At 39.5% G+C, this 106811-nt stretch overlaps 1 protein-coding gene across 4 annotated transcripts; it reads left to right on the forward strand.

Moving 5' to 3' along the window:
* Positions 1 to 31688: 31688 nt before the first annotated feature.
* Positions 31689 to 96302, forward strand: ZC3H12C (zinc finger CCCH-type containing 12C). 4 transcript variants are annotated; one of them, XM_023644761.2, is made up of 6 exons: positions 31689 to 33122; positions 66347 to 67095; positions 85453 to 85592; positions 90372 to 90606; positions 92462 to 92568; positions 93208 to 96302. In XM_023644761.2, exons 1-6 carry the CDS (start codon positions 32580 to 32582, stop codon positions 94599 to 94601), a joined length of 3168 nt encoding a protein of 1055 aa, XP_023500529.2. In that variant the 5' UTR covers positions 31689 to 32579; the 3' UTR covers positions 94602 to 96302. The 4 variants fall into 4 exon arrangements, with proteins under 4 accessions (XP_023500529.2, XP_070128854.1, XP_023500530.2 ...); XM_070272753.1 differs by having other exon boundaries at positions 32620 to 32875; XM_023644762.2 differs by lacking the exon at positions 31689 to 33122 and adding an exon at positions 33227 to 33332.
* Positions 96303 to 106811: the final 10509 nt, after the last annotated feature.

A 106811-nucleotide genomic window follows, 5' to 3' on the forward strand; every position in this document is an offset into this window, starting at 1 on the left:
TGCCAGGGGCTGGGTAGGGAGTAGAATGAGGAGTTAGTGTTTAATGGGTCCAGAGATTCTGTTTGGTATGACGAAAAAGTTCTGGAGATGAATGGTGGTGATGGTTGCACAACATATGTAACATAGACATATGTGCTCAACTGATTTTTTACCAAGGCACCAGGTCAATTTGATAAGTTAAAGAAGCTTTTTAAACAAATGCTTCTGGAATAGTAGTATATTGTTATGGTGAAAAAGTGAATCTTGATCTCATCTCACTCCATACACAAAGATTAATTGGAGATGAATCATACACCTACCTATAAAAACCAAAACTATAAAGCTTCTTGAAGAAAACATAGGAAAATATCTTTGTGACCTTAGGAATAAGCCAACATTACGTGAAGGGGACAGAAAAAGTGTTAAGAAAATATTAATAAATTGGATTTCATCTTTCTACTTTTCAAAAGACACCACTAAAAAAATAAGTAAGCCACAGATGAGGGAAAAAATATATTCACAACATCAATATATTACATAATATATTTGTAGCCAAAATATAAAAATATCCCCTAAAAATCAACAATAAAAAGACAACCAATTAAAAAAGGGGCAAAAGGTTTAAAGTCACTTAATGAAAGAAGATACGTGAATGGCCAATAAGCCCATGCAAAAGTGTCTAGTGTCATCAGAGAAATGCTACTTAAAACCACAATGAGACAGCATTTCATCCACACAAGAATGGCTTAATCAAAGACTGGCTACATCAAATATTGATGAGGATGAGGAACAACCAGAACTCCCCTACATTGTTGGTGGATGTGTAAAATGGTACTTTGGAGAACTCTTTGGCAGTTACTTACAAAGGTAAACAGATATTTACCTATGAACCAGTAATTCCACTCCTAGGTACTTACCAAAGAGAAGTGAAACATATGTTCAACAACAACAAAAGAACTTTTAGAGGAATACTTATGGAAACCTTTTTTATAATAGCCAAATACTGGAAACAATCCCAAATGTCTATCAATAAGAGAATGGGCAAACAAATTGTAGTTTCTTTATACAATGGAATATTACTCAGAAATAAATTGTAGCAACTACTGACACAAGCAACAACAGGTATGAATCTCACAGATATTACGTTGAACAAAAGAAGCGAGACACAGCAGAATACATACTGTGTTTCCGTTTAAGTAAAGCCCGAGAACAGGCAAAGCTACTCAATGGGAATCAAAATCAGAAAGCAGTTGCCTCTGGGAAGGAGAGGAATGGACTGGAAGGGGATGTGAGGGGATTTTCTGAGGTCATGGTAATATTCTATATCTCATTTTGGGCAGTAGTTAAATGGGCCAATGCAATTGTCAAAACTTGTGGAAATGAACACTTAAGTTAAAAAGTCCAGAAACAGACATATATATCAATAGGATTCAGTATATTCTATAAAGGCGGCATTATAATCAGTTAGGAAAGGATATGCTCATTGAACAAACAGTATTAGAACAAATATCTATCTGGAAAAAGTAAAATAAAACCAGACCTTCACTTCAAATTATACGCAAAAAATAATAGCAAATGTAATAGAGTGCTAAAGTTGAAAAATGAGTTTAAATATTAGAATAAAACCCAAAAAATCAGTTTTGTGATCTTAAAATTGAAAAGGCCTTCTTAAATTATAAAACTCCGGAATTCAAAATGAGAAAGATCAATTGATTTAATTAAATAAAAGTAAAAACTTTTTAATGATGAAATTTACCATAAATAAACTTAAAAGACAATACTGGTAGAAAACAATAGAATATAAAATAAATAGAGAATTCATATTCAAGCTACACACAAATCAAAAGTTATAAAAATAAAGTTGGCAGAAAAAATATAAACGGCCAATAAAAATCTTATGAAAAGTTGTCTGACTTCACCAGTAATCAAAGAAATACATATTAACATGATATATTTCTATCATCAGATTAATTAGAATTTGAAAGATTTATAATATCTAGTATAAGCAAGGATGCAGGAAAATAGACGCTGTTAGTAGATAAACTGGTAAACTCTTTCTGGAAGGGCATTTGGCAGTACTTAATACAATTTTAAATGCATGTATTTCCAGTTCAGCTATTCTATGTCTGGGAATTTATTTTACAGAAATTTTGTCTATGCGTACAAATAAATATGCATTAGGATCTTCATTTAGTACTGTCCAAAACATTTAAAAATAGAGTTATGTATTAATAAAGGAATTAATAAGCAAATGGTTAAATAAATCATGAAACAATTACATGGAGTACTTATGCAACTACCCAGAACGAGGCACACCAAATTTTCTGACATGCCAAAATCTCACATGTATGGTGCAATTTGCAAAGCAATGCATATGGAATGGGCCCACTTACCCATTTTAAATATATATGTATATGTTGTGTAAATGTTGTAAAAAAGTCTGGCAGGATACAATTGAAAAATTTAATAGAGGTTACTTCTGGGAAGGGTAGTGGGAGTAGGTGAGGACAGACAGCGTCGAACATTTTGTTCTGTATATTTTCTATTGTTTGAAGCTTTTATTAGGTTACATCTCTTTAATTAGATCGAACTATTTGAAATTGCTGCTACTTGATCACTTTGAGCTACAAAAATGGAAACTTCGTAAGATTCAGTTTAATAGAGTAAGACTTTTTTGTGTATTGCCTTTGTGATTTAAATAAATGGATAAGAAAAGAAGAGAAAAACAGAAAATATATACATTCTCTTGGGACTGAGGTAAGCGACCCGCATCCGCCAGGACTCTCTGAGGATTCCTGTGCAGAGGAGCAGCACTCAGTCATTTCACTTAAAATGGCTGCCCATGCCCCGTGTGCTCTTTTCTGCTCTTTGTCCAGGAGTTTTATGACCTTCTCAGCTTTGGAGAAAGAGGTTCTCCTGTCTTCTCCCTGACCCTGAGACCCTGGCTGTTGAGTGTGACAGTGGCCTCAGAGCAATGCATTCCTCTTTGGACCCATCTGGACGTTTTTGCATGTTAGAAAGAAAGATTCCACAGTTTACAAGAAGCGCTGAGAAATGTGATAGTCACTATTTCAACACCTCCATTAGTAATTTTCTAAAATAATCCTGAGTTTCACGGCAAATTACTGTAAAAACAATGACCTAGGCACCTTTTTTTTGCCATTACTGAAAACCCCATTAGCAATCTTATTTGAATAGACTAAGCCTTTTCCTGTAACCACTGCAAACAATTGTAAATCAATTCTCTTTTTTCTTAACTGAATATACAGTTGTTAAAAACTTTTATTTTTTTATTAAATCATGCTTTTCTTATGATTTTTGCACTCATGTACCAAGAATATTTAATCTTAGTTAAAAAAAAGAATCTCTTCTAGTCTACTCAAAGATGACAGGTATAATAACTCACTTTTTAAAATTTTACTGAAGTAAATTTGAATAAGGTCTGTAGGTTAGATAGCAGTGTTAGATTGATGTTAATTTCCTGATTTTAAGAATCGCTCTGTAGTGAAATAAGAGCATGTTCCTGTTTTTAGGAAATACACACTGAAGTATTTAGAGGGAATGGGTCATTGTATCTCAACTTACTCTAAAACATTATCAGAAAAAATATATATGCACACACAGAGAGAGAAAACCATAAAATAAATAATAAAGTAAGTGTGGTCTGATGTTAACATCCGGTAAATAGGGGTGAAGGGTAAACAGGAATTTTTGCACTGTTTTGCAACTTTTTTAAGTCTGAAATTATTTTAGAATAGAATTTTTTTAATCCATATTTCCCCCCAAAGTGATCCGTTGATTCAATAATCATAACAGTACTGCGGCCCCTAAGTGCCTCCCTGTGCTGGGCACGGAGGAAGGCCTCTACAAAGACAGTGTCCAATTCCAGGCCCTGGAACGTGATAGTGTTATCCACGCTCCCGAGCATGTGAGGGCCTCCACCAGTAGTTCAGCAATGCTTTCCTGTGCCAACACCCTCCACCCCCTCAGCACACTAATTCATTCCTTTGTGCATTATGTAATTATTTCCTTTCTCTTCTATGCATTCTGAATCTCAATGTCTCAACTGACTCCCCTCAGGCCATGTATACATAGTGAATTTATTCCCATCCTATCTAATACTCCCTTAACTCAATGTCCTTCTCTGTCTTCCACCCTCTTGTCTTCCTTTCACAATCAGGCTTTTGAAAAGAATAACCTCTATCGCCAACCCTCACTTCCTATTCACACCAGTAAAGACAGAGAATCTATATCCTACTATGTGGTCAACTTTTGCCAACTTTTTTGTATAAGCTTCCAGTAAACAGAGGAAAATTGAATTAAGAAAAAGATAGAGAGGGGCCAGCCCTGTGGCCGAGTGGTTAAGTTCGCTCGCTCCGCTTCAGCAGCCCAGGGTTTTGCTAGTTCAGATCCTGGGCGCAGACATGGTCACTGATCATCAAGCCAGGCTGAGGTGGCGTCTCACATGCCACAACTAAAAGGACCCACAACTAAAAATATACAACTATGTACCAGGGGACTTTGGGGAGAAAAAGGAAAAATAAAATCTTTTAAAAAAAAAGAGAAAGAAAAAGATAGAGAGGGGCCGGCCCAGTGTCATAGCAGTTAAGTTCGCATGCTCCACTTTGGCGGCCTGGGGTTCACAGGTTCAGATCCCAGGCACAGACCTAGCACTGTTCATCAAGCCATGCTGTGGCTGGCATCCCATATACAAAATAGAGGAATATGGGCACAGATGCTGGCTCAGGGCCAATGTTCCTCACCCCCTCATCACCCCCGCAAACGAAAAGAGATAGTGCCTACAAGAAGGAAAGGACAGACTTTCTTCCTGGTAGGCAAAAACATTCAATGAGCAAAATAAATAGCTACTGGATATCTATGTACAAAGCACTCTGTTGGATATTAGCTACTGGACGTGTAAGAGGAGATTCTTTTCACCATCTATTTCTGGCTGTAAACATAAATCTCATCATCAGAAACAAAATAAATGCTAAAGACAAAGATTCCTAAAGCAGGAGAATGATATCAAACAATCCTCCAGTTTTTTAGGTCAGAGAAGATACTGGCAACCAAGGATTAGGAATAAAAACTCCTGCCAGATGAATCTGAGCTCTAATTCTTTTATCATCTAAGGAGAGTCAAGTAACATCCCCCATTTAAAGAAAGCTTAAAACACAGGACAGACAATTTGGGGCTTTGCTTGCTCCTTTGGACTCAAAGTTTCCTGTGGGACTCCCAGTGGACCCCAATCTTGGGTTGAATGAGCCCCTCCCAGTTGCACCCTACCTCCAGAAGGGGTCGTAATTAGTTTCCTCACTATTTTCTGATGCCAAGGCTCCACTCCCTGCATCCAGACACTCATCACTTTGCAAAGACAACTTGGAGCTGCAGGAACAGGAGGCAACACTCAGCATTGTGGAGTGAAAGGATGAATGAATGAACTGTATCTCTAGTGTCCAGTATATAGCTGAAATGTTATGAATATTTCTTGAATGAGTAAATAAACTCAACCCAATAGATAAAAATCAGGACAGAATTGCTGGCCTTGCGGTTGTAATCCTAACCTTTCCCCACTGCCCTCCCTAGCCAACGACCTCCCCCCTCCCCAGGCTCCCTCCATTCTTTGGAAACATTTGAGGGATATCAGCTGAGGCTGAAGACCATAAATTATGTTTCCATCTAGGATCAGTTCAAAGCCAAATACAGGTAAAACCAAAGAACTTGGATAGCCAACTCAGAGGTGTTGTTGGGTGGCTGAGTGGCTGTGCCATGAGATGGTACAGCACAGTTTTTCTTAGTTTTTAGTTTCTAATTCATTTATCCATTCATTCAACACATAGTCATTGAAAAATTATCAGTGTCCTAGTCATTGGGAGTAGAGTGATGGACAAGCCAACAAGGTCCCTGCTCTTACAGAGTTTAGCCCTTCATTCATTCAAATAACATGAATGAGGGGCTGCGGTGTGCAGGCCCTTCACTGAACACTGGATGTACATTCCTGCCTCCATAAAACTTACATTCTAGTGGAGGAAAAACAGGACATAATGAAATAAAGAAATAACTTATGTGTAGCATATTGAAAGGTGATAAATCCTGGGAAGAAGGGGAGGACACTGAAACAGGGAAAGTGGATAAGGAGTATGGATAGGGAATGCAATTTTAAGTAAGGTCATCAAGGTAGACCTCACTGAGAAAGCGATATTGAAGCCAAGTCCTGTAGGAAGGAAGGGAGCAGGATGTCTGAAGGAAGAGTATTCCATGCAGAAGAAAACAAATGCAAAGACGCCGAGTTGGGAACCCTCTCGGCACGTCAAAGAAACAGCAAGGAGCCCAGTATGGCTGAAGCAGAACCAATGAGGAGAAAAAGAGAGATGAGGAGGTAGGAGAGGGAATTATGTTGGGCCTCCTTGGTCATTTTTAAAATTTCACCCTTTCCTCTGATTGAGATAGGAACCCATCAGATGATTTCTTTTTTTTTTTAAAGATCTTATTTTTCCTTTTTCTCCCCAAAGCCCCCCAGTACATAGCTATATATTCTTAGTTGTGGGTCCTTCTAGTTGTGGCATGTGGGATGCTGCCTCAGCGTGGCTTGATGAAAGGTGCCATGTCCGCGCCCAGGATTCGCACCGGCAAAATGGGCCGCTGAAGCGGAGCATGCAAACTTAACTACTTGGCCACGGGGCCAGCCCCCATCAGATGGTTTCTAACAAAGGAATAACATATGTGACTCAGGTTTTAACAGGATTGCTTTGGCTGCTAAGCTAAGGACGGCAGGAAAATTGTGTGGTAGCTGTGGGGCTTTTGTATGCTGATGGGTATGCTCTAATGGAAAGAAGAAAAAATTATGCTACAACGAAAAGAAGTCATAATGGTTGGAGAAATGTCCTTGAGTAGGCAAGAGGGGAATGACTCTGGTACTCAAGTGTAGAAGCTAAAAACACAGACGGTTCACCAATAGTTACAGGGGGAAGGCAGTTTATGGGCATAGGTTAACCTAAGAGCATAAATGTGGTGGTGGAGGCTTTGTTATTTCTCTCACGTTTGCCTCAATTTTTCAATGAAATAGAAAGTAAGACCATCAACCGAGAGTAAAGATGGAGCAGCAGATACTGCAAATTTAAAGAGAAAAGAATTATCCCTGCATGAATGTATCCTTAAATAATCCCTTGAAAGACTCATAAAACAATACACATAATACTAAAATTTGGGCTATAGATGTGGTTCCAGAAAAAAAAAAAAGACCAGAAAATATTTTTACACATACAGCATATGTAAAGCCGTCTGAGTACAACAACATGTACAAATGAAGTGACATGATTTGGCACATTTCCACGAAGCAGTAAGAACTATAAGTCAATTCTCAAAATTCTAGTGAGATTTGAATCAGGCATATACCTCTTTATTACCGGAAGTCATTTAAATTTAGGTCATTGCATTAGGAGTTAAATACTGAAGTGTAAAACACGTGTCCAGAACTAAGCAAGTGAGAAACGCTGGTTTTATAATAGCTATCTTTATTTGTTTTGTCTTTTTTGTTTTCTTTAACTAGTTGCAGGATGGCTTCTGATCTCTTAGCATTGCCTAGTGGCTGTCCGATTTTTTCCAGTTTTAACAGCCACTCCCCACCTCCCTTTGACATTCCCAAACTCCCAGCTAAACCCTTTAACCCAGACAATTAAGGAGATCCAACTTCCACAATCCCTTCCATGGACAATAAATTTCCTATTCTAGCTGCACATGCTTGCACATTTGGAATGGTATGTTTTTGTCACACTGTGCTCTGTAATGTCCTTCTGTAATGTCCTTCTAGAATCCACGGTCTCTACAAATCAGTAGGTGGGAACCCCAGCCCCTCACCCTGTGGAGCATCACTACCCAACAGGAGAGAGAGGAAGGTACCAGGTTTCTTTCAGAGAAGAGTCACAACCTTCTCACAACTCTCCTAAGAACGAGCCACAGGAAAGACCAACAAAACCTTCAAAATATAAACTCCTTCTGCTTGCAATAACTAACATAATTAATCTGTTTTCAAACTTGTTATAAAAACATTCTATTCTTGAGTAGGTGTCCCACCTCCTGTATTTGAAGTTTCAAGGAGAAATGAGCTCTGTCAGGAATTATCCTGAACGGGGTGTGGGTTTTGTTTTGTTTTAGTTTGGTTTTTTTCGTAAGTAGATGAAAATACATATATACTAGATTCAGCTGCTCTTTTGCTTTGAATCTGGATCATTTGAAGACTAGAATCTTATTAAGCAGCCTGGGAGTGCTGGGAGACCCAAAGCCCCAGAAGAATGTGTAACCTGCCTCACTCCTTGACTAAATATGGGTCATTCTTCCACGAAAGGAGGGACTAAGGCAAGATGCCTACACTCTTCTGCTCAGCTCCCTAAAAGAAAGCAGGATGCCATTTTGGTTAGACTTGAGTTTCTAAAAACAACTGAATAAATTATCAGGGCCTCGGCCAACCTAAGGGAAATTTCACCAATTTTTCTACTTACTTTGCCTGAAGAATGTGTTTAAGCGAGAATCTCTCTCTCCCTCTCTGAACTATCTATCCATCCATTAGTGTTCTATCAATGTATTTCCTATTTTTGCAAAACTTCTTTTTGGGCTTAGAGCCTGAGCCTTCTTTTACCAATATGTAACTCCCATCTTCTCTACTGCCATGGTTCCCACGAATTCTTCTCAGCCGGCCAGCTCGGGACATAGGGACTCTTGCGTGCCTGCTGAGCTTCCACTGGTCCCTGCAGCCTTCCCCTCAATGAAGTGCTCAGTCACGCTCTGCCTTGTGTACCTGAGCACTGATGAGCCAAGTCTAGCCAGCTCTGATCCCCATTCTCAGCCAGCAATGAAAGATTCATCCAGCCTTGAGCTTCATGAGGCTCATGGGCGTCTCCTTCCAAGCTCAGGAGGTCCCCAGGATCATTCCTACAAGTGACAAAGAGAAATCTAGGAGCGAAATCCTAGAGTGTGATAAGATGCCTTTGTGTATTTTAATATAGTATGCCATTGCTTAATCCAGATTCTAGAAAACAAATTCTCTCATTTCCAAGAACTGAAGCCTTTTTAATTTTCTAAGAGAAGAACATGACAGAGAAAAGAGAGAGTCTACATAATTTAAAGCCTTGTTAAAGGGACTGTCACTCACCTTCCAGGATCATACCTTAACCACCCGTTTATCCCCAGCTGACTCTGGTTCAATAAGATGAACATGATGGGTGTGAGTGTTTGTTCTCCTGCCAGGACGCACACGGATTTTTCCAGTGCCCGGCCTCCAGTAGATGTGATAATCATCTCTGAAGACAGCAAAGTCAGGATTGGCATCAGGCTTGCCAACGTCTTTCCTGAAGACGGTTTGTACTGAAAGGATTCTTTCCATGTGGCTGGGCCAATTCTCTACTGAGTTATTTTAACCTAAATGAAAAATCCCCTGTCGAATCTATAAATTTCACCAAATATTGCTGAATGACAATCTCCGATAACGAGTCTAGTATAAATTTTACTTATTTCTCAATTCTCTTTCATTTGGGAAGATAGAAGGGAAAATTACTGAAATATACGGCAGGTGAAATTTGAAGTGCTACTTTTTGGAATGCAGTCTGGCAATATCTATAAAAATTAAAATTATATGTACTCTTCAACTCATCAATCCCATTTCTAGGAACTACCCTTTGGAAATACAAGTGCCAATATAGAAAGACGCATGTAAGAGCCACAAAGTAAAAACAAAGTGGAAGTCCATCAGTGAGGACTGAATAAATCATAATAATAAATCAAATATAAATAAATCAAACTAATAAAAGTGAGGATGCCTGAATAAATTGTGATATGCCCATAGGCTGCCACACAGCCACTAAAGGAATAACTAGAGCAGTCCCAGATGGTCTGGAAGGACCTCCATAAGGTACTGTTGAAGGAGAGAAGCCAGAAACACACACACACAAATTTGTATAATGTAATTTGTTCCTATTTAAAAAAATACAAAGAAAATCTGTAGTGGTGGAGACATAAAGAGGTAGATATAATAGATCTACATAGAATTATATAAATGTTGATAAAAATCCAAAAAGACATTCACCAAGTATTAACTTGGGTCACTTAGAATGGTCAAGGATCAGAAGCGGGATGCTAAGGCCTAGACTGGGTAGGATGATAAGTGTCCATGATAAAAACAGAATACATGATATGATGCTGTTCATGTAAACACACATATATAGAGATTTACTTGTATTTTTATTTTTATATACCTCCTAAAAAGAAGACATGAAGACAATGAACAAAGATTAATGATAGTTATCTCAGGGTAATAGAATTTTGGATGAACTTGAATTTTCTTTTTGTACTTATTTGTTGCTTGAATTCTTTAAGAGCATGTGCTACTTATATTCTATATAAATTTATTTATATGTTATATCTGTGGGAATAAACAAAGACCAACCAAATGAGAAAAGCAAAGCCTATTGATTCAGAGCTTGCTATAACAAGGGAGTCAGCCACCATCACTGCGTTTTGACAGAGACTCAACAGCAGGCAGAGGAGTGGGAAATGTTAGAGTGGAAGAAGCAGAAGGCTTCAGGTCTACCCTGATTGGAGACTGTTGGCATGGGGAAGCCATGGGCCGGTTAACAGGAAGTGGGGCATCTTATGTGATTGGTTAGAGGTACACATTTGACTTTCTCAGGTTGGTCCTAAGTTGGAAGCAGGAACAAAAGTCAGGGAAGTTGTTAGTTATGAATCAAGTTCTGGCCATTTTGGAGTGATTATTACAGAAGTTATTGTTTAGCTTCCTGGCTTGTTACTAGACATAGCAATCTGGTCTCCTGCACGTTTGACTTATAGCAAGCTCACTTCCGAGGCTCGTTATTGTAGATAAGGGAGTTGGTTTCCTGGGCAGGTTGCTGTGGGTTATGAGTCAGAGTTCTATTTTTATATATGATCTGGCCATTGTCTGTTTGTATATTGTCTTTCATATTTTATTAACTTATGGATAAACATGTTTATATGTATTGACAAATATATTTTATATTATATAATTTATATTGTCTATAAAATGGCCAATTTACATTTACATAAAAATGAAGCTATATAACTGTGAAAAGCAACAAAAAAATAAATAATAAAGTAGGCCAATGAATGCTGTAAAGGATAAAAGGCTCCCTCTTCTTAGCCCTTACCTTAATGCAAAGGTGGTTCCCAAACCTATCGTCATTGTACGATTAAAAATAGGAGTTTATTAAACTGAAATGGGAAGGATGCTCCTATTTGTATAGGAATCGTTTTGTAACTAGGAGAGCTTCTAAATCCCTGTTCCATCTGCACTGCCTCCCTCCTGTGATGGTTTGTTAACCGCTTCACCCTTGCTACTGGTGTTTGGTGAAGACCGTTAGGTAGCGAGAATGAGCCTGGCTTGGTTAGCAAGGTAAAAGGGAACAGACAAGGATGTGAGCTGGCCTGGAAGCACCATGGTCAACCATCCCACTCATTTGCCCCAAGTGCTCTCATTGGGGCGGTCAAAGGTGAAAAATACCGAAGACTGGGGAGGCTGGGGCAAGGAGTGGACAAACAAGTGAGCCAAGCCCTCCCGCAGAGCTGCTGCTGCTGGCTCCTTCAATAAACTTGGTCACTGGAATCTGTCTTTTCTTTGCAACCTGAAAGAGTCAAACTAACACATGTGACCATTCAAGGCATAAACTGTATTTAAATTTTTCAAAAAATATTTCATAAAATAAATGTAATAAATCAAGATAGGCGGCCCTATGCATTGTTTGTATAACTAATAACAAAGATGCATTTATTGGGAGTTTTCCACTGTACAGCTTTCAAAAAAAGGTATTTGGAAGCACAGTTCAAAGTTAATGTCTAATTAATTTCTTCCAGCTTTATACATCTAAAGTGACTTTGTATATTTCAAGTCCTTCAAGTTTCATATACACTAAGCCGCCCTCAGACTGAAACTGGTCACTGGTCTTAAAATTTTTCCGAAACACCTCTTAAATTGAAGTTTAGGGTAACTATCCTTTGTCATTTAGTTTCTGATCTACCACTGACTATGTTACACTCTCATCTCATACAGAACTCAGAAAAGAAAAATTGAAGACTGTGGACTAAATGCATGCTTGAGAATAAATTTGCATCGTTTCCTTTCTTGTTCTCCTTGAAGACACCTCTTAGGAAGAGGTACGTAGAGATTTAGTGCAGCCACCCTTGACCAGGGCAGGACTGCAGGGATTAATGTTAAGCAGCCTTGAAAGGAGGATCTCGGGATTCAGGGTAGTTGTCCTTCCAAGGGGAACATAGGTCCTTAGGGTGGCCACCTTTAGAAGAGAAGGGAGAGCCCCATTGTCTGAAAAAGAGGGTGAGAAGGCCAAGACGTAAGGTCAGTGGGGACTAGGAGAAGGGCACAAGACAAAACAATTGTGTCTGGGGATAGGATGCCTGAGCCTTATTCTCAAGAGGGTCCTGGTTCGATCTGAGCCAAACACAAGGAGAACTACTGTGCTAGGCACCATGCTTTGCCCTCTGAAGCTGCAGCAGGCTGCTCCCTGCAGTGAGGAGTGTTAGATCTCAGCCAGCATCTGCCAAGACTCTGCAGCAGATGGTTCACCGCCCCACTGGTGCTGTGAGTCCACACACACCAAGACATTCGGTCACAGACAGCCCCACGCCTCACTCCAGGACCCGTGTACGCCACTGGATATCTAGCTGGGGAAGGGAAGGGAAGGAGAAGCCCTCACACCTGGATTTTGGAACCGGATAATGGTTTACTGGAGCAACTCCAGCAGGGAGAGAGTAGAGCAGGCACCTCCATTACTACCACTTACAACTTTCACTGCCTTGTCATTGCCTTTTCCTTCTGGAGGCAGGAAGTGGCTCCGGGCCATCCTGTGTGAGCTCAATATATGCTTTGGTTATTTATATTCACATAAAACGAGGGTAGGCACAAGTGTTCTCCTGACAAGTCAGATGAGAACCTCCAGTAGCATGTGTTCTGGACCCCCTTCTTTTTAACATATACATTCATAATTTGAAATTTCTTTAGATGACCTAGAGGGTGTGCCTTCCCATATATAATAAGAAGACAAGTATCTTCCTACATGCTATTAATAAAGTTTTACTATAAATCAGGGGATGGATTTATAAGCAATTGACCCTTTAGTCTACTGCCAGAAAGAGGGGCTCAGTATTAATTATGTGAAAACAAAAAGCATTGTCTTTGATAGTCTCCAAAATTAAACTCCAAAGTCTAACATAAAATAATCAATTACCATAAATTAATTTGATTTTTTTATCTCCAGCTACATTTTGCTGTTAATTTATCCTGGAAAATATCCCAGGAAAGTAACTGATAAGCTCTAAAATCCATCTCTTCCTCTTTACCAACTCTGCCACCCACTTGGTCTCTAATGTTTCTTGATTGGACAACTACAACCGAGTTCTAACAAGTCTCCAGGCTTCTGGTCTGTTGTGTCTTGCCTACGAGCCATTCAATAAACCCGTTCTGCCCACACGAATGCATGGAAATATAAAAGTTCCACCACATAACAGTCCCACTACAGGTGCTGGCTTCCGTCCTTGGAATTTACTCATGCCACCTCCCGTTCCATGGATTCCAATCTGATACTCTTTGCTCTTGTCTTTTCTGGGTCTCTGACCTCCGCTTTGATGGTTCCTTCAGACATTCTACTCCAACTCAACCCCAGCCTCTCTCTCAGACATAATCCTGACATTCACCTTCTAGCATTCTCCGCCTAGCACTTGAGTAAGAGATATTTCTAGTCCTCCCACATCAGTCCTTTAGCGCCTCTGCCAAGGGAAATTGGAAAGTTTCCAGGATTATCTCTTAATCTATTCTCTAAACTGAAGCCAGATTCCTCTCTCTAAAATGAAATTCTTATGTCTTGCTCCTGCTTGAAATTCTTCAATGGCTCCCTATGGCCTTCAAAATAAAATCCAAATGCCCCATGGCAAGCGTGGCAGGCAAAGCCCTTCATGATGTTACTCCAACCACCCTTTCCAGCCTCCTCACTCACAACTTCTCCACAACCACCTTTCATCTCAACCATTATGATATACTTTCATTTGCCCCAATGAACCATGATTTCACACCTCTGATAGTCCCCCTTTCCAGAATGCTCTTTCCTGCATTGTTTACCAAGTGAACTCTAACTTAGTCTTTAAATACAAATACTTTCTTCTCCAGAAAACTTGCCTTGACTTCCCTGAGCAGCGCTCACCGTGTCATTCTCAACAACCCTACAGTGCTATTTACTAACTTTATCTTATATCACTGTGATCATTTATTTTTAATGTTTGTCTTCCCACTAAACCACAAACTCCTAAGGGAGAGGACTGTCTTTTCTCATTCTTTGAATCTCTAGTTCCTTGTATAGCATCTGACCCATAATAATTGATACATGAAGGAACAGGCAAAGAAATGAATTAATGAATGTTGAGTAGTTTCAGAATACACTGAGGGGAAATTTTTTATGTTACCTTTGGTTGCATAACTCTACCAGAGTTGGGTAATGTCGCTAATTTTTGTATGGTGAAAGAGAAGGAGAAGCATGTATTCTATAGTCTGGACCCAGGGTTGTGAGAGTTTCTCTGGGCCCCTGGTGATTCCTGCCCGTTCTCCAGGAATTCTGAAATAGAAGAAGTGGTGATGGGAAAGAAAGGAAGGAAAAGAAAGAAATTTTAAAAAAATAGCAGCTGATAGTTTTGCCGGATTAGAAAACAGAAACTTTTGCTTTGATACTATTTTTGAATATATGAGGTACCAGGGAAGAAATTATAACCAACCAATATTGTACAAGTTAGGAGAGAAGGAGTATTTGCATTCAGTTATATAAGGTTGTGTGAGTAATGCTTTGAGGGAACATCATGCTGACAGGCAGGCAGGACATCAGCTAGGAAGAGATGACACTATAGAATTATCATTATTAGTAGAGTTATACCAAGGTGTTCATAATTTTGTTGTTGTTGTTTTCTATCTTAATAAAGGGGAAAATAATTTATTTTATTTTATTTTATTTTTTTGCTGAGGAAGATTTGCCCTGAGCTAACATCTGTGCCAATCTTCCTCTATTTTGTATGTGAGTCACTGCCACAGCATGGCTGATGAGTCATCCACACTCAGGATCCAAATCTGTGCCCAGGATCCAAACCATGAACCCGGGCTGCCCAAGTAGAGTGCACTGAACTTAACCATTAGGTCACAGGGCTGGCCCTAAAAATAAAATTTTTTGTGGCATCAGAATAAATACAACCCTAAGATCTGTTTTACAACTTACATTCCTGATTATGTATGCTTTTGATGGTTCTATTGAATTTTTTATTTTTCTTAATTCTGAAAAGTTGGATGGGGAGGAAGAACAAGTTCCTCTCCCACTCTTGTGTCTTGTAGATGCTGTACTTATGATTCTCTGATCCATTTCCACTTAGAGATAGAAATGATTATCCAAGTGTACTGAAAGAGCTTATATATTAATAATAGAATGACAACCTGACCTCTATCATTTTTATTTTCACAGCATATATCGATTTCAACCAGCCACAGAGACCACTGACTCATCAGGCCCTGAAAAGAGAAGATAACCTCAGCATTTTCTACCTCTGACCCAGCTCCTATCAAGAACCTCACTGACAGCAGTTTTATTTAGAAACTACCTTTCGTGATGTTCAATCCTTCTGCTCTTCTAGGTACTATGCTATAGCGTTGAACCAAATCAAACTGCCAAATGAGAAGTTTATCAATGAAACCTGCAAGAAATAGTCATATTAAATTTGCTATTCAATTTCCTATTAAAAAATCATTGGGATCATTAAGAACCATCTCTAACAGAAAGTTTCATGTGTAACGTTTCTTTAAAAAAGAAAATATAACAGTACTTGGAAACTCTTGGCTACTCTGAGAGAAATTGTGTGTGCTTCTTCCTTTCTAATAAGGTAAGTCAAAATTACAGCCCAATAGCACACTTCTTTAGGTCCTCTGAGCCCTGCTTACAGTCAGCGTTCTGTCTTGCCATTATCAGGTAATATGGCAGCCACTCCAGCTGTTACTTGCCATCTCTTGAGTTTACTTCCATCTCTTCCTGCTTTTCCTCCATTTTCTTTAGGCTAAGTCTTTTCTAGTGGTAAATTCTCAGTCTTATTCTTTTATTCACTCATTCAACAAAATGTTTTAAGATGTATAGACAGCTCACTATGTACCAAATATTGGAGACTGTGAATAAGACAGAAACAATCATGGAGCTTACAATCTAAGCTAGGAATCAACTCACACTAGGTTATCTTTAGCTCTTTTACAAACCCACAATTTCTCTCTCAAAATTCCAGGCTCTTTGCAACTCTATCAGCCCCCTATATTGGCCTTTCTGGTCAGAGGTCTCTGCAGATATTGCCAGACACATGCCCATCAAGGATTTGGGCAGCAGAGTAATGAAAATTTCCATTTACAACATATCCTGCCCCACCCTCCCAAGTTTATAATGGCTTTGGAGGAAGACACAATTTAACAACGGGGCAGATTCTACCAGAGGCTACCAACTTTTGAGGACGTTCTAATTCCCATGATATGATTCTTATCTACCTCTTCCACTCCCTCTCTTCCTTGCATATTATGCTTAATCAGCATCAAACTACCCCAGTTCCCTGAAGAGAATATCTTTCAGTTCTTTGAAATGTTCTTTGAAATGTTCCCTCTTACCCTTCCTTTGACAACTTGTCCATCTGACATATACCTATTTATCATTCAGGTGACTGCATAAGGAACACCTCTTCCCTGTTGCCTGCTGGCTTCCCTCCTCCCTTCCTCCTCTTCTCTTTTCCCAAGGTAATCCTTCCCTCTTCCATGCTGGAGTAGTATAGTGCATTGGCTTCTAGCTTAGTCTCTGAATGCCAATTAATCTGAGTTCATCTCTTGGCTCTATCATTTACCAACTATGTGATCTTGGACAATTTATTTAACCTTTCTAGGTCTCAGTTTCCCGATTTGCAAAAGGGGACAATAACACTGTCTATCTCATAGGGTTGTTAGAATTAAACAATATAAAGAATTTTGAAAGTACTTAGAACAGGTTCAGACACACAGTAAGCATTTTTACCATTGTACATATCACACTGGGTTGTAGTTAATTGTTCCAGTTTCACTCGACTCCACTACACCAGCAGCTCCACCAGAGCCAGAATCATGTGTTATTCATCACAGGGCCCGGCATTCAGCAAATGCACAATAAGTGGGTTTTTAACTGAACCTAAAAGTGGTATAAAATATGTATGTCATAATTCACTGCAATTCAAGGCAATTCAAATGCAAGGAATTTTAAATAACATACTGTACTAACTTCAATTAGAGATCATCTTCCTCTCAGTTCCTCTCTAAAATTTCCTATTCTTTTATGGCTTAACTGCAGTCATTCAACAATTATCTGTCAAGTGCCTACTGTGAGCCAAGCAATGTGCTACGCAGCAGAGATTTCTCACTGAGCGTGTGCAGTCTCAAGCTTCTAGAAAAGAGTCAGACAAGTAAACCAGCTTACACAATAAAGTCCTGTGGGAGTCACAGTGGGAGAGTACACAAAATGCCATGGGAAAACATAAGGAGAGGCAAGTATTCGATTTTTGGAGTCAGAGAAATGAAATCTGGCTGAACTTGGGAGAACAGGGTCTTTGAGAGATGTACTCTTCACCCACTAAGTTAATAATTGACCAACCAGCTGCCCAGAGGCCCCCTTGGTCCAGAGGCACCCAGCTCTTACTATTAATGTCAGACTCTAGGGTACTCTGGAGACAGTACCTTAGGGTCTTGCACAACACTCTTTCTTGCCGCATTACTACTCCTTGAAGGATATTCAGCTACCTCAGAAGTTGATACAGTTGAATGCAAATACATTGTAAAAAACATACGATGCCTGGGGCCATATTATCTGGAGCCTCCTAGGCCTCCTGGAATTCACTGCAATAAATCTTCCTGCTTTGTGCAACCGCATGTCTCTTCTTGAAAAGATCCAGGTTTTTTCAAAACATCTGTTAAAATTATACATGCATAAATCATTTTTATTATGGTCAGAAAGACCTTAATTCTTTTTGCATGTAACCTGTGCTCTACATGCAAAATATTCTGAGACAATCTCTAAGTTCTTTCATTAATAAAACATTTAGTGGACATCTATTGGAGCATCATGATTACTATCACTACTCCAAGGGCTAGCATATCTTGACTTTTTAAATTATTTTTTTCTTCCTTCAATTATCACACACTCAGTTTTCCCCCACCTGTGGGTTTATTTATATAGTGAAGTAATCTGGGGGAAGTGAAATACACTGAAGAACATAAAAGTCAATAGAGTCCCCCTCATCAGAGTGTTAAATGGCTTCTGGTTGTAGCTCAAGGGACTCCATTCTGGAACTTCCAGTCTGTTTAGCAGGGCTCTGTTCCTTTATCTGAGCACCACAGTAGGGCAATTCTCTTTAATTCACGCTTTTTCCTCTCTATGTGAACTATAGCACTTTCCCCCTCTTATTACCAACAGAACATAATTCCAGATGTCGAATTTGAGTTCACTGGTAAAGACTAAGAGTTCTGGACGTGGGGCAGAACTGGTTGCGAATTATGGCTCCAAACCATTAACTAGTTGTGTGACTTTGGGTAAGTTCGCTGACATCTCTGGACCTAGTTTTCTCATCTGAATAGAGTTGCTATAAAGATTAAATGAGATAACATATGTAAAATGTTTAACTAAGCACTGTTATAAGTGCTTTATATGTGTTAACTCATTTACCCCTTATAAGGTGCCCATGTCATTGGGAACTTAGGGACAAATATCATGTCACCATTTTACAGTGTTCTACCAGCCCACACCTCCCATATATGCCACCTGCTGTACCTCCCAATCACAGAATACAGGCAGCTTTCTTGCCATAGTTGGCCTTGACATGTCTCTAGCCCCAGGCAGCCAGCTCTCAAGCGCTTCTGAACAGCCTTCACTGTGCTCAGTGTGGCTGCTTGGCTCAGAGAGGCAGCCTGCAGCACTTTGCACTAGCTGCAAATACATCTCTGCATTTTAATCCAACAGAGCTGGCTTTGCTGACATTAAGGACATGGTGCAAAGCACAGCTCTTTAGTTTCCAAATGAATGAAAATGACACATTGAAAGCGAGGCTGGCCGCAGCATCTAGCTAGAAAACAATAATGACTCACAGGAAAGACAAAGACTGAGTAAGCACCCAACGAAAGGCCACTCATCCCTTCATTAACATCACTTGGGAAAATATGGTCTCACTATGGAACAACCAAAAACATATGGACAAAAATCTCCCAGGCTTTTGAGGATAGTCTGAGTCCCATCTGGCTTACAAATTTCCTAACTTCGAAATTAGCTACATAGGAGTTGGGGGAGGATGTACAGGGACCATGGATCTTAGACATTGTCACATGTGGCGTACATCTGGGCCACAACTGGCACTGCTAATCAATTGTGAAATGACTATTAGATAGCTCTGATAAGAGAGCTTGTTATTTACAGTCTAGATGTTGGGGCACAAAAATATTCCACCGGCGACAGAGATTGAAGCTTCTTTCTGCATGTATATACTGTCAAAGGTCTGGGCAGAAATCTCAAAAAAAAATCTAAGAATAAATAAAGTATTTAGTGTGTTGCTCCTTCCATATTTATTATCTCTGTCACCATGTAATGCTACCTAATCTTGGCACATCTTAAGCACAAAAGTATCTTACAATACGTAAGTTTTTTTTCAACCTATTTATTATTTTTATGGGTGATCATTTATTCCACACGTTAACAATTATGTTTGTGCAACAAAAAAAAACACATCTTGATTTTTAATGCTAGTAAATGTTAAAAATTTTGAACTAAAAACTATTTACATAATATCCCACAGGAAAAAAAATTACTCAGGTAAAGGGCCTAATGAATCAGTATTGTCTTCACTTTCTTAGGGACTTCTCAGGCACTGCCAATAAGATCTGGGAGCCAAAAGGAAATGTCTAGAAGACTGGGAGTTGTATGCTAAAATATCTTGTATTAACTAAATCAAGGGTTTGTTAACCAAAATGAAGCATCCTTAGAAGACAAACCTTGTACTATACATTTTTTAGTGTTTTTGGCTTCTCAGCATTTAAACCTTTTGCTATGCACGAGAAACCTTATGTCAGAGAGCCCACCTCCCACTCTAGAAGCTGAACATACCAGGTACTAGCCTACCCAGCCTCCCTTGCAGCTAATGTGCTGTCACATGACCTAGACTTCTCTGATTGATGGATTCACCTCAGATTTTGAACCAAGAGCTAGTGACCAAAGAGGAAGGAACCTCATAGAGTCCATTTTGGTAACAGTAATAGCAGAGACAGAATCTACATTCATTTTTCAGAGGCAGCAGGGCACAGTGATTCTAGCAGCCACTTTTAGTGCCAGCATTGGGCTAGAGGTAGGACAAGCTGTGCTGTCTGTAACTATCAACAGAGACATTGATATCTTCCTGGGATATTTCTGTGCTATGATGTTGGATATGGTACCCAACTCTATAACCTCCAAGCCTGATTTTCAAGCCCCTTAAGAGATTATGTCAGATACCAATATTCTTTAATAAATCCTATTGCCTAAGACCAGGATCCTGACTATTTCATTGTATTTACTTTTAAAAAAAATACTGGACATGTTACTGTGGCTATTGTAACTTGAGAAGTGGGGCAATTTCTTTTAGATTAAGAGGAAAGAATCCTTTAGATTAAGAGGAAAGAAAACATAAAACATAAGCACCACAAGGCAGTTGGCAGACATGGCAAAAACATTTGCTGTCAGTTTTGGGCATTCTCACTTTGGATTCCAGAATGCACTTTCTAGGCAGCAATAACTGTGTATTGACGTACGATGTGCATCAGCATTTAAGAGTTCCCAGTTAGTCATCCTAGAGTCTTCACACCATACTATGGCTTCCAGCCTGTTCCTTCTCCACCCTGACTGGCCCACTTGGGCTCCTTGGCTGGGAGTAATACCCATCCACTGAGAACAGCTTTGAAATCCTAGGTCAACCTTGTTCCATTGGACTTGCCCTCATTTTATTCATTCTCTTTCCACTTTCTTGTCAAAGTTCCTTGGTATGATGTCCTGCTTCTCTGAAGAGGAGCCTTGACTAGCTCTTCTACCATTTCATCCTACTTCTTAGGAGATAAATTTATGGCAGTAAATTTTGCGTTTGTAGACTGCCCTTGCTGGAGCTGGCCATATTATCTCTCATTAGCATTAAGGAATTTCTTCTTCCTATACCTGTGATAGAAGAGAAAATCTTTTTGGGAATTATATCTTTGTCTTATTCCCAGAGAGCAGTGCTACTTTAAGCAGTATCTTAACAAAGCTTTCAGCAATTAACTTAATAAGTCAATTAAAACAAACTCTCCTATGAAACAAAAAGGGTATTTGAGTCCTGGTTGATTCAAGGTGGTTACAGTTTACATAAAGCTTTCCAGTGCAAAAACCTATGAAATTATGAGCATATCCACTTAACAAAGGAGAAGCTGGCATTAGAGAAGTTTACTAACTTGCTCAAAGCACAGAGTTGGTTCAAAGTGGAACTGGATTGCTGAAACTCAAAATCAGGCATTAGACTTCAAATTTCATACTTTTCCTCTACATAACTGTTTCTCTCAAGCATAGGTGTCAATCTTAGTGCCTGCCATACCCAGAGCCCACGGCCACTACTAAGGGAAATTGCTCCATCTGGAGCCCCTGCTGATAGGGCAGCCCTGACCAGCCATGGTGGTTTGGTCACACCCCTCTCCTGCCTCCACTAGTTGAACAGGAGTGGGCAGCTGACCCCTTAGGAAGCCAGTCCACAGACTGGTCAGCAGCCTATGAGACCTGACACAAAAAGTTTTGACACATAAAAAAAGTTTTGACTCAACAGAGGTGACTTGAGTCAACTAGATTCTAGCTGAGTCTTGTTCCTTCTACCCAAGAGACCCTAGGTGACTCAACCTTTCTGTAGATAATTGTAGTATACACTATTCTAATTACCTGATTGCATGGAACAACCTCGTTCAACTTTCTATTTTACCACTCTTATGTAAATACGTCCTAATAGAACAGGACATCACATGTTTGGAAGTTCCCAATCTTCTTAACTACTGATTACCTTTCTTCTAGAAACATTCATTCCATGGATTCCTTGCCCCCACACAATTTTGGTCCTCTCTCTGCTTTTTGGTCTCTCCTTCCTCTACGTTCTAGGCAGCATTCTGAGTGCTGTACATAAATTATGTTATTTAAGGATCACAACAACCCCATAAGGTAAACACTATTAGTATCTCCATTTTACAGATGAGAAAGTTAGGCACAGGAAGATGGTGATGGTTTGGATCAGGGTGGTGGCAGAGGTAAAAGGGGGCAGATTACAGATATATTTTGAAAGTAGAACCAACAAGTGTTGGCTGCTGGATTAGATGTGGAAGTGAGGGAAGGGAAGAATCAAGGATGATGTTTAAGTAACAGGGTGAGTTATGCAGACATTTGTCCAGACTACTGCTCTAATTAGGTGTTCAAGAAGCACTTCAAAAGACAAGTTCAACAAGTCTAAAGTGAATTTTACCAATTTTCCACAAGACCTGTTCCTCCTTTTAATATTTTCCTTTTCAAAGAGTGTCACCATCACTGTTATTTAGTGGCAAGTACCTTACAGAAAGAGATGCAAATAAGAGAAGCAGTTAAAACTATAGTAAAGATCCTTCCAGGTATTCAAATTGTTTTCTCCAACTTCTTCACGTATTTACTAGACTTTCAGCTCCCTCATTTGACCATAAGCTTCTCGGGGCAGAGATTGTATCTGTAATTAGAGTGAATGTTTACTAAGTATTTTCCAAAGGCTGGGGCTTGTGTTAAGCACTTTCCGTGCATCATCACATGTAATTCTTCCAACAGCTTTATGAGGCGGGGACTAGAACCCAGTGGTTAAGAGCATGGGCTGGACTGCCAGGGTTCAAATCCTGCCTCTGTCTTGTGATTTGGGGGAAGTTCCTCAACTTTTCTGTGCCTTGGTTGTCACATGGGAGCCTGGGAGCATAAGGAGGAACGTCTAACCCAGATCAAAGAAGACTTTCCTAGAATGGAATGAAATGCTGAACTGAATCTTTGTTCACAAAAGATTAGGGGAAAGGTGTTGCAGGCAGAGAGAACAGTCTTTGTGGAGGCCCAGAAGTAAACAAAAGCCTGGAACCTTTCGATAACTGCCAGCGAAGTTTACCAAGATCAAGGAAAGGTCACAAACTCAAATACCTACAAGAGCCAGGCAGGTAAGGTAAGTAAGAGAGGTTAGCCAGGGGAAAGATACTGGGAAGACATGCGGTCCAGGGTAACCTGGAGAGCAGAGGACCCATCTAAAGTGTCCAGCCTCTGCTCCCGCCAAACTCCTTCCCCTTCATCAAGCTCCATTATCCCGCTCTTCCTTCTCTTCTTGAACTGCCCAGTTTATACTGCCTCCAGGTTCCTTTGCTTGCTATTTCCTCTACCTGGAATATGCTTTGCATAACTGGCTCCTTTGTATCCTTTCAGCTCAAATGCAATTAAAATCAGGACTTTCCTGACCACCACTCACAAGCCAGCCTTAGACCTGCTGGTACTCCACTCTGGTTTATTTCTTCAGAGCACTTGTTATCACGTGAAATTATTGCATTCATTTGTTCATTTGTTGATTTCATATATTTGTTTAATTGTCTATTGGATATATAATATAAACCCTATTGGAGCAGGAAACATTTCCAGCACCTACAACAATGGCTGACATACACTAGGAGGCCCCAAAAGGCCATTTATTCATTTCGAATAAATTACGGGGGTTTTATTGCGCATCTACTCAGTACCGAGTACTATGGGCTGCAGAGATCAATTGGGCAAACACGAGAATACAGGTAGTAGTTAATGCCACAGGAGTGGGTGAGAAAACCCAGGATATGTGTGAGGAACCAGAAAATAATGAGTCAGAGAGGAATTCTTTGTGGGAGTAGACAGAAGAAGAAAAATCCCAGAGACTGATCAGGCGAGGCAAGGGCGAAGCCGAAGAGAAGTGGTACCACAGAATCCAAAGGAAAACAGTCCGCGATATAAATCACAACTTGATTAGATCATCTGCTTCTGGCTAATTATGACATGCAGCAAATACCTGACTAGCCAAGACTTCTCTCCTTACTTGGTCTTATTGTTGTACCCCTTGGGGACTTCTGAAGAACGCCTCACCTACATATCTAGTCTGTCTGGGTTTCCTGTGATATATATCAATGGTGACGTCACATTTATTCTCCTTTTACCTCATTCAGATAAACTTTCCTCCACTCTCATCTTCAGATAAACAAATATCCATTTACATATGCAACCTATCTGGAGATATGTAAATTATAAGGTGATTATAAATGTCAAAAAAAAAAAAAAAAAAGATTGAGTTAAGCGGTGGATAGTGACCAGAATGTATATGAAGGGAGGATATGGGCGATATTCTAGGATAGGCTCTTGAGGGATGGCTTTTCTAATAAGGTGATATTTGAGCAGAAATCTGAAGGACATTAGGGAGCAAGTCTTGTGAGAGATTTGGCGAAGAGTGTTCCAGAGAGAGGGAGCAGCAAGAACAGCAAGAAGGCCATTGTGGCTGGTGGAGAATGAGCAGGGGAGAGTGGTAGAAGACAGAGTTTGGCAGTGTACAGGATAGACTGAAGGAAGCAGCAACTGCCTTCAGCCTAAGAATTCTCAAAGTCTGCCTTAGCAAGTAGTGGTATGTCCTAACAGTGCCAGGCACACAATAGGTGTCAATACACATTTGTTGAATGAATGGATCCCTAAGGTAGACAGAGAATTATTTTGAGATCTATATGCTGGGGATCCCAGCTGACTGAGTGGGCACCTATCTCAGGCAAATTTGGCACTTGATTATACTTAATTTAGAGTTTTCTCTAGATTTTTCTCAAATGTATGTCTTACCTTTCCAAGAAAATATTTGCATTATTTAAGACATGGACCATGTCTCTTATTTTATGATTCCAAGTTCAGTGCTGGAACTCAACAAACACTTGTTTGGGTTAATTAAATCAAGAGGGTAGTGGAATAAAAACATAGAATGGAAGAAAATGAAAAAGCTGTAAAGGTGGTTGGTTATCTCTGGGTGCTGGGATGAGAGATGATTTATATTTTTGAAATCTTGTGTTTTTATGTGCCTTAAAATTTTCTACAATGGGTGGGTATTCTTGTTATGTTTTAAAATGATGCATTAGAATATTAAAATGTGCTAGGTATTAAAGCCAATGAAATCCACCTCCATTAACCCTTGTTCAAGATCCACAGAGCTGAAGTATTTGAGTCTCCATTTTACTATTGGTTGGCTACATTTGTAAAAGAGTCTTGGAAAGTGCCAGCCCCTGCTTTTGTACATAAATAATTGACCACCGAGACAATGCAAGTAATTGTATAGACCAAATCATATCAATACTCTAAAATGGTCTTGCAAACACATATTTTAGCAAAGTAAACCGCAGAAAGTGGTGATAATACATTTCCTCAGGACAGTGTCTTCTTGTAAACAAGTTGCCCTTGCCAAAACTTACTGAACATTTAACTCCCTCTTGTAGTTATCCAAAATAAAATGACAAATTTACGGATTTCTCTAGCAAGATCTCCATTAAAAAGTAGGGACTCCCAAAGATAGATAACGCTCACTTTTCAAAATAGATGCTTGTAAGAATGACCCAGAAGGCCTAGCCCTTGTCAATAAACCATGGTTCAGTGTATGAAACTCAAGAACTAGAGGCAGTCACATAAAGACTGAAGAGCTGGAGAAACATTGCAGGGGACTACTGACATTGTTTCAAATAAGGTCAATGTTTTCACCAAAATGAAGGGCCATGAGGCATGAGAATAGAAGAATGGCTCTACTGTGTTCCAGGTATAGCCTGACTCTACCTCTGCCTATAAGTTAAAACCTATGTGCTCTGGACTGACCAGAGAATAGATAACGCCAGAGAATAGAATAAGAAGACAAATAGTTTCTCTAAGATCAGAGCTTACCTCCACGAAATCCCTGAGTGTGATCTGTGACCCACCAAAACTATTAAAACCGTTGGATAGCTCCAGTCTATTTATCTCTTTAGTGTCAATCGTCTCCCACCTAGGCCCAAGGGACTCACTTGTGGGACCCACGGAGATATGCTTAAGATTTCCTGCCTGCTGAACTCCTCATTTCTGATGCTCTTTAGATGAATATCCCCTGGAATTTCCACGTTCAAACAAAAACAGCTGACGGTATGAATTTTCCGTTGACTTTCACTCAAAGGTTGGAAGTGAGTACCTGGAACATTCTAGAATGGCTGTTTCCCCTGTATCCTTCTGACCTTATCAACTAGGCTCACTTGCCTCTCCCCTATCCTAGCCTCTGAAGCCACCCTTGACCTTAAGTCAAAGTGACTTGCCCACTCCAACCACTCAACTCTCCAGAGGTAAAATGACTCAGCAGCAAACCTGGTCTGCTGATAATCCTGCGCTTCCTGTAAACTGCAGCCCTGATTATCGGGCTGTCTCTTCTATTTTGTTGGTGTGCTGTTTGTCCGGGTGAATTGTTTTGTTTTAACTTGTTTGCTGGTTGTTTATTTTTCTTTTCTTTTTTTTAAGCCACGCCCTTCCCCTGTTCTGTTAGATCAATAGTTAGTTCCTTGCCTTTTTCCTTCATGCTTAAGTATTTTTCCAATTCCCTAGTTCCTTTGAGATTCTGCTTTGCCCACTCTTTCAGAGTCTGGAGTCCTGAATCCTGGTTCCCATGGCCATGTCTTTACTGCCTTCTAACAGATTAATGTCTAAATAAGCAGCCACAGACTGGAGAGTCATCGGGTGTTAAGGTCCCCAGTTCCAGTCGTCTGGAGTCAACCTAGTTCCAGGCACCAGAGAACTGAGGACACTGCAGGGAGCAAGACACACAGAGCTCCTGCTTTCCTGGAGTTTACATTCTGATGTGGGGAGACAGAATAAAATAAATAAGTAAATACAATTCTAGGTGATAAGTATTATGAAAAAAAAAACATCTTCCATCTGCCCTGTGCCTACTGCTGACCTTCTGTGATGCCTGCAGTTTATAGAAACTTCTCCTGTATCTGCTGAGAACTTCCCTGAATGCTCCCCTTAGTTAAAGCAGTTCCCATCAGAAATCTTCATAGGATCTGAGTTTAGAGCTTTTGACAATTAAGTTGTAAAAACAGTGACTAATCCCACTAATGGCAGCTGGAAACCCTTTAGCAAATGTGGGATCTCCCCTTCCACATGATCAGAGGAATCTTTCCCTTGACTGGGAAGCCCCAGACTCCACACGTGCCACTCACAGGACTCCCTCAACTTCCTCTTCCTTGTGGCTGGGGTACTGTTGGAAAAAAAAGAAAATCTACGTATTCATAGAATCAGATAGAAAGGCATGGACAGTGGCATATGTCATCAATAAATGTAGACTTAAAAAAATAGTTTTTTTGAATAGCTAATTCAAGTATCTAATTTAAAATTCAAACGCTATAAAAGGGTATAGAGGAAAATACAAATCTCTGTTCCACCCTTTCTTCCTATCATCCATTTCCCCAACCCAGGACAACCGCCGTTACTGGTTTCTTGTGTGTCCTTCCAGAGATATTATATATATATATATATATATATATATATATATATATATATATATAAGTGAATACAGAGATATTCTTTTTCTTTCACACAAATGGTAGCTTACTGTATACACCTATCTTCACCTTACTTTTTCAATAAACAATGGGTCTTGAAGTTTATTCCATGCACATAAAACCACTTCATTCTTTTTAATAGGTGAATGGCATTCTAATGTATGGAGATGCTTCAATTTATTTAGGTAGTCTCCTATTAATGGACTTTTAGGTTGATTCTAATTTTTTGTCTTTGCAAATAATGCTGCAATTAATATTCTTGCGATATTGCCTTTTAACGTAAGATGTGCTCTAACCTAAAAATTCTGTAATTCTGCTTCCAGCTATCTCAATTTTGTATATTTTAGTTTTATGTACCAATTTCCTTTTAAAACAGATGCTTGTGGAGGTGATGGGCATGTTTTTGGTACACTTGAAATTCCATGTTGAAACAAAAATTTTAAAACTCTGGGCAGGATGAACTGTAGTGGCAGGTGTGGTCCTCATCAAGATGGCAAAGTGCCACCTCAGGAACGTGTTTTATTCTATATTAAGCGTTTACTGTTCTCAAAATTCCTATGTGGTCAAATGTGGTGAAAGTAGGGCAGCCACACTGTCTGGTTCAGGTAGAAAACCAAGCACATGACGGTAGACACAAGCCTATTGAAAACCTTGCTCTTCTGACTCTCTGGTGGCCTCCCACAAAGGCTGAAAAAAAGAGTCACGCTGCTGGTATGGAATCTTGTGGTAACTCATCAAATGAAAGAAGCCCTGGGATTGGTCAACAGCACATATCTCTTGTCCTCTGGTTTCCTTTCCCTAAGAACTTAGTATTAAAAGGCAATTCTAACCAGTCACTGAAGCACTGGGTGAGAATGTGTTTTACCCCTCTGGGTCTGTCTTATATAGATCATGTGCTTAGAAAATGGTTATTTAGGGTAATGATATTAAGAAACTTTACATTTCATAGGCTGCTGGAATTAACCAGAACGTCTCGAAAAGACATCAAAGAAACTGTGAGTGAAAAATCACAGCAGTCACCTGGCTATGTGTGTGAAACTCTTCAACTAGAGGAAAGCAAGCTGGCTAAAGAGCTAGAGATGAAGGTGCCTCCACGGGACTATTGACATTGTTTCAACCAAGGTAAGTGTTTTGGTAGAAATAGTGGAGGCAGGAGACGTGAAAGCAGGAGAAATAATTCTCTTGCATCCCCAAGTGTAGCCACTGGGTCTACACATTTTCAATGAGAAAACTCCTAAGGACACCACTAGGAAAGCCCTGGATAGAACTAGAAAGAGTTGCCAGGGGTGTGTGCCAGTTCTGAACCTGAGAGTGTCTTATGGACCATCACTTTTGAAGCCCCTGGAGGTCTCAGATAAGGTGGCTGGGCAATTGGATGTTCCAGGCTGAGGCAGTCAGGTAGAATGCAATGGGCACCTGAAACACTTGCTTTTAAGGTTCAACTGTGAATGTAGGTGTGGGGTAGTCTACCCGGGAGCTATATTTTAGAAACAATTGCTGCCCTTTCAAATGTTCTCCCTTCCCCACCTCCCCCACACTCTTCTTTTCAAAGCATTTGCTTTTAACTAGTGAGGCTGTCCCAAGGCTTTGCCTATTATGTAGTCACAGCCACTAGAATTCATTAATTACATGCAACTCAGTCACAATTCAAGGTCCAGATCTGCTTTAATAACTGAAATACAAACTGGCAATCCACAATTAGTAATAGCAAATGTACCATATTCAGCTAATGCCTATTTTGAAGTTTTAATATCAGACACTCAAAATTTGATCCTCAGTTTCACCATTTGCAAAATGAAAAGTGGGGTCAGATTAAGTGATCTCTAAGTTTTCTTTCATCAGTTTTCCATTCTCTGAACCCATGAAATTTCTTTCCTATATAGTCTCTTTTTCTTTTAAGCAAATATAAGTTGGAGTAAAGTCAAGAGGAATTCCCTAATGTTCATTTATCTCAGAGCCTTACAACCATTTTATTTTTGATAGAAATTTTCTTTCAACCCTGGTTTACTTAAAATGGACAACCGTATTTGGTTATTGTTTTTATAGTGATCATTTAAAATTTTCATCCTTCCTCTCTCAATAGCAGATAAAGGCCACATTTACCCAGGTATTTGCCTTTTCTAAATAATACTATAAAATATTTCCACATGCACATCCCACTATTACCACAAATGTATGCCTGAAACCAAACTGTTCTACACATTTGCTTAAAAAAGTAGTTCCTCTATCCCTATACTTCCCCTTTTTTTCAGTCAGCAATACTATGGGTTTCACATTCACACTCACTAAGTCATTCTGGAGTTCTCTCTTTTCTTGAGTCCATCTCCGTCAAGCATAGTCAATCATTCACAAAGCCTTGGTGATTTTTCAGTCACAGTGTCTCACTAACCTTCCTTTCCCCTCTCACGATTTACTTCATTATATCATGTCAGTTCTCCCACACTGTCCTTCAAACTTGGTTCTCTGTTGCAATCTTTCCTCTCTCCAAACCATCCAATAGCCATCACAATATTGGTTTTCCTAAAATAGGATGTTCCCCCGTGTCACTTGCTGTTCAACACCCTTCACAGATTCCCCACTGTATATGGGCTACACCGAGCTCAAACTCTCCCCCCACCCCCTCTTGTTTCAAGTCCCTGTGCAATTTGGTCCTACTTTTTCCCATCCAGCTTTTTTTATCCCTATTTTGCAAATTTCCCTGGCACTCTTATCTTTGTTTACGCCGTTCCATTAAAGTGCCCTTCCTTATCCTCTCTGCTTATCAAAATACTATTTGTCATCATTATTCAGCTTAAATTTCACCTTTTTGAAACCCAGAATCATCTACTATGTAATTCTTCCCAACCCCTCCAACCTAAAGTGATTCCTCTGTCCTCTGATCCTTCACTGCGTTTATTACCCGTGGCACATATTTAACACTTACAAATTCTCTTGTCTTAGTTTTCTTTTAACTTTCATATGTTTTTCTCTCTCCAACTACATAGTGAGGTAATTAAAGGCAGTTACTGTTTCTTATTCACATAATGGGTCCTGATCCTAGAGTCACACTGCCTACATTTTAATCCTTGCGCTGTTATTTACTGACTGTAATTTTGGTCTCATTTTTCTCAACTCTGAAATGGAAATAGTGATAGTTATTCCCTCACAGGGGTTTTGTAGGTGTTATGTGAGAGAACATATGCAAAGTGCTTAGAATAGTGCCTGGAACATGGTAAGCATTCACTAAATGTTAGCAATTATAATAATTATTCATGTTTTTTACCTCCAAAGGACCTAATACAGTGCCTTGGTCTATAACCATGCTTAATCAACACTGAATGGAATTCAGTTGAGTCAATGGAGGGAAATAAGGTAGACTGTGTGGGCAGTACATTATGGAGTAGGGGAACTTCCTGATGTCACTAAATTTATGCCACAGATGCTGTCACTTATTGTTGTCAGCCAGTTAGCCTCTTTCTAAGTCCCTGGGACTCCCTAATACTGCTCAAGAGAGTTCTGAGCGTTTGGCTCAGGGAACAGGAAAGCATCCCCTAAACATCCCTCCCTTCCTGTCAATCAAAACTGACCTGGCCACAGAGAGCAGGTTGCCAGACTTCCTGAATCTTAGAGGTGGTACTAAAAACAAGGACCAGAGAGCTCTCATATATCCTAAAAGAAGTCTACCGGTCTGTTTAATAGACCCCAAGACTGGCTTACTGAAGTGGAAAGCAGGCTCAGGAAGATGCTCTCCTTTCATCTTGCAGCATCAGAACGCCCATGGGCACCACGCAGTAGGACGCCCTCAGCTGGAACGCCACCATCAATAGCCAAAGAGCAACAGATGCTGTCCAAAGAGGTGGGGACATCTGTGCTGGTCAACTGAGCCACAAGGGCAGAGTTTTTTAAACTGGAAACTACAAAGTTTGAGCCCAGTAAGCATCATGGATTTCACTATCATTAAGTAGCCCAAGCAAATTCAACAGATCCAGGCTTAAACCATATATGCCCTACTGAAACAATTCAGAGAGTCAAGAAATGATTTTATTTAAGGTGAAAAGTGTGATCAAAGGCATGAACTCTGGTCCAGTGAAACAAATATGTGCTTTGGATGCAGACGGACCTAGACTCTATTTTCAAGCTGTGTAATTTTGGGAAATTTTTCTAACCTCAATTTTCTGGTGAGTAAAGGGGATTATAATAGCTAGCTCATGTGGCAGTGGAGACACTTAAACGAGATCATGCATTTAACACAGGCTACCTAGTCTGTGGCACATGGTAGGAGCACAATCCTGGTAAGTTCCCCTTCCTTTCACTCCAAAAGCAGATGCATCCATGCATCCTGCCTGAGGCTAGGAATGAGGAGCCTGGTGACAATTCCACAGACAGGTGAATAAGATTATTTCAACATTTCTGAATGTTGACCTAGATTGTGCTAGGCGTTGTACAATTCACAGAAGGAGAAAGGCTCTCTGCTTTCAGTGCCTTTCATACTTGCAGCTCAAGAGCCTAACTCGGTGTAGAGGGCTGTCTCCCCCCAGCCTCCCAAAAGAGATCTGGATTTATCCTGGGTTTGACCTCGATTTTGACATGTTGCCATTTCCAACAAGGCAAGTTTCCTTACTGAAAGAAGTCCTTCCCCTGGGTGAAGTCCCAACAGCTTCATTTGTTTAAGTTCCCTTCTTGGTCTCGCCAACGCCGGGGATGGTTTTTCCTCATTACAAAATATTGATAAGAAGCAAACAACCACGGGAAGCTTGCTCTATGAAGGCAGCCTCTCGATTTCCTTGAGCTCCCAGGGAATGATCCGTGTTCTTGCTGGTGGAGGGGGTGTTGCCGAGTGGAGAGGCGCCCTCCAGGGCAGGGCTGGGGCAGCGCGGGGTCGGGGGGAGGTCGGGACCCCAGGGCTGGGCCCGAGGAGGGAATGGGCGCGAGGGGAGGAGGCGCGGGAACCTGGGCAGCCCGAGCGGCCGGGTCGAGCCCGACAGGTTCCAGCAGCTCCCCTCACCCCTCTCCACGCCTCCCGGGTTTTCCCCTTGGCTCGGGGTTTCCTGTTTCAGTTCTCGGTGATCTCCAGCAGCAGGTGCTGGTTTGCCAACCTCGGCTTCAGAGGAGGCGAAGGAGGAGAAGGGAAGAGGGAAAGGGAGGAGGACGCGGCGGCGGCGGCGGCGGCGGCGGCTGCGGGCGGCCGAGCAGCGAGGCGGCGGGCGGCCGAGCAAGGTTCGCTCTCGTCCGCGGAGCGGCGGCGCGGGCGGCGGGCGGGGCCCAGGGCCCGGGCCGCCTGAGCCGGGGCCCGGCGTGTGGCCGGCCGTCCGGCCGGGCGACATGGGGGAGCCTCCCGCTCGTCCCGCGCCCTAGCGGCGGCCGCGGCGGCCCAGGGCGGAGGCGACAGGCGGCCGCCCGCCGGAGGGTCGGGGCTGCCCGGCTTCCAGGGCATGTTGTGATGGCTGCTGAGAAGAGGCTGCAAGTAGGTTGAGCAAGAGCTCCGGCTGCGCGCGCTGCGGGCAGTGAGTTGTGCAAGACGGGGGAGGGGGCGCGGGCCGCGGCCGCGGGGAGGGGGCGCGCGGGCGGGCGCGGCTCCGCGCGGGGAGGGCCGAGGTGGCCGCTGGCGCTGCGGGCCCCGACGCCGGCTAGCCGCTTCCTCGCGGGCTCGGCCATGCGGAGTAGCGGCCCCCAGGTTTGTCCCTCGGGAAGGGGCGGGGGGCCGACAGCGGCGAGAGTGGCCCTGAGGGAGCCGGGCGAGGGCAGGGCCGCGAGCCAGGAGGCCGCGCCCGAGCGCCGGGCGGAGGGCCCGGGGCTGGGGTGGCCGCGCCGGGTGATCTTCGGACCCGGAGGTCGAGTCACTGAGCTCCTGCGGCTCCAGGACTTGGGTGAGGCCGAGCGGAAAGCCCAGCGCATCCTCGCCGCGGGCAGAGCCGTGGCCGCCGGGATCTCGGGCAGAGGAGGCCGGTCGCCCGGGTCCCGCGGCCTAGGGCACCGGTCCACTCCCGCCCGCCTCGGGGCACTGCCGCCGAACATGGAGGCGAGCTCGGGCGCCCCGGATGGAAACGGCCCCACAGCCCTGCGCCGGCGGCTCAGACCCGCGCGCGCTCGTGGGGTGAGGCATCCTCCGACATCTCGGATCCAGCCCCAGCCATTAGCGTTTCTCATCCATCCCTCCATCCGAACCGCCGCCAGCCCCAGGCCGGCCCTAACGAAAACCCCTCACCCAGCCTCCTCGCCCCTCCTGCGCGCCTCACCCCTCCGTCTGCAGCCGAATTCCCATTTCCACCCTGCGTTCATTTCAGCTGGGCTGGTTCGCATTTTGAACTCCCTACAAAGAGGTGTCAAAATATAACTTGGAGAAATGAATCCCGCTTTTCTTCCCTAAACTGTCTCATCCTTCACCCCCCTTTAAGTCCTTAAAATACAGTCTTAGCTTCCAAGTACTGATTACTCCAGCTGGATTTCTTGCCATTTGGGTAAGCATGAACAATCCGGGTTTGTGCTCTGTGTTTTGTGATAAAGAGATGAAATACTAATCCAGATTTAGGGAAAGTTTTCCTATTGGTCGCAAGACTGTGTTGGAGTATCCCCAGGCCCGTGAGGCGCCTATTGATTCAGATTTTTTTTTTCTTACCATCTTAGAATAGATGCAGATATACTTGGGGCTAAGTACTGTATATTTAGAAATTTGGGAGAGTTCTTCATTTATTTCCCTATTTAGTTTTTCCAATGCATATTATAGATGGAAAACAGTGGATATGCGTCAAACATATTTTTTAGACTTTCCAAGAACCACAAGAAGTGTGTTATATTTTCTTTAAGTCTTAAACTATTTAAGGTTTAATGGGTGTGACTTCCATTTATTTGATCACTTACCTATACAACTAATTTTAGTAGCAATTTCTTAATTTTAGTTTTATCTGATGTTTGGATATAAAGACAGCATCACCAAATATTTGTAAAATTATTTTATTGTGCTAACCCCAGGTCAATGCCTATTTCAGACTGGCCTCTCTATTCACCTGTTTTCTTCCAATTTTGCATTCTTATTTTAAGTTTCCTAAATCTCACATCTTTACGTGAAGGTAACTTCAACATATCAGAATGGTCTAGTAACTATTTGTGTATCTGTAACTCAAAATGTTTGGTTGAGCATTTTTACTTAATTTAAGAATGGATTTTACTTTCAAAGTCAGTCACAATTCTACCTCTGTTATCTGGTCATCACAAAAGTACTTAAACATTATAAGCAAAGTAAAATGAACTTTCAAACAAAACAACAAAAAAGCAGCCAGTGTTTTTTAACCTGCAATTATTAATGAAAGTCTAATGAGACTGTTTTAATTATAATGGAAAATATTAAAGAATAGGAAACAGAAACTTGGAATGTTTGTATGCTGATAGGAGTTTTTATTAGTCATTTCCTTTTTCTACATTTTTGTTTTAATTACCAGACTAATAAAAATATCCTATGTTATGTTAATAGCTCCTTTGGAGCTATGTTTTCATGGATTGCATCTGCCAAATTGGACCCCAAGGAAATTGTATTTTTAAAATATTTTTCTCATTCTCAACTGGGTTACCTTGTCTTCATTCTAGCAGACCACAATGGTTTCTACATTAATTTTAATTACTATAACAGATGTAAAAGTGTTGCTATCATTTTAGAGCTTTTTATAACCATTTTTATACCCTTTTATAGCATTTTATACTCTTTATTATTTTTCGTTGTTTTGGTACATAAATTCAGAAGAATTCTACTTTCATGCTAATTTGATTGCAGTTTTAAAGAAACAAACATGAGATATTAAGTAGGAGTTTTTTTATTCTTTTAGTGTTAGAATTTAGGATTGTGAACTAATCTGTAGTTACTGGTTTTTTGAGACTAGTAATGTTCTGTTCCCTTGGCAAATGATTATTTAGTATCAATCTAGGTGCTATGTGAGGCCCTTGACTTCTGAAAGGAGAGAGATTATGAACAGATAGAGCATAATGCTAGATGGAATATGCTAAGTACCAGGAGTGAAGAAGTAAGAGATTCAAGTACTGGGGAGGGCTGCATGCCAGGGCTTAAAGGTAGGATTCAAGTAGGTAGAACTTGGTGGGAGTCATTTCCAAATGAACACTGTGAGTCAAGGGATGGTGGCAGGAAAGCAAGGAGTGGGGTGGTTGGCCCAGTGTGTCTGGAGCATCTTGCAGCGGAAGATAAGAGTAGTGGGTGGTTGGGGCCGGCCCGGTGGCGCAGCGGTTAAGTTCGCACGTTCAGCTTCTCGGCGGCCCGGGGTTCGCTGGTTTGGATCCCGGGTGCGGACGTGGCGCTGCTTGGCAGCCATGCTGTGGTAGGCGTCCCACGTATAAACTAGAGGAAGATGGGCACGGATGTTAGCTCAGAGCCAGGCTTCCTCAGCAAAAAGAGGAGGACTGGCAGTAGTTAGCTGAGGGCTAATCTTCCTCCAAAAAAAAAAAGAGTAGTGGGTGGTTAAGGGTTAAGGTGCCAAAGACAGTTTCAGAGTATAGTTTTTTATTGGAAAGAGAAATATTAAGTAAGAAAGAAGGTCTGTGAACAACAAAAATTTATTAAATCAGGATTCCAAATTTAAACCTAAAATACTGAGATTCTAAGGTTGATCTCAAATCTACCAAATGTTCTAAAAAATCTCGTGTTTTAAGTGCTGATATGCCTCCTAGACCTACAGCATATAAAATCTCATGCCTTTAAAAAGCTAAACTTTTAAGATTCAGCAAAAAACATTTTATAATCATTGCTACTGTTTCACTAGTAACAGTTCAAGGAAATGATGAATAATTGAGAATGTGATTTTTAAAAAAATCTGTCTCATCCTAGAATATATCTCCAATACCTTGGTCATTCAGTATGATTTTTTTTTAAAAAACCAACTTTATAGGATTATTGAACTAGTTAAATGAGATAGCGTATGAAAAGTACACACTGGCTGGCACACAGTAAATTTTGGATCTGATGACGTAAAGATAACTTATAGATCTGTGATGTGGCAATATCAGTTCTCTATCTTTGCTTTGGCTTTTATGGCTAACATAATAATACCTATTATATATTGTACTCGGGTGTGCCAGACACCATGCTAATGCATGGTTTTTATCTTTGTTTTGTAGATAAGGAAACTGAAACACAGACAGTTTAAAAAACTTGCCCAAAGTCACACAGCTAGTAAGTTGCAGAAGAGAGTTTGAACCCAGACAGTCTGACTTTATAACCCATGCCCTTAACCACTGGGCAGTTCTGCCTCTGTGATTCTGTTTTCAGTTTGTTCTCCAAAGTGTGTCATTGTGTGTGTGTTCATATGTCGACACACATCGTCTGAAAATTAAGAGATGCATGACAGTTAGCCGGAATGAAAGATTTTCTGCAAAGTACTCGAGTGACAAGAGAACACGCAAATCCTGTCTGGCCAGATAGGTTGAAGGCGAGGACCAAGTCCCTTCGGCAGGTTGCTTCCGTCCATAGGAAGGCAAATCCAAAGACAATTTCAGTCCGGCATGGCAGGTGTTTTAACAGCAGTGTAGTCCACCAAAAGGAGTGCTTTTTGGCAAAAATCTCAAAGCTTTTTTTATGAGTAGTGGTTTTTATTGATTTTTACAACTCTTATCTCTGACTCTAGAAATGTAATGTACTTATGGTGAAAAACTTACAGAAGATAGAGAGGTATAAAGAATTTTAAAAACGTGTAATCCTATGACCGAGAGAACTAACATTATGACGAATTTCTAACTTTTGTCTGCATTGACAGGATTGTCTTACTTTCTTAAAATAGAGAGTAATCACCCATAAAGCACAGGATACTTGGTTTTACGTCACAACACTGACAGTACTTCTTGTGCCTAGTGGACTAGCCTAAAGCAAAACCCATAAGCAGATGTGTGAACATTCAAAGCGTTCTGCCCTTAAGTATCAACTCTCTAAGGGTGGATGGGGAACAAGCAGAAAATCCCGACGTCCTCCTGCTTGCCTGGGACATTTTCCCCTATCCTGCCTCACCTGTTGCCTGGCCCACACCTCCTTGTTCAGGCCTCAGCCTAGATCTCACTTGGTTTACGCCGTTTTGTAGTTTAAGACTGATAACAGTAGGTAGTGCTCACTGTGCCAAGCTTTGTTCAGAGTGCTCTCCATGTATTCATGCGTTTAGTACTTACTGCACTCCTGTGAAGAAGTATTTCAATACTCTTTTTTTTTTCTGATGAGAAAACCAAACCACGGTGTGGTTAAATAACTTGCTGGAGATCTCACAGTTAATAATGGTAGAACGGGTTCCAACTTAGGCTAAGTCCTTGTTTTAACCAAATATTAAGGTCTCTGTAACCTAATGCGTGTTAATAAATTTGTCTGTCGTTGTGAGGTTTCAACAATATAATGGAATTCTCTCTCTTGGGAGTTTGGTTCTAAAAAGATACTATATCCCTTCCTTGTCTAATTGGAATTATACTGTTTATAGAGCTTTGTATCCCACCTTCCCATCCCCATTTAACATATACTAAGGATTTTCTCATAACTTTAAAAATATTTCAAACATTCTCTTCCTAAGAACGTCATTTTATTTAATCATTTTCCTATTTGTTAGACATTTTTTCCCAATATTTTAATATAATAATGCTTTAATAGAACATCCCAGTAAAAAATTTCTTTCTGCATCTGTGTTCTTAGGATGGATTCCTAGAAGTAATGATCAAAGAGAATAAACTTTAAGGTTTTTGATGGCAACAAGCTTTCCAGGAAAGTTGTATTGATATGTCTGCCCATTAGCAAAAAGTGAGAGCGCTGGTTTCATCCCACGTTTGAATGCACTACTAACTTTCAGATTTTTCGACAGTTTTTTAGGTGACTGTTAAACTCTAATTTTAATTCTGACTTTTTTATCTACTCATATTTTAAATTATTAAAGTAGTACAAGTTGATTAAGAAAAAGCAAAGAGAAAATTTACGCCACCTGGAATCTCCTTACGCAGAAACAACTTCCATAGATATGTTGATGAATACTCTTCCTGATTTCTTATTCCTGTAGTTATACTTTACAGAATTTTTCTTTGGATTTTTAAGTAAAAACACAAGCATTTCTGAATCCCCCAGCTTCAGGCAAATTTCCTTACTCTCCTGTGTTTTCAAAATGCGCGTATTCCCCCATAACACCTGCATATTTGGTGATAGTTAACTGTTTCTTCTTTATTTCTTTTCTGCTTTCTGTGTGTCTCCTCTTCATCTACAAAGCAGAGAAAATACTACCTACAGTAGATTTGTCATAAGGATTAGCTGATAATACAAAATGTTGGTAACAGTACCTTATACCGTGCCTAGGATTTTTTTCTTCATAGCCTTTAAGCTTCCTGAGGGCAAGGACGCTGGTCTACATTGGTTTATCTCGAGTCTTGTACAGCATTTGGCACATGGTAGACACTTCATGGATGTGTTTTTATTATTAAAGGCCATATAGTACTTTAAATGAATCTGCTGGTGTGGTTGGGATGGACAAAAGCCAGTAGATAGTTAAGAGATGGTCACAATAATCAGCACAGAGCAAACAACACAATTGGTACCCATACTTTCTTTCTTTCTTTCTTCTTTTTGGAGAGGAAGATTGGCTCTGAGCTAACATCTGTTGCCAATCTTCGTCTATGTTATGTGGGATGCCACCACAGTGTGGCTTGACGAGTGGTGCTAAGTCTACACCCAGGATCTGAACCTGTGAACCCCAGCCACCAAAGTGGAGCATGCAAACTTACCCACTGTACCACCAGGCCGGCCCTGGTGCCCACACATTTTTAAATTAACTTAGAGTGTATGATGTGGTTTCTTGAGGGGCCCTACATATTTGCCTTATAAGAAGATAATTAACCTTATCTACACCACTTAGCAGGAGAAGGATATTTTAAAAGTAAATTTTCTAAAAGTTTAGTCTGTAAAGTCTTCAAGAACAAAAATTTTAACTATTTTAAATGGAAGACTTTGTACACCTGATTATATTTTTCCACCTTCAAATATTATGTAGCCTATAATTTCACTTATTATGGAATATAATAACTGACATTTATTGGGTACTAACTGTATGCCGGGCACAGTATTAAGCACTTTACTTACATTGTCTAATTTAGTTTTACAGCAATTCTGTAAGGTTTACACTGTTGTTTTGCCTATCTTCCAGGTGATGGAACTGCTGCCTAGAGATGAAAAGTAACTTGGCCAAGGTTATCAAGATTTCTGATTTATCCTAAACTAAATAACAATAATCTTATGCTCTTTTTTTGACCTTTAGATGGCGGTGGCAGCAGGACTCAATGACTTCGATCAGTGACTTTTGGTCTTTTCTTCTTGATGTTAGCTGTTCCTTGCTGACATTCTCACTCCTTCCCCCTAATTTGCAGCAGATCTCTGCTGTGGACTGTGAAACTGAACAACAGCTAGAGTTCTGTCTAAAATAAAAGTATTTAGGCAGTGGGGTTAAAGGCGTATAGGAGGCTCAGATAGTCTGGGGTGGAGAACTGAAAGATTGCACTTTATGCAGAGCAGATGGGGTCTCTGAAGTCAGCTAGACCTGGATTTGAATCCCAGCTCTGCCCCTTGCTGGCTGGGACCCTTGGCAAGACTCTCAGTTCCTCTTTGATTTCTCATCCATCCAACACTATGTACTTTGCAGAGTTGTTTTTACTGACCGAAGATAATGCGTGTGAAAGTGCCGGGCACAGAGAAGGCTCTCAGTAGTATTATGAAATGATTTAGCAGTATCCATTGATTCGATTGTACAGAGGTTTTATTTATTTGTTTTGTTTTTGTGTCTACTTATTCACTGGCTCCTGATTGTGTTCTGAGTAATTGGGATTACCAGATAAAAAATTTCTATAAAATCAGGTTTACTGTCACTGCTTTTAATTTGTCAGTTTATATTTCAGATTGTTCAAACGGCTTTCAAATCTGTTGCCTCGTGTCTTTTAGGGTGAAGCTAAAATTAGTTTTTCTTCTTTGTTCTTAGTCATCTGTACTCATTTCCTATTCAAAATTACGTGGGCTTAAATTTATCCTTATTCTGTTACTTAGTCTGTTTCAAATCTTGGCTTTTACTTTATAATTTATTTGTATTATTTTGTACACTTAGAGGGACAGTTCCCCGTGTAATTGAGGCTGCCTCCCCATTGTTGACTTAGACATTTTCCGGTTTATCTTTAAGTTATCATTTTCTGTGCTTGCCTCACTGAGTTGGTGATCTTATGTATTAGATACTTTCTGGAATTTTGCTGTAATTTTAAATGATTAGTACAGACCTACAATGCTTAAAATGTGTAATAAATTATCTATTTTGATAAAGTAGATATATTTCTGGTTTTCCAAGATAGAAAAAATGCCTTAAGTAATGTAAAAATCATGGGCGTAAAGTATGTTAAAATTAGCAATATCATGCCTAGGAAAAACTAGTTTTAAATAGGGGCAGTGTTTTCTAAGTTGCATTTCTACTATTTTGACTACTTCAGTTTATCTTTCAAAATCGAATTTTGAGTTTAATATTTTATCATATTCATTTGATCATGTTTTTACAATACAGAAATCTAAAGTGACAGTGAAAATCATCTATAATTCTCACCTAAAGATAACTTAAAGTTTTGGTTATCAGTGTTTTCATTGGCTAAAATCTTTTAGCCAATATAAACACATCCTGTAAAAAATTTGTATGCATATGTAGTTTTGTTTCTTGCTGTTCATTCAGTATATCATGTTTGCCTGTGTCATTAAATAACCTTTTAAAAGATTATTTTTATTGGCTGAATGGCATTCCACATGCTCAAGTAGTGCAATTTAATCCAGTTCATATTGTTGAGTATTTAGAGTGTGACCCGTTGTGTTTTTATTGTTGCAAACAACAGTGTGTAAATATCCATGTATGTAGATCTTTGTACACATCAATGAATATATTTTCAACAGATTCCTAGATATGATCATGCAAACTGCCCTCTAGAAAAGTTGCACCAATTTATATTCTTATCAGCAGTGCATGAATATCCATTTCCCACACTCATCCGCACTTGCCTGCATAGCTTGTCTTGTTAATTTGATAGACAAGAACACAGAGTACTGTTAAGAAGCTCAGTCTGTAGAGTCTAAGAGACTGAATTTGACTTCCTGTTCTGACACCTACTGGCTATGTGATCTGGGGCAAATTTCTTATAATTTCACTAAGCTTCAGTTTCTTTGTCTGTAAAATAGTAATGATAGTACCTATTATCATGGTAATATGTAATATCATAGTTGTGGAGAGTAAGTGATGATGAATATTGAAGCATAAGTCCTTGAGAGATGTTAGCTATCACTACTTGCTATGAATGCGATTTCCCCTCATTATATTTTATACTTGGTATTATATTTTATACCTGGTAGTAGCTGGCATAAAGGAAAGTAATTCATTTTTAAATAACCATCTAGCTACCTTACTGAACTCTTATGTGCTGTTAGTTAAATTGTAGGACTTAGTTCCAACACTTTTTCATTTGAGTCTTTTGATTTCCAGGATATGTAATAGTAACCCAATAATAATATCAATTTTTTTTCAGTCTTTCAATTCTACTTCTTTTTTTCTTGTCTTATTGCATTGGTTGAAGTCAGAGGACAGTGTTGATTAATAGTAGGCATTTTGGATTATTTCTGATTTTAATGGGGCTTCCTCTCTGGTATTTCACTTCTTAAATGCTGATGGCTGTTGTCTTCTGACACAGGTGTCCCCTCTTATGTACACATATTCCTGCAAATATCTATGAAAGTTAAATATCAGAAACTTGAAAACAGACTTATGTATTATGGGAGGACTCCCTTAAATTATTAAATCCCTAAGTGTCTTTTAGGCACATCATCAAAAATATAGTTTCAGCATTTGACTCGTGTTCTTTTCTTTTTTAATTGAACATACAGTCAGTAAGTTTAAGGCTTAAATTTCAGAAAAGCTGAAATTTTACTGCTTTCAATCCACTTAATGATTCTGTCCTTGTCTCAGTGCTATAAACTTTGAGACCTACTCTTCTTTTCACTACTGTCCACTGTTACATATTTATAAAATATTAGTAAAAGTAAATGAATCAGTTTTGCCCCCTGGAATAAAAACCTTTATCCAGATGAAGTTTTAGCATCAGGGTCCCAGTCCCCTCCTTATGCAGCCTCTTAGGCTTCTTTCAGAGCACTGTTTGAAAACCGCTGCCCCCCAAAAAAAATTCAGCTAATTTACAAATATCCAGAATGACAGTACTACTGAAACTGAAGTTTTGAGGCTAGCAGGAAAACCACCTTGTGATATCATGAGGTTTTTATTAAATTGTGTTTGTGCTGAAGTCCTAATTTAGCATGTTTAACAAAATGATTTAAGTATAGAAACATACTACATGAAAGTATGGTATTCGCAAATCTAGGTAGTGTCTTTCTATCATTAGCTTACTGAAATTTTGGTCCTGGAGTCTACTTTTTTCTATGGTCTTCCATCCTTCCAATACTATATTTTTAAATAGCATCCACATGCTAAGTACCAGATTTATGTCTCCAATCCTGACATTTTTTACCCAGCTGTCTTGGGACAGCTTCACTTGGATAGCTATTGGTATCTGAAATAAAAATTATCTAAAACAGAATTTTTCTCCTTCTACGTCTGTTCCTTTCCATGTCTTCCCCACTTCAGTAAGTGCCACTACCTTCTTCTCAGCTGCTCAAACCGAAAATCTAGAAGTTCTTGGTTTCTCATGTCCCTCTCTCATCTTCCACACCCAATCCAGTGCAAGAGCTTCTTATCAATACATGTAATGAATTGATTTAACAACGTTGTTCAATATTAGAAAAATCTATTATCATAGAATAAAATCTACCCAGTTAATGTGTGTAATTATAATTTGAATATACTACATAATTTACCTTTTTTATAGTTAGAACTTTTGTGTGTAGTATAAGTAAGATTATACATATATTTGGTTAGCTTTGGTGCTATCTTTGTTGGGTTTTGTCATCAGAATTATGGTAGCCTCATAAACCAGTTGAGATGCTTTCCCTTTTCTTCAGTGCCCTAGAATAATCTAAGTAACATAGGAGTTGCTGGATGCTTTGAGGTTTTGCTGCAATATACCCATAGAACCTATAGGTAGAGCATCCTTTGTCAGGAGTGGAATAGAGGGTATAAATCTTTAACAGAGTTTTTATTTTTTAAATGGTTATTCACACTTGCAACCTTTTCTTAAGTCAGCTTTGATTATGGATTCTTAATTTATTGGCATAAAGAATTTATTGGCAAAGAATCCCTCCCATTGAACATTACATTATAACGTTACATATTTGTAGAGTTCCTGACCTCTTGGTCACATATTTAGGTTATTCACTCATTCATTTATTCACTCATCATTTAGAACCAGCTCTCCATTTTATTAACCAGTTCTACTTTGTTTCTTTTTTGATTCCTAGTTTGTTTATTTCTACTTTGAATTTTATTCCTTTGTCCACCTTAATTTTGGTTTGTTTGCTCATTTTAATCTTTCCGATTTAAATGTTTCATTTTTTTAATTTCTTGTTTTATTATTGAATACATTTACACCATTGATTTTTCTTTGAGTATCAGTTTGGCCACATCCCATAGGTTATAATTTTATTGTCATCCATTTCTAAATGACCTTAATTTTGTTTTTTATTTGTCTTTAACTACAGAGTTATTTGGAAGAGTTTTAATGTACAGATACTGCATTTTTAAAATTGGTTTTGGGCTATCTGCTGCTAAATTTTCACTTTTATGTATATCAGAGTATATTTCCATTCTCTAGGTTTGAGTTTTTCCTAAGTGCCGTGAAAAGTTGCTTTAGCGCAAATGTCTGTCTCTGTCTCAATTTTGAAGTCAGGCAGCCCATAGTGAATTCTTATGTGAGCTCTTGAGATAAGGGCCATTGTGATTGCTGCTATTGTTTAAATACCTCTGTACACTACAGTTGTGCCATCATCATCATTTAAGGCCTGTGGAGAGGAGGAGTAGATCTAATGGTTTGGATTGTCAGGGCTTTTTGTCATCTTTGTGTAAGGATAGGATGGTGTAGCTTTCAAAATAAGCTGATTTCCCTATTTGTTTTAAAAGTATTTGAGTTCCTTGAACAGGGATTCTCTGCTTGTGGATCTCCATACCTCTTGGCCCTGGGGTGCGCCCTTCTGTATGTTTTCCAGGATTTCCTAGGGGTTGGAAGCTGAGCCAGCAGCTGTGGTTTCTCCATGGCCCTGACCATGCTCTTTACCAGTTTACCGTGTTTCAGGGAGCATCTTTGAATACTCCCCACTCTCACCCCCAAAATTAGAAAGCTTTGCAAATAAAAATTAACTCTTCTTTCCTGACCTGTTTATGGATGGGATGAATAAACTGGCCAAGAGGAATATCAGAGTTATAGAAATTACTCCACATTCCTGAAAATGGAGAGTGGGGGCAATTCTAGTGATTCCTGTAACTAAGAAAATTAACAAATTACTTTTTTTTTTTGAAGAAAATCAAAATGCTTCAAATCACTGCCCTTTGATTTCCCATTAAGTTCCCTGCTTTTCAGTGTGCTTTCAAGTCTTCTGATTACATTAAAGAGAGAGCCTGTGATTGGTCCTAACAGCTTTAAATCCTCCCTTTTGAATAAGAACGTCAGCAGGGAAGAAGAGGCAGCTAGCCTTTGAATCGTATCCTGATCCACAAATTAGAAAGGTTTTCTGTACTGAGAGACTAGATTCAGAGTAAAGGTAGTATATGTTTAAAGTATGATTTTTGAAAAAGCGTCAGGAATCAGCTTATAAGAAACAGTTTCACAAAATTTATTTTGTGAGTTTGGTTGAGGTAGGAGATTTTACTGCTGGCCCGGGTGGCTGGGAAGCCTGTGCCAGGTTGGCAGCTGCAGCTTAGCTTCACGACCATCCCATGCTGTGATGGCACCTGAGTGAAGACGTGGCAGGTGGAGAAAGCACTTTGGAACTCCTGAGTGACAGCCAGAAGCCAGAGTGCCAGGTTGGCAAGTGTGCTCCCAGGTGCTGAGTCTTGGGCCCAAGCATTCCTCAAAATAGCAGGTAGATCATAAATGTTTATTTCCCACTTTGAACGCAAATGAGTGCTTAAGTTTTATGTGCATTTTAATAGATTGGGTTCTTATTTGCTGATAAACAACTAATATAAGCTGGACGGTTCAACATGGATTTACATTTCATCAAAATCCTGAAATAATTTTCTTCTCAATGTATGATAGCTTCTTACTCAACATTTTATGTTATCTCATAAAAAGATAATCAGAATTAGGAGATAAAATGGTCAGTTACTTATTTTAGAAATACTGGTTCTGAAGACTGATTAATTTGTTTAATTGCCAAAAATTTGCTTCCCAAAAAGGAGCTTTTTGTTTGCCAAACCCAATGGGTTAAGAAACTCTCGCAAGGGCTGGCCCCGTGGCCGAGTGGTTAAGTTCGCGGGACCCACAACTAAGAATATACAACTATGTACCGGGGGGCTTTGGGGAGACAAAGGAAAAAATAAAATCTTTAAAAAAAAATCACTTAAAAAAGGAAAAAAGAAACTCTTGCAAGAGTGAGAAATGGGGTAAGCTGATGTTATCCTCCCTGCACCCTCTTCTGTCCATGCACATAGTAGTAGTAACATACACAGCCCCGGAGGAGGAAAGGTGCAGGGAGAAGGAAGGAGGTCCAGAGAGCAGGAGTATGCTAAGATTCTTATATTTAACAGTCTTTCATCTTTTTTTTTTTTTTTTTTTTTTTGCTGAGGAAGATTGGCACTGAGCTAACATCTGTGCCAACCTTCCTCCATTTTTTGTATGTGGGTTGCCGCCACAGCGTGGCCACTGACAAGTGGTGTAGGTCTGCACATGGGGACAAAACCAGGGCTGCTGAAGCAGAGCACGCTGAAGTTAACCACTAGGCCACAGGGCCGGCCCCGTCAATCTTTTTGTCTTCACAGTCATTTGGTTTCACAAGCTATCCTTATAATATCCATTGCACTTATGCTCCTTCCTCACGAATCCTTCACACTGAATGTTTAGTAATTGCTTTAATCATGTAAGCATCCCAGTACCCTCACTGATCTTTCTTTTGGAGTTTTGATTTTTGGTGAGAGATAGAGAGGAAGGGGCAAGTAGGATGGGAGTATTCAGACTGCCCCATGGCAGCATTAAGCCTCTAGATATCTTGAGAATCAGTAAAGAAGACTGAAGATGTGTTAGTAAAGGAGGCAGAAGAGTAGCAAAAATGAAGCTCTTGCTCCTGAGGACTGGCTGTTCCTGCCAGAGGTCCTTCTCCTCATCTTTCACTCTGCAGCCTGGTCATCCTGGCCCGCTGGGTCTTGCGGAGGCCAGGAAGGGCTGCAGAGCTGAGGGTACAGGCTGGTCAGTTTTAACAGAATTACAGGAGAAAGGAGAACCAACATTTGCCCAACCGAACCAAGTCTGTGGTTTTCCCACTTCACTGCTCATCCTTCTTTCTTTCCTCTAAGTTATTGTTTTCTTGTTATTCTCATTCATTCATACACAGATATGCATACCTTTTTTCTCTCCTGCCCCACTGAATCCATTTTCCTAGTTTAAAATTCTTAAAATAAAGAAAAGAAAAAGAACTTATCCTTCCCTACCACCCCCCAAAATATCTTTCTATGTCTTATTCCTTTCCTGCCAAACTTACTAAAAGAGTACATATGCTATCATCTCTTCTTCAGTACATGCTTACTTCCCAACTGGAGTTTTTAACCTACGCTCTGTGGTTCCCTAAAGGGTCCATGCATAGAATCTGCGCATTCTGTGATGTTGGTTGGGAAAAAATGTACATCTTTATATTCATATCCTCTAACTGAAATTTAGCATTTCCCTCAATTATGCATCTAAGCCACAAACCTAATGTTAAAAACAGTATATATGACTTTATCACCCAAAGAAATCATAAATATTTCCCTGTCACAGTTGAAGTAAATAGTTAAATATTTTCACTTTTAACTACTTCAGAATTATGGTAGTTATTAGCTCTGCTGGTACATCTTTTTATTTCACTCTGTTAATAAACAGGCATCTATTTCACTGTATCACAGTTTTTACATACTTTGATGACTGTGTTTTAATATAATTGGCTTCTGTGTGATGCAATGTATGTTTTTATTTTATGCATTTAAAAGCATTATTTTGACAAGAGGTCTGTAGACTTCATTAGACTGAGAGCGGGACCTGGGGCACAAAACCTTGGTGAAGAGCAGCCACCTGTTCATTCCGCTCTCGTCATCTCACGGCAGTAGCTCCTTCCGTGGCCACTAATAGCCTTCACCCAATACGCTCTTCTTAGTCGTTCTGCAGTGTACTTGTATCATTTGATGTCATCAGTTTTCTTTTTATTATTCCTTCCTTTTTTGTCTTTAGTATCAAATCCTCACTGGACCCATTGGCTTTTTCTTAAAAAACTTTTCATATTTGTTTCTCTTTTTTTCTGCATAAGCTTAAACACCAGTCACCTGCTGCTTGGACTGTTATAATACCTTCCGAACTTATCTTCTTTGAGTTTCTTGCCCTCTCAAAATTAATACAGTTTGAGTGATCATCCTAAAATGTAGTTAGAAACACGTCATTCACATTTTCAGAAACCTTCAGTGGCTCTGCATTATCTTTCTAAAATGTGGATAGAAATAGCCATTCCCTTTTTCAGAAACCTTCAGTAGTTTCCCAGTGCCAAAGCTAAAACTCTAGTAAGGCATTCAAGACTTTCCAAGAACTAGCCACATCCTGACTTTCTAACCTCTTTTACAGCGATATTAACCACACAGTATTCTGTATATTTTATCATCTCTCACATCTCTGCACCTTTGATCCTCTTGTTCTCTGGGCAAAAAAATCCTTTTTTTCCCTACTTTGCCCCACTCCCCATTTTACTCCTGCCACACACACATAGACCATAGTATATACAAGAATGTGTCATTGCCATCAGCTTATATATCACCTCTCAGAACCTTCTCAAATCTGAGCCAATGTCTTTGTCTCTTGTACCCTATGATATATCTCTACTAACAACATTAATTTTGACATACTCTGTATTGTGTAGATGTTCATTTATCTGATTTCCCTAGTAAAATTTTATAATTCCTTAGGTTTGCCGCTGTATTCCTGTTTGTACCCTCTCTCATCTTCTTCACTTAGCTTTATCCCTTTCTCATCATAGGCATTCAGACAAATGTTTCTTGAGTGAATATATGAATTCATTCAATACTGGCTTAACCCCTCATTTAGTTTGATTTGTGTAATCATGGACCATGCTGCCATCTTCCTGCCTTTCATCAGAGTATTACTTTTAAAATGTATTAGTTGTACACGATTTTAAAATAAAATTTCATCAGCTAGCTAACATCTATAAGAATGCCCTGAGAACAAAGGTAGTCTATATTTAATGATTTAACTATCGATAAAATAAATTCCTCAGTCATAGAAATCTTTTTTTCTAAAGATTTTCTTAAGTAACAGTTGTTTAAGGGAGAAAATTATGGCTTTAATTTTTCAATACTTAATAACTTATAGATGTTAGGAGAAAGCTAACTGAAAAGTATAGCAGTTTCTTACTTTAGGAAAATTGTCGCTAGAAATTAAAATGTTAATGCAGTTATATTATGAGAGAGGTGGGAGGGGATGGCTGCTCTTTGTCTGCAGCCATTTATTTTAAAATAATATTTCACAATCCACCATTTTTTTATTATTATTTTTTAAGGTATGCCTTTTTTGCTGAGGAAGAGTAGCCCTAAGTTAACATCTGTTGTCAATCTTCCTCAGTTTTTTTTCCCTCCCCAAAGCCCCACTGCATAGTTGTATATCCTAGATATCTTAGTTGCAAGTCACTCTAGTTCTTCTGCCGGGATGCCGCCACAGGATGACTTGATGAGTGGTGTGTAGGTCTGCACCCAGGATCCGAACCCACGAACCCTGGGCTGCCAAAGCAGAGCACACGAACTTAACCACTCGGCCACAGGGCTGGCCCCCACCATTTGTATTATTAAACTGAAGAAATGCTTTCTCATTTTCTACAAGAAAATCTTTGCTTACTTTGAGGTGCCTATTATATTTTCTTCTACTTGCATTTTCTTCCTTGTCCCTTCACTCCTACCCACTATCAAATCAATGTATTTCTTCTAAATCACTGGTTCCCAATCATTTTTATACTCATGTTCCTTACTCAGCTGTCTAACATTATCTTCTAATTATCCTCACCAGCCAAAGTATTCCTTGACCTTAGATCTTCCGTAGTTTTTTCTTACAAAAAAAAGATAGATATTGTTTGGCTTTTCCAAACTAAATGGTATTCTCCTTTCCCTCTGAGAAACATTTTTCTAAATTATTTTATTTATTTAACAAAATCCATATGGTAAGATCAGGAACAAAGGCATAGCACAGGGCATTTGAACTCCAAATCGTTTGATTTCTTGGTTCCGTAAACATGTGGTGAGAAGAGCTAGCGGGACAAAGTTGTAGCCTTTGCCTGCATAACATTCTTTCCTGTCTGCTAATGAAGAGAGAACTTTTAGAATTATATTAATGAACACATAAAATAATGAAAATCAGGTTTTCTATTTTTTTGTACTGCAATTTCACTTTTAGTATAAATTTTTTAAAGATAACACTTCACGTTTACTCTGCGTCAAGCACTGTTCTAAGTGATCATGTGTGTTAACTTGTTTTTACTTTTTCTAACAACTGTATGCTGTTGGTGTTTTTATCCCCGTTTTATAGTTGAAGAAACTGAGAGAGCAGTTAAGTAACTTGTCCAGGTTTCTTGGTTAGTTTTTGGGAGAGGACACGGTATGGTGTTGGTTCTTATATCCATAAATTATAAGATCTCCCTGTAGCTCATCTTCTTTTCCATGGACCCCGTGCTGGAGTAAACTCTCGGCTGGGATTTATAGTAAGGGTTCAGGAACACGTTTCAGAATACCAGTAAATCAGGTCTCTAGAAATAGTGGTGCTGTACAGGAACCCGTGGCCCCATCTAGTCTAGCTCCCTTTGGAACACTGGACAGTTGGTTTGTCACTGAGAAAAAGTTTGGATGGAAAACCATATCCCTTTGCTAATGTCAGCAAAAGAGTGGTAATCAAATGTGGCAAAGCAAGTAAGTGAAAGAAAATGACAAGCCAGCCATATGATTATTGATATAAAAATTCTTAGGGAAATATCAGTATACATAATCCTCCCAAAATGTAATGATGTTTCTGTATTAAGCAATGTCATACTATAATTCACAATATTAGTAAGTCAAAGGAAAAAAAACTATGTGGTCATTTTACTGTAATCCACATTCCTGATTTTTTCCCTAAATCTTTCATATAGGAGGAAAACATATTTCTGTAAATGATTTTTTAAAGGCTGTATATAGTGTGGTGTATATATGTATATAAACATGTAATTACGTACAGCTAACACTTAGTGAGTGCTCACTACATGCCTGGCACTGTTTCAAATGTTTTATATTTACCAGCTCATTAAATTTCAAAACAACCATATTATATCTTTTTTTTTTTTACAGTTAAGGAAAGTAAAGCATGGGGAGGCAAATTTGCCCAAGGTGAGGTATATATTTGTTGGTGTACAACCTCACCAGACGAATGATTAACAATAAAACACCGGAGGCATTCCCATTAATATCAGGAACAACACAAAATAACCATTGTTATTTAATATTACAGTGTAATTAGACAAAAGTATGGGGTAAGAAATATAAATATTGGTAAGGAAGAGGCAATCTGATAATTTTATATTATTGTATATCACTGGAAAACCCCAGAGCCTCAGGGAAACACTCATAGAAACAGGAAGAGTTTGCTGAGATACCTGCTTCACTCAAGTTTTATGTACAAGGATAAGAATAATTTTTTAGACACCAACAATAACTAGTCAGAAATTATAATAGAAGGAAAAACCTCCATTCACAGCAGCAAGAACAAAAGCAAAATATTTTTTAAGTGTTTTTTTTTTGAGGAAGATTGTCCCTGAGCTAACATCTGTGCCCATCTTCCTCTATTTTATATGTGGGATGCCGCCACAGCATGGCTTGATAAGCATTCTGTAGGCCCATGCCTGGGATCCGAACCTGCGAGTCCATCTCTCTGAAGCAGAGTGCACGAAGTTAATCATTACACCACTGGGCTGGACCCCTAAAAGCAAAATGTTTTAAGACAAGATTAATAAGAAATTTCTAAGTCCTCCGTAAAGAAATCTAAGGAACTGTATTGAAAGAGAAAATTTCAGTAAATTGTTCTGGATTAAACAATTTAATAGAATAAATCAGCAGTGCTTTTTATGCAAGTATTACCGCAGCAGTCTCCATCAGACTCCCAACAGCTTTTTTGGTTAAAACTTGTCAAAACAATTTTAAAGTATCTGGAAGCATGTGCATGCAAAAATAGGATAAAAATATGAAAATGAGGAAGAAAATCTAATGATAGAAGACTTGCACATGCAGGGCACCCAATATATTATGAATCTACAGTTCTTAGTATGTGGTACAGGCACAGAAATAGAAAAAGATCAATGGAACACAGTCAGAAGTGTGGAAGTAAGCCCAAGTTTATAAATTAGTATAAAATAGGTCATATTGCTTCCTCTGCTCAAAACCCTCCAAAGGTTTCCCATCTCAGAATAAAAGCCAGGTCCTTATTGTGACCCGCAACCTTGCTGCTCAAAGTAGGGTCCATGGGTCAACAGCATCAGCTGTGAGCTTGTTAAAGTGCCGAATCTCAGACCCCATGCCAGACTTCCTGAGTCAGAATCTCTTCAAGATCCTCATATGATTTAAATGCTGTGAAGGGTTTGAGAAGCGTTGCCCTTCAGAGCTCTACGTGACCTGGCTTCCCTTGACCTAACCTTTCTGACCTTATCTTCCGACTTGCTTGCTTGCCCTTGCTCACTTGCCATCAGTCATACCGTCCGCCTTGCCATTCCAGGAACACACCCTCGTCTCAGGGCTTTGTACTCAATCCACCATCCTCCAGTTATACATTTCCTTTCACTTCATTTAGGTATCTGCACAAACATCACCTTACCAGAGAAGCCCTCCTTGATTCCAAGTTTCTTTATAGCATTTACCATCACCAACATGTCTTTTTGTTTGTTTGTTTGTTTTTTGAGGAAGATTAGCCCTGAGCTAATTACTGCCAGTCCTCCTCTTATTGCTGAGGAAGACTGGCCCTGAGCTAATATCCGTGCCCATCTTCCTCTACTTTATACATGGGACACCTACCACAGCATGGTGTGCCAAGTGGTGCCATGTCTGCACCTGGGATCCGAACCGGCGAACCCTGGTCCGCTGAGAAGCGGAACATGTGCACTTAACCGCTGCGTCACAGGGCCGGCCCCACCAACATGTCTTTATTGTTTCTATGCTCTTTCTCTCCGCCCCACACTACACCGTAAACTTGGTGAGAGAAGGGGGCTTGCTTTATTCTTGCTGCATTCTCAGCTTCTGCCACCAAGGAGGTGCCCATTTGCTGAATGAAACTGATCTTAAAAGTTGCCGGTAAGATCTCTGAGAGTTCTGAAGAGAGGGAAAGATTACAGTCAGTTCTTGGTTTTCCTTGTAGTTATGTTCTGTAAAGTTGCTGTGAATACTGAATCATTGCTCCTAGAGGAAATACAGGATTGGGTTCCTGGGCACCTCTGGTCAAAACATTTTCATTGACCAATCAATACGTAACCTTGTTGGACGTGTGTAGCTGTTTAAAGACACCTTATTTAATATATATTGTTGATTCATTAACGTTGAGCTCACGACCAACAGTACTATAACTCAAGCCTCAACAGAGCTTACTCAACACACGTATTTTCTCCATAAGGCACATCAGTCTTCTGGCACTTGGGAGCAATAGATAGCACTTCAGCACTAGGCTTGGGGGCCATTTATACAATTCACCAGCAAAAAGCACAAAAATGAAAAAACATAGCACTTAGTGATCCTTTGAGAGCTGAAACAAGAGGCAAAGTCTCACTTTGTTCAGCCTCGACTGGAATTTGCGCCTCTGGCAACTCAAGTATTTCGCTTCTGCACATGCACAGGTCCATGGAATGACTCTAAAGCACCCAGAGTATTAATTTTGGGGTTACAAATAAATTTTAGTGAGCAGGCAAATTTGCACATACAGAATCCGCGGATAATGAGGACCAACTGTACATCATTCTTTCAGTAAATATTTATTGCATTTCCACTATGTCTCATGCTCCCAGAATTATTCACCACTCAAACATTTATCAAGTCCTAGGCATATGCCCAGCCCTGTGCAAAACTTATATAATCCAAAGATGATTTTAACAGTGTTCCAGGAAAGATTTCATGGCAGAGTTGGGCTTTTAGCTGAATCTTCCATAGTAATGGTTAGGATTTCAACATGTGAAGCTGTAGAGAAAGGTGTTTTAGAAGAAAGAACTTTTACGTCAGTGTTCCTAAACTTGGCTACACATTAGAATCACCTGGCCTATGGCCAGGCTTCCTTCAGACGAAAAAAATAAACATCTCCAGGGATGGGATTCTGGCCTCGGGATATTTTAAATCTCCCCAGGTGATTCCAGTGTGCAACCAAACTGAGAGAACCACTGCTTTAAATGCTTGTGTTGGCTGCAGTCTAGGTTACGTGAAGGAAAGTAAAAAATCTGGAAAAGAGATTTTGGCCCAGATATTGAAATGCTATCATTTACTTAGCACATATTTATCAAGTGCCTCTTGAGTGCCAGGCGCTCTGCTGGTGCTAGACACGCAGCAGGAAAGGCACCCAAGAATCCCTGCCCTGTTAGAGGTTACGGCGAAGTGTGTTGGCAGCTGTTTAGGATGATTCATATTCTAGATTTAACTGATTATAGTATATGATGATTTGTATTTGGAAGGAATCTCGTCCTAAATGCGCAGAATTCTCAATGTCTAAATTATTACATCACCCTCTGATATGAATAGAGCTCTATAAAGAAAAATTTTGTTACAAACTTTTGTGCTAATTTCACTGAGCGTTTTCTAATAGAACCATTCATTTTGTTAGCCCTTCAATGTTTTTCAGTGTCTTTCACGCCAGGACAGTTGTCCAAAATCAGTAGTGTGTGGTAATTTAAAATCAGCAGTGTGAGGGCCGTGGGAAGTACTCACTCTAACATTTCATTTTCTCGTTTTATGAGTTTATATATGAGGAGCTATTTTCTATCTTGATTGTTAATAAGAATTTACATTTAGATCAAACTTAGAATTAATAAGAACTTTTATTGGGTCATAGTTGCTTTGCAGTTCGTTTTGCATTTTTTGCTGTATACCATGTTTTATTTTTTCCTGAGTTCCTTTACATTTAATGTACTATTGTGCTTTCTTCTAGACCGTTAGTAAGGACAGACGGACCTAATGGGAGAGCCCTCTTTTAATTCTATCTGATACAATTATTCTTTATAGCCTAGATCAGTCAGTTTCACTTTTTAGCAGTGCTTTTGGTCAAGCAGTTTTGAATTCGTTTTCTAAGTAGAATTATATAACACCTAGAGAACAAGACCTATACACATCTTCAGCAGGTATGTGCAGCCTGAAGATACTGTGATTCGCTTAAATGAGCACACACCAGGTGGAAAGTGAGGCAAGTCACAGGAGGGGCACATAAAGGAGGAGGCATCAGAAGAAGAGATGAGCCGAGCTCTGACTGGGCTTGAATAATGATGTTGTAAATATCATCATTACTATAAGAGAGAAAGTGTCGTTTAACTGCCATCCACTTGTGTTATAATTCAGAGAATGTCTTACAAGACAATTTACAATTTTACATAAAATTACACACGTTTGGTCAGCTTTCCTTCAGTTTCAATTATACTTAATATAACTGTTTTGTCAACATGGATGATATCACGTGCTTTCGACTTTTAAAGTCATATCCGTCCCTTTTTCCCTCATGAAATTTTCTCTCCCCTTCATCCCACGCAAGCGGCTTTAGTCACCTATTACATCGGCATTTTGGATGTTATTTGTATTTCCTGAGCTTTTCTAAAATTCCTCGTTCCTTGAGTATTTACGAGTTTTATAGAAGTTGAAGATCATCTTTTTAAAGACTTGTTGAATGAATTTTTTTTAAATACTAAATGGGAAGCTAATCCTTGAGAAATATCTGAAGTTTTAGGATATGGGTTATATTGTCATGTAAAATGACTGTAGAAAAGGGTTTTTGTTTTTAGATCACTGGGAAGAAATACTGTTTTTGTAGATTTATTTAGTATTTGTCCCTGAACCCTAAAGAGAATTGAGAGTTGTCTGCTCTTAGTGATATGGTACTGCAAGATTTTCATAATCAAATCGTAAGAATTTTGACTTTGAGGAGCATCATGTTCCTTCTTTTTTATAGAGTTTTTTCTTTCTTTTTTTAAAGCTTTATTCCTTCATATGTATTTTGAAAGTGGTCTGATCAGAGTTTAACTTATGTAAGTCTTTTTACCACCTTTTTTCCCCTTAATAGTTCTTTATAACAAAACTTTTTATTATTAAATATTGTTTAAAGAGTCTTTTTACTGCCTTAGTTTTGAACCAACTGAGAAACAGACAAAGGAGCCAGGCGGATGGACATCGAAATAGCAGCTCTTTTTTGATAGAACTATTGCAGAACACGACTTAACGAGCACAGCGTATAGGGCTTGGTATCATTGAACACCCCAGTTAGAAAGCTTTGAGCACCCATTTCAGGCAGCGCTGGAGAGCAAAGCCACTCTGTGCTCTCTGTACCTGGGCAGACCCCAAAGAGAAATGCGCAGAGCAAGGGGCTGGACTTGGCCTACACGATTCCTCTTCCCAGACTTACCCATCAGAGGAGTCATCCTCAAGTGAGGAGGCAGAGGCCAGTGTGTTACTCCCAGAGATACCACTGTAGTTGGGAAGTTGAAGTCAGAGAAGGCAAAGACTGCAGGAAAACACCTCATGGCACAGAGAGGCGTGAGCACCCTCAATCCCACAGCTGCCTGGAAGGTTGAAAGCGGCCCCAGTAGCAGAGCTGGGCTACAGGAACAATACGATTAGCTGAGGCATCTTTTATAAGCTCACCTTGTCACAAAAGAGAAATAAAAGCCAGCAGGGGAGCATTTTGTTCATATGAATGCCTGCATTCAAATTGGCAGGAGCCTATTCATTACTGGTCATCTTTTTCACTCAGATGTCTCCTGGGCATCAGCACACTCCTGTGTGCCATACAGGTTTTGTCTGTGTGGATTATGGAAGGTTAGATGGTTCTGCCCTCAGGAAGCTTCCGGCCTCGTTCATAAATATGTGCCATATAGTGCAGGACAGACTACTCGCGTTATAGAAATTCAGAGGAGTTGGAAATCAACAAAAACTGGACTAGTCCGAGAAGGTTTTATGGGAAAAATACCCTTACCCTGGGCTTCGAACAGCGGATGTGATGTGGGTGGGTGAGGCAGCGCGAGAGAGCACTTACGCTGAAGGGACGGTGGTGCCAGCCTCTGTCGCCATCCTGTCATCTTAGTGAAGTGGGAATACGATTACTGGGCCAGTAGGAGCCCAGGTTGTAGAAAGAGCCTTGAAAACAAAGCAGAGGACCAGAGACCTGTGAATTTTTTTTTTAAGCCTAAGAGTGCTGTCACTGGAAATTACTTTGGCAGGGATGTACTTAGGGGTATTCAAGGAAGGAGATAAATTAAGAAACGAAAGTAATCTAAGCCCGAGGAAATGAAATATGTTAAAGTCTCCTGGCCCATCAGATTTACTCTCAGATAACTCTCAGAGGTCAGAGTTACTGCCTCACTGCTTTTGCTTCCTTCTGTTACACCACGTGTATAAATTAGGTTCTTCGTGGGTTGTTTTTTTTAAACTCTAAAATAAGAGGTTTTGGTTAAAATTTTAACCTTTCAACTTCTGGGAGACAACTGGGAAAATTTGATATAATAATCTTACTTCCACGGTGTTATTGTTAGGATTGAAAGAGATCGTATATTAAAAGGGAACAAATCCATATCAGGAGCAAGGTACCAGGAAGTCGCCTTGGATCACCACTGACAGAGAATTGTTTCCACACACCAGCGTCAAAGCCCACGTGTTTCACATTGATACCTCAGCAAACGGGCAAGGTCCTCTCAAAGAGTTGAAGTTTCAAATGTTAGACACACCCTTGGCATTGGCAGGTTTGTGTATACTCCTACAACTACACTGTCTTGTTATCTTCTGTCATAACTGCACACTGTCTTCAGTCATTTCCTGCAGTGACCCAAACAGAGCCCAGGACAGCTGTTTGTATTTGCTCTGCAGTGGGAAGTGGACCAGGGCCATGTGACCAAGAAAGCCAGGCGAGGGCCATCTTTTCACCTACAGATGTTTTAATGTGCTTAACATTATCCAATACTAGCAACCAAGATAGTCTAAATACCACAGCGGGATCTGATTAGCTTTTTCAGATCACTGCCTTTATTTGCTGTTTGCAGAAAAGCTTAATCCAGTGCTACAGATCAGGCTCCCTGCCGAGCTCCTGGGGGGTTCTCTCTCGTTCTTTGTGTTCACAGTGGCAGGAATTAGTGAGAAGATTCCTCCTCCTCCTGAATTAAAGCTATAAAGTAGTAACTATAGTAGCAAGGGATAAAGAGAAGAAAGAAGTCCCAAGGGGAAAGAAAAGACTGTCTATTCATACTAAAGAGTTTCCTTTTTATATACAAAAGCGAAAAGTTTTTCATATAAATTCATAAATATTGACCTTGCTGTCTCTCTAGTCAGTGCATAGCTTAACTTTTATTAGGTTTGGTTGTAACTACTTTGCATGAATGTAGGTCGTATTTTTCATTTTTATCTTATTTAATGAAACACCGTTTTACCAGAAGTACATTTACTAACCATCCTAATGGCCTTGATTTCTTACTCTTTTCAAGGTTGTATACCTTTTACTCATGAAATTTCCAAAAGAAGTACCACCACCAACCAAAAAATGAAATAGAAAAAGATAAATTCGAACTTTCTTCATTTCTGTGAAGTTCATATGCTTACCAAAAGCACAAAATTTGAATTATGCGTAATTCACATTATAACTTGCAATAAACTGTAATATTAGAGATGCTTTATTTTGATTTTTAATGAGCTTATGGAATTAGACCATGAGCTTAACTATTGCAGAAACATTACCGTAACTCTTGGCAGAAAAAGGAATACTACTTGCTTTAGAAATTAGTTTAACATTCAGAACCTAATAGTTACATTTATTTAAAAAAATATTTTTACAGATTTTCAAATTTTCCAACATTTTTGGAATGTCATACTTTCATAAAATATTAAGCTCTTTTGAGGAAAAATAGCTATAGACAAATGGTGATCTATAATATCATGCTTTAGTTTTCTTTTTGGAAACAACAATAATTTTTAGGCTTTTAATAGGCATAAGGAATGTTTTTGGTGAGACAACTGAAAAAGTGTAACCATATAGAGTAGATCTGCCTCTTATTTTGTAAATAGAGAAGATCTCATTTACATTTGAGTGGGCATAGTAAGGACATGGCCAAGAGTCCCAACCAATATTACTTTTTTCACAAATCATCCTGATTGTGAGTAGTCTCTATATTTGTGTGTGAAAAGAGAGATTAGTTTAAATTGTTTGGGGTGCTTTAACCAAATTTTATATCTTTTAGAGTTCATGATTGTATAATGAAAAAGCCTAGGCTTTGCATAACTCAGCCTATATCAGGAAATTGTATTTGAAGAGCAGCTTTTTGCCTTCACTCTTTTAGTTTGCATTGGAATGAAAAGGGGATGCTTGCTTGTGTCTCTGTTCGACATCACGTAAGTGGTAGAACAGCTCTAGATTTCTTTTTGTCTTTAGTAGGGAAATATTCTCACAACACCTGATGGTGCTTGAATTTTGATTAAATTTTTTTGTAATCAGAGGCCCACTCAAGATATAACTTAGGCAGCCGTCAAAAGCAAGTAGTCTATAGCATCATAAATACTGCAGTCTGGGACTTTGAATAAATCGGAGATAACAAGCTTTTCCCTGAGGGTGCTAATTCTTGTACACTTTATATCCTTCAAAAATATCATAGTATTTCTTCTTTGTAAAGTTAACTTATTTCTGAACTGAAATTTGAGTAGCACACCTTACAAATTTTATGAAATACAAATACTTTTAACAGGTATAATATCATGTGTGTTGAAACATAATGAAAGATTTTGCTTTTACTTAATTACATAATTAACTAGTATCCATAATAAAAGAATTTGCTCTGCTATCTGACATACAGAAGAAGGGCTGTTCTGGTGATTTTAGGTGGAAGTTAAATACTTTTGTCCAAATATACAGTTTAGATAACTCATTTGGCATAAAGTTGCACCAAACTTGTTTTATCTTATTATACTATAGGTGAACTTACTTTTTAAAATCAATTGTTTGTAAGCTCTTGAACCTCTTTCTTTTGCAATCTTATTTTCATCATCTCTTTTTTCATTTTATCGTCTTGCAGCAGATTAACCAATACTTACAAATATTTTAGACTTTCCAGTATTTCTGGGGAAATAGTTTTACTACAACCTTCTGTCTCATTTCACCAGTAACTCATTTATTAAAGAAAAGGGATTGGTGCAATAGTTAATTGCTACTTCGACACACCTCATTTTCTTTATTTCTCAGAAACAAAAAGCTAACAGACTAGAGCATAGCCTCAACTTTTTGGAAACATGCAACTTTTACGACTTTAAAATATAATTGGTTTCTTTGTTTCCTGCATTAAAAACAAGGAGGAAAAGCTGAAGTCTGCCCAAGCCAGGTGTTTCTTGTTGGCAGCCTGCTCCCTAATGACTCTGCTCTCCAAGAGCAGCTGCCTACTAGTCAGCTTTGTATGGCCTATTGTTGCCGCACACCCCTCGTTAATACACATGCTGCCCCGGGCAGACCCGGAGAATGACATCAACTTGCTTATCTTAGAAACCTACGAACCTGACCGAGTGCTGAGGTTGGCTTGCATCTGCCTGGCCAACTAATTGTGAGCTTTCTGGCCTATGATTGGCTGTTATTCCACTTGGTAATAGGTTAAGCAAAGACATTGCCATTCCATCTGCTCAACCATTCATTGTTCTTCTCGCCTGCCTGGAAGTCTGCAGCTAAAATTGTGTTAAGGAGTTACTGCTGAAGCTGCTACAGAAACCAGTGTCTTTGTATGTTTCTGCTAATGTGAGTATCTGTGCTACCTGGTGCCTCGGAAGGTGAACTTTGCTAAATATTCAGAGCATGAATTTGAACTCTTGTAAAGGATAGAAAGCACCTTAAATGAAAGCCTACATGTTATTACATAGTGCCAAAATATTAGAAAAAATTATTTCTGTAAACTATGTCTGTGAAGCAGATTTTTTACATTTTTATATTCTGGAGTTGCACTTTCAGCTTCATGAACATTTTCGAGGTGTTAGGGCATGGCATGTAATCACTTGGTACTTAAAGATAAGTTGTAACATGTTCTGATATTTTGATAAACAATGAGTTTAGATTTTTATCTTGTCACATTCTTAATGTTTCTTAAGGTGTCACTGTCAGATCTAGTGCTGTAAAATGATAGTAAGATTTGATAGGTTTTTCTATTGTCTTAAAAATCTAGCCTGGGGAGATGGATTGATACGGGTAGGTGTTTGAAACAGCTCGTTTTAAATATGATTAAGCGTTCAGTTGCTTTGTCAGCAGTTTCAATATTCATGCGTATTTTCTAATTTCTTCTCTCCTGCCTTTTTTTCCCTTTGCGTTAGCTTCAGTTATTAGATTGAAGGTGTCATTCCAGGACCTCCTGCTTTCAAGAGTTCTGTAATGGGGGAGGGAGGAGGACACAAAGACTTTCATGTATCTGTTGGGAGGGAAAGAAAGAGCGTAAAGGGTTAAAAAGAGGTTTTCATTTCTACCACATGCCCTATTGTGTGAACATATGCATAAGTCTATTGAAAGTTTTCAGAAGATGGGCAGGCCACCAGTTGCTGGTCTCCTGCAGTTCCAGTAGACATCTGTTGCCCCAGAGCATTAACCAATCTGTTCAAAGGGCCATCCTTCCTTTGTTGGCTAGAGGGATGCAGACAACAGCACTCACTGAAATACAATGGTAATTAAATACACAGAGACTACAGCAGTAGGTATTTATTACATATTCATTATTTTATTTTCATTGTTCTCATAGTATTGCCATTTGGATAACAACCAGAACCCAATTTATGGCATTGTAACTTTACATTACAAACAAATAAGTTGATTTAACAAGTTTATGGTCTAATACTCCTGATTAATATGAGGCTCTTTAGAATATAAAAAATTGTTTTACTTGATTTGGGGTGAAGGATTATCCAGGTCATCTAATGAGAACTTTTAGAAAATCTGCTCACTAAACAGGGGAATTTGTGTGTATGCAACAAATTTCTAGTAAATAGCCATTATATCATAAACCTGCTTTCAGCTAACATAAAGTGTTTTTGCCAGTTAATATAATTAGTTACCATTGATCGTCATCTACAAAATTACCATGAAAATTTAGTTCTTTATCAACAAATAGTATTATTGGATTTTTAACGTATTATGCTTTTAGCAAGAAAAATTGTTTTGGTTTCCAATACAAGAGAGAATCTATAGGTTTGTAAATGTAGAAATCTGTTTCAGATTATATTTTTGCCCAATACTTTTTGTTTTCATGAATATTGTATGTAAAGGCCAATTACAATGGATCCCTGATATAAAGCTTTAAAGTTAAGCCATATTTATTGGAGTTTTTTAATAACTATGGGAGTATAAACACTGACCTACTTTGTGTGTGAAACATTGTCTATGCTGTTGCTTTATGAAATGAGGAAAAAAGTTAATAGTTGATTAAAGATTTATATACATTTGCATCTGAGTCTATGCAAAACTTAAAAGTCTAATAAATGGTTTAGAAATTAGGGAGAAATTATTTTCTACCTTACATGTAATAAATTTTGTGATGTTATTGGAGTCTTTGCTATCTTTTCTGTTTCAAAATTATATTGATCATTTTTAAGGCATAAACAAAAATAAAGATCATATACCATTCTTTGTCCTAAGATTTGTTATAATAATTCCATGTTAAGTTTTACACACTGAATTACATTAACAAGTACTATAAAGAAAATATTTTATCAGTTTTTAAATCTTAAGACTAGCATTTAATTTTTTATTGAATGATTTCAAGATACTGCCAAATTCTTTTTTTCTTTTTTTCTTAAGTGCCATATTAAGTCAGGGCAATCTTTTACTAATTACAAGTGGGTAAGGAAATATTCTAGAGGTTAAAGTTTTAAAAACCAAATCTTTGCCGTTTGGCTCAATACAAGTAAGGTTATTTCAAATTTGGACTATGTAATTGAGAAAATATATGTGGTGTACATGCCTGGTAGTTGAACCTCTTCATTCTTATTTGTACTATTTCATATTTAGTCTTGTTGATTTCTAGGGACTAAAAATTATTTAATCCCTGCTTGTTTAGTACAAAATGGCATTGGATAACTTTCTCTGAGGTAACCAATGAAATCTGGAAGATGAAGAGAGGCCTGTCACTGTGAAAAAAAGTTCAGTGAGAATATTTTAAAAGAAAAATTATTTTGTCTAACAAAATTAGATGTTAATTTTTTAAAAAGTAGGGTAGATCAAACTTATATTTATTTTTAGTATTAAAAATCATAGTAGCCCAATTATTATAAACTTTTTATTCAAATAGTATATATAAATTATATGAATTATCATAAGTTGAAGGTGTGTGATATTCACTAAATACATTTGTATACAAATGAGTTTTATTAGGTTTAATATCATGAAAAGCAAACAACAGATGATCCCATTTTTTCTCCCTGTTTTATCCTTTAGCCACATAATCACATTGTATAGCAGAGCAGATTTACATCAGCACTTTTTTGTGTTAGACTGAAAGTGATGTAGAAAGGTTTAAATACTTTTTTGGTGTGGATAATTTTCAGTTTAAAAACTTTACACTATCTGGTTTTGTTTCTTTGAAAAATGTGAAAATTAAGAATAATTTTACTTATTCTTTAAACACAATGTTTCATTCTAATACTCTCCACTGGCTGTATTTTTCATAAAGCATTCATCTTGTTTGAAACAGGCCAAAAGAAAAACACTACAGCTCAATATTAAAATAATATTTCCTAGTTCCATTCATGGATTTGGTCAGTCAGTGAGCCATTATCTTGAAGAATTATCTCACAACAGCACTTATGCAAAACCCAAACTTTTCAGGGGAGATCACAAATGTTGCCCGTTAAATACGCTTCCTGCAGTCAGCGCAGATTGTGGGGTTCACAGAACAATGATGTCGGAGCTTCCAGATTGGTTTGGCAGCTGCATTGTTCTCGGAGGGTAAACCAGACGCACTTAAGTCCCAGTCTCTTTTATAGGCTTTTGTTCATACCAAATTATTCTTTCACTGTGCTAGCATTCACGATGGCATGTTAAAAGAGTGCAGCTTAGCAACCAGCTTCTGGTTGCCAGGCAGCCCAGCTTCCAATAGGTTTTCCTTGTTTAAGATACTTTTGGTGGGAGCTCTATGAAGGCCACAGTGCAGATTTTTCTTTTAACTGTATCCCTTTATTAGGATGCTGTTGTGATTTGTTACTTGCATTATGGTGTCAGTATATTACAGTAGTTAATAAATCACGGGGTGCAAAGATTTGCTTTCAAAATCCCTTCCTTTAATTCTGAATAATTTGGCTCATGCATATCCATATTAATAGAAAAAAGCTGAAATGAATGCAGATTCATAATGGAGCAGATGTATGTAGAGCTCTCCTAAAGAACATTTCTTTTTATCACTTGTGCAATCAGGAACCAGGAGAGTTTGATGGTTCTTAAAAACTAATGAATGCTATATTAGTAGAACAATGGAATTAAAGTTATCTGTCTTCTCAGGAATAAAACCTGAAGAAACTCCTGTGGAAGTGTGTAGGAGTTCTACACTGAAGGAATTTTAAGTGTATCGTTATCAAGCTAAAGATTCCATGTCTCTTCTCTAGTATTTAGCATAGTTAATATAATTTATTTCATTATGTAGAAATACTTCACTCTCTAATAAGTTCACCAAGTATGCATTCAAACGTGTGACTTCCAGAAAATCACTTAGCATTTTCTCTTCACATTTATATAATAGCTCCTTTCTAGTGTAAATAAGATGTTGAAGAGCTTTAGAGGAAAATGTTTTTCCGATTTTCTTTTTTACGTTATTTAAATAGGTGTTTTATGACAGTCTCAAATTGAGCTACCACTGGCTTACTCGTGTTATCCGTGGATAGATCACTGGAATTGCCTTAATAAGTAAACTACTGCTGTGAATTTAGTTCATACAGTAAAGCATAGGAGAAATAATTTTATTTTGCTAACTTGTTCGTGGTAGAGAAATAACAATTATTCCGAACAGACTTTAAGGAAAATAGTGAAACAGCAAAAGCATTTTAAGCAGTAAAAGCATTCCTGTAGGGAAAGGTAGGAGAAAAGATGACTTGTTAAACAAATGCAAATAATAATCTGATAGGATATAAAAATATTCTCTACTATAAAATTTAAGAAATTAAGATAACATTATTGAATGTACTTGTTTGCTGCTGATTTTATGTGAAATACTTCGTTTCTCTGCTTTCTATAAATGTGCATAGAATAAAAGAGCTTTTTTTCCCCCCTAGAATGAAATAGATGCAGTGTCCCTGGCCCTTAGTAAGGTAGCTTAATGTTAAAATTTGTATTCTGTTTGCGTTCAGTATTCACAAAATAAAGATTATTAGGACAAAACTATTCTTCTTTTAAATGGAATATAATTCACTTTGTAATTATTTTATTCCTTGTTGGCTATTGGAGAATATGTGCTCTTCATCGCAATGCCTAAATTATTTTTGGAACATCTTTAGATTGTTGTCAAGCTTGATCCAAATGAATAATTTTTCAGTTATAAGTTAATGTTTTACTTTCATTTCACATGACTTATTCTTTAAAAGAATTTTTACAAATTTGTATGTGTTCTTTTAGAGAAAATGTATAACCTGTCGTAGGGTATCTAAAACAAGCTTTTTGATAATATGCTACGTGTCACTCTAGAACCATAGCAGTGGGAAAGCCTCTTCCCTCAAGGTTTGAGAAGGAGCATGGTATGGTGGGAAAAGCATGAGATTTTTAGTCAGAAGAAAACTGGGTAGAAAAAATCCAGTCTCACTTCTTATTTATTTTGTTGCCTTGGATTACATAGACTACGTGGCCTTTCTTTTTTTTTTTTTTTTTTTTTTTTTTGAGGAATATTAGCCTTAAGTTAACTGCTACCAATCCTCCTCTTTTTGGTGAGGAAGACTGGCCCTGACCTAAGATCCGTGCCCATCTTCCTCTATTTTATATGTGGAACGCCTTCCACAGTGTGGCTTGCCAAGCAGTGCCATGTCTGCACCTGGGATCCGAACTGGTGAACCCCGGGCCGCCAAAGTGGAGCGTGCAAACTTAACCACTGTGCCACCAGGCTGGCCCCATACTTGGCCTTTCTGATCCCAAGCTGCTTCATCTGAAAAACAGGGCATGATACTGTCTTGGCAAGGGTGTTAGGCAGGATGAGCAGATGTAGACAAAACACAAAGTAGGTATTCAGTAGTTTGGTAATTTCCTTGCAACTTCTCTATTGAAACAGAAATGAAACAGTAAATATGAAATTCTAAATATTTTATATTTTTTCTCTAGGAATACGGGGTGCTTTGCATTCAGGAATACAGAAAAAACAGCAAAGTGGAGTCAAGCACACGTAGCAGCTTCATGGGCTTGAAGGATCATCTGGGGCATGACCGAGGCCACCTTTGTGTGGAGAGCACTGACCCACATTCAAGCACATCTGTACCTTGGTCGATGGTAGAGAAACCAACAATGGATAAAGCTAATTCCGGGAAGGAAGAAAAAGAGGTGTCCGAAGAGAATGTGAGCTCTGGGGACTCTGAAGAAAGCACAAATTCTGATAACGAGTCAGAACAATTGGGTAGCATTTCAGTAGAGCCATGCTTATTAACCAAGACTCACAGGCAGCTCTGTCGGTCTCCCTGTGTAGAGCCTCACGTTCTCAAACGCACTGAAATTTTGCAAGACTTTAAACCCGAAGAGTCCCAGGCTACGCCCAAGGAAGTGAGGAAATCCCCTGACGTGCGAGAATACCAAACAAAACTGGAGTTTGCACTTAAGTTAGGTTATTCTGAAGAACAGGTGCAGCTTGTGCTAAACAAACTTGGTACTGATGCTTTAATCAATGACATTTTGGGAGAACTTGTCAAACTTGGAAATAAAAGTGAGGCTGAACAAACAGTCAGTACAATTAACAGTGTGATGCGGGAAACGTCTTCCCTGGAATCTCAGCGGTCCGAGTCTCCGATGCAAGAGATCGTAACAGATGACGGGCAAAACCTGAGACCCATAGTTATCGACGGCAGCAACGTGGCAATGAGGTGAGTGGGGAAGTCTTCACTAATCCTTGCCAAAACGTCTTGTAAAAGTATTTCCAATTTTGTGACTATTTCTCTCTTCTAACAGCCATTCAAGTCAAGATGATTCTGCATTCCAACATCAGCTTACATATTTCTGTGTCTTTTAGTTTTCCGTCTCTTCGCTTCCAGGGCGGTCAGCCATTCTCACCCCATTCGTCCCTAAATAGAGACCCCTTTTCCCCAGATATGTCTCTTTTTTTCCTCATCTGGCTAAATTACTGTGGTATAAAAATTAGCGTATGTTCCTGGTTTAGTGTTATCCACTAGTTTTAAATGAAGAGCTTGAGTGTGGTAATATTCAACAATTTTGGTATCTAGTCAGATAAATAGTTTATTTCTACATGAAGTGAAATAACCGTAGGGAAAAAACCCAATTCTTTTAGAAAATAAACTATTTGTATTGGTTTGGGAACAAGTCAAAGCTATGGTTTCAAATTTTTTGTTCCATTTAAGAAATGTAATTCAAAAATAATTATTTAGGGGGCCAGCCTGGTGGCGTAGCAGTTAAGTTTGCGCTCTCCACTTCAGCGGCCCCGAGTTTGCTGGTTCAGGTCCCAGGCGCAGACCTATGCACTGCTCATCAAGCCACACTGTAGCAGGCGTCCCACATATAAAATAGAGGAAGGTGAGCACAGATGCTATCTCAGGGCCAATCTTCCTCAGCAAAAAGGGAGGATTAGCAACAGATGTTAGCTCAGGGCTAATCTTCCTCAAAAAAATGAAAATAAAAGTAATTATTTAGGAACTGGAGGAAAAAAAAGCAAAAGCAAAACTTCTAATGAAATATTTTCTTATGAGTTTTGATGGCTCAAAATTTAGAGTGCATCTAAATTCAATTAGTATGGCGTTAACTGCCCACAATGTTCAGAACACTGAGGGGATGCGAAGATATATAAAGGCATCAGTTCTTCCTTCAGAAAGCTTAGAATTTGATACATTGTTTCTCAGAAGGTGATCTGAGGATATCTAGCACAGAATCATTTGGGAAACTTGTTAAAAATGCATGTTCTAGAGCAGCACTTTTAAATGGAAATATAATGTATGGCACATGTCATTTAAAATTTTCCATTATCTACATTAAAAAGTTAAACAGGTAAAATTGATGTGAACAATATATTTTATCTTGGCTAGTATAGCCAAAATGTCATTTCAACATGTAATCGATAAAAAATTTTATTACTCCTTTCATATTGTCTTAAAATTAGGCACCTTACACCTACAGTACATCTCAAATCGGACTAGCCATTCTTCAAGTGCTCAATAGCCACATGTAGCTAGTGGCTACCATATTGGACAGTGTGGTTCTAGAGACCCAGTAAGTCCACACAGAGACCTACTGAGTCCAGATCAAGGTGTAGCCCAGGTATCTCCTTCTGTAACGGTTATGCCTGCTAATGATGATGCATACTGAAATTGGAAAACCAGTGTTTTTAATAGGTGATGGCAATAGGGTAGGAGAAGGACCAATTTGTAATCCTCAAAATAACCTTTTCAGGTGGAAGTAGTATTGTCTTTCTTTCATTTAAAAGCAAATGAGACTTTCAGGATTTAAATTACTTGCCCAAGATAAAACTTAATTCAAACCCCAAAATGTCTGACTTCAAAGTCTATACACTTTCCATCATATAATGAAAGATAAAAAACAAATTGAAAAGGTTCCTGCCAGATCTTACAAGGCCTTGAATGCCAAGCTAGAGAATTCAAACTTGGCTCTGATTCCAAGGTGATTGAAGATTTTTGAGGAGGGGAACGTCTCGAGCAGAGTTGTGCCTTACACTGATAATCCAGCAGTGATGTTTAAAGTGGATTATAGGAGGTAGGAGATCAATTTGGATGCCAACAGCCATTTCTAATAGGATAAAGAGGGCCTTAAATGTCATGGAGGTATGAGGCGTACAGGTGGCCTTGAGAAATCCTTCAGTACAGTGACCTCTCTGTTGTTTAATCTTTCCCCAACTTGGCCACAGAGTGATGATTTTTCTTACAATAATCCAGAACTAGTGAAGAGTTACCTTAGCAGAGGGATAATATGTAAGGGCACAACGCCATGAATTCCCCCAGGGAGAGAGTAAAGAAGGAAGGTACGAGGTCCCGGAGGAATGCCTACAACCATAGCCATGTTCCAGAGTCCCCAGAGGGGGCCCTGAAAATACCCCTTCCAGGGTTCTACTCTGGGAGAATCTGATTCTAGGCAGGCTGTGGTAGAACCCAAATGACTATTTTTTTTAAAGTGCCAAGGTATTTCTGATGCATCGCCAGTGTTGAGAACGATTCAACACAAAAAGTGTGGGTATCTCCAGGTCGGGAGGTAGAAGAAATTGATGATCCAGGGAACGAGTAGTGTGGAAAAACACTAGTGTTAGAAACAACCATAGTGCTTGAAAAACCAAGAAACACACAAATGCCATCAAACCCAGAGAGGAAGAGGCTTTAAGGAAAGAATCTGCTGTGGGTTGTACTGAAAAAAGATCAGAGGACGTGACAGCCAGGAAGTCATTGTCTGCAAGGCTGCCATATGGTATTAAAGATAGAAGCCCAATTGCAGGATGTTAAGAAATGAAGGACTAGAGCCCAAACTATTATTCTAGAAAGTCCACAGAGGAAGGGAAGAAAGAGGAAAAGGAAGAATGGGGAAAGCATTTTGTTTAGTTTTGTTTTTAATCATGAAACAGTATAAGCTAAGAGGATGGGGAAAGAGTCTCCACAGGAGAGGAAAAGAGCAATAGAATGAGTTTTATTTTTGAAGCAAAATTCTGAAGGAGGAGACAAGAAAGGCACAAGTGGAGAATTTCATGTTGGAGGTAAATACACTTTTGGATAGGTAGAAACAGGCCTTGGAGGGGAAAAAGTCAGCATGAGATTTATAAGACCTGGAGCCCATAGAAATGAATTCTTAAGTGGGTATCACTTAGATAAATGATGTCACAGTTGAGTCAGCCTCACATCAACTCCCGTGACTGAAACCCAGTTCCCACTGCAAATGAAAAGCACTTGGATAACTGAAAATTCACACAAAAATTTAAACTTTACTCATTCTACCTGGTGAGAATTAGCCACGGGAAAAATAGATGGCATGATTAAGAGATTTAAAACAATCTATTCTTACATAATTATGAAAACAAACTTCCACCCCTGCACTAGTTTGGCATCATCTGGCCTTTCTTGCTGTAAAGATGGGAGAATGCAGATCCAGTTCTTCTCTCCGTCATATATTTTAATCTGACACTTAAACTGAAGTGCTTCAGGCATTTCAGGAGAGAACAAGTTGACAGGAAACTTTTATTATAGCAGCATTATACTGTCAGTCACAATCAAAATTGTACCACATCCATAACTTTGAAAGTACCAGAACTCATGAAAATTCATAGTAAACTTTTACATTCTGCCATTTATAAGATCTACATAAAGTAGCAGTCTTTCAAAATGCATATCTACTTCAGATCCAAAAATCTTAATTTAACAAAAATGCAGAGAGATTTCACCCATTTCATGTTGCATAAAATACAACATGCTTTTACTTTTGAAATTAATTTCCTACTCATGATAAGTTTAGCAAACTTATTATATAGTAAATTTATATGTATAATAATAAATTATAGCTAAATGTGGGGATGAGTTAAGAATATTTTATTTCCTTTCTGATCTCTCAGGTGGATATATTCTCTATATAAGATGAATATGTTTTAGTTTCATTTAAATGCTAGCCATGGAACTGATATAAATGATTCTTTAGATATGAATTAAAAAGCAAAGCATTTTGGGGCCAGCCCTGTTGGCCTAGTGGTTAAGTTTGGCACACTTCACTTCGCGGCCTGGATTTGGTTCCTGGGCGCAGACCTATGCCACTTGTCTGTCCATGGTGTGGCCATGCTGTGGCATCTGCTCACATACGAAAAAAGAGGAGGATTGGCAACAGATGTTAGCTCAGGGTGAATTTTCCTCAGGGAAAAAAAAAAAAGCGTTTTTATTAAAATTACCAAAATAGACTTTAAAAAAAATTTTAATTCTCCACATACTAACTTAGTGATTCTGAGTAAATTGTTTAAACTCTCAAGCCTCAGTTTTCAAAGTTGCAAAAAGGGGAATTATATTATAGGCTTGTTATTAGAATTAGAGATAATACCAAGTGCCTGGCATATAATAGTTGCTCAGTGACTTACAGTTATTATTACATTAAAGAGCTGGAATATAGTAACTAATGTAATGAAAACTTAGTTATCCCAGGTGTTGTATTCAGTATTTAACAAACATAGCAATTTTGCAGTCCATCTTTTTTTTTTTTTTTTTTTGAGGAAGATTAGCCCTGAGCTAACATCTGCTGCCAACCTCCTCTTTTTGCTGAGGAAGGCTGGCCCTGAGCTAACATCCATACCCCTCTTCCTCTACTTTATATGTGGGATGCCTACCACAGCATGGCTTGCCAAGTGGTGCTGTGTCCACACTCGGGATCTGAACCGGCGAGCCCTGGGCTTCCAAAGCAGAACGTGTGAACTTAACCGCTGCACCACGAGGCTGGCCCCGCAGTCCATCTCATTCTTATGACCTATAGGTATATTTTAATTTTTACTTCCAAGTCTATGTCCTCATTGGTTTTCAGTGATGATTTCTACAGGTTCATAAAGGAGAGTTGGGCCCTTAGATCTGGGTAAGTCCAGAATTGCCCAGGGACGAGCCATGTAACCAGACTGTGAAGCGTAGGCCCCCAAATTGCAGGGGTCATGTGTTCCCTTGGGGGAGCATGCTTCTACTTTCAGCTCTCTAGTATCCTTTTTAAAATGTGCCCCATTGATAGAAGCTCTGGGTAAGTTTGTTGAATGAGCAATTCACCAAAAATTGACAGACAAATACCTGAAAGTTAGTCTAGCATAATTTGTGCCGGCTATTTCACTGCTAGACATAAGTATGCAAAAATAGAAGAGGGGAAACCAAGTTTAGAGAACGCTCTAGACTTTTGCATGTGAAATATTAAGCATTCAAAACATGCTTAGGGGGGCCGGCCCGGTGGTATAGTGGTTAAGTTCACATCTTCCGCTTCAGCAGCCTAAGGTTTGTGGGTTTGGATCCCAGGTGTGGACCCTGACACTGCTCATCAAGCCATGCTGTGGTGGTGTCCCGCATACAAAATAGAGGAAGATTGGCACAGATGGTAGCTCAGGGACAATCTTCAAGCAAAATGAGGAAGATTGGCAATAGATGTTAGCAGCTCAGGACCAGTCTTCCTCACCAAAAAAAAAAAAAAGAAGAAGAAGAAAGAAAAAGAAAAAGTGCTTGGTTTCTCAAATATGAAAAGAATGAAATTTGTATTTAGTAGAGCTGGACTAACAAATCCTGACAAAAAGCTGCAGTTAATTTTAATTCTTTAAAAAAAAAATCTCAGTAATTTAGCAAATTGGTCATTTAGCAAATAGACCTCTGTCATTTAGCAAATAGACCTCTTTCCTTAATAGGGCAGATACTTGATGATATAGATATACCATGAAATGTATACTCCATACATAAACACAGAAAGAAAGAAGACATAATTATTATCCATATTCCTGAAATGAAATTCTTATGCTACTGCAATTTTTATTTCCTTCAAGTAGCTTTATTCTTCCAAATCTGTGATTCCATTAAACTGGAGGTAGTTCCGCACTGGGGTATGGAATCAGTCTCTATGCACATGTATCCAGTAGTTTAAAGCCATGTTTTTTCTCAAACTAATCCCGTGCTCTTTTAATTTACCTGTGATTCTAGGTCCAGATGATTTGTCACGTCATTAACAAAGTACAATCCTGTGACCATCAGGGACGGGGGTACAAGTTAGTGTCAGACCCCTTTGATTCCCAAAAGTCCTTGCTTTCTTCAGGGTGTTTCCATGACCTAGTCACCCAACTTCGTTAAAGTTAACCGTGTCTCCACATCCTACTTTAGCCTCTACCAGATATTATGTAAACTAAGAGTGGGAATAAGACAAACACCCGGGGCCTCCTCGTGACCGTCCCGTTGTCCTGTAAGTGGACTGTTGAGTGGAGTGGGCACTAAGCACACGGCCTTCTCTCTGTATGGGAACCAACTATTGAAAGAACCCTGCCTGCCCTCCGGCCTCATCGCGAGTCCTCTGTGTTGGTCAGTGAGCCTGGCCTTCTGGGTTTCGATCAGATCTCCTGACTGGGGGGTGGGCCTTTTTGGTGCATGTTTGTGCAGAGTATTAGGATAAATATTTTCTTTGCTAATAATCTCAGCTGGGCCACTTTTAGCCAATGGGATACATGCTTCTATCTCCTCTCTCTTAGTGATAGGGAAGCACCAAAAGAGTTTAAGTGAGGGAAAAGTGGTATATCAATTTGCCTTTGAGAAAGACCACTGTAGAGAAACTGAGGGAAGAATTGGAGCACTAAGATTGGAGACAAGGGGACCTGCTTATACATGAAAATATACGCACAGGTTAAATTGTGAACAACTCCTGGAAAAAGAGATGAACTAAGAATATCATTGCTTTTGCATCCCAATCAAAGGCAGAGAAGAGAGAAATAAAGCAACCATTTACTTGACTATTTACACCCCACCCCAAAAAAGGTTCATGTTAGAAACCAGCTGATGTTAGTACAAATCTGAGTATTAACTGATTAGGGTGTAGAAAAGCGTTCCAGGTGGATCGTTGAGGTCCTCTCTTAAAGTTTGAACAGGAGTCAGAGATTTTAGAATCAGAATGTGAACAGAGAAAATGCCTGTTGTGCTAACTTTTCTTTATGCTGAGAACAGTGGGCTAAGCCCAGATATTTATAAATTACAAGCAGAGGTTGGCAGTCTATATAAATAGGATTTAAGCTTCTGGTTAATCTTTTAAAAAGCACAAAGCCTTTCCTGTATCTGACCTGTTTTGTGAAGTTATATGAACTTGAGAGCTCTTTTCAATGTCAGTTTGAGTATCGAAGGCCATCTGGCCTCTAAAATTTACCTGCCCTTGTTTGGTGGGTTTGCTGTCCTGTTGGCTGTTTGCCGTGTAAGTCCAGCACTGCCTTTTACTTAGTAAAATCCTCTGAGATGCCTCGTCCATGCATTTCATTTAGACTGCAAGAGAGACTACAAATTGCCAGAGTTTACTCAGATTTGGTTTTGGTCCCTCACCAAAAGTTTATCAAAATCATGTGCAGTGGACCTGTGTGGTCCACTACAGTGCCCCACCAGCCACACGTGGTGTTAAGCTCCTGAAGTGTGTCTAGTGCAAATTGAGATATTCTCTAGATGTAAAATACATACCAGATTTTGAAAACTTAGTACAAAATACGTGAAATATATCCATAACTTTGATGTTGATTAGGTGTTAAAATAATTTTTGATACATTGAGTTAAATGAAATATATTACTAAAATTAATTCAACTGCTTTTTACTTTTTAAATGTGCTATACTAGATCATTTAAAATTATCCATGTGGTTCACATTATATTGGATAGGCCCTCGGTGGAATGTTTTTAAGCCCCAACTTAGTAGGGGCTTAACACTAATTACAGAGCAGCTTAATTTCCCTCTAGGTGAGTGTCATAGGTATTACTTATGGGTTAGTTGGCAGTGTCCCGTTTCTCTGATTTGAAAGAAACTCTTTAGAGACTACGAGAAGAATCAAAGAATCAGAACTAGTTTTTTCTGTTGTTTAATTACATCAGTGTGGAATCTTCCAAAAACAAATAATAGTTCTCTTCCACTGCCTCTCTTTATAACCCTGCGTGCATAATTCTGGTTGACATCAGTCATGCATTTTAGTAGACTAACGGTCAGTAAACTTTCCTATTGTCTGAAATGTGCTTATTTAAACCCTAACCCAGGAAACAGCAACGTTAGCAATCCTATTACATGTGAATAAAGTTAATTACAGATCACCTAAGTGATCCAATTATAAGAAATGAGAAGAATTACCCAATTATCAGAAATAGGAAAAAGTGATGAGACCCTATTTTTTTCTACTTTTGGTAATATTGAAGACATTTTTACGTCTGCTTAACAGAGATATTCTCTTCAGCATCTTCAGATTAATGACCCGCTTGGACCCAGGTTAGCTAGATGTGCTTCCTGTTGTTAATTTTGGCTTCATATTAATGAGAGAAAATCTTCCCCTTTCTCTTTTTACTTACCCTTTTGTATTTTCACCTCTCTCTCAGCAACACTGCTGTTATGTCCATAACCAGCTGGAGAGTAATGTTCAACTATTTCACATTAAGACTTCCATTGGAATTTCGGTGTTGAATATTTTCATTGTCCTAAATCAGCAATTCTTCAGACTCTTATTTTTCTTTAAAGTAGTACAATTCTGCAAATCTTGCATGGAAGCCCAGTATTTCAAACAAATAAAAACAGAATTCTGTTTGAATTGGGGGGTATAGGTAGGGCTGTGTTTCCCCCTTGTGCCCTCAAAGGGCCTGTGAGCCACACTGTGGAATTTCTGTCTGGAGTACAACTTGATAAACAGTGGTTAAATGATCTGTAACAAGGGAGCGTGGGTTTAGTTTTCTGGTGGTATGTTCAGTATTTAGCATCCAGTCAACTAGGTTCAAAGTGATCTTGATTTATTGGAAAAGAGATCAAAGATAATAAAGTTGAGTAGCTATAAGAGTGACAAAATAGGCATCAATCATTCCATCATTATGAGGCTTCAGTATAAAAAAAATTCTAGATGCCCATGAGTCAGCACGTGGAATTAATTGTAGGTTCTCAAATAGAATATGAGCTTGAATTAGACTACAATGATAGGAAGTAAGATGTTCTTTTATTTCCATATTGAAGATGATATCCAGCTGCAGTCCTTTCTCCCTGCTTAAGGAACATAGGATAGGATAGATGTAAGAGAATTTCTTTTTAACAATGATTAAACATTGAAAAATATGTTAGTGAAGAAGGTCTTAAAGTCATTTTGTTAAAAAAAATTCTTTAAAATCTATTTTCATATGTCCAACATGGTTTATATATAATCAGGCCTAAAAAATGAGGAAAAAAAATAAAATCAAGGGGCTAGCCTGGTGGTGTAATGGTTGAGTTTGCACACTCTGCTTTGGCGGCCCAGGGTTCCCAAGTTCAGATCCCGGGTGTGGACCTACACACTGCTCATCAACCCATGCTGTGGCAGCATCCCACATACAAAATAGAGGAAGATTGGCACAGATGTTAGCTCAGTGACAATCTTCCTCAAGCAAAAGGAGGACGATTGGTGACAGAGGTTAGCTCAGGGCCAGTCTTCCTCACCAAAAAAATAAATAAAATAAAATAAAGTCATCAAATATTTGCTGAGCACCTGGGTATATTAATAATTTAGTGCTCAGTAAATATTTATTATATTACTATTATTCTCTGATTAACATCAAGTGCACCCTGACTTTCTGTAATATCATTAAGCTAACTATATCTAAACTTGAAGGACTTTGATATTGAAGATTCGAATATGATTTTTTAGTATAGGAGGATACTTTTTACTCATATTTTCATTGTAGGCACTTTACTGACAAACCTTGGTGACTTGTGTCCTTATCATCATAGTTACTTTGATGTAGTGACCCATTAAAGTCATAGAAGTTTTATAATCATACTTGAATCTTCCAGTGGAAGGTATAGCAAACTTATAGGTTGAGGTTTTTATTTAAGTGACAGATGATCTATAGAAGCTTATAGGAAAGTCATTGATTGCCTTTTTGAGTCCCCTGATTACCTGAATCTCTTTTTGGTTTCTTTTAAAAACTAAAACTGTTTAGTGATCTCCACACATCAAACTTATTGCTCTAAAAATCACAGTTTACTATCAGTAGTGAGGTTAAAGCTATTAAAGATTGATTTTATTGGTTTCATTTTCATTCCAAAGCAAGCTTTTTTTCATTTTCTAAAAATTAGGACTAAAGGGACATGAGAAAAGTGAAGGAACTAATTTTTGTTGGAGCATCCTGTGTGCCAGGCACTCTGCTGGTGCTCTCTTCATGTTACCGTGTTCAGTTCTTACTACCCTGTAAGGTAGGTGGCGTCATCTCCAACTTAAACAGGAGAAAAGTAAGGTTCAGAATAAGTAACTTGCCCAAGGTCACAGAGAAGAGTGGTAAAGAAGATGCTTAAACTCATGTCTGCTTCCAAAGACAGCGTTGCTTTCACTGCGTTGGCCTACTCATGAAGAACCATCTTTTTTGGTAGTGGTACTAGTTAGTAGTAATAGTAGTACTCATACTATTCTAATAATCAGTAGTACTAAGTTATTGTTAGTAGTAGTAAATATGCCATTCTAGCTATAATCTTTATAATTAGGTTTTAGATGAGTTATGGAAAGACTTTAAGAATAGCTTTTCTTTGATCCTATACGTAATACACCTATTACATATATTTTAGAAAATAAGAAAATAAAAATCATCTATGATTTCCAAGGCCCTTTACAAGCATTATAAGGAATATGCTAGTTCCAAGCAAATACTCAAACTATAGCAAAATCAAATTTGAGGAAATAAAAAGATAATTGAAAAGAGACTCCTTGTTCTCCTTTTTTTTTTTTTCTCAGTTCCATGAAAAGAATCAAAAAGTGGCAGTCCCCTGTAATAGATGCCTCATGCCCTTTTTCGATTTCTCTGTGTGTTTTCTACTCCTTGTGTCTCCCACGGGAAGGTAACAGTTACAATTCTAAAATAGCCCTTCCTATCCTGTGGTTAACCTAGTTAGTGATATGTGTATATATAACTTAAGAAAGTGTAATGTATGAAATTATATTTCCTAGGTATGGCAGATGAAATGGTTGGCCCCTTGTCCCCCTTTCCTAGGTCCTGTATTCAAACTGTGTTAAAATATGTGATTCCCTGAATTTTTCTCAGCATTACAAGATAAACTTTTATAATCTATTAACTATCATAGGTCACTAATTTAATGGCACATTAATAAGCAAGCATACTTCAGTTCTCCAGTGAGAAGTATATATAGTGTTTTTCTAAGATAGCAAATATCATCTTATTTTGACCGCTTGTGGAATTGTCCTTCTGTTGAAGACAGAAAAGTAGAATTTATGTGCTTTTCAAATTTGTTACAGTAGTATATATGAATAAATTAAAGATAATCCCATCAGATATGACACAAAGTGAATTTATGGAATGCAAAGTTACGATAGTGAAAGTCTTGAAGAGTATGTTTGTCACGATCGATCTGCGTTCATTTTAGCTCCCCTTGGTTTCCAATTTCTAGTTCACGGGGAGTTGCATATGTCTGAAACTATGAGTGGGAGTCCCTGGATAGGAATAACGGGGCGTCAGTGGCCCCCTCCAAACTTACTGCCCTTTTCACAGCTTGGTCTGCAAGTTAATTTCACCTTACTGTCTGGTATAGGCTCTACAGTGGTTTACAGAAATCTGTTGGGGAAGTTGCAATGACTCTAATATATCAGCAGTTAGTTTCCCATGTGATATATTAGTTGCCATTGATGTTAGAAAGCCTCTCCTCTTCAAAATTTGGCCCATAGCATGGCACACCCCCAGCACATACTTGTTATCAGAATAGATAAGCACATATTCATTAACTCAGGTGCCTTGTCTCCCAGGAGCTTCAAAAATACTCGACTTGGAGTACAGAATATGATAGCCCTTAGTTGATACAGCAGGTCTCTTCCCAACAGATTAACAGCATTAAAAGACAAGAGAGAGGACCCCTTTGCTCAGGAACCTCAGAGGAGAAAGAACAGGTTGTCCAAAGATACCCACCACTTGTATGTTTTTCTGGGTCTGGGTGAAACAAGAAAGGTCAGCAGAAATTGCATAATGCCTGGCTCCAGGATCCACAAGAAAGTCCAAGGAAAGATTAAGGCAGGAGAAGGAAAGCACATACAGGATTCTCCCAAGCCCAGTTCTGAGGCTCCCCTATGTCAGTTTCGCTCATTATTTTGCACCTTTTGCCAATTATTTTGTGTGATTTCCTGGGAGGAAGAGTCTCCTGATGGAGGTGGTAAAGCTCCATAGGTTGCATCTCTCGCATCTTCCTCAGTCTCTTCCAGCATTCCTTTTTCCGGTGTCCTGGCTTCTTACAGTAGTGACATACTGACTTTTCATTAGGGAGTCCTGTCGTATTTATTGGTAGCCCCAGAAAAGGGTTTGCTCCCTTTGTTAGTAATTCTAACTGGGCAAGTAACACGGCATGCAGTCTTGATTTTCTTTTTGTCTTCTCCTTTCTCCATTTTTTTTTCAAAACTGGATTGCTGTTGCCAATACCTAAGAAACTGTGTAGCCTTGCCATCCAAATACGTTTTCTCTTACTTGTGCTTGAATTCCAGCAACAAGGCTACCATGTAAGTGGAAAGGATTAAGGGTCTAATTCTGATCTGCCCCCAAATCCATCCCTATTAATTTAGAAAATGCCTCCATGAGTCACTGATGAAAATCAGTGGGAGACTCAGCCATCCAAGGCACTGCTGCTTCTTCCAGGTCACCTTTTGCAGAAAGATGTCAAAGACTGCCATCAGCAGTGCCTCACAGTGGGTGTCCAATGCGTGAGGAGCAGCCTGAGCAGTTGGAAGAGGTGCCTGAGGCCTCCTGGTGAGGGGGTTATCATTTGCCCCATCATGCTTGTTCCATTTGTCAAGCAGAGTCATCCAGAGGCAACACTCCATGCAGCAGCCAGTCTCCAGCCTCGTGCACAGGGCCGTAGACTGAAGACATGCTGCAGAGCACCTTGGCACATTTTGCAGATCTTTCCTCAGTGCTGGAAAATAACTCTTAAGATAGATAATATCAGGAAAAGAGGGCATTTCTACTCTTACCACGTCTGATCACCCAGCAGTCCTGGGTAACTTCTAAAAGGCGTTTGAGTCCCTGGAGCCCCAAAGGAATAGGGCTGATTTTCTTCGTGCTGAGATGAAAAGTAAGTTGGTTTGTATGGCACTATAGTTTGAATCTCTTACTCTTTAGTAGCCTGACTCTTTTTGTTTCCCCTTTCTTCCAGGTTATCCAGGCAACCATTTGCCAAGCTCATGCCTTAATTCTAGGACAGTCTCTTATCCAAGTTCTCAGACTCCTTCTTCCTTCCTCTTAATCATTTCTGCTTCCCTGGCTATGTTTTGTGTGTCAAGTATAGGGGGAGTCTTGGAGGTGGACTCTGAACATTTGATAAGGCTGACAATCCTCCCTCTTCCAAAGGAGAGTCATCCGCAGATCCTAAAGCTATTGGGAACCATCCCTCCAAGAAGTCATCATCTCCTTCTGCTAGGTCTCAAATTGAGGCAAAGAAGGGGGAGGGGGAGTGGAGGGAACAGAAGGAGCAACAGCAGAGAAGGGTTGAGAACCTAGAGAAAGAGACAGGAGCTTTCAGTTTCTTAATCTCTTCCTTCAGTTTCTTAATTCATTCTTTATGGCTGTCCAGTTCATTCCTTCATTTATTTCCTGAGATCCAGAGATACCAATAATCCCTTTATTTTAAATAGGGTTTTCCTAAAAATCTCTGTAGATAAACTCATTTGTCGACTTCCTATGAGCCTTCCTCTGGCCATTGCAAAGCAGGATTTTTATAAGCATGCCTATTCTAAACACGACAGAGTAAAATCAGCCTTTTAAGAAAGACACCTGCTGGCAGGCTTCTTGTATTTTTCTACCATCAAAGCCCATGGTGAATCATACGTGACTTTCGAGCCTGTATTACCCATTTTGCTCACTAGTAACTCAAAATTTGCAGTGAAGGTATGGAATCTTCCTTGGGAACCCAATCCCACTGAGCTAAAGTAGTCAAAGGAATGCTTTTTAGCAAACATTCAGGGTCTCTTACCTCATCAAAGGTGGCCACAGATCTTCTGAGAAATTCACAGAAGAACTCACTTGAAGTATACCATCCTTACAGCCAAACTGCTGAAATAAAAAAGGAATCGAGGCCCAAAGGAACATGCTAATTCATAAATATAAAATTAGCTATTTTTATTACTGAGAAAAAAAACCCTGAATGCATGCAGATATAGCCTATAAGTGGCTACAGAACTATAAGGAATTTTCTTCTGTATTTATATGGAATTAAAGCTACAGTTCTTAATCATCCTACTTTTTTAATCAACACTCAACAGATAGTTAATTTGCACCAGTAGCTACATTGTGCTTACGCTAACATCCTATTTTTCACAATTTCTTACCAGGCTCATTCTGTTTCTATAATCCTTTATCAGAACCTCCTACAGTTGCCCTTATATTGTATCCAGCACATATAGTTAGTCACATCCTTCCACATGCTTCTAAGGTTACATGAAGGTCAGTCTCCCACAACCTCTCCTGCACGGTGGAAGTCCCAGCTGCAGTTGAGAGTCACCTGGTAGTCAGGCTTTAATGTTACTAGGGATGATTCTGGGCCTCGTTAGCTGGCAGGGACTTCCAAGACGGCGGCAAGGATTTCCTAGTCAGCATTCATTTCTTTGGCCTGATCGGAAGATTGGCTGGCAAAGTATTGGAGACTCAGGGACCCACCCTACACATTCCCACTCACCTGCCTTTCCCTCCCCCTGGAGAAGATAAGACAGTACCCTGCCCCTGTGTGAGATCTAAGGCTGGGCCAAGGATGTAAGCCCGCTGCTAACTGCATTCAATCTGATTTCAAGTCCCTGTGGGGCTTTACTATACCTGGACATGCAATTACTATGTTTTAGAGAAAGCACGCCTTCGACTTTATAAAGTGTTGCCAAATTGCTCTCCTGAATAGTTATACCAATTCACACTCCCACCTGTAATGTATGAGTTCCTGCTTTCACACATCCTTGGCAACATCTGGTGTTTGCAGACTTTATTCTTTCCAATCTGATGAGTGTAAAGTGGTGTCTAATTTTGGCTTTAATTTGCATTTCTTCACTACTGAGCATCTCTTCATGTGTTTGTTGGTCATTTGGATTTCCTCCTCTGTGTTCACTGTTCATATCATTCGCCTTAAAAAAAGAAAAAAAATGGTTACCCTTCTCGATGTATAGGAATAGTTTATATATTCTGAGTACTAGCCTTTTGATTAGTCCTATATGTTGCACATACCTTCTTCCAGTCTGTGGCATTTTTATTCTGTTTATGGGGTCTTTTGCATAAAGAAGTTCTATGTACTCATAGCACTTTCCCTTGATAACATGTGATTGCGTGTCTCCTTTAAGAAGTATTTTCCTATCCTGATTTGAATACCACCTATAATTTCTTCTAGAAGTTTTACAGTATTCCTTTTCATATTTAAATCTTTGATCGATCTACAGTTTGGTTTTGTGTATAGTATAAGATAAAAATACAGTCTTATTTTTTCATGTAAGTAACCAATTGCCCTAGTACCATTTGTTAAATGGTCTATCTTTTCTTCACTGATTTTTAATGACTCTTTTATCTTTTATACTCACATGTGTGAATGTGTGTGTGTGTGTGTGTGTATCACCTTAGGCTCGCTTTTCTGTTACGTATTTTCTATTTTTTAATCTTTACCTCTGCCAATATAACACTGACTGGAGGTCTGTAGTCTTGGTTACTAAGCATATTGATAGCTCATGGGGAAGTTCCTACTGTTTTCTTCTTCAAAATTGCTTAACTATTCTTGGCCTTTTGTTTTTCCATATTAGTTTTAGGATCAGCTTCTCAAGTTCCATAAGAAAGCCTTTGAGGATTTTTATTGGAATCGCACTGTACTTACGGACTAATTTGAGAATTGCTTTCGTCAAAAATTGAGTCTTACCAACCGTGACAATGGTGTATTGTTCCTTTCATTTAAATCTTCTCTTATGTCCTTTAATACGGGTTTTCAATTTTCATTTTCTGTATAAAGCTTTTGCATATCTTTTCTTCTGTAGATTTGTTTAGTTTTGTTCTGACAGATGGGATCATTTTTTAAATTAAAATTTTAAATTGGTTTTTCTGGTGTATAGCAACACTATTGAACTAGAATCTTATATCTTCAATGTAATAACATATTGTCAAAGAAGATTGTTTGTATGATACAGATTCCTGATGTCTGTTGAAATCTGTTCTGTGGCCTAGTGCACACTCAATTTTATAAATCTTCCATGTATAAAATATTTTCTTTAATTTTTTACATAGTTTTGTATATGTTCATTAGATCAAGCTTGTTAACTGATTGTTTCCAGTCATCTATATTCTTACTAAATGTTTTCTGCTTCACCTGTCGGTATAACTTGTCCATTTCTTCTAGTTAATCCTGTGATCTTTTGCATTACTCATATGAAGACTGAGTTTACAATTATTGTAGCTTCCTTGTGAATTGTTACCTTTTAACAATTATGTCATAACATTTTTATCCCTACTAATGTTTTTGCCTTAAAATATTTTTTTCTGATATTAGTAGAGATTTATCAGTTTTCTTTTGGTTTATGGCATGACTAATGTAACAGTTAAGGATGTGTTTAGCTGCAAATAACAGAACCCTTGACTATAGTTTCTTAAACAAATTGGGAGGGTTATATCTTCTCACATAACAAGATCAGAGACAGATGTGGGTCCATCTGCTCAGAAAGTCAGTCTCTTTCTGTGTTTCTATTTACCCTTCACAGCGTGGCACCTTTCGTCCTCCTGCTTGTCTTCTCCCTGTGAGGTTTCCTGTGATGGGAGTTGGGGGGTGTGGGGCGGAGGGGAAGAGGAGGATAATGAGAACAGCCTTTATTGTCAGTATTACATGGGATAATATCCTGTTTTAGCATCCATAGAATCTTTGTCCCTTGATTGTAAATGGTTTGCTGTTTACACACATTTTCTGAAAGTTCTTTAATTAGAAGATGGAATCTTCTATTTCTACAGGAAAATGTGACAGTTGCCCTTACCAAATGAAATCACCAGGAAGAAAATGCTTATGCAGTCCTCTCTTTAGAGCCAGAAGCAGTTAAATGCTCAAGTCTCAGTAAACCAAATGTCATTAATGACTAGCAAAGCATAATACACTTAGATTTCAAAGCATTCATACAAATTAAAAATATAGTTAGGTTTTAGCAAGTTGAGTTTTTGTATTTAGGAATAGTTGAGATATATATTCTCTCAAGAGATGATACGATCATTTTCTTTGGTTTTTCAGGAGAGTGATTAAATTTCAGTATTCTCCATGAAACCTAACATCACTTTGGATTATTTGCTGGGGCATTAGTGAGGCCATTGGGTAGCCCTTCTTACCTAGAAAATGTGACCTCAAATTCCCCCTTCCCTTATCCCTTTCTTTGAAACTTCCAGGGATCTGATTTCACCTCTAATCTTGCCCCAGACCATTAGGATGAGTCCATGGAATATAAACAGACTCTGTGGTTTTCCTTTATAGCCTTCAATATCTACAGAGCAAGTTGTTCTATTTTTGTTTTGTCCTTAAAACGATTAACCAGATTTAGATGATTCTAGTGCTTCCTGGGAGACGTCTAGAACAAAACATTAATATACCTAATGTTTTGTGTTAAAAATTAACAAAACATTTGCTTACCTTATTTCATTCAGCCCTCCTTAGCCCCAAGAAGTAAAAAACATCTATCTCCATCACAGATGAGAAATGGAGTCTTCAGAGCTCAGACTGCAAAAGAACATAATTATTGCAGTCGAAGTAGGAGACTCTTTCTTTAAAGACATTAGAATAAGCGTTATTTTGAATTATTAGGTTAAAGTGCACAAGCAGAGCATGGTACTAGATAAATATTTATTGAATGATTACACTTTCAGCTGAGTATTTTCTTGTAGGCATTAAGACTGCTAATCCAATTTTGAATGCCCTTTTGTCGTCGTTAATCCTTGTCCAACACAATGTTGTTAAACAGAAACCAGGTGTCTTTTTCCCTGAAGGCCATGGAAGCGTTCCTCATGTGAGGTTAAGCCTTGTGAACATATTTTTCCTTTTAGTGCATGTGTGCACATAGTTTGCATTGGTCACCTGATAAACCTTGTGCACGATTTCATCACTGGATTGAAATGTACACATGAGAACCTTGAGAAGGAAAAGTTTTTAGAAACTCTTAAGTATTCCATCCCACTGTTTTTACAGGTTTTTTCTGTGTGACTTTTTTTTCCATTTGACTGAAATTATCCTTGCTCTGGTTTAGGCCCCATCCTTTTTTCCCTACTCTGATCAAAAAGAGCTTGTACCTTTCTGACTAGGGTTAACCTTTACAACGTTGCCTTTGAAAACTCACTTCCCTTTCTCCTCCGCACGATAATTATCCCAACTTTTAAGGATTTTTTTCTGGCAGATTTTCAGCTTCTAGGTTATCTTAATATTTCTCTGAGCTGCACAACTCCACCTTAGATTTGAAATCTCCTATCACTGTTGTCATGATGTGATCATTTCAGTTTATAAACTTGAATTCCTTAAGTTGCATTTAGGTTTTGTTGTGTTTTAAGTGTTCTAAAATAATTTTTCAGCCATGGAAACAAAGAAGTATTTTCCTGCCGAGGAATAAAATTGGCTGTGGATTGGTTTTTGGAAAGAGGCCACAAAGATGTTACCGTTTTCGTTCCTGCTTGGAGAAAAGAGCAGTCCCGCCCTGATGCTCTCATTACAGGTAAGCCCCGTTAGCTCTTTGTTCTCAGCTTCCATAGACACCTTTGCAGGTTGCTGGCACAGTCAAGCATTTCACTGAACACTCTTACTCTGTTTCTGTCTCCTCAGTCTATGTGACCACCACATTCTCTTGGTTGGGATATTAAAGTTATTTTGGGGTTTAATTATCTGATTATGTTAACTAAACAGTAATCCTTCCTACAGAGGGCACTTTCTCTCTCTTTTTTTTTTTAATTTGGAAACTTTTTACTTCAAATTTTGTAAAATTATGACCTTTAGAGACACAGTAGGAGTCAGGAGACCTAGACTTTCTTTGCCATTTATGAGCCATCAGACTTTGAGCAACACACTGAACCTCTTTGGACCCCAATTTTCTCATCTGCTGTATGAAATTGGACTAGGTGACAATCGAATTTTAATGACTGCAGATCAAAAAAGACCTGTGAGACCTTGGGGGTATGCTATCTGATGTCAAGAAGAAGGAAATGACTCGATCCCAATAAAGTATCTGTATTTTGCATTATTTTGTTTTTTTTTTTTTTTTTTTTTTGCTTGAGGAAGATTGTCCCTGAGCTAACATCTGTGCCAGTCTTCTTCTGTTTTATATGTGGGTCACTGCCACAGCATGGCCTGATGAGCGGCATGTAGGTCCACGCCTGGGATCTGAACCCACAAACCCTCTACAGCTGAAGCCAAGTGCATGAACTTAACCACTGTGCCAGGAGCTGATTCCTATTTTGTAATTTTTAAATGGAGGAGTTTCAGGCAAAGACGTCCTCTGTAACTGTTAATTATTGTTGCTGAGCATTTTCTCAAGAGATTCTCCGTCAGCATCCAGCCATTCTCGCCCTTCTCTCCATCTCCAAAATTAACAAAAACTGAGTAATCTGTGAAACTCCAGCACTTTGCAAATCAAAAACAAACGGAGAAACTACCTATCATGTACCCGAAGAGGAGATTATTTTAAGACTTTATTTTTATCTATAACCATTAAATCATTGAACTAGCATAAGAATAGATAGGCAAGTTACAGTGGAGTCCAGAGCCATGGAATCAGACCTCACCTATATAAACTAAAGTGAGAGGGGTGGGTATCATTCAACCAGCAGTACCAAGACCTTTCATAACTCTTTGGGAACAATATACATATTTAGATCCTTATCTTAGACCATATAACAATAAATTCCAGATGGCTGAAGAATTAATTGTCAACTCAAACCATTAGAGACTATAAATAGTCTTTGAATAGCTAGAGAAGACCTTTCTAAATTTAAAATTTTTAGAAGAAATTACGAAGGAAAAGATGGATTTAATTGCATCAAAATGTAAACTTCTGTATTTTGGAAAACTTTCTTGAAAATGAGAAATTTTCTTATTTGCCTGAGAAAAAAATACAACAAATAAGCAAAGAATCCATGTCTTTAACATATAAAGAGCTCATACACAATAAAACAAACACCAAGCTCTCCCAATGTATAAATGGTACCATGGTAGGAACAGGCAGCTCACAGAAGAATGCAGGTGCCTAACGAGAGAGCAAACTGTTCAACCTCATCAGTAATTAAAGAAATGCACATTTGAACAACTTTTATTTTTCACCCATCAAATTGGCAGAGATTAAAAAACTGATCATACTCAACGCTCTTAGGGAGTTCCTCCTACACTGCTGTGGAAACATGAACGGTTACAGCCTTTCTGGAAAATAGTTTGATTTTAAAATGTTAGTACTCAAATCTGCTAGTTCCCCTTCTAGGAATAATTCCCCAGAAGATAAGCAGAGGTATGGGAAAGATTTATGACCACAAAGACAGTCAGCACAGCATTACTCATAATAGAAAAAAATGGAAACAAACCATACATTCATCAGAAGGATGACTTAATAAATTAGTATATGTCTATATGATAGAATATGTCTTAAATATTTAGGCAGAATCCTTAGTGATCTGAAGAAGTGCTTTTTTTTTACATAAAAGGCAGGTTTCATTATTGTGTGTGTGTGTGTGTGTATATACACACATATACATACATGCATGCATACACACATACATATCAACAATGGAAAGAAAAAAATAACAGAAAATGACTAGAAGTAAATATATCACAATAGGACCAGTAATTGCCTCTGGGTCGTGGTTTCCTCAGGTCTTACTTCTCCCTACTTCTTAGTACTTTTTCTTACTTCCCTAATTCTGTACAGGGAACATACGATACTTTAAAAGTCAGGGAGAAAAACTGAAAAAGAAAAAACAATCTTTAAATGTGTGAATAACTGGAAAGCTTCTTGAGCGTAAAAGGACTATGAGATCAGGAAGAAGAGAAGATGATAACACCCAGGGTGAGGTGTGGCTGGGTTGGATTTCTAAAATCCCAGCGTGCTGGTCTCTGGAACACGTCAGTGTGGTGCAGGCTACTGTTGTCAGAGGTTGTTAGGTGTTTTCTCCCCGAGCGTAATAATTCTCTTGACCAAAACCCTCAACCAGATAGTACCTGGTAAATTGAAGAATCCAGTGTTTTTTCACTATACCAAAAGAGAAACTTGATAAGAAATATTTTAAAGTTCAAAGGTATAAAGATCAATTTAGTTGCATCAAAATTTAAACTTCTGTATTTGGGGAAACGTTATATCTCAGATATAGATTCAGAGTAGCACTTTTGCCGGTTTTCTGTTGATGTAACAAATATTTTAAAAGCAAGTGCTAAACTGTGTGCCCGGTACTGTGCTAGGAACTGGGGATTCAGTTAACTTACTAGCTATTCTGAACCGATATTTAAGTTAGGAGGATGCGTTCTAACTAGTTATCGTTTATTACTTTTCACTAACAATCATCCTAATTAGCGTCCTTTCAACCTCATTAACTGTTAGAGAAATGCACACTCAGCAAGATGACGCTGGCTGGTAATCCCCACACTTGTTCCTCCGGTCACTTGGGTGATGGTCCAGGCGTAACATATATGAGTAAACACTCCCACGAGTAAAGGTCATGGATCATTCATGGCACGGTGAATAAACTGGGAGAGCTCCGAATAGACATCTTTAAGTGGCTCGTGTGTTCATTCCACAGGCATTTGTTGAGTTTCTGCTGATGTGCTTCCTGTTCTGGGGGCTGACGAGACAAAGATAAACGAGACGTGGCACCTGCCCTCAAAGCGCTTATCAGGGGAGCACACGACATAATTATAGCATGACAAGTCCTTTAGTTGAGACTGGGCTTTTGATTTTGTCTTGGTTTATCTGTGATTTTTTAAAGGAGATCAACAATTCCACACATCTATTAAACAAAATTTCATGGACGGACACGGGATTTATTGAGAGCGTCCCAGGCTCTGTGCTAGGGGTTTTCCACGTGCTGATCACTCCCGGGTTCCTTAGAGCCTGCCAGCTGTGCTCGAGGACGGGAAGAAACAGGCCTAGTAAAACTGGGATGGCCGTTACAGACAGTGGCCGAACCTGAGATTTCTCTGTGATTTGCTGATTCTAACACCCCCATCTCTTCCACTTCTACTCTGCTGCTTTTCTAAACCGAAGTTCTGTTCTGTATGAACTCATTTGTCGGGAACATCATGAAATCTATGTCCAGTGGTAGAGCTAGCTGACCCATATTGCTCTTCCATTCCCCCTTCCTCGTCCCCTGCTCATACTTCTGTCGTGGCAGTTGCCACCCTTGCTGACCTAGTTTACATGTTTGTCCAATCCAGTAACAGACCTCCTCGAGGAGAAGTCATTCTTGATCTTGGTGGCCACCGACACTTAGCACAGGACATACTATAGAGTAGGCATGTAGTAATTGTTCGCTGAAGAGATAGATTTGAAAACATTAGTAACTGCAGTTAATAAGCGCTGAGAAGTAGCGAGCCTTTGTTTTTTTTAATCATGACATCCATCAGCTTATCCTTGGCACTCTGTGCCAGAACTTACAATGGTGGGAAGACAGGGAGCCCAGGAGCAAAAGTAGGAAGAAGGAATGGTTGAGAGAGAATTTTTATCATCAATCAAAATATGAACTCTAGCACCATTTTTTTAAAACAACTGAACAGTCAGTAGCGTTACAGAGTGCTGTAAGAATATGCCAACCACAGACGGAATGAGCATCCCTCTGCCTGGGCTTTTTCTCTGTGTGGCTGTTTTCCTCACATGATCACTTCTCATGTCTTCCTCACTCAGTCCAGCCCCCGCAAGAATGCTGGCATTTGTGACCATGTGTTTCATGGGAAAGGACACACAACACCTAATGGCCGTGTCCGCAACAACCGTTCTGACTTCCCTGCCTCCTTTCTCGTGGAACCTTCTGCCCTTTGCTACCTCAACTGTTTCTTCTACTTCTTTTCAAACTCTCCCACCCTCACACCCCTTTATTAGATGCTTGGTTAGAACAGCTTTGGGCTAAGAATGGGTGAGAAGCTGTGTTCCTAGTGGTGGTGCTGGCGGCTCCAGCTCCGCGGCAAAAACTTTATGTAGTGAAAATCAGAATTGGCTCAGCCATGTTTAAGTTTTAGACTTTTAAACGTTTTAAAATTTCTATGACTTGAAAATTTTAAACTTTTTATGTTTTTTAAGTTCTCTTTTTTTGCCTATTTTTAAAGCCTTTGTTATTGAAAATCCTGAAGGGAAAATATTATTGGGAGTTACAAATTTCCTACATGTACAAACTGTAAGTCGCAATCCTTAATTAAATGATTACATATGTCTAGTTCATGTTATAAAAGCTTGCTTTGTATTCAAGTTGCTAAATGTGTTATGTAGGTATTTATCCCTGAAATTCTACCCTGATTATTCTTGTAGATCAAGAAATTCTACGTAAATTGGAGAAGGAGAAAATCCTGGTGTTCACACCATCCCGGCGAGTCCAGGGGAGGCGAGTGGTGTGCTATGATGACAGGTTCATCGTGAAGCTGGCTTTTGAGTCAGATGGTATAATTGTGTCCAATGATAACTACAGGGATTTGGCTAATGAAAAACCAGAATGGAAGAAGTTCATAGACGAGCGATTATTAATGTATTCATTTGTCAATGACAAGTAAGTAAAACCATTTACTCACCAGTAATACTGCTTCCCTGAAAATCTAACCATCTGGCCGGTGCCACAGAAGCCCTCTCTGTGCCACTGACCAGACCTAAGACAGGTTTCCTCCAACAACTGATTTCCCCACTAACCCTCAGTGGGAGCCAGAAAAACTGCAGTCATTGTGTGAGTGACAGGCCCTGCCCTTCCCTGTAAGTCATCGACAGAGAGAGTCTTCTAGGACTCTGAGCAACTTGTAGTAGCTGACAGAGGGGGAATTTCCATCCTCAGAGAATGCAGATTTTGAGCTATTGACCCTGAGAACACTGCCTTTCAGAATCTACTTAAAGCATTGATAGCTTACTTAAATATATGATGTTTTAAATATGATCTTTTTAAATGTTATACCAATGTAAGACTCTAGTCATGATTAAGTTGATAAATGGATAAATGACATGAACAAGCGAATCTCCTGAGAAATAAGTATATTTACCAATATGGTAATCTACAAGGAGTCTATTTTTTCACCCATTTAATTCACAAAAATGTCTTTGAACAGGGCTTACGCTGTTAAAGATGTAATGAAACTGTTTTACAGTTTGGCATGGTTTAGTGGAAGCCTGAAAAATATGTATACCCTCCCTAGCCAATAATCCCATTTCTTGGAATATATAATGAGGAAAAAAGGAAGACCAGATATGTTCATTTCTATTTAATTTATAATTTCAAGAATTCAAAGGCAACTAACATTACAACAGAAATCAATTAAATTGTGATACATCTCCTAGTGGAATATTATTCAGCTGTTCAGAATTATGATTATGAAGGCTATTAGGAAACATGGAAAATATCTCTGTTAAAAAGACAAATTGTGTTTGTAAAATGATGTATGCATACAGAAAAATGACTGAAATGCAACACATATAGGATTGAGTGACTTCGTCTTCTGTTTTTAAACTTTTAAGGTCGCCACATTGTTTTTATGATAGTAAACACTATAATTGCTAAGTGTTATTACTCATCCATATTGACACTCCCTTAAGAGTACATACATTGTTCACATTTTATGGGTAAATACTTGAGTTATTTCAAGTTCAAACAGTGACGTAACTAGTACTAGAACTCTTCAATCCTAATTTATTTTCATTACACGTGCCATAAATTCTTGCTTCCATTGGACAGTCAATCCAAAATAATAAGTTTATTTCCTTAAGATTTTTTCTATCTTAGTTGAAGAAGCACCTTAGTATAATGGGAAGAGATTGGACTATGGAGTTAGATATAATTGAATCTTGTCTATGCCATGTGAACTTAGATAAAAATTACTTAATTCATCTAAAGCCTAAATTAGGAAAACGTAGTAATCTGTAAAGTGGAGCTCATACTTCAAGGGATTATTGTTAGGATGAAATGAAATGCTGTGTGCACGGCGTCTGACACGTAACGGCTGTTTGGTTCGTTTCAGTCTTCCTGTTCCTTTCTGCCACTTCGCACTTCCCTTCCTCAGCTGCTCCTCACTCTTCACAGGGGTGATGTTTCTAAGCTGTCCTAAAACATCGTTGTGATCATTTCCTAAAGTCCTTACAAAATCCCAAGACTGGGAGGAAGGAAGAATTAATTAGAACATACCAGGCTCAAAACTTGTTTGAATTAAAACAAATACAAGTTCAGCTTGAAACATTTTAATTTTGTTTTCATTAAGAAAGGAAAGCTTCATGTACTTATATTTTTATCCTGTAAATGTTGAATCAAAATACTTGGATTAAAATTTCAAAAAAATACCTAGAGTAAACAAATCTTTACACTCTGTCTTTATAATTCCATCACCAACCTCCTACTTAGGTACGGTTTTGTGTTACATCCATGACAGGTTCATGCCCCCTGATGATCCTCTTGGCAGACACGGCCCAAGCCTGGATAATTTTCTGAGGAAGAAACCTATTGTTCCTGAACACAAGAAGCAGCCTTGTCCATATGGTAACTTTCTTTACGAGTATTTAATATATACCTTTAGAGCACAATATGTTGTTAAACTTTTGTTAATAAAAATAACATTGTAAATTTTGGATGGCATAGTATGTAGTTCTTTTGATTGCAATTAAATTTAAGAAAACAATAATTGTTTTTACCTAGTTGGGATCAATGCAGATGCATTTCCCTGAATTAAAACATGGTTCCAAAAACTCAGTTAATTATAATGAAGTTAATTATCAGGTAGGTAAAAATGTAGAGTTCTTATATTTAGATACACATCAGATTAGCATGGTTTGATCAGATTATGGCAGTACAATCTGCTCTTCAAAGCAGAATGTCTTATCTGATTGAAAAGTCATATTGGAAGAGAAGAGAAGAGAAGAGCAGGTAGGAGTTGAGGACACTGGGTATTAAACTCTGGAGGTGATTATTAATCTTTCAACCAGCTTTCTTACTGCTCTTGATAGTAGTGAAGCAGAAAGACTGAAAGGTGGCATTTCTCAAAAGCAAGGAGCAGAGGACCACGCAGCATAGCTCCCATTTCTGCCTTTGTTTCTTTCACTAGTTAAAATAATAGTGCCAGACTGAGTTTTCAGAATCTGGTGGTCTGCCCCTTCGCCTAACGAATTTTGCTCTTCACAGGGAAGAAGTGTACCTATGGACACAAGTGCAAATACTATCATCCTGAAAGGGGCAGTCAGCCTCAGCGGTCAGTGGCTGATGAACTTCGTGCCATGTCTAGAAATACAGCAGCCAAAACTGCAAACGAAGGCGGACTGGTGAAAAGCAACAGCGTTCCCTGCAGCACTAAGGCCGATAGCACTTCTGATGTCAAACGAGGTGCTCCAAAGAGGCAATCGGATCCAAGCATCAGGACTCAAGTCTACCAAGACCTAGAGGAAAAGCTTCCTACCAAAAACAAATTGGAAACCAGGTCTGTCCCTTCCTTAGTTAGTATCCCGGCTACTTCTGCAAAACCCCAAAGCACTACATCTTTAAGCAATGGCCTTCCATCTGGAGTTCATTTCCCACCTCAGGATCAAAGACCACAGGGACAATATCCTCCAATGATGATGGCAACCAAAAATCATGGAACGCCAATGCCTTATGAACAGTATCCAAAATGTGACTCGCCTGTTGACATTGGATATTATTCCATGTTGAATGCATATCCAAATCTGAGTATCTCAGGCCCGCGAAGTCCTGAAAGGCGTTTCTCCTTAGACACGGATTATAGGATAAGTTCTGTAGCTTCTGACTGCAGCAGTGAAGGGAGCATGAGCTGTGGGAGCAGTGACTCGTATGTGGGGTACAATGACCGGTCCTACGTCAGTTCTCCTGACCCACAACTCGAAGAGAATTTGAAGTGTCAACACATGCACCCTCACAGCCGCCTTAATTCCCAACCCTTTCTGCAGAATTTCCACGACCCCTTAACCAGAGTGCAAAGTTACAGTCATGAAGAACCAAAGTACCATCACAAGCCTCCTCTTCCACACCTGGCTGTGCATCTGCAGCACCCAGCTGTGGGGGCCCGGTCCAGTTGTCCTGGCGATTACCCCTCTCCTCCAAGTTCAGCACACTCAAAGGCACCACACCTAGGGCGGTCCTTAGTGGCCACAAGAATAGACAGCATTTCTGACTCTCGGCTGTATGACAGTTCTCCTTCAAGACAGAGAAAGCCTTACTCCCGCCAGGAAGGGCTGGGAAGCTGGGATAGGCAGAGTTACGGAATTGATGTGTACGGCTATCGGCAGACTTACTCCTTGCCTGATAACTCCACGCAGCCATGTTACGAGCAGTTCACCTTCCAGAGCCTACCTGAACAGCAAGAGCCGACTTGGCGAATACCGTACTGTGGAATGCCACAAGATCCTCCAAGGTACCAAGACAGCCGAGAGAAGATTTATATCAACCTGTGCAACATCTTCCCGCCTGACCTTGTGAGAATCGTCATGAAAAGGAACCCTCACATGACAGACGCCCAGCAGCTGGCTGCAGCCATTTTAGTGGAGAAATCACAGCTGGGTTATTGAAAGATGATGCATCTTTGTGGTGTTTAGTAGTTTTTGTTCAGCTCAAATGCTGAGGGAGGTTTGCTACAATAGCACATGTGATCTCCTTCTCGGCAAGGAGGTTATATAGTATCCATTTATGTGAAATACTGTATCATGGAATCTGTATGTATAGCCCCACATAGTGGAAGTGTCACAGGATTGCTTTACATTCAAACTTTTTTTTAACATTTCCTTTTTAAAGCTATACCCTTGGCTGGAAATTTTTCCAGTGTGATTTGTTAGATGTATCTGTGATCTTTGATATTAATCTTTGGTGCATCAGGGGTTTATATGCAGCACTTTTTATCCTTGTTTCATGTTTTATTAACTTGGTGTTTGTCTGTCAATTGCAAGCAATTACAATACCTTCAGAATGTTGGACATTTGAGTAGACCTAGCAAACTATTTTTTCAAGCCAAGCTTAATTGGAATCTTTTACAGCTTTTTAAGTTATTTTTATTTGGGGGAAGTGGGCTTCTTTGTGCTATAATCATTATTTATAGAAACAAAGTTATACTACAGCACTGACTTTATATTTTAAACAAAATATAAGTTACCAGTTTATGTTGAATTGGGTAACAGTATATTTTAGAATGATTTACAATATGGCACTTTTCATTGTTTTATTTTGGTTTGGATTTTTTTTTCTGTTAAGTAATTAGTTAATTTAATATGGTTGATTTAAAGCAAAGCAGATGCAATCAATGGAAAAAATTGTTTCCATTTTTTTTTTATGAGTAAGGCAAAAGCCGTAACTGTTGCCATTCAGAGCTTTGTCATCCAGCTATGATGTGCTTCTAGACAGTAGAGACGGAATAGAATTCCTAGATTTCCATTACCCTGTACTTTTAACGTGTTGTCTTTTTGTTTGGGGGCACAACAATACTGGATAAAATAACCCTTTCACAGTACTTGCCTGTTTTTAATGAATCTAATTATTCTCAATGCAACTTTTATATTTAATATACTCTGTAGCTTTCCTGCTATTTATCAAGGCTGGCCTGAGGTGGTTCTCCGTGTTGAGGATATGCAACATTTATTGATAATGCACTATGGAAATGGTGACAGAGGAGTTGTAAATGGTAACTTAAAGTTTTTGTAAGATACTGTATATTTTCCATTTTCCTGAAGGTAGTTTTTTGGGGGGCCTGTTATATTATTAAGGCCAGATTCTTGCCACAAATAGTGTAGTTTTAGATACAGACTGAAGTCTGTTCTAGTATTAGTAAGGGATATTTCTGGTTTCAAAGTCATGGGTTTTGCTAGACGTGAATTCATATTTGTCACTTAGAAGATAGTTATTGCGGTCAGTGGCAGACAGTTGTGTGATTGACAGAACTTCGCTGTTGCTCCAGTTTTTGAATTTTGCTTAGTGTAACAGACTCGTTCTGATCTGTTTCTGTGGTCTGCCTAGATGCCCTGGTTATTCTGATTATTCTACATGCTACGGTTTGAAGTAAAGCCCTGAAAAACCAGAAAGTACCTTTTACTGTTGATACAAATTGTATCTTTTTAACTATAAGAACTATTTGATTTGTAGATCTAGTTAAAACACAAGTGTGTAACTATGATTAGACTTTTGGGCAACATTTTATCCCTTATTTAAATACAAATTTTTTTAAGTAAAATTGAAGTCTAGAATAGCGTAGAAAATAAAAGTAACAATTTAGGTAAATAAAAGTGTCTGTCTTAGTTTTATATAATATATTAAAATATATTAAATAAATTTATTGGCATTTTCTTTCTCCTAAAACTTATCTAGTGTGAACTTAACTTAAAATAAAGGTAAAATGCTGCCTGAAAATAATGTCCAAGCACCTTTGACTAGGATAACATTTTCACTACTTGTGTGACACTGTGTGTCACATGAAGTAGCATTTGGGTATACAGTAAATGCTTCTAAAAGGCATTGTGCATATTGACATATCCAATAATCTGAACCGTGTTCAGCAAACTTAATTCAGGAAAGTGGTGTTCTACACAATTATTGCTGTTGTTTTTGAGGTGAGTGTGGCACTCGTCTCTACCCAGAAATAATTCAGATGGTGCCACACACACCGTTCTGAGTGGCATCTGTCTGAGAGCCCTACCCACTCGTGAAATTGTTCTCCTGATGTCGTCGGTCACTCTCTGTAGAACAAGTTTAAACGTAGAGGCTAAACCAGTGCCAAAATTCGGGTTACAAATGCCTAGGACCTTCTATGTTAGTCGCATTATAAGCCTTTTTTTGTTAGTATGAAATCCTTCTTAAATTGTACTTGTAAGTTTTGCTTCGTTTTTTTATTTCAACATTTTAATTATTTGAAGATTCTGCCAAACTAAGTTTATTTAAAGGAGATCTTAGGTGAAATGTATATCACACCTCTAATCTGGCCTCCTAACGTTTTTAGCTAACTATTTGTCATTGCTTCGTGGATTTTGGACTGGAAAAATAGCATAGCTTGTCGCCACCTGTCCCGAAGTCAGCAGCTCTGAACTATCCACGTGCAAACGCTCCGGTCTAATTAGTAGCGAGTTAAGAAATAGCAGTTTTCTTATGTCAAGAGGACAGTTTGTCCCTCGTTTTCTTTCGAAGCACTGATGTTGCTTTCAGAGCTTAAGAATGAGATATTTGGCAGACTTTCGACACAGCAAGTTCTTAATTATCTAAAGCAATAAGTAAATGGATCCATTATTAAATTAAATCCATAGCTGATCCCAAACCTTCATTTTAGTCAAAACTTTCACCTTGATCATATCTTTTACCAGACTTGCTAATAAGTAGCTGGAGAGAGGTGTGTTAGTAAGTAGTGAAACTGCCGACAGTGGTCAACTGAGAGAAGGAAAGGATTCAGATCGGAACATTGTGCCCCTGAAAATTGACAGAGGGCTGTACTTGACACGATAATCAGCCAGTTCGTTGTCTCTGTGTCTTGGTACAGAGGGAATAGTACCCAGCTGGCCAAATACTGGCCCTTAGTATTTCCTCCTTTCTTGCATGTGGTACGTAAATTTTCAGTCTCTTTTTTATGATCTCTCTATCCTGATGGAGTTTGTCATTGACCTAAACATTTGAAAGAAATGCACACCAGTATAAAATATTTGATACTGTTAGAAACTTGAACTTTGTGTTTTTATGAAAATTCATTTATGAGAATATGTAATATAATTAAAAAGAGCATTTTTATATATATCTACATGCATACATATTTGTTATGAAGTATTAAAAATAGGAGAGTGTATGCTTTTGATGGCTAACTTTTCCTTCATTGAACTATGTTTCCTTGAGTTGCGGAGGACCAAGTCTGGAGTCTGGATGACCAATGAAAAGATCTAGAACCACTTAAATGGAAAGCAACTCTTCACTGGTTTTATTCCTGGTATTTTTAAAGAATTATTTTGATAATTTTAATCGATTGTGTAATTTTAAAACACAAAAAAAAACTTAAAGTAGTAGTGCTTATACAGATAATTATTTAACATGTCTTTTATGGATGTATCTATATGTATATAGACAGTAATATATTTATAAAACAAATATTCTTTGATTATACTGTAGCTGTTAGTTTGTGATAGGTGTGTGTGTGTGTGCGTGTGTGTGTGCATGTGCGTTTTGCGAACTCTCTCGAGCTGTTTTTCCCCTGATTTAATGGCACTTACCGTAAGGTATATTTGGTTTTTGGTTTTTTTGCTGTCCAACTTGCTTTTTCAAGATAAAATAAGATGTACAACTTTCCAGCCGTTCTGTTAGTGTATGGCTCGTCTATTGTATTATCCAACTCCTGGAGAATTCCTGGGTGACCTGAAATCAAGCAGGTTATGGCCAGAGAGAATGTTTATGTTCCAAATAGATTACACATGGGAACTCAGCTAGGATGTTGAGCTTCCTAGGTATATACTGACGAATAAAACCCATGAACTACACACATGCATTAGAGTAAGAGAAGGCAGAGTGTTAATCAAAGTACAGAATACATGCCTTATTTTCGATTGGTCTGGGAAACCCGGGTGAGAGTTGACAAACTTGTTCGGTAAGGATCAGATAGTAAATAATTCAGGCTCTGAGAATCCTATGGTTTTCCTAAACTACTCACCTCTGCCCTTACAGCATGAAAGCAGCCCCAGACAATATGCAAATGAGTGGGTGTGACTGCATGCCAATCAAACTTGACTTACAGAAACAGGCAGCAGACCAGATTGGGCCTGTGGGCCATAGTTTGCTGCTCCCTGTCCTAGAGGGAGAAAAGCAGGCGTAGTAAGCAGTAAATCCTGATATATGTTAATATAAGACATAATAATTGTATTTCAGTTGACATTCAAAGAAAATCTGTTATTGATGGTCTTCAAAAGAAGATTGTGAGACAGTCTATTAAAGTATGTTTTTTACCTGGTCACACCCATTATTTATCAGAGATATTTCTTGTGTTCAACCACAAAAAAAAAAGCATTCTGTAGAATGATGTTTTAATAAGTGTTGAAATTTTTTCATGAACTTTGTATTTCTATTGATAAATGGAAATCCTTTTGTTTTTTAAGGGCCTCATGGACCAAAATTCTGTTGTATTTTGAAAATTAGCATATAATTAGCCACAAAATATTTTAAAGACTGCATTTATCAGTTACATTTTTCTGCTGGTTTTTGACTTCTAAAAAAATGACAGCTCTGCCCTTCTTTAAAAATGGTTTTAAAGAAGATAAATATATTGTAATTTCACATACTATAGCTTTATTCTGTAAGGTTAAAAATTGTAACTAGTGTAATCGTAGCTATAATGTGAGTGCACTTGCTGTATTGTGACTCTCTTCATAAGAAACAAAGTGTCCCCCTGCTTCCTCTGTCCAGACCTTTAGTGTAGATATTTTTAGACACCTGAGGACTGTCCTTGGTGAATGACATTAACACGATCACATGTGATTCTAAATTCAAGCTGTTCGCATGTTCGTTCACAGTGCTTTGTAAATTGTGTTAACGTGATAATAACATCATTTCCATAAGAACATTAAATAGTTTTGAACATTACCATCCACTTAAGTGGTTATACTTCCTTTTAAAATTGGAATACAACTCTAGCTTTTAACAATGTTTACTGTTCTAAATGGTTATTTAATGTTTTTTCTTTAATGTCGTCTGTTAAGCTGCTTTCTGCTTCTGTTACAATAATAGTGTTATGTTTTAGGAGGGGCTTTTTCCCTAAGGTCCTTAAGTCTTTCAGATTTAAAAACAATTTAAGGTTTTGACCATTTGGCAGTTAAAAAAAATCTATGCATGTTTTAATTTAGTTTTTATAAATTTGTAAAGTGTCACTTTTTAAACCATGTACCAAATTTGCCAATTTTCTGTCCAGATGTTTCAGATGAATAACAAATTGTTGTCCATTGTGGCTTTTTGACCCCTTTCTTAAAGCAGCTTATGTCTCAAGGGAAAAGACATTGACGAGCAATGGTTTGTTTTATAAAGAATATGTTTCAGATTTCTTTGGGGTTTGTTGAAATTATAAACTTCCTAGCTAATACAAAATACCCACAAACATACAAACCTCTGCAGAGACATAGACATAGCATTGCAAGTGAACCAGGTTACTGATTTTATCTTTTCCTTTTAGGTTTTTCCTCCTAAACCATAGTCGTATGCTGATAGTAGAGTTTCCAATTTGGCCCTTCAAACTTTTCTTATAGGAAAATAAAGCAAAGAATCTGTTTCAAACAACCATCTGATAACTGACGTGATGCTGTTTATCCTGTCTGTTCTGTATGTTTCTGTAATGAAATTTTTACAACTCCACAAAGCAGTATTTTAAACATCCTGGAAATCGTATCAAAACATCTATGTGATTCTGCCACTGAGAAAAAAAATTAAAAAATGCGATTTTCTTATGGTGGTTTGTTTTCGTTTCATGAAGAAATTGACCTCGTGCAGCAGCACAGATGCTAAATAAATAAAAGCATCCTTCACCAGGCGCACAGCCTGCCTGCATTCAGTGGTTAATAGCGTGCGTCTTCTGTAGGATAAGTGTGTGTTTACTATCAATAGTTAGTTCATATGAGAACTGGAATTAAATACCAAAGACAACAAGTCATACTTTATTGTGGTATTAATTTTCCTTTGGTGATTAAGCAGTTTCTGGCTTTGCCTGGAGGCTTCTTTATCACCTCTTGTGACTTGATGAGGCGTTCCTTGTATAGATCTTTCTAGTTTTCTGCATCTCTCCTTGCGTGAGTCAAGGTTAGTGTCTCACTAATGCCACCCCCAAGTAGGTTCGTTTCCCTTCTTTTGTGACCTCCCAGGAATTGAAAATGCTCTATTTCAGATACGGCCACAATTCCAAAATGGCCTCCTGATCTTTATGATTTAGTGTATGCATGTTCTACGTCAGTGTATAAGAAACTATTTTATTTCAGGTAGCAGACTTTTTTTCCCTATCACCACTTTTCACACTTTTGCTTTCCTTGTTATTTTTTTCCTAAAATTGCTGTTTGCCATTGACAGGTATTCTCTTTTTTTTCAATTCAAGCTGTTTAACTGGGATCTTACAGATTTAGGTAATTTATTTCAGTTCCATCAGCAAATGTGATTATTGATGTTCAGCTTTAGTTGGCAGAGAACTCAGCATATCCAAAATAAGTGTTCGGTGGGAGAGGCCAGGCTGAGGATCTAGAATAACATTAGATCAGCCTACAGTGTTGATTAGAGCTGGAATACTTCTCCACCTTGTACCTCTGACTGACGAGAAAGCATTCATACACATTGATGAATCAAGGAATGTTTGGAAAGGGGAGAGTTGTAAAAAGCAACTACAATGGTGAATTTATTCAAAACAAAATACTTATAGTTGGGCCTCTCATTAATGTACTTATTAGCCTTTGAGCCGCAGCCTCAGATGCTGTGTTAGAGTTGATGATGTTCATTTGGTGTTTTTAAAGGCTTTTAAAGGGTTGTTTTTTTTTAATCTTTCAACATTTTAAAGGTTTTCTTTTTAAGATTTTTAAAGTAACCTTTTAAAAAAATGTATTATTCCTCTCCACGTGCCAGCGTCAGCCTGGGCATTAAGAGCACAGCCTGTGGAGGCTGAAGCCGCCGCACGCGTCCTGCCTGGAGAGACAGGCCAGTTACCGCACACACCACAGAGGCAGTAATTGCCTCACCTCCTGGGGTTTTTGAGACTAAATGAGTTAAACCCTTTGAACAGGCACATCCAGAGTGTGTGACCGGTAAGTGACAGCCCTCGTTATATAAATGCTAGGTGTTCAAATACAGAGGCATTCTCAGAAGGAATCCCTACAGAGCGTTCGTATCTGCAGACACCTCCTGGAAGAGTCTGAGTTCTAACGATCAGTGTAATGCGATACATTCAACGGTGAGGCTATTTTGGGAGTGACATTGTCACCTTTGAAGAGTTCTTCCTGGCACCCCACCTCCATTGTTAGGCCCTTCTTGGCTTAAGGGTTTTCTATATATCATAATAGGGAAGTAAACGGAATAACAAAAATAGTGATAATAAAACAGAAGGTAAACCTTCCAGAAGCTCCCGGTTCGGCAGGTCATGGACTGCATTGCTGACCCTCTGTGTTCCACTTCCATTGCCGGAGGGGACACTCAGCACACCTGTCTGCCCCCTGCCCCCCTGACCACAGTGAAGGGGGACGTCAGCCCCTCCCCGGGCACCTGCAGAGCCAAGCTGGACAGGGCACATTTCTGGGCAGACAGCAGATGAAGTTTTTCTCTTTGAGCATTTCCTGCTAGTTTATAACTAAGTGCGGCTCAGAGTCAGAGAGATGGGTCCAGTACTGTAGATAAGTTAGACTAAAATCCTGTGAAATGGGCATTATCCCTATTTTAGAAATGAGAAAACTAGGATTCAGAAAAGTTAAAGCGCTTGCTCAAAGGCAAACCCCTCTACGTGCTTCTAAAATGTTTCTTTTTACTCTTCTGTGCAGTCCTGGGACAGGCCCAGGGTCATCCCGCATGTGGGTGAGTCTAAAACTGTAGGTCTGAGAAATGAACACAGTGACACTAACTGCACATAATAAACAGGCCGTGACTTCACCTGGGAGCAGGGCAACAGGGAAAAATATGAATTAGAACTTCTGTTTCTCTACCTCACTGGACCCACACGCCTACAGCACTGCTTTTACGTATAAATAATGATGACGAAGATGTCACTTGTATTGGAGGAAAGAGTAACAGAGTTCTGCCTGTCCTGAGGCTCGGGATGATGGCCCTGGCCCAGGACCCAAGCCAGCTGACCAGGGCTCAGTGCACAGGGCCCCCAGGGAAAACCCACATCCCACAGCCTCTCTGAGAAGCAAGACTGGTCAGCATGTGCTGGAAGGAGGTTATCTTAGCATCTGGACTCCTGTTCCCACTCCTTGGCACCCTTTGTCGTCCTGGAGAGTCAAAGGCATACATTCATTTCTAATGTTTCCCATCAGGTACTGAGCCCTTCTCAGGTGTCTTTTGAGAAGCCCCATTTAGCTTCCAGACTCTTGACAGTGCCCACTGCAAACACGACACCTTTCAGGGCAGCAGCTGCCATTTACATTTCCCATGCTTTCCATTTGCACAGATTCAGCATGAGATAAGAAATAGAAAAGTTAAATTGGGTGGTCGCACGGATTCCCTTCCCAGTTCCCCAGGAGAGCTCAGGGAGGCACAGAATACTGAAAGGAGAGGAAATACAATGTTTAAATGCACCTCCCATTCTCCAGCTCCCCGGCCTTCCCCACCCTTGTCCAGAGGCCTCTGCAGCGTCTCAGTGCACCCCAGTCACCCTTCAGCCCTTGGGGGCCCCACCAGCACCAGACACTCTGGGTCCCAGGGCACAGGCTTTGTCACCATCTCAGCCTTCAAAGCTCTTTCCCCCTTCACTTTCCTAAGATGTAATTATCATTCATTTGAGTAATTGTTTCAAATATGCATGTGAAAAGATTAAGGGAGATGGCAAATACAATTTTCTAACTACGTGAAAAGCTATTCAGTAGACTCCAGAGGAGACTTAATGGGTTTGCTATGTGTGTTACCAATTTAACAAGACTAGGACAAAGCACATCGTGCCCGTGAATGCAATTCACAGTAAAATGCTGCGAATTACAAAGCAGGGAGCAGAGCCCAACGCAGGGTCTACTCCCAACTCTACCTCCCGGACTGCGCTGGGCTCGGGGAGGAAGAGAGCAGTGTGAGGGGCCGTGAGTGGGACTGGAGGAGGCCACCAGCCCTTGGGCAGTGCAGGTTAGGTCCACAGGCCCAGGCCCTGACAGACCTCAGGGCAGAGCCCTCCCTGCTTCCGCCTCACTGTCTCTTCCCGGGCCTGAGTCATCCAGAAAGATCAGGATTCTCAACACTGCCCCCTCTCCTTCTCCAGCCAGAAGTGGCCTGGGGACACTGAGATCACCCAAGGGCAGTGATTAGTGGTCCTGGGGGGTGGGGAAAGAGGAAGATGGCAACTGGTTTGAAAGCTGCCGGCATCTCCCTAACAAGAATTTAACATACAGACTTCCCGGTGCCACTTCCCAGATTGGCATGCCCGGGGCGAAAGGGGTGTGCAGGGAACACTGACTCTAGCCACAAGCTCTAGTTATGTTGTGAAAATAGATGTGATTTCAAGGATTGAGCCTCCGGGCTCGAGCGGCCTGAGCAGAGGTCAGAGGAGCATGGTCACCACAGCTCGCGTCCTCAGTCCCCAAGGAGCCGAGGGGCTGGGTGCGTTTCCTATCTTGGGGGGTCCATCCCGCAGGTCTGTTTGCTCATCCCCGCAGGGAGCAGTGCCACCAGGCTGCCTTCCTGGGCCTTCTCTGCTCGGGAGGAACAAGCACAGCTTCCCTCAGCCTGCCTCAGGCCCACGTGCATCAGCTTCTCCGCACGCACCCAGGAAACTTTGCCCACACGATCCTCCCCTCCAAGAAACTCAGCATGGGGAGAAGGTGAGGTAGTGGGGTGCAGCAGAAAGGGCGCGACCTTTGGAGCCAGACGGTCCTGGTTGCTAATCTGGTGCCCCCATTGCCACACCTACGACCTCAAGCAGGGCCTTAATCTTGAAGCTCAGCCACTTGGTCTATTAAAGAAGGGAATCTTTTTACCCACCTTCCAGGCTGTCAGTAGAGTTAAAGAAGATATCTGCGTAGAATGCCCAGCACCAGAGCCCAGAGCACAGGCCATAATAGATGCTGAAAGCCCCAGTTTCCATTCCCACCCAGAGACCTGAGCCCCGCCCCCAGTTCTTTCCCTTTCCTCGCGGTGCACACACAGTGGTTCCCGAGCCCTCCATTCAGCCCTGATCATAGATCTCACCTTCCTCGCCTCCACCCGCCCCCCCCGTCCCCCCCCACCTCACCCCCCCCCCCCCCCGCCCCCGCAAGCTCTGACTCAGGCCTCCAGGCAATGCTCACCGGAGCAGTCTCCCTCCTGTGGCAGCTTCCTACTTCCTACCCGGTCTCCCTCAAAGGCTCCTTCCACTCTGGAGCTAGACCGGAGTTAACCTTCTAATGATGCACTTCCTAGAAACCTTTGGACCCCCCACCTGCACCACACCCCCCTACCACACACATACTGCCTGTGTGATGAAGCCAGAATTCCTTAGCATAATATTCAAAGCCCACCCATCACAGTGACATCCAGATGCACCATCTGCCCCCACAGCCACCACAGACTCTAGACCCCTGAGCCTTCCCAAAGCACATATGGCAAGGGTTCTCCTTCCTCCAGGCTGCATCCTGAAGGCCAACCCCCGCCCCCACCTCCGCCGCCCCACCCTGCGCCGGGATCACCTCCATCTCTGCTTTATCAGCAAAGACAAGATCCTTGGCTCCACGTTAAGTGCTGCCCTCTGCCTACAGCTTTCTGCAGCCTTTCTAACAGAAGTTGGGCTGCCTCTCTTCTAGGGCAGACCTCTGTTGGGTCCTGATGCTGGGTTTAGGAGAGTTGCTTGCTTACCCACCATCGTTCTCTCTTTGTCCAAACCAGGAGTGCCACAAGAGCAGCGGCCGTGTTAGGCTCACTTTTCCTCTTTACTTGATTGATTGCTGATTGACTGATTCAGCAATTGCTAAATCGGCAGTTGCTGAGTTAGGTGCTGAAGAAGAATCTGTGGTGAGAATGAATGGTTCCCACCACCTGCTTCAAGTTCAGGGCTCTGCTCTGCGTGAGCAATTATCTCACGGCTTCGGCCCTCGAGAAGATCACAGTTGAAGGGGAACGAGGGAAGCAGTCCAGGGCTCGCGAGCAGTGATAAAGCTGGGGGCAGACAGGAAATTTCACAGAGAAAGTGGCCTTGGACCTGGGTCCCAGAGGTTGATTGTTCTATGGGAGCAGGACACAGAAAAGGTCAGAAGGAGGCAAGGAGGCGTGACAGGGCACCTTCCAAGGACAGAGAGCGTTAGGGAGGAAGCTGGGAAGTACACCAAGGCCAGACTGCAGATGCCCCTATTTGAGAAGCTCAAGATCTGGGCCTTTAAAGTAAGGATTACAAATACGCAGGGCGCCAGGCTGGTTGGTGACCGGCACATCTCCTCTGGCCAACACAACATCCTGGCTTCTGTTTTCCCTGACTGCCTTTCCCACACACCTCCCCGGGGCGTGCACTCTCTAAGTTGGCCCCGACGCCTGGCCCCATGATTTTGTCATGCCCGGCTCCTGACGATATTTGGGTTTGGGGGTCCCTGCAAACTGGCAATACTGGGGCCAGTAAAAATACTGAAGATTTCTGAACAGGCGCTAAATGGTGGATCCTGCTTTTAGGAGGACGATAAAATGAGAGGCGGGTCAGCAATGGGGAGACAGCTGCACTTGCTCGTGTGAATGGGTGTGAGAACAAGACCAGTGCAGTGGGCAAGGAGAAGGGGAGCCGACGGCAGGACACCCCACTGAAGTGGAACCAAGCCCGGCTTGGTACTGAGGTGATGCTGGACGAGTGTTTGCCATGCGGCCATCCATGGCATGCAAAATCCCACGTCTGAGGCAGCTAAACCCCACTCTCAGGTCCTGCTCTGGGCCCAGAGCAGCTGCCCAGCCAACTCAGTTCCCATCCCCACCCTGGCCTGTGAATTACCTCTAATACGAACATTAAGGCCTCATCTTCCCAACTCCACTCTTGCCCACCCAAATCCACTCTCCACAGAGCAACCAGAATGTTCTCTTAAAACTGTAAAGCAGGTCAGTGACTCCCCTGCTGAAAAGCCTCCAGTAGGTCCGGCCCTGGGACGCTTTACCCTTTAGGG

The sequence above is a fragment of the Equus caballus genome, chromosome 7, assembly GCF_041296265.1.
Source record: "Equus caballus isolate H_3958 breed thoroughbred chromosome 7, TB-T2T, whole genome shotgun sequence".
Classification (NCBI taxonomy): domain Eukaryota; kingdom Metazoa; phylum Chordata; class Mammalia; order Perissodactyla; family Equidae; genus Equus; species Equus caballus.

Coding starts and splice junctions, on each gene's coding strand:
- ZC3H12C (XM_023644761.2), top strand. CDS start 32,580: ATGGGCGCGAGGGGAGGAGGCGCGGGAACCTGGGCAGCCCGAGCGGCC. Junction 85,593..90,371: donor CCCTGATGCTCTCATTACAG/GTAAGCCCCGTT, acceptor TTATTCTTGTAG/ATCAAGAAATTCTACGTAAA. Junction 92,569..93,207: donor GAAGCAGCCTTGTCCATATG/GTAACTTTCTTT, acceptor TGCTCTTCACAG/GGAAGAAGTGTACCTATGGA.